The 144,179-nt window shown below is 35.0% G+C and overlaps 1 pseudogene; it reads right to left on the bottom strand.

Moving 5' to 3' along the window:
* Positions 1–14,942: 14,942 nt before the first annotated feature.
* Positions 14,943–18,985, bottom strand: LOC122890217 (annotated as a pseudogene).
* Positions 18,986–144,179: the final 125,194 nt, after the last annotated feature.

The following is a 144,179-nucleotide window of genomic DNA, read 5'->3' as shown; positions in this document are numbered from 1 at the left end:
TCAGCAGTTTCATCAACAAGCTAAATTTAAATACTAAACTTAAACATTTATCATTACGTTAACACTTTTCGAACCGCTGTGGGACTAAATGGTTGATGTTGACGTCTGGAACTTGCTAATGGTCCCGACTCCTTTTGCTCAGACCACATTTAGTATAAAGGCATTTATTATTGTTAGTGTAGTGGCTTTGGCTGAGAACCCAGAATTAAATAAGTTAAAGAAAAATTAAAATAGAAAGTTTACTGAAATTATGCTTCCTTGATTTCTACACCTGGTTAAAAGTGGTGGTGGAAAATTTTGAGGTTTCCCAATAGCCACTGTTACATGATGTGTTCTGCACCAGCTCACATGAGTTAGAGTTCACGTGTGATGGTTTACTTCTGAGGTGCCGTGGTTGCGGAGGTTTATTGTTGTTGGCATTCTTTCACTTGTTCTACTGGAGGAGGAGGCATGATATGTTTTCCCCTCTGAATTTTCAGTGGCCTAAGTCCTTTCTGTTTCAAAGTGTTCAACTCTGGGGGGGTTGGGGACCTACTTATCAGCAATTTCAGGTGAGCCTGAAGAACTATAGACATTTTACCAGTTTCAGTAACATTATGTGGCTATTACATGGCAAGTGTTCTAATGTGGATTATATCTTTTATGTTTCAAAATAAAACCTGATAAAACATAGCAAGATGAAGTGATGTTTTAAATTCTGTGTTCCAGTGATTACATGGCATGTAAGCGTCAGGGGCCTTCCTCCTCATATTGGGCACTTTTTCTCGTTTCATCTTCTGAACATGAAATAGTCTTGGCTCTAGAGTCCACACATCTGAATATCTGAGAAAGGAGAACTTTTTAATAGAGGAGACGGGATTTTGCTATTAACTTTTTGTTGTATCTTTTGCCTTGCAAGTATATTTCAGGAATGCTATGCCTTAGATATTTTGTTTTAAAAAGAAAAAAAAATTCGAACTAAATACTAATATACCAGCCCTTTTGAAATGTCATTTCTGGAAGTCACTCTCTGCCTAATGCTACACGTTGGGAGATGACATTTTTAACAGTACAATGGCAACAACGAGAAAACACTAAAAACCAATTAAAAAAAAAAAAAACTTACTTGGCGGGAGTATAGTGGAAAGTCTGAGGAGGAGATTTCCAGAGATCCCTTAATAATTTTAATACACAAGTAAGACACCAGCTACCAATGTCTTTTGCTAGGGGTTTTGCAATTTTAATTAACTTTAGATATGACTGCCTACCTTTACATTTTTATTATGATGAAAACAACATAAAGCAGTTATATATACTTGCCCAGGATATGCTATACAATAAATTACCATAAGTGTCTCTATAAATATAGACATTGTATTTAGGACGTTGAATTAATCCAAAATTTTAATCCAAGAGAACTAGCACTTTGATAACCCTGCCCCTCAAATCTAGCACTCAAATGAGGAAGATGCATTCCTCATTTGCCAGGTAAATTGCTCTATATGGGTATTTTAAACTGTTTTCCTCCAAGGTAAAAGGAGTGCAAGACACTTTAAGTATTTGCAGTTTTGACTAACACATATGTGGATGCTAATAGTCTCTACAGCAATTTTTTTACCCCAATATTACTTCTCTAAAAATCTTCAAAAATATGCTCAAAGAGGTGGCATTTATTTTATTGTTAAAATCACAGGCTAAAACTATAAAGCTATGCAGCAATTTGATGTGCATCTAATTACTGGTAGAGTTCTTTAACTGTGAAGATATCACTGAAAAAGCTAAAGGGATTTTGGGTTTTGTCCTTACTTAGTATTTAGCATTTGAGGGACACTCAGATTTCAAGTAAGCATTTGCCATGTTGAAAATATATTAATATAAGAGTGAATAGTAGGGCACCTGTCTGGCTCAGTCTATAGAAGATGCAACTCTGAATCTCAGGGTGGGAAGTTTGAGCCCCATGTTGGGTATGGAGATTACTTAAATAAATGAAGAAGAATGAATGAATAGTATCATAATTATTATTATTATCATTTTTTTAATCCTATGCTGGTGGTTCAGGGAATAGAAATCAACAATAGAGATTTTTTTTTCGTGCATTACTTAAAGTAAGATTTTTTCCCAAATTTTCATTTTCTCTTCCAGAATATTTAAGAGTCTACAGACTTTAAGCTTTTTTTTTTTTCCTTTTCAATAATTGTAGGCTTTAGCGGGGAGGTGTACGTTGCATATATTTTAATTATAGCAATAGAAAAAGTCACAAATTTTACATCACTTCACTGTTTATTAAGCTGATCAGATAGCACAGCTATATCCTCACTCTAATCCCATTACTGAATAACAAACAAAACAAAACAAACAAACAGAAAACAGAGGAAAAAAGCTGTAGACAGGGATAAATGTTTCACCCGATTGGATTTATTCAAAGCATTAGCTAAATACCAAAGCCTCTTTATCCTGAGCCCTGTTTGTTAGTCCGAAATACAAAACACAAAACTTTTTCTGCATGGCATTTTCTTATGTGAGAAAGTAATCTGAGTACATGTGATTTTCACTATCTTTAGAGGAAGGAAGATTGCCTAGACAAATGGTTCTACTTTTTTGCTTATTCTCAAACCTTTACTTTAGGAATATAATCATTAAGTATCGTGGTGATTTTTATACCACGTAATCTCTTCTTTGGGTCACTTCAATTCTACAGAATATTTCTGGAGAACTTAACTATCTTCAAAGGATTCTAAATAATCCATAGACATTGGAATTGTGACATATGCCAACATTTGGATCTCAAATCACTATCTCGGCAAATAACATAATAGTAAAAATTTCCCATGAAAACTCTTAAATTGCCCATAACATATAGGTACTATCTGCTGTTCCGAAAAGTCATGTTTAAAACTTCGGATCCAATGAACTAGGTAGGAATCAGCAAACTACAGCCCATGAACTAAATCTTGTCTGTCTTCTGCTTGTTTTTATAAATGAAGTTTTATTGGAATAGACCCATTTCATCTATGAGTTGAGTCATTACAACAAAGAACACCTAGACTGCAAAGCATGAAATACTTTTGATTTAGCCTTTTATAGAAAGTTTGTCAATCTCTGAATTTTATTTTAAGAAAGACCAAAAGGAAATGAGAAGGTGAGTGGTGGAGAAACAACGGGAAGGGGCAGAGGGAGAAGGAGAATCTTAAGCAGGCTCCATGCCCAGCATGAAGTACGACAGGAGGCTCCATCTCACAATGAGATCATGGCCTAACCGAAATCAAGAGTCAGATGCTTAACCAACTGCACTGCCCAGATGCCCCTTTTCAGAGCATTCTGGTTTTAAATTCCTAGTGATGAATGCAAATTGCCAAAGAATTCCAAAATATGCTAGCTTGCCTAAAAGGTTTATTTCATTTGGTTTTAATGTTAAGTCTCTATAAACTTAGTAAGTATATTTCTCTCTTTCTCTCTTTTAACCCTATAGTGTAATTCCTGAATAAAACATAGCAAGAGAAAGGTGTTTACTGTGAAATTAATGAAATATCAGTTTCAGGGCTCTCACTTAAATGAACCCTTTCCAATACTTTCAAAAGAACCCTAGCAATGAGTTAGTTCTATTTATTTACAATCTTTTTAAAATATAGTACTTTCACTGAAGTTAGTTAAGAATATGGTCTTCTTCTACTCCAAGTTGCTTAATTGTCTAGGTGTCAGATTGGCCTTGGGACTTTTTTCCTTGATTCAAGTAAAGAGATATTGAACTGGAGATACATTTAATTTAAATTTAATGGGGTATATTTATGTGGTCCATGTATGAATAGTCAGTTAGCCATTCCAGGATAGGTATGGCTCTTAAGAATACTTATACCTTGATCTGTCCAACTTACCCTATATTAGATTCAAATCTCATTGCTTGAAGTATAATTGTGGTGGCAGCCAAATTTCATGGCGGTGGAGGAGACACAAGGTCAGAAATATCCAGAGGCAGAAGCCCCAGAAAATTATTCTAATCATCAATATGTGAAATAACAAATGAAAAATTCATTTCCAATATGTGTCCATTAGGTATTGAAGTTGTTTCACAACCCTGAGATCAAGACCTGAGCTGAGATCAAGAGTTAGTTGCTTAACTGCCTGAGCCACACAGATGCCCCACTACAGAAGTTCTCTTTTTAATAGAGGTTTTCCCAATTTGATAACATTGTTTAAAGTGTACATCTCATCAAGAGTAGAATTACAAAGCCAGTAGGAACTTAATCACTTTTTGTTATCATAAACAAAATCAAATTTTGATCAACCCTAAAAAGAAAAATCTACATGATCTTTGTATTTTAAATATGAAAAACAAAATAGTATCATAAAACTATTTGAAGAAGTGACCAATCAGTGTGCAGCCAAAGAGATAGGAAAAGAGATGTGGCACCTAGAAAATGATGTTATTTTTCTACATTCCTTCATTTCCATGGTGTTTGCTATTTTAAAACTGTCTTTTCAGTTTTCTCGAAGGCTAAAATATCTTACCTTCCTGGATTCCCTCTCCAGTGCCAATGGTGTTTTATTGAAGATCGAGACTGGTAACCACAATTGAAGAATGGGTCTTTCAAAAGATTGTAAGACCCGAGTCTCTGTCTTTGATTTGAATTTGGTTATAATGGTCAAAGTCTGTATGCATGCAGTACAACTGAAATTAAAATCAAATAACTAAAAAAATAAAATAAATAAAAAATAAATAAAATAACTATATTCATTCTCCAGAATTCACCTTAGTGCATTCTATTTCTAACCAATACTTAAGTTCAGTAGGAAGTTACTCTCTCTAGAAACACTGATTGTGAATGTTTTAGAACTATTCATGTTCAAAACCTCAATGTCCCATAAACCAATTAGAACAGGCACATGCCTGTGCTGTAAGGTTATATAATCACTGGCTGGCAAATTCCATGGTCTGAAGACCCATGCTTTGGTTTTTTTCTCTTTCTTCTCATTTAAATGTTGACCTAAAAAGGAATGGATCATTCTTAAATGTGATTTCAGCTCAGCTACTGGCATAAACTTGGGACTTGGAACATTATTATTGTTAGTTCTAATAATAAAATATTCAAGAATGCTGACAGACTGCTAGGTGCAAATCCGTATTAAATCTGTCTTTACTGAGTTTGTTTTAAGAAGATGCAGTACTGCATATGAAATGTAGGATTGTGGAATCCAAATAATCCAACTTATGTCAAAACTAAACAAATCATCTACCATGGCTTCGAGAAAATAATAATAATAATAGTCTGTCTAGAGAACATTATCTATAGCAACATGTGAACAAAATTCTTCTATGAATACATTAGCATGCAAGTATAAATCTTGCAAGGTATGGATTCTGCTTACTCTCAGTCCCCAGGTTTTTAAAACTTCTTTGATAACCTAATATAGCAACTTGAGATATGCATTTACTGACTAAGGAATTTCAAGCTTCAGAAATGCTGGGCTGCCAACTTCCCAATCCTTCTTACTCCTGCATTAATTAATATAAACTCATGCTTCGCAGAGTTTGCATGAAGTACAGTATGCTTGCTATCTATTCTATAATGGAAAAGCTGAATATAGGATCTCAGAAAGTGGAATGTTATAAATATCTCCTTCACCATCCCTTGCAAACAGATTAAAGTTCTAGTGACAGAAAGGAGAGTAAACCTCGGTCAGAGAAATCATCTTCCTATTAAAAAGAAATGTGATGTCCACTTTTGGACTCATCTCAGAATTATCCTAAGAAACCTGGACAGGACCCAGAACAGAATAACGAGAATTATTATGGGAAAATCTGACATTCCTCTGCTGTAGTAGACTTGTACATAATTATGTCCAACACCCGTATCAACTGACAGTTGCATTTTACTTCAGCTGAAAGGATAGAAATTGAAGTAGGAACTTCAGTGAATACAACCTCCAGATGTTTTTGCTTGATAAGGAAAAAAAGCTAATTTAACTATATGCAAAACATGTGACATTCATGATACTTGGTAATTGTTTTTAGGGTTGCATCCTCATATAGAGGATGAGGGGATTCACTGGAAACACAATAGATTTGGAGAATATATTACAAAGTATTTAAGTCCCTTTATATTTTCTGATAGTGTTCATTTTACCCTGTAATTTCTGGGTTCTATATGACAAAATCAGATATTATAAGATTTTTTTGTTTGTTTGTTTTTGTTTTTGTTTTTGGGTTGGGTTTTTTTGTTTGTTTGTTTGTTTTTGTTTTTGTTTTTTTTTAGATTTTTTCTTTTATGTATTTATTTGACAGAGAGAAATCACAAGTAGATGGAGAGGCAGGCAGAGAGAGAGAGGGAAGCAGGCTCCCCGCTGAGCAGAGAGCCTGATGTGGGACTCGATTCCAGGACTCCGAGATCATGACCCAAGTGGAAGGCAGCAGCTTAACCCACTGAGCCACCCAGGCGCCCCTGTTTGTTTGTTTTTGATGCCTCTGGTCATCTTGATGTGTCAGTGTAATGGCTCATTGTGTCTGAAAATTCTATAGCTTGATACCTTTTTTTTTTTTCCCATTTCCCTGACACCTTTGAATCAGGAACGTCAAACTTCTAGCCATCATTGGAGACAGAACCTTCCTCCCCACATCACAGCATCAGCATGGCCCTGGTCTTACAGAGAAATCCTAGAGAACAAGTCCCTGGGTACTCTTTTATGTGGAATGAGTATGTGATTGACAATTCTGAATTGGTGGTATATTTTTCCAGGAGACCTTTTATTTCATCCAAGTCTAGTCACACCAATTCTTTGAAAGACATTGGGTTAAAAGAATAAAACACAACTCTGCCTTCAAACAGTTCATACTCTATTACAAAAAAACAAAACAAAACAAAACAAAAAAAAAACACACACACACACAAATAAACCAAATCTGGTAATACAGCAGAACTTATGGGGTGCTTGGGTGGCTCAGTCATTAAGCGTTTGCCTTCCGCTCAGGTCATGATCTCAGGGTCCTGGGATCGAGCCCCATATAGGGTTCCCTTCTCCTCTGGAAGCCTGTTTCTACCTCTCCCACTCCCCCTGCCTGTGTTCCCTCTCTCGCTATGTCTGTCTTCATCAAATAAATAATAAAGTCTTTTAAAAATACAACAGAATTTATGCTATAATGCATTATATATGAAATGTATAATGAAATTTGCACCAGGTGTTCAGAGAACAACCAATTATAGGACATTTCACTCAGCCTGGATGAATCAAAGTAAACTTCCTTGAGTGGATGATACATGGTTTTAGTCTTGAAAAATGAGTAGGGAATACAAGATAGAAAAGAAATCCAGACGGAGGGAACAAATACAAATGTCAGCCAGCTTGAGGAATCATGATTTTTTTCGGGAAGAAACTGCAAATAGTTTAATTTGGCACATGCAGATGGCAAATAGAGAACATTTCATAAAGAGACACAGCATTGATTTGGAGATTGAACTTTATCCTGAAAAAATGAGGAATCATGGATGGACTTTAGGGGATTAAAAAAAGAAAGGACAAGATAAGATTTATATTTTAAATGTATTGCTTTGTATATTTAATATAAAAAATGGATAAAGGGAATTGCTAGTTGAAGGAGACAAATGAGTTAAGTGACAGCACTCTTAATGTAGGTACTGAAATATAGATTATGTCAAAGAATTGTTAAAAGGGTTAGTTGATGACAGGACTAGGATGGGAATTCTGGTTTGCCACTCACTAAGTATGTAATTTAGATAAAACATTTAACATTTTTAGGTTATTGCTTCTGTTTTAATAAAACTTTTGAGGAATTAAACATAGCAGTATATGCAAAGTTCTTACTATAATCGCTAAACATATTATCTAATAAAAATGTAAGGAATGCACTTAAATAATGATTTCCAATGATGGGCACAATAATAACAACAAAAAAAAGAAATACTCATGAGTAATTCATCAAATATTGTGGTAAAATGTAAACGAAATTCGTGAGTAAGTTCTTGTAAAGAGAATGACACAAAGATGCTCCCTTAGATTAAAAACACAAGCAAAATAAAATTATAAGAATCCCCTCCATGCAACAATAATCACAACAGCAACAACCAAAAACTTTAATGAATTTGATTCTTTCTTTGTGATGACATAGTATTTACTGAGCAACTACTATCCAGCAGGCATTTGGCTGAACTGCTTATATACATAATCATTACAGCTAGCCAATATTCTTACATCATTTTATCTTGTAAATTTGGGGGAAAATACAGATTCAAAAGTAGGAGGGAAAAAAATGATGCTTCACTTATTAAGAGGAGAGAGAGGGAAGAGAAGGTGAGGACAGGGAAGGAGAAAACAAATAGATGCATAGAAGAAAGGATCAACATGTGTTAAACATTTCCCAAGCGTGAGGCACTATTTTGGGCATAATGAATCTGGGTAGCAACACTGTAAAATATAAGGGATTGTTGCTATTTTGTGATTTAGGAAACAGAAACTCCAGAAGGTTAATGGATGAAGTCCATACAAATGTGAGGACATTGTGATCAAAAATAAAGAAAACAACGAAACAAACCAAACACTGGCTCCAGAGATGATCTTCTCAAGGCAGAGTTTGATGAAGTCTTGGAGGTTGTCCTGGGAGGTTTGATTTAACCAGTCTTGCAGGCAAATTAGCAGTGTAGTGGCCAATAATGCTTTTTGGTAAGCTTGCTCTGCTATGATGCTTAGTAAAATAGCCCCTAACCTGAAATAGTTAAAAGTCAATCAAAAATAATTTAAGGAATGAGAGACATTTGACCAACTGTTGCTGTTGACGGGACCTGGGTATGCCATGATACTGTTTTATTTCAATGATGGATCAGGTAGTTTAGGTCAGGGAGAAAGGACAGTTGATTTCCATGGTGTAAAATATTTCTCAATGAAAAACCCCTTCAGTTAAGAATCACTAAAGACTATGAAGACTGGATATTAAAAAAAAAAAAAAGAAAGAAAGAAAAAAAAATCTGTACATTAAGACAAAAAAATATTGCCAGAGGCAGTTTGCAAAGAAATTACATCTGGGTGCAGTGAAAAGAATCCTAAGAGGAAAAGGTTCATTCACTGAGTGAGCTCTTTAGGGGAGCTATTATTTGATTAAGCAAGCTATTTATTTAAATAGAACGCGTTATAGGACTAGTTTAATCCGGCCCTGAAGGCTATTTTAATGGGTCTGAGTATTGCTTCTGCAAAATAGATCTGATATTTTGATCACTGCCAATTTAATCACAGGATAAACCCCTTTACTGCAAGTCATGCTAAGCTTCTGGTCAAATTGAGAGGACATTTAAGAGGGGTTAGGACTATAAAGTCTAGCCTGGTCCTAGGTGGCCTTTCTTTTATTCTTTTTTCCAGAAGATTTTAGGAGAACCTAATTTATTGATGAACTGAAACATCTTAGAAGCAATGGGAAAATAATATTGGAATTAAATGACACCTGCTGAGAAAGTCCTATCAATAGAGAAAGAAAAAAAAAAAAAAAAGGCTCTCCCTGTTGTGATGGTACCTGTGACGAAAAGTTGATTAGCTGAGCCAAAGATGGCACCACAATGCTAATGTATAAATTAGTCAATCCAGTTCTGGCAATCATAAAGGTTTTAGGAATTGTGTTTTATTAAAATAATAATAATAATAAAAGATGTATTTATTTGAGAGAGAGCAAGGGACTGAGAGGGAGCCCAGCATGGGGCTCAGTCCAGGATCAGGACCTGAATGGAAATAGAGAGTTGGTTGTTCAACCAACTAAGCTACTCAGGTGCCCTGGTAATTATGTTAATCAAAAGAGGTTAGAGGGAATTTTTAAGGCTAACATAATAATGGAAGAATACACAATACACAAAGAAGATTTGATATTCGAAGTATTTGAAAATGTTCAAAATGATAACAAATGGGATGTATATTCAGCTGATATGCCCTATTATATGTGTCTGAGTTGTTTACGATTTGTCCTTTTTAATGGGTGTTCATACTATACTATATTACATTGTTAACAATTCTGAATGTCATCCTGGCAATGAGAGATAGCATTTATTTTCACAACTGACAGCTTGAATGTTTATCTAACACAAAACAAAAAACAAAAAAGACCAGAAAGATAAACATGTATTTTAAGAGTTGTTAACATTTCAGGAGGGATACTGGATTGTGAGAAAGAACAAAATGGGAAAAATCAGGCTGGTTATATATACTTCTCTATTGTTTTGACTATTTGAAACAAGAATGTAAATTTACTGATGACCTAAAAAAAAAAAAAGTATGTTTATATATTGTTAATAATAAAATAAAATATATTTTATATAATTAAATTGGGAACAATAAGTAATAAGCAACTTTATAAACTATAAATAATTAATTATAGAAATAAAATATCTTGTGATTTGTTTTCCATAGGGAGCTGATGGACAAAATTGCCAACATTTGGTATATGTACCCATTTACTTATATTTTTTGTTTCTTTTGTTAGTGTTTTATAGTTTTTAGCATACAAATCTTGAACATATTTTGTTGGATTTCCACTTAAGTGTTTCATTTTGTGCAACAATTCTATATGATATTGATTTTAATTGTAATGTCTAGGTGCTTATTGCTACTAGGTTGAAATACAATTGACTTTTGTACATTGATCTTGTGTCAAACTTCCAGAACTCACTTATTAGTTCTACAGGTTTCCTATAGATTCTTAGGGTAAGCCTACCTAGACAATTATGCCATCTGGAAATGATGGTTTTATTTCTTCTTTAATGAACTGTATGTCTTTCATTTTCTTTCCTTGCCTTATTAAACTGGACAGAATATTTTTCACTGTGTAAAATAGTAGTGATGAGGCAGACATCTTTCCCTTATTCCTGATCACAGGAAAAAGGCATTCACCATTGCAGATAATGTCAGCTGTGGAATTTTTGTACATAATCTTTATCAGTTTGAGAAATTTGCCCTTTATCTCAATTTTTCTGAAAATTCTAATTATCAGTACACACTAAATATAGCAAATGCTTTTTCTGCATTGATTGATAGGATCATGCAATTTTTCCTTTTTGCCTGTTAATTTGATTACTCACATTTATTGATTTTCAAATATTGAACAAGTCTTAACCTCCTCTAACATACTAGATATAAACCCTACTTTATCATTATGTATATTATGTATCATTTTATATATATATACACATATATGTGTATATATATGTGTATATACATATATATGTGTATATATATATATAAAATTCTTTTTTGTATGTTGGTGAATTTTACTTGCTCAGATTTTTAAAAACTGTGTCTATAGTCATGAAGGATATGAACTTATAGTTTTCTTCTTTTTTCTTTTTTGAGTATTTTTATCTTTATCTGATTTCAGTATCAGGGTAATTGTAGCCTCATAAAATTAATTAAAGGTTCTATCCATTTTAGTTTTCTGGAATAGGTTAGGAAAGATTGTGTAGGACTATATAGAAATCTCTAGAGAAACCAGCTATGCCTGGAGGGGTTTTTTTGTTTGTTTTTTTGGAAAGGGGTATTCAAATTATAAACTTATTTCCCTAAACAATATAAGAGCTTCTCAAATTATTTGTTTAATATACATGAGAATGTAGTTTAGTAACTTTCTGGATTAGTTTTCTGTTTTCAATTTTAATAATTTATACTCTTTATAGTTTTCTTTATTCTGTTTGGTTTAAGTTTATTTATTTTTTTCTTATTTTAGTTCCTGAGGTAATAGTTTAGACTATTGACCTGAGATTTTGCCTCTTTTTAATGAATGCCTTAATGCTATAAATTTCTCTTGGCACTAATTTAATTGTATTATGATATGATGTATGTTGATTTTTTTATGAACATATAATGTATTATTTGCCCCAGTATGTTGATTTTCTTTAGTAATTGTGTATATTTTTTTAATTTCCCTTTGAGACTTCCTCTTTACTACATGGATTATGTAGTAGTGTGTGGTTTTATTTCCACGTGTTTGGATATTCTCCTTTCTTTTCCCATTATTGCTTTATAGCTTGATATTGTTGTAGTTGTAGAACACGCTATCTGATAAAAATCCTTTAATTTTTTTTCATGTTTGTTTTATGGAACAATACAAGGTTTATTTTGCTACATTTCCTAGGGGCAATTGAAGATAATGTGTGTTCTGCTGTTGTTGAGTGGGATGTTCTTGATTATATCATAGCAGTTGGTAGTGCTCTTATGTTCCTCTAAATCCTGGCTGATTTTGGCCTGTTACTCTATCAATTATTGATACAGAGATGTTAACTTTTGTAAATTTAAGTGTGAATTTTTCTGGGTCTCCCTTCAATTCCATCGGTTTTGGCTTTCCATCTTCTGCAGTTTTACTATGTCTCATTGATCGGATTATCCTGTTATATTTTAAAATCCTCCTGTTGGGGCTCCTGGGTGGCTCAGTGTTAAAGTCTCTGCCTTTGGCTCAGGTCATGATCCCAGGGTCCTGGGATTGAGTTCTGGGATCCAGTCTTGAGTCTTGAGATCCGGTCTCTGTTCCCCAGGGAGCCTTCTTCTGCCTCTCTCTGCCTGCCTCTCATCCTTCTTGTGATCTCTGTCTGTCAAATAAATAAATAAAATCTTTAAAAAATAAAAAATAAGTAAAATTCTCCTGTGTCTGGTAATTGTCTTTAATCTGAAATCTTTCTACTTGTTATAAACCATTACTGTTTCCTTTAATGTTTGTATAATATATATTTTCTCAACTTCCATTTTCAAACTGCTTATTTTGTTACACTTGAAATGAGTCTTTTGCAGAGATCATTTAGATAGACCATGCTTGCTTTTAAAAAATTTTTTAAATTAAAGATTATTTTTGAGAGAGTGAGAGAGAAAGGACACTAGAAAGCACAAATAAGGGCAGGGCAGAGGGAGAAGCAGACTCCTAATTGAGCAGGGAGCCAGATGCAGGTTCCATCCTAGGATGCCAGGATCAGGACCAGAGCAGAAGGCAGATGCTTAACTGATTGACCCACCCAGGGGATCCATTTATTTTTGTGGTTTTTTGGTTTTTTGATTTTTTTTTTAATTGACTCTTTCATGCTCTATTAACTGAAATATTTTGAACTTTTATATTAACGTGATTATTGATATGTTAAGGTTTATGGTAGAAAAAAAAGATAATGCCTATCCAAAGATATCCACATCAGAATGACTTGGACCCATGAATAAACTACTTTAAGTTACAAAGGGAATTTTGCAGTGTGATTAAATTAAGGATATTGAGGTGACAAATTTACCCTGTATTATTCTAGTGGGCCTAGTATAGTCAAAAGGATCTTTTGATCCTTGGAGGCATCTTTTGACTTATGGAGGCAGGATGGTTAGAATAAGAAGGAGAGGCAGTAATGGGAGCAAAGGGTGGAATGATGCCATGGCAAGGATGGAACCACAAGCCAAGAAATGCAGGGAGCCTTTAGAAACAAGAAAGGCCAAGAAATAGTTTTCTCTTGGAGCTTCTGGAAGGAACCAGACAAGCTTGGAACCAGACACCTTGACCTTAACCTAGTGAGAATGACTTTGGATCCCTGACCAGCAGAATTATAAGATTAAACATTTGTATTGTTTTAAGCCACTATTCTTGTAGTCATTTAGTACAGTAACAATAGAAAAATAATACAGAGCTAATGTCTGGAATTTTATTTTATTTTTTTCCTGTTTGTTCCCTGTTATTTGTTTCCTTCTCTGTTATATTCGCATTCTTGTGTGTTATTTGACAATTTGTTTTTAGAATTCTACTCTGATTTATCTGTGGATATTTTAAAAAAGGTTAATTGATGCCCAGTTTTATTGGTTTTGAAAAACAGGGGAGCGCTTATCTGAAAATATAGCTAAGTACATTCTTATTTATGATTACTTATATTCATGCACTGAAAATATTTATTATTTGGACCAATCCTGTGATATGCCATTTGTTATAAAATGAAGTTCTTACAATGAGTGTGGGCAATTTATCCTTTTCAGATAATGGAAGAATGTATCAAATCTTCATTTATTTTCCAAACATTAAAAAAAAAATAAACAAAAATTAAAAAAAAAATTCAAATCTGGTAAGCCATGAAGACCCAACACCCATAGCTCTCCTCCTCAGACATTCACTTCTGCAAGGACACAATATGTTTGCTAACTTTAAAATGCTTATTCTTTAAAAACAGATAGTTTTTACACAGCTGTACAAAATTCTTAATGTTTCTTTGGCAATGGAATATAATGGAATTTTACAACTATATAAAAATTGTCTTTGCTCAAAGAACAGTACTTTACTGTGTGTACATAGTTGACCGACAAAATTCTCTACCACACAGGATTCTAATTAATTGATGAAATAAGCTACCTCTACAGGGATATTATAGGATTTCCAAGAAGAAAGAAAGGAAGGAAGGGAGGAAGGGAGGGAGAGAAAGAGAGAGGGAAAGAAAGAAAGAAAGAAAAGAGGAGAGGAAGGGAGGGAGTGAGGGAGGGAGAGAAGGAAAGAGGAAGGAAGGAAGGAAGGAAAGAAGGAAGGAAGGAGGAAAGATGGAAGGAAGAAAGGGAGGGAGGAAGGAAGGGACACACACATGCACACGCAAACTTCTATAGCTCAAAACACAGTATCATCGCCTATCTGCAGGCAACTTAAAATAATTGGCAAATACAATTTAGTGATAAGAAAATCCTTTCAGTGATGAAAAAATACTTCTAAGTCCCACTGAAGTACTGCTGTAGCTTAACTATACATAAGAAATTACTAAACTCTCGCTATTCCAAATATATTTAATGCTCATTTTTCGAGATAAGCCTAACCAACCCCCTGAAAAGTAACTGCATTGTATCTTTGAAGTTAAGCGGAAAAACAAATACACACATGGTACTGGTGACAAATATACAGCAGAGTTTCTTCATTCTTCTCAAAGACTGAAACCAATTCTCAGGACCAGGAAGACTAGAAATTCACCTATTTTCAAAGATTTGTTTGTAGACTACACAGCAACTTTGTTGTCTTTTCTGTATCAAAATCTGAAAACTCCTTGCCCCACCCAGGACTTCCTCTGAACACACCATGAAATCCCCAGAGGTGGTGATGCTCCCACCTCTGCCACTACCATGCTCTTGGCCACCAAGGAAACCAAGACCTTCTCTGCCTCTGTAGTCCCTATAGTTATGGTTTGGAAAAAGTGTAATTCCAAAGATTTTGGCATTTAATCTTCTTTCTTCAGCTCCAGTTGGTCTGTTCCCTATTATCATCACAAGAAATATTATCAAAGAAGGATTTGTTTTTCTCATAATAGTAATTAGGTACAAGTACATCTCCTCCATCTGCATTTCCTTCACTGTTTTTGGTGAGTATCAACTTCTGAGTCTTTTCTCTTCACCATTTATAGGGTTCTCCTACTCCTCAAGTTTATCTACTTTGAACTCAAGTTTATAAGGAAACTATCAATTTCCTCCTTGTTAAAATGTGCATTCACACTTTCAAGATAAAAATGCTTCTCAAATTTCATTAGACTGTCTTGAACACCACACTGGCCCTGCCACCTTGACAACCCAACACTCTCTCTTTGGAACCAAAAGAGCACCTGGAACTATTTGTTTGTTACTGTCATTTTGGGGTTGTTCATTTTTTGGTCTTGAAGTTTTGTGTGTTTCAGTGCACCTGTGCTCTTGATTTTCTGTTGCTTTTTGGCTGATAGATAGTAAAGGCCTGATTGATATGGGGTCCTTCTCCCAACAGGTGCTGGAGCAGGTAAGTGAGCAGAGGTGGTCTCTATTGCTTGTTTCATGGTTGGGCTTTTTCTCAAAGGTTCTAACTGAGGACTTGAACAACCTTGATACAGGTGTGTTTTTAGACACTGTGCATCGTGTATAAAGGCAGAATCAACTGCTACATTGGGATACACTACCACTATTTGATGTTTCTTGTCCAAAGAATGTCAAAGAGCTTCCAGCAACATCGATAGCACTGAACTGCTGCCCAACTAATGAACTTCAAATGAATTGACTGTGCTTTGACATCTTGCAGAGAAGTCCATAGGGACCCAATGCCTAGAATGAAGAAATAGATGAGCTTAGTGGAAACAATGATAGCTAAGTCTGGCTCAACGAACATTGTGGGTTTAGTGACTCATAAACAGTGATGTCTTTAATATCACTCCCATGGAATAAGATGTATTCAAAGACTTCATCTGGAGATGGGATTGGACGAATTGTTGGTCTGTCTTTCTGACCAAAGACATAAATTTGGTGAGGGCAACACTGGATTTCTTGACATCAATGATGCAGAGGATGCCCTTGCAGCAGATCTCCACCTTCAAGATAAGGCTCATCTTACTGCCTATATAAGGAACATCCCTACTTGTGGTGCCATTGTCACTGTTAGCTGCTCACAGAGAGGCAGATCTCACACTGCTGTTGAAGCTCTTCAAGCCTGCTAGCTCTGTCAGCACTGGCCCCAGGCTCCTCTATATGTAGACTTCTTTTTCTTTCTTTCTATTTTTTTTTTTAAAGATTTCTCTATTTATTTCAGAGAGGGACCTTGTGAGTGGTGGGAGGAAGGGCAGAGGGAGAGAAAGAACCCTTGAGCAGACTGCCCTCTGATTATGGAGCCTGATGTGAGGCTCCATCCCAGGATCCAGAGATCATGACCTGAGCAAAATTTAAGATCTGTGGCTTAAGTGACTGAGCACTCAAGCTCCCTTATCTGTGGATTTTTAATGTGTTTCTTTGTATAGCTTTTTTAGTGTTTTTTGTAGGTATTATACACATATTATATACATGTATTTATACATATAATATGAAATACCTAATATGTGTAATGAATAAATTATCAAAGTGCACTAATACTCTAATTTTGCCAGCTGGAATGAATATATAAATTACCTTCCTTTACTTAAATTTATCTTCCTCTGTTTATAATATAGTTGTGTTAAGTATTTCCTCTACATGCACTTAGAAACACATCAGTGTCATAATTTTTGCTTCAATGTTAAATGTAATTTATAGAACTTGAGAAAAAGAAAATCTGTTGTATGTATCCCTAATTTTGCCTATCATGTTTTTTTTTCTGCCTCACTGATATTTCTGATATTTCAAGACCTCTCTCTCTTTCTTCCTTTCTCTCTTTCCTTCTTTTCTTTTCCAGTTAGAGAATTTTCTGTAGCTATTCTTTTAGAGGACTTCTGTTTGTAATACATTCATTTAGTTTGTCCTAATGTGTTAATTTCTCGATTTCTTCTTCATTCTTGAAAGATATTTCTGCTTGGTATAGGATTCTGGGTTGGCAATCTTTTCTTAGTTCCTCTTTTTTTTCCCCCAGCTCTGGAAAAATTATATGTCACTTCATTTTTGTTCTCCAAAAAATTATGTTCTCTATAGTTTCTGACGTCACTTAATATTTATTTATTTATATACCAGCAGATAAGGATTTGCTTCTCTTACTACTTTCAAGGTGGTTTGTGTGTTTTAGTCTTGATTTTCAGAAGTTTTACTACTGTATCTTCTTTGAGTTTGTCTTTTTCAAATTTGCTTTTGTTGAATCTGTAAGTTTATATATTCTATCAAACTTGGGAAGTTTTTGCCATTACTTCTCTGAGTATTTCTTAGAGGCACCTTTTCTTCCTTCTCCTTCCAGGATTCTGATGATGCAAATGTTTCCACTTTCATGATAGCCCCAAAGATCCCTGAGACTCTGTTCATTCTGCTGTTGAACTTATTTATTTATTCATTTTCATTTCTATTCTTTTATTTTCCTGTTCTAAAATTTCTATTTAATTCTTATATATAATTTCTATGTCTTTTTTTACTTTGTTTTTGTTTTCATTTGTTTCAGGTACTGGCCCATTGAAGCATTTTAATGATGACTGCTTTAAAAGCTCTGTCAGATAATTCTAGTATCTCTGTCATTTCTGTGTTGACATCTACTGATTCATTCAATTTGAGTTTTACCTGGTTCTTGATATGATGAGTGAGTTTCATTGAAACCTGGTTACTTTCAGTTTTATGTTAACAGAATATGGGTCCTATTTAAATCATCTGTATTAGATAGTATACACTGACACTGAGTTGGAAGAAGAAGAGGAGGTTCCACAGTATTATTTTCAGGAGGAGATAGCAATTCATTTTTTCTACTTTCCTTCATTCACACCTAGTGAAGCGGTGACCTTGCTGTTGCTGAGTCAATGTGGAGATTCTTACTCCCCAGTAGAGCTCTACTGTTATCTCCCTAGAGAGGTACGAATACATCTCTACTATTCTCCCTGACATTGCCTCATCACTATTGGAGCTTGTGAGAGTCTTCATTCTCCTCTGAGAACTATAGTGGCTAAGGTAGAAGGTACCTCGTTACCTCCAGTTAAAGACTGAAATCTAGGTTTGCCTACATGAACTTCACTAACACTGAGGTAGAAGTAGGGAGGAGGGTTCATTATAGCTTGAAGAGTATGAAAGTCTAAGCTGACCCTTCAGCCTTTGCTACCTGACTTATATGGGGCCACAGTTTCTTTTCTGTGATGTCTGACTTCAGTAGAGCAGTTTCCACCTTAAAGTTTTCAGTCTTACTTGGTTGCGTATTTCCTGGTCCGTTGTCTAGAGAGGGAAGACTCTTGTGGGGCTTTAATGTCCATGTCTATTGATAGTTCTGGGTAGCAAGTTTTTTCAGCTCCGTGTTGGGAATTATATGAGGCAAAAAACAAACTCAGGGAATTCACAATTAAATTATTCCTTGGGTCTCAAAACCTTTAGCTATCTGTCTTTTCTCCCTCCTTCAGAGTCTTCTTATGTTTGCTTTAATATGGAATTGTTTGGATTATACATTTTGTTATATTTATTATATGGCAATATGTACCTCTGGACACAGACATCACTTGTGTCCCATTACTCGTGTAATCTCAGCTCACATTTTACATCATCTCTTGCTTCAGCAAGCAGCTTCCTACAGTTGTAACTTACAGTGCTTTGACTCACTACTCCATGCAACTTTCTCTTCATTCCCTGGACTTCTGTCATAACCTGTCCAGCATTCAGTCATGTTTGTCTTGGAAGTGTGAGACATTTTTTAAAAGATTTTATTTATTTATTTGATAGACAGAGATCACAAGCAGGCAGACAGGCAGGCAGAGAGAGGGAGAGGAGGAAGCAGGCTCCCTGCAGAGCAGAGAGCCCGATGCGGGACTCGATCCCAGGACCCTGAGATCATGACCTGAGCCGAAGGCAGCGGCTTAACCCACTGAGCCATGTAACAATCCTTAAACATGGATGATAGAGATCAAAGGATAAATTCTCTCCTCTCCCAGGCCTCTGTGGATCATTCTTTTTTTTTTTTTTTAATATTTTATTTATTTATTTGACAGACAGAGATCACAAGTAGGCAGAGAGGCAAGCAGAGATAGGAGGAAGCAGGCTCCCGCTGAGCAGAGAGCTCTCTGTGGGGCTTGATCCCAGGACCCTGGGATCATGACCTGAGCCGAAGGCAGAGGCTTTAACCCACTGAGGCACCCAGGTGCCCCTCTGTGGATCATTCTGTGGCACATCTAGACAAATCCTCAAAAGATCCAGCAAGATGGAATCTCAGAGGCCTCCTGTTTAACCAACTGAAGAATACACCTCAGTATTGGCCTTTCCTAATTCCTGTTTTACAGTTCCTCATCTCTAAATTCTGTCTCTGGAACACCTACCAAATAAACCCTTGGCTCAGATTCTGATTACCAGCAGCAACCTAGGGTAAGACATATGTTCTACAGAAAAATAAATAATAGAGCAGTATCATGTTTGACCTATGGAAAGCTGTTGAGAGCATAAATCACTTCTGCTAACTTGTAACTCAATGGTTATTTAAAATCCTACCTGATATCAGAATGAAAATATTAATCCAGAACATAAAATAATAGTAAAGCATTTTATAGAAATAGGGCAATAAGTTTTTTAGGTGGAAAAGTAGGAATTAAATTGGGAAGCATAGTGAATATATAGAATAATAATGTCAAGTGTTCTAAGTTCAGATTCAGAACAATAAGGAAGAAGACACAATTGAATTGAAAAATCCTTCAATAAATTTGGGAAAGCTGCAGAGATGGGGGAATCACATAAACTGTTTATATTAAAAAACATATCAGATATGAGTGTCTGCGTGGCTCTGTTGGTTAAGCAACTGCCTTCAGCTCAGGTCATGATCCTGAAGTCCCGGGATCCAGTCCCAGTTTGGATTACCTGCTCAGCAGGGAGCCTACTTCTCCCTCTGACCTTTCCCCTCTCATGCTCTTTCTCTCCCATTCTTGCTCTCTCTCTCAAATAAATAAAAAAAAATCTTAAAAAAAAAAAAAGATATCAGATAATGACAAGTCATATTATATGTTACTATGGTACTAAAACAAATAGATACAATATGGATTTCAATATGTAGCCTTTTAAATGGAATTCCCAGGACACAGTGAAAACCTTACATACTCTACACTGACAAACTGAGAAACTCCTTATTGATGAGAATACTGAGGGATTTAAACAATAAATGCTTAACACATTTCATGTATTTTTTTTATCCCAAACATTGTTGAGGCAAAATTTTGTACTTTTTATAAAAAAAACACAATTATTGTTAAATCAAATAATTGTTATAGTAATTGCAATTTGAGAACCTGTCAAAGCTCTACATTGTTCTATTAGAGTCAAAAATTTTAATTTGTAAAATCCTTTGCTTAAGGCACAATGTTACTTTTTAAAGAGATAATTGTAGAAAGGCAAATAGCATTTCTAAGATGCTTCCCCCCATTGTCCCTTCAGTAAGGTTCATTACAAATGAAAATACTAAGAAAATGGGCTGTCAAAGCTTCACTGAAACAATACCCAATTTTGAAGTATTGTCTCTGTATGTGTACTTATATTGTTAAGTCTCCAAAGTACAAAACTATTTTCTAATCTACTATATATGGCAGAAATATAAGTGCTTTTCCTTTTTTATCATTTAAAATAAGTTTAAAAATAAAATTCCCTAGGACATTAGAAATAATTGTATGGGTATGGATTTTTTTTTCACTAAGTTATTATAAAAGAGTATATTGGATAAGATAACTGATTTTTATGTGAATAGAAATGGTAAGAAGTAACAATTTTAGAAACTATGTTTAAAAGGATAAAAAAGCAAAAGCAAAAGGTGATACCAGGTATTTCTCTATTTTAGTTATCTACTTCTTCCATAATTTCTTTCTTTTTATACTGTAAATCAAAAGAGTTTATGTAAGAGACATAATACCCACAGCTGGGTTCTCAACTTGTTTTGAACTTTTGGTACCTCACAAATTCCACATAGTGTCAGCTCTCACCTGTGTGGTGAGAATGGGTGTTGTACCAGCCGATTATGCATTTCTGTTCTCTCTGATTATATCGATTTTACATTTGTGTTTACTTTGAGAAAATATAACTTTCCAATCTAAATTCATTGGTTGTAAAATAATCTCTTTGAGGAAAAAACAGTTACATAACAAAGATTTGTGAATACCTGGTACTCAAATCAGCATACCTGGACACTCTATCTTTCTTATTGGAGGTTGGCAATCACTGTTCTACTGAATCATCTTGAGGAACATCTTCCTGAAAATGTATACTTTAATTGGAGGTCTTCATTCCTCATGTTATAGTGTCTGTTAGCTTTAGATATAAGGCATCATAAGACACACATTTTGGTTGAGTTTTGTGAATGTGGAGAATCTTCTAGACAAGTATGTGGGAACCCATACAGGAAAGGGGAACACTAGGGATTGGATATCTTGGATGTGTCAGACTCCTGGTAAACTTGAGCCTGTGGGGATGGTAATCTGACCAGGTACAGTACTCAGAGGACTCAGCAGCTTGTCAGTAATTGACTGAGTTACCTGAATTTTTGTTTCTTGTCTCTTCTATTTCCTTACCTTTTAGCAAGGTATGGATCAGTTTATTGTTTGCCTGTTTAACATTTAAAAGCCATTGTTAATTTTGTTCCATTAAATATATAGGCTCTAAAATAATTGTGATTTTTTAAAAACTCAAATTCAAAGAATTTGTTTGCAGCATTTATTATTTATTATTTATTTTTAACTTCAGCACCATAGCTGTCCAAAGTAGTACACAGGAGATCAACACTTGTAAGATGTGAGAAACTTTGCACCCTAAGACATATCTTATAATTACCCTATGTTAGAGGATTCAGGTTGCTGCATTCAATTTTCATAACATATATGGATTAATGTAATTTTTCTTATTTTGTTATTGGTCAACTTCAAAGATTTATTCACAAACATGTATACCATAATATGAAGCCCAAGAACCCACTCATTCACCTTGAAGGGAAAACAGGTACCTCTTTTATATTTTCAGTCATTTTTTGTTTTATTTATCACCTAATTACAACTACACAAATAGTACTATATTTTCAGAAGATGCTTGGGCATGAACATTTTTTTTTTTTAAAGATTTTATTTATTCATTTGACAGAGACAGATCAAAAGTAGGCAGAGAGGCAGGCAGAGAGAGAGAGGAGGAAGCAGACTCCCTGCCGAGCAGAGAGCCCGATGCGGGACTCGATCCCAGGACCCTGAGATCATGACCTGAGCCGAAGGCAGCGGCTTAACCCACTGAGCCACCCAGGCGCCCGGTCATGAACATTTTTAATACTTAAATGTATACCACATATGGAAGTTTTGTTATGTATGTGGGAAACAAAAGATTTTTGTTAAAGCTATACTACATAGAAATTAATCATAGTAAAAATTAGAAATTTTGTTAGAAACTTTATTTTTAGATTTAATACCATGAATTAATTTCATGATATATAAATATTATCAAGACACCTTTTAGGTTTCAGATATGGAAGTCACCTTTGAGTATTTACTAAATGGTTAATAACCATTTTTTAAATAAACCATTAATTACAAATAATAACATAAAAAACTATACATGTACCCACTATCAAACTTACCAAATAAAACACTATTGATAATTAAAAATCACTAAGAAAGGGTGCCTGAATGGTTCAGTTGATAAGAGCACGTGATTCTTAATTTGGGGGTTGTGAGTTAAAGCCCCTTATTGGGTATAGAGATTATTTTTTTAAATCTTCAAAAAAACCCTATGTATATTTTTCTCATCACATTTCTCTTTGTACCTCATAGGTGTTACCATAGCCTTTAATTCTGTGTTTAGCATTCCTTTGATTAAAATAATATATATATTTTACTATCATATATCTAGCCCTTAAAATTCTACTATTCAGTTTTGCATGGTTTTTATATTTATGTAAAAGATATCATGCTAAGGTAGTCTTCTGTGACTTCCTTTTTCCCCATTCAAACTTACTATTATGAGTTCATCTACTTGATTCATATTGTTAAATTCAATTCAGTTTAATTGCTAAATATGCATTAAATGTATCCATTATCTGGCTGATTATATTTAAGCCATTTAAATATTTTTCTCATTAACAAGAGTTCACTATAAATAATTCTTTTTTTTTTTTTTTTTTTTTTAAAGATTTTATTTATTTATTTGACAGACAGAGATCACAAGTAGGCAGAGAGGCAGGCAGAGAGAGAGAGAGAGGAGGAAGCAGGCTCCCCGCCGAGCAGGGAGCCCGATGCGGGACTCGATCCCAGGACCCTGAGATCATGACCTGAGCTGAAGGCAGCGGCTTAACCCACTGAGCCACCCAGGCGCCCCTAAATAATTCTTATATGCACTTTTCAATGCACATACAATGATTTTCCTGAATTTGTTAAATTCATATAAATTGAATCTGAATTGCTTCTTTGAAATGAAAAACAAGGCAAGATGGCTACTTCACTACTTCCTATTACAATTTCACTGGGGACTCTAAATGTGGCAATAAGGCAAGAAAAAAAAAATCATAAAAACCAGAAAGGAGGAAACAAAACTCTCTATATGCAGATGTGTGTACATAGGAAATTCCAAAGACTTTACAAAGCAGATACTGGAACTCAGTATTGAATTTAGCAAGACCAGAATATATAAAGCTAATATAAAATCATCAATTACATTTTAATATACCCACATACAATAATTGGAAATGATATTTTTAAAAATCTTACTTTTGGTAATATCAGAAATGTAAAATACCTAGAAAAAAATTCTATAAAAACAAATCCAAGATCATTTTTCTGAATATTACAAACATTTCTAAAAGAAAAAGAATAGATAAATGACAATGTATATTAAGTTCACTGGGCAAAAGACTTACTGTTATTATGATAACAATTCTTCCAAACTGGTTGGTTATAAAGTCAACTCATACCAACCAAAATTACATCAGGATACTTTTTAAAGGAAATTGGTAAGATGATTCTAAAATTTAGAAAGCACTTAGAGTGAGGAAGGGAAGCAGGCTCCTGGCTGAGCAGAGAGCCTGATGCAGGGCTTGATCCCAGGACTCTGGGATCATGACCTGAGCTGAAGGCAGAGGCTTTAACCCACTGAGCTACCCAGACACCCCAATACCAAGGTAAATTTAAAAAGAATCACGTTGTTGGACTTACAGTACTTGATTTCATGATTTACTATAAAGCTACTCCAATTAAAACAGTTAGGTATTGGCAAAAACATAGCAATAAGGTAGCTCATTGTACAGAACAGAGACTTTGGACAATGATTCAAAGACAATGAAGAGAAGGAAAAGAAAATCTATTTTACTACTATAACTAGATCAAATTAGCATATATACCAAAAAAATAACACCAGAAAACACAAACATTAGTTTGCCATGCAAACTAATACTATGCCATGCAAAACAATTAAACTCAAAATGTATCATAGTCCTAAATATAAAACCTAATACCTAAGGCATTAAATTCTAAAACAAAGCACTGGAAAAAATCTTTGCAACCTCAAGAGAAGATCAGGTGTGCTCAGGGTGGTATGGCCAGAGAAACTTAGCAACTTTAAGATAGGCAAATATTTCTTAGAATAAAAAAAAAACAACAAAATTATACAAGAAAAAAAATAACGAACTGGATATCACCAAAATTAAAATCTTTTGCTCTTCAAAACACATCATTAAGAAAACAAAGGTGATAAGACAGAGTGAGGGAGAAAAGATTCATAGCACATATAAGACAAAGAACTTATGTACAAAATATATAAATAGTTTCCAAATTCAATAAGAAGACATACAATGTAATAAAAATAAGTAAAATATTTTATTAGAATCTTCACAAAAGAGGAATAGAAATAGCCAGTGAGAACATGAAAAGATGATTGAAAGCATTGGTCATCAAAGAAATTAAAAAACCACAGTGAGACACTACTACACATCTATTAAAATGGCTCAAAGTTAAAAATCCAGAACATAACAAGTGTTGACAAGGTTGGGGGAAAATGACCCCTCTCATACACTGCTAAAGGGAAGATGAAAGTATACAACCATATTGGAAAATCCTTGATGGTTTCTCACAACTTGAACACATCCTACCATATGATTAGACAACTGACTCATAGATATTTAGCCAAGAGAAACAAAAGCATATATCTAAACACAGAGTATACAAAAAAGTTTATAACAACTTCATTTTTAATAGCTCAAAACTATAAGTAATCCAATTGTCCACAAATTATAATATATTTTTACAATGGGATACTTTTTGGCAATTATAAAAATAACTATTAATACACAGCAACACAGATGAGTCTTAAAATTATTTTGCTGAGGAAAAGAAACAAGCAAAAAGAATATATACTATATAAACAATTTATATACATTTAGAGAAAAGGCAGACTCATTTAGAATGACCAAAAGCAATTTAGTTATTATGTGCAGACACAGATAAAGGAAGGGAAGGGATTAGAAAAGAGTGTTAAGGGGTCGCCTGGGTGGCTCAGTGGGTGCTCAGTGGGTTAAGCCTCTGCCTTCCGCTCAGTTCATGATCTCAAGGTCCTGGGAAGGAACCCAGCATCTGGCTCTCTGCGCAGCAGGGGGCTTGCTTTCCCTTTGCTGTCTGCCTGTCTCTCTGTCTATTTGTGTTTTCTCTCTTCCTGTCAAAATAAATAAATAAAATCTTAAAAAAAAAAAAAAGGAAAAGAGCATTAAGAACTTTCTTGGGTATGTTTTTGTCTACATAGTCAAAAAAATTAAGAGCTCTTATGCAATTATCTAGATAATTACCATTAAATCATTTTGTAATGAGGAAGTGATTAAAAATGTTATCAAATAGAAGTAAAGAGTTTGCTTCAAAAAAAAAAAAAAACTGTCTTGGGGTAATAGAAATATTTGCTTTCCTGATTGTTGTGATGGCTTCACAAGGATATACATCTTCTAAAACTAACCAATTATTATAATTATCTGTTGTATTTCAAGTACCTTTAGGAAAGTCATTAAAATAAAGAAGTCTGATACCCATGAAGATGACATGGTAGTCATGAATCTTCTTTTTTTTTTTTTTTTAAAGATTTTATTTATTTATTTGACAGAGAGAGATCACAAGCAGGCAGAGAGGCAGGCAGAGAGAGAGGAGGAAGCAGGCTCCCTGCTGAGCAGAGAGCTTGATGTGGGGCTCGATCCCAGGACTCTGAGATCATGACCTGAGCCGAAGGCAACGGCTTAACCCACTGAGCCACCCAGGAGCCCCATGAATCTTCTTAAATTATGAAATCTTTATGAAGATTTCATGAAGTCTTCATTCCTTTTATTGTACCAGATTCATATTTTTAATCCACAACTAAAATATATCATACATATAACACCGGATTATATTTATGAGTTTTCCTATATTTTCCTCATGTTTTCCTTGTACACCTAGTTGATAGTGGATAATTGACTTAATAATATATTACTTACCTACTCACTGATGACTTATAAGGCACCTACTTTATACCAGTGTTCTGTACATGGAGGCACAGAAGAAAATAATGTTCCATTCTAATAAAAAGAGATACAAAATCAATCAATCAGGATATTCCAAAGTGAATTATGTAAAACAGAATAAAGTAATGTAAAATATGTAAACTTGTTGAAAGAATGAGTGAATGAGTAAATATAAACCTGTTTTGAAAGTCCAAACTGTATGTTTTTGTTTTTGTTTTTGTTTTTGTTTTTAAGATTTTATTTATTTATTTGACAGAGAGAGATCACAAGTAGACAGAGAGGCAGGCAGAGAGAGAGAGGGAAGCAGGCTCCCTGCTGAGCAGAGAGCCCGATGCGGGACTCGATCCCAGGACCCTGAGATCATGACCTGAGCCGAAGGCAGCGGCTTAACCCACTGAGCCACCCAGGCGCCCCCAAACTGTATGTTTATCTATTGCTTTCAACTTAAAGTAATAGAAAACCTAACTAATAGTAAAGAAAGAGTGTTTACTTTTGTCATAATATGTGAAAACTGGAGTGAAGCACTTACTGTCCTTGTTTCAGTGACTCAATGTTTTATCTGTCATCCAGGCTCCTTCTGTCTTTCACCTTTACTGGCCTTATTGCATTTGATTTGTTCCCATTCTTGTTGCCTCATTGTTGTGACACAGCTGCTGTAGTATCCAGCTTTTTAGAGTTGGGCTTAAAATGATCAATATGTAATTCTTCTGTCTCTCGCTCAACTCTGAAACAGTGGATAGATAGCTGCAGAAATCAGGCCAAGTTTAAAATTTCATATTTGTTTCTGAAAATTTTCATTTAGGGACACCTCTTAGCACTGGGACTAAACAGATTCTCTAAAAAGCACTTGTTCAATTAGATACACAAACATGTGCTGGGACCAGCACAGCTAGACTTTCTGAGGCCTCTCTTTCAAGGATAGATGGTACTGTGGGATATTTACCATCCGAATGAGCAAAGAAAACCTTTACTCTGAAGACAAATGCTCCCTGGGTTAGGCTAGGAATGTTTCTTTTCTCAGTCTCTCTTTCCTTCTTGGAAAGGTGCACAAAAAGCAGACAGAGAAACTGTCTCCACACTAAGAACCAGGAGAATTATCTATAGAGTATTGGAAACAAAGGGAGAGTAGATATCCACCTTTATTTGGGGGTGGATTTCTTAAGTCTTTTTATCTGCTTTGTATGAAGACTAGAAATATAATGTGGTGATGTCTCAAAAGTCTGTAATCAAAATAACAATAAATCTGAACCAAAACAAAAAGGCTTTGACACTTTGGGCATATTGCAAGCCTCTCTGTAGTGTTCTGTGAATTGCGGGTATTTTCAAACGAGATACTATGTATTTATGCATTATCTCTCTATGTATCTATCTACCTACCTAGCTAGTTAATCTATCATTTATCTATCATTAAATAGATCCCTAAAATATATATTATACACTCTGAATTGTGATACAAAAGAATGTGCTGATGACAAAATTACCCTAACTCTAACCAATTTGGGGCTCAAAATTCTGTGAACAAGTAGTGTTGGTATTCTGTGACAAAAGGCTAACCCTCACCACCAAACCAACTGCCTTGAAAATTCTGAATCTGAGTCAAAGTGATAACAAAATGGAAAGATCTATATCATCTCCGGCACTAGACAAATAAAGGAAATATTAAAGGCAGGTAGATGACACTTAAAACCAAATAGAGTTCTCTAGGTATTTTTCAAAATAAATCATTTTACATCCATTTTTATCTATCATTTAAAAGAAGAAAATTGTTTGCCTTAGAGAAAGCTACACTACTAAGCAAAGTTTTAAAATAAAATTACCTTATTAAAATTGCAATCATCTGCCAATGATATAGCCTAAAATAGTTAGGCTTTGTTCATCTTCTATATCCATTGTGCCCTCTTCTCTCCATAGTACTAAACTTTAGTTTAGAAAGTGCCATTTGGTTTTTATTATTGTATATCTAAAACACAAAAACACATCCAAAGAATTAAAGCTGATAAACTCATATGTAATAATGAGTAAAAAGTTTTCCTTAAAATTATATGTGATGGTTAAGGATATGCTTGAACATATGCATTGATTAGTCTGTGTACTCCAAGAAGCCCATTCCAAGATGAGGTTAGATACACAAGAGATTTATTTATTTATTTTTAAGATTTTATTTATTTATTTGAAAGAGAGAGATCACAAGTAGGCAGAGAGGCAGGCAGAGAGAAAGGAAGGGAAGCAAGCTCCTTGCTGAGCAGAGAGCCCGATGCGGGACTTGATCCCAGGACCCTGACATCATGACCTGAGCCAAAGGCAGCGGCTTAACCCACTGAGCCACCCAGGCGCCCCTACACAAGAGATGTATTAAGAGAACAGCCTGTGAAGGCAAATGAGGAGAGATTCTGAGGAGGATGGAAGAAACTTCAGACCATGATCCAGTTTTTTTCACTTAAGAAAGTGAGGGAATGGTCGAAACTCGACCATTCTCTTACACCGTACACAAAGATAAACTCAAAATGGATAAAAGACCTCAACGTGAGACAGGAATCCATCAGAATCCTAGAGGAGAACATAGGCAGTAATCTCTTCAATATCAGCCACAGCAATTTCTTTCAAGATACGTCTCCAAAGGCAAAGGAAACAAAAGCGAAAATAAACTTTTTGGGACTTCATCAAAATCAAAAGCTTCTGCACAGCAAAAGAAACAGTCAAAAAAACAAAGAGGCAACCCACGGAATGGGAGAAGATATTTGCAAATGACAGTACAGACAAAAGGTCGATATCCAGGATCTATAATGAACTCCTCAAACTCAACACACACGAAACAGGCAAACACATCAAAAAATGGGCAGAAGATATGAACAGACACTTCTCCAATCAAGACATACAAATGGCTATCAGACACATGAAAAAATGTTCATCATCATTAGCCCTCAGGGAGATTCAAATTAAAACCATATTGAGATATCACCTTACACCAGTTAGAATGGCCAAAATTAACAAAACAGGAAACAACATGTGTTGGAGAGGATGTGGAGAAAGGGGAACCCTCTTCCACTGTTGGTGGGAATGCAAGTTGGTGCAGCCTCTTTGGAGAACAGTGTGGAGATTCCTCAAGAAATTAAAAATAGAGCTTCCCTATGACCCTGCCATTGCACTCCTGGGTATTTACCCCAAAGACACAGATGTCGTGAAAAGAAGGGCCATCTGTACCCCAATGTTTATAGCAGCAATGGCCACGGTCGCCAAACTACGGAAAGAACCAAGATGCCCTTCAACGGATGAATGGATAAGGAAGATGTGGTCCATATACACTATGGAGTATTATGCCTCCATCAGAAAGGATGAATACCCAACTTTTGTAGCAACATGGATGGGACTGGAAGAGATTATGCTGAGTGAAATAAGTCAAGCAGAGAGAGTCAATTATCATATGGTTTCACTTATTTGTGGAGCATAACAAATAGCATGGAGGACAAGGGGCATTAGAGAGGAGAAGGGAATTTGGGTAAATTGGAAGGGGAGGTGAACCATGAGAGACTATGGACTCTGAAAAACAATCTGAGGGGTTTGAAGTGGCGGGGGGGGTGGGAGGTTGGGGTACCAGGTGGTGGGTATTATAGAGGGCACGGCTTGCATGGAGTACTGGGTGTGGTGAAAAAATAATGAATAATGTTTTTCTGAAAATAAATAAATTGAAAAAAAAAAAAAAAAAAGAAAGTGAGGGAAAAGGAAGACAAGATGATCTTTGAAAGACATGCAGTTCTGAAAATGTTTTGGCAAGGCTGACAGCGTCCTTGAGCTAAATTTGCCATGTCGCTCAGTACGTGGACTCAAAGAGTCTGATTTGACTGGAAGTAGAACGTGATTTCTTTAGAACTGGTGAAGGCCAACAGGTGCCATGCTTGCTTGTCAGTTCTGGGACATGCATTATGTCTTATACTTTGGAGAGAATATACTATGATTATGGAGAGAATAAATATAATTTGTTTTATACTTTGGAGAGAATATCACCGAACACACCATCCCCAGAAATGTCTTTGGTGCCAGAACAGTCAGGTTCCTGAATATTTGTAATTACAATGTCCCACCCTCAGAAACACATGTGTCTTATCAAGACCTCTGGTACACTAGCTGCCTCTTTCTTGTTCTGCCCAATACAAATAAACTCATTGCCATGCTTGGTCAATGTAATTGTCTCTGGTGTATCCAGTACATCCAGATCTCTTCAGACTAAATGATAAAAGTGGGCAGGAGAGCTGATAGTCCTGAGATAAACAATGTCTGTCACACAGGAATGCAACCTGTTTGGTGACTGAAGCTGAAAACATAGTTAACAAATCAGCAGCCACCTACCATGTTTCTGGGAACTTATTAATCTACTCTAGCACTGACACTGGATTAACCACAACAGCTATGACTGAGACCACTACTTGGTTCAGCCTGAAGTCCTCTACCGTCAGTCTCTCAGACCCAGCCTCAGACCGAGAAAGATGACATCTCCTCAACCCCCTATAGGTCAAGACCCTTTAACTGCCCCTCTTGCTCGTTAATTGTGGCCTCCTGGCTTCTGGATATGATGTAGTAACCAGACTTCTATTACTTCAAGGTTCTGTCCTTTCACTGGACATTAAGAATCCCAGTGCTGTGCCCACGGGTCCTGCACCTGTGGCCATGGGGTCATGTATGATTGGCAAAGTCTTTAGCTAATACTAGATAGAAAACCTGCATAAGAGATACGCTATAATTATAGATATCCTAAAACTGGCTGTGTCATTAACTCATGACAGTATTGGGCGTATATATTTTAGAAATGCTTTCTTTAAAAAAAAAAAAAAAAAAAAAACTTTAGCTGTAAAAATCACAACTATTTAAATTTTCCTTTGATTTTAGTGAAAATATTAATTATATAGGAGAAATCTCTTATAAAATTCAAAGTTCTCAGAAAAGTGACCTAGTAACATATCATATAGAACAAATGTGGCTAACATGAAACTATTGAAAGTTCTAGACAGATGGATATTTTGTATTATAATAATTTTATATTTATCTTAATGTAAATTAGAAAAATATAATTATCACTACAAACCTATGATTGCATGGATATTAAATATACATTTTTAAGTAAAAATGCTTAAATATTTTAAAAAACACACTATTGACCATTATACAACTACACATTTGGTAAAACTTAATTCTTAAATCTTAATTTTAATTAATTAATTAATTAATTAACATAACTTAAATAAAAATCTAAGGTAGGTAACAATACAAGTACAAAATTGCTAAAGTTGAACAAATGATTAACCTATTATTCAGTAATCCTGTTTCCAGTTATATATGTCCCTTCTATTAAAAAATTCCTTCTTATTTTGCTAAAATGTACTAAAAAATATTACTAGCAACCTCGTGATAATGAAAATCTGAAAACAGCTCAGATGGTATATGCACACAATGGGATATAACACCGCAGTGAATAAGAACAAAGTATTGTCACTCATGGATGATTTTCACAGACATATTGTTGAACAGAAGAAGACAGACACACAAAAAAGGACATACTGACTGATTCCATTTACATAAAGTTCAAAAGCAGGTAAAACTAAGCTATGGTGTCAGAAGTTAGAGAGGGGTAAGGAATATGGACTCAGTGGGGAAACCAGGCAACCCTCTGGGACTGGAAATCTAAACTTTGATCTGAGTGGTAGTTACAAGGGTCCATGCATATTAAAAATTCATTGAGCTGTACACTGAAGATTTGGAAACTTTTACTGTATAAAGTTATATTTCAATAAAGCAAATTAAACAGAAATCTATGGTGGTGGTTATAATTCTAATACTAGTAATAATGAATTAGTTGTCAATCAAGGGGGGAGGAACAAGTCAATCTAAGTTCTCATTTTATGAATAATAAAACTGAGGCTCACGTAAGTTTAGGTGACTTGCCTAAATGCATGTCACAAGTTAGGGAAAAAATTCAAATTAAAGTTCCTGTCTTTTTACTCCCCCCATCCCCCAATGTTATTTCATGATAGAAATTTTCCTTCAGTCATGTTGTACCACATATTTAGATCCCCCAAAAAACAACAGAATAGGGAGTCACAGACAAACCTGGTTTTTGGTATTTGTTTTAAAGAGAAAGATGGCAAATGTCAAATTTTGTGTCTTACATCACTGAACAAGAACAACAAAGCTCAATAAGTCTTGCATTTAAACTGCTGAGGTTGTCTGTTTGAAAGGGTACTGGCCAGTGATGAATTGCACACATGTTAAAGGAAAGAAGTATTTAAGGGAGGCCAAAAATATGGAAGCCCTGAAATATGCTCCCTGGAAAATATGGAAGAATTCATTCCTTTTCTGTTACAGTGTTATACTTGGCTGAACTGGCTTCAAATTTAACCTCACTCTCCTTGGATTTGCATAAGTACTGTTTCAACTGTTTTATTCTAAAAATCCAGATTTGCTATTTTATAAGAGCAAGTTCCTATTTAAACATAATTAGAGAGTGTGGTGGAAACAGCCTCAAGCTGTAGAAGTCCAGCATGTCGTGAATGTCCGGCATCAAAGAAATTCTATAAGGCAGTTACTCTGATGTGCTATCTAATAGGAATGAAATTGGCAAACAGAAAAAAAAAAAAAAAAATTGGTGACCTCCAAGGACAAAGGAAGAATGAAGAAAAAATATTGAGCATATTGGATTCATTTTCTTTTCACATGTAACAGAAGGACTCTGAACATTTAGAAGCACTAAGATTACTTCATAGTTAATTTAACACCTTGATAATACACTTCTACTTTCAAATCATACTTTGTCACTCTTGTACAACCTGCTTCCCTAAGATAATCAATTAGGTTGGCAAAGGCAACAGATGTTAAGCTTGGAGTCTCTTTCATACTGACTTCTTCCTAAAGTGTCAGAAATCTTAATTTTTCTTTCAATATAAAATCTAACAAAAAGACACAGGTAATGGGTTAATAACAACATAATTCATTGAAGGAAACTACTTTTTCATTATGGAAATTTGAGTCTTTCATTATTTGATTTTGAAAGCAATGACAACACAGACTTTAAGGGTCGGAAAAAGTCCAAGTATACCAAAAAAGTTCTTCTGAGTACAGGGCAAAAACACCACCAAGCTTCAAGTGTGATGATTTTTTCCAAGTCTTAATACCCTATCAGAAATATTATTCCTCAGTGTACTGATCTTTTCCTTTGGATTTTCAACTCTGTAGTAATGCACTTATTCCTGTGGAATCACCATGTATAAGACAAAGAAACCCAGAATTCTGAATTACGTAGGGAACAATTTTGTGATATATCTCCCATATGGTATCTACTATAGGGATTTTTTAACATATTAACCTTCATTATGATATCAAGAGAGCTATCTTGTCAAATTTTTCATCTATATTCTATATCTATATTCATTAAAACTTTGATTAAAAGGAACTTGAAATCCAAAAGCCTCAATTAACTGATTTTTTTCTGTGTTCTACTTTTAGGAGAAAAATTAATTCATTAAAGGGAAAAAAAGATAATTTTGGGAATTTATTATAAAACCTTACCTTTCATCTTTTTCAAAACTCTGAGTCTATTTACCTGACTTTCCATATATCAAGCAGTGTTGAAGATAAAGGGAATTTGAAAATCACTGCCTTATAGCAGGAACAGGTATGTACAAGTTAGGGTAAGAAAGATTGATCCATTCTACCTGAAAAAGAGAAAGAAAAATGTTATGAAAGCCTCAAGAACTGAACTAGTTTTTCTAATATGTCCTATTTCTTCTGTGATTATATTACTTTAGAGTGATCCTGAAAATCTCCAAGATCATAAATTACCAATGATTAAATAAGGTTAACTTTGTACAAAGGAAGAAAAATGTATTCAAAAATAGTTATATACCATTAATAAATAACAAGGATAAATAAAGCAGTACTTAACTAAGAAGGAAATTGATCAACTAAAAACTTTAACTTCATATACCTGCAAAATGTTTTGTCTCATATGGTCAATAGAATATCCCTTATTTATGCCAGGCTCTGATTGAACAAGCCCAGCTCATGGGAAATAATCATAAATTGGAATTTTTTCACTAACCCTTAAATGCACTCTCTGGGGCAGTGTTTTCCCATGTTACTGAATGAAATTAAAGGTTAGTCTTGGTTTATTTATTTATTTATTTATTTTCTAATATCAAGTAATCAAAAGCTCCCTGGGTAGTAACCACTGCTTAGTCCATTATATACTGATAATAAAATAAATTCCTGAAGTGTATTGCAAGCTACTCAATTTGTCCTGAGAAGGCTCTACTTTTATAGGGAGAAAGGGTGGGGGAGGTTATTTCTCTCCACTTTTCTTTCTTTCTCTTTTATGTTTTGTTACCAGCTTCTTCTAACTCCAACAGTGTAGGATTTGGGCTTGAGGATGAGGAAGATAGAAAAGGAAAAGCGTTTAGGGAGTAGAAAAAAATGGTTACACTGGCACTGACCTAAATATTTACTTTGGTAAGAAAATCTGTTAAGGCTAACACTTTCAATGGTGTTGTATTGAATTCCTTGGAAATTCATTCACATTCCCAACTGCAGGGCATTTTGCTTGTCCATTCTCTTAGAGGGATTGAGGAACTCTTTTTCCTGGATGATCCTTTACATATTGATGGACCCTAATTACCTAGAAATTCCTCTAATTTATGCTATGTTATTGAAGAGACCAATAACCAACTGCCTAAGAGGCATGCTCCCTTTAATAGTGTAGTAAGCGTTGTTCCTTTAAAGCAACACTTTAGCCAGAGGCTTCCTATGGGGGCATCCCTCTTGCAACTATGTGGGGCCATGGGATCTGAAAAGATTCAGCATATATTACTTCCAGATCAAAGTGGGTAAGAAGAGATGCCTTTCCCAGCAGCCAGCTGAATGGGGAGAAATCTAGACGCCTAGAGTAGCCATGCAATAATAGAAGGACCTTGGATCCCTGAATGACTTGCAAAGAAGAAAACTAGCCCCCTTCCTACCTATTTGGAATTTTTATGAGCAGATATAAAATCCTTTTTTGTTAAGTCTCTGCAAGTGTAGGGTTTGGGTCTTTACAACAACAACCCAGAATAGCTTTAACTGAAACATTCCTCCATAAAGTTCTCGGATAAAAAGTTCGAGTTTCATTATGCCTTCTGTTTATTGATCCTGGTCTAAATCTGATCAAAGGTAAGTTTGGGCATATAATTGCCCAAATCAGCCACTTCTTTGCTCTGCTGTCAATGCAGCTACAGGCTGTGTTTTATTCTTCCAGTTTTCCAGGTTGGAGGAACACATAATGTCACTGTGATCCTAGATCCTAAGCGTGTAAGAAATCAGCTTTCCAAGTCGTCTCCTAAAAGTTCTTTTTTCTTAACCATCTGCCAGAGGTTTTGAGAGTCATGAAACCTCCCCTCTCTCTTCTTTCTCACGTCCTTGTTATCTTATAACTTATTTCAAAATGTGGTATCTAATTTCTGTGGGCTTAAACCACACATATTTCAGCTTCCTTTAATATTCACTTAGCTCTTTGAAATAGTCAAAACATTACATTTACTTTGTTACTAGATTTTATAACAATATCTGCAAAATAACTTAGACTCACCACAAAGAAGCAACTACCGAAAATATGTTGGGGAAACTATTTGCCCCCAAGATTCCTCAAATCTTCCGATGATACTTTCTCAGAATCATTCTAAAATGACTGCCATGAGTTTACATTATTTAAGGAGAAAGAAGAGGCCCAAAGTTTTGGCAACAATGACAGTGACATTTTTCTCTCCATTAAGCAAATAGTGAATGTGTTAGAATCGTTGTGAGGAATGAAAGTGGTAAGGGTGGTCATGAGGGAACAGAAGCCTGGCTGAGGACAAAGCAAAAGGCTGACACTTTGCAACCTCCGCCCCCACCCCCACTCCTGGGTGGGACATATTGTGACATTCTTTAGGAATCTCCCAACTGTCTTAATAGCTTGCTAAAAAGGGCAAAGTGACCTTGGCAATGGCAAGGCCTCTCCTATCTGGTATCTTGTAGGTCCTCCTTAGCATATGAAAGTTCTACTGAAACCTCCCTGTTCCTAACATCCCCCACCCCCATGGTACATAACCTGCCACCCCTCACAACCCCGGGGCAGTAGCTCTTTCTGCCCACAGGTTCTGTCCTCACAAGCCACCATCTTGCACCAAAGATGTCTCAAGAATTCTTTCTTGGTCATCAGCTCCGGAACTCACCCCACAGACCCTCACCTATATTCTATAACTACATCAGTGGGTCTGGGTGATGAGAAGTGAGAGAAAATAGTCCAATACCACATAACACATGATATTTTAAAAAAGTATTTATTAAATTTCATGGGACACAATCCACCATATTTCATTTTTAATGAATCTCGTATACAGTTTCATTTCATTCGTTGTTAGAAGGTGAAAGAAATTCTCAATAATTTGCATCCTGTAATTGATTTCTACGTAGTGTGGGGTGAAGAGAGATCAACAATAAAACAGAGAGAAAAAAAAAATGCAGACACTGAATGTGGGGAATCCTACCAGGAGAAGATATAGGTCTTCTTAATTATATAGAAATTTAATCCTGGAGGCATCATCAACTAACCTGGCAAATCAAAACCCCCATCATTAAGTTCAAGGACAAACAGCAATGAATTGCAGAATACCAGGCTCCTGGTAATCCAGGCAATGGTCTCTCCTTAACCCCTCTGCATCCTCTCATTTACTTTGGTTGCTAAATGAGGACACAAACACCTGTTCCAGCAGCAGGTGGCATTTGTTTATTATAGCTTTACCTGCTGGGTTTTAATCAGTCTGCAGCTGCAGGAACCCGCTTAAGTAACAGTTTATAGGACTGGATTTTTACGGAGTGGTATTTTCCATGAAGAGGCAAAGTTTCATTCAACACTTCCATCATACACAAAACACCATATAAATGGCTTTTATTCCTCCATCTCTCTTCCCCTAACATTTAGGACTACTAATTAGTGAATCATTTCACATGCAGAGTTGGAAATCTAAGCTTTTATTCTTCTGCCTTCAGGGATGCTCTGTGTTATGTGCTCTCATTATAAAATCCCTGTTTCTTGGGAAGAGAACATCTAAACTCTCTCTGCTTGTGCTACTTTTCTTTTGTAAGCCTCAGAAGGATTGTTAAGGCAACTTCCATCTTAGAAGGGAAGAAAAAAAAAAAGAATCAATAAGAAAAAAAAAAAACACTGCATCTAGATGAGAATGAATCTCTGTACTTAAACTACATAACAACTCTTTAAAAAAAACACACAATAAGAATTTGAAAATTACTTCAATACCACAAGGTGTAAAAGACATTATAAGAAGTAAACTTCCTTCCTGATGATACTGAGATTTTCTATCAATGTAGATATTCCCCTATTTTTTTTTTTTTTTTAAGAAAGCACACATGTTTTTTTCCTACCTCTTTTGGAAGATGGTTATCATTCAATTAATATTGGCAAACATTTATTCAATTGGTGACTGAAACAATAAAAATATATTAATGATTGTCAGTAATCATTAGGTCAGTAAATCTTTTACTCACAGTTTTATCTTCAGGGCTTAACAGAGATGTTAAAAAAGTAGAACTCTTTAAGAACTTTGAGAAGTGAGGGAATGAGTGAGCAATGCTGCTCTCAAATGATCCACAAGAGAAATCCCAGACATTATGTTTCTCCTGGAAAGCAAACCAACAAACCAAAAAGTAACAACAGCTTCTAGTCTTGCCAAATTAACTGAGCATTGAAAAGAGCTGGACAAAACTCTGATCTCCTCCTTCTGTCAATTAAATAATAATAATAATAATAATAAGTCATCATTAACCCACTTGCTCACATAGCATTTGAAAGAATCCTCCAGCATTTCCTCTTTCCCTTATCCCCTTCATCTTGCATCTGATACATCACCCAACTCCTTACACTGATAGATCCTCTGGCTATATACAGCCTGTTACAGACTAGGTTTTGAAGGGGGAAAAAATTTTAAAAGAGTATGACTCTATGATGAATGAATAAAAATAAATTGGTTATAGAGCATAAGTAATAATTTTCTTCCAAAAACAATACACATTTCTAGATTGGCATTGTAGTTTATAGTTAAAAGCCTAGGCATCTATGTCTTACCTCTTACAAGTTCTTTGATCAAGCTCTTTGTGTAGTTCTCTACCTCATCTGCCAAATGCATATAATGATGATACTGAACTCATAGGTAGTTTCTGTTATCAAGGAGATAACAGAATAGGTTGACTGGTAGGCATTAGTGACAAACTAGAAAATCACTTTGGAAGAGGTGTGGCCATGGAAAATCCATTATCCATTATCCATCCATTAAGAGCATGAGAGGCAGGAGGAGAAAATAAAGTAGAGGTGGATCTGTGTGCATACCTTTCTTCCAAATTATAACAATAAAATTTTAAACTTGATGGGGTTATATAGTTGACTAATTTTTCTTCAGATAAGGCTTCTTTAAGCTGAGATTGAGAGGATAAGGAGAGATTTTTTTTTAATTTTTATTTTTTTTTTTTAAAGATTTTATTCATTTATTTGACAGACAGAAATCACAAGCAGGCAGAGAGGCAGGCAGAGAGAGAGAGAGAGGAGGAAGCAGGCTCCCTGCTGAGCAGAGAGCCCGATGCGGGGCTTGATCCCAGAACCCTGGGATCATGACCTGAGCCGAAGGCAGAGGCTTTAACCCACTGAGCCACCCAGGCGCCCCAGGAGAGATTATTTTTTTAAAAGGCAAAATGAAATTTAGTATGTGAATACCAATGTTGGGATTAGAACAGAGGTAGGTCAGATTGGAGAAAGAGGGTGGTGTCTTGAAGGGATCACTGGAGCAAGCCCAGACACTAGGATCTCCTCTTAGCTCAATGCTGATCAACTTAGTGGGCAAATACTCATCATCTGTGTGAACCTCAGTTGCTTCCTTCTAACGTAAATGTTTAGAACTAAATAATGGTTAATTAAGGTTCTTTCACCAGTAGAAATAGCACTTTTCCATCAGACATCAGTTGTAGTTTTGAAACAGTAGTTACGAGAAAGATGATTATAATTAAAAGTTATGGGGGATAAATGTTGAGAGAGTATAAAAATGGTTAGCCTTAGCCAAGATGCTTTTTCAATTTATTGAGATAAAAAGTGCACGTATGATTTGCATTTTTTAGAAGTCCTGCAAAGTGAATTAAAACATATATATTCCATTTCCATCTTTATTATTGACTGGGAAAAATCTTCAAAGATGGATGTATTAAATAAGTATTAGTCTCAGAGCAAGCTGAATATACTAGTGCTAGAAATATACACGTTGCTGGGTTGTCTTTCTCTTTACTTTTTTCCTTTTCTTTTCTTCTTTTTTTTTTTAACCCTGGAAACTCACTTGAGTTTTTCTAATCTGTCTTTTCTCTTTCTCAAGCCAGAAGTCCACATACTTATTTTCTGTAAAGGGCCACATAGCAAAGATCCTGAGCTTATGGGTCATACATCTCCGTTGCAACAGCACAACACTACCACTGAAGCATGAAAACAGCAGCAGAAAATACATATGTGAATGGCATGTTTGCGTTCCAGTCAAACTTAACATGTATGAAGAAGCATGAACCAGATATGGCCTATAGGCTGGAGTTGGCCAATCTCAAGTCTATCCTGCTGGATATTAAGACTTCAAATCACCCTATTGAAGAAATTTTTTAAAATAATTTTTATCTGAGGAAATTGCAATGCAGTGAGGTTAAATACTTTAAGTGAGGCCACATAGGCAAGTATCAGAGTCAGGATTTGAAAACAAAATATTTAATTTTTCCATTAGGCCATCCTTCCTACCATGGATAAATCCCTCTGGTACTTCTCTTCCAGAATATTCAGAAGAAATTAGTTTGACATTGGGTGGTACATAATTTTCAGACATTCAGTTCTCTAATCAAGATTTTCCTGAAGTATACCACAGTGATATCCGTGCTGAGTCTTTGAAAGAGGAAACTCTTTCATCTTCCAGTCAGGAAGAGGATTATGGTTAATAGGATGATACCGATCGGTCCAGAACCTCACTCCCTATTTATTATTGAACAAAGGAACTCAAACTCTGGAGCAAGAATGAAGTTTTAGTCAATCTTCAGTTGCTGTTGATGGATGAACTTCGAACCCCACAAACAGTTCTGTGTTAGACTTGAGCAATCCGTTGGTTCAGGCTGTTTCTGCTTTCTCTCTTTATTTTTGCCATTATTCATTTCCCAGAGACAGAGTAAAACAAGTTTCTTTGTTCTTCCCTCATTATGTAACAGAAAGAAAAAAAAAAGAAAGAAATCATACTATTTTGGACTTTTGTCTTTGGGTTTTATATGTGACAAAGGTATAAAAGGAAAGATTCTTATTGTTCTTTTATTACTTAACAAAACGAAGCATTATAACCCATGTTGTCAAAGATGTGGCCATTTTTAGGCATCTTTCTCTCCTCACTGTTGTGCTTTCTCCTGGGAGAACAAAGTCGTCACACAGTTCACTGCATACTTTTCTTTGTCAAAGCAAAGGAAGATTATTAAGGTCTCATCTTACCAGGGACCCTCTCATTTAGGCCATCTATCTCTTTGTGCTTTCTTGAGGGAATATAAAAAAAAAGGACTTTTTTTCCCTTTTTACCCTCATTTAGTGTTTTATGAGATTGTGTGTTAAGCCGTATTTTAAGAATTTGAACAAGCAGAGACCCTGTCACTGTGAACATTTTTTTTTTCTTTTCCTTTGTGCTTGCCATTTCAGTTGGAGAAATCACACATATTTTTTTTTCCCCTCTAATAATATTAAGGGGAAGGCTATCTTAAGATTGCTGCTCTCAAGGCCAATTTTGTTCTCCCATTATTGTTCTTACTTTAAGGATGTGATCTCAGGATTGATGTGCACCAAAGCCTAACCTGCAAGATGGACATTCATGGAAAATTAAATGACATTCACCTACTCCTCAAATGGCCAATTGCACATGGGAAAAGTGAAATATTTTGCCTTTTTGATAATAAATGAAAAACAAGGAGACAGTAGGATTTGGAAAGAGGGTACCTTACCAATAAAATTAAAAAATGTTAGCATTTCCCTGCATCTAAGATTGTTCAAAGTTACCTCTTCTGAATATAGCTAAGAGAAGTAAAAGGACAAACATTTGGGGTTATTATTTTAATAAGAAGCAAAAATAGACTAATGGTCTAAATATTTTTGCAGGATGTCCTTCAATATTTATTTTACGTAATGAAATGATACTTAATGATTCCTAGTCTGTGTGAAGTTATCGCTGATAGAAGAGAAACAGGTGTCAGTGATAAAGTTAATTCCACTGCTGCCTTCTCAATTTGAAAACTACACATCGCTGGGCTGTTGCTTCACAGCACAGTTACCATGCTGTTCATTACAATACACCAAGCATCTAAATCATTTTTAGAGCTGCTTACACTAAGAATAGTTTTATGGTTATTAATCTCATATTGGTATTCATGATAATCGTTTCACTTACATATTCAGTAAAAAATATTATCCATCTAACTATGTGCCAGGAACTACTGTAGAACCTGAGAAAGTAGAGATGTAAAGACAAAGAGGTCTCTTCAATCATGGAGTTTTTACTTTACATGACAGCGCACCACTTTCTAATATCACAGGATTATTCTCGTTGGTGCTTAATTAACTAGTTATCAAGGTATGTGCTGAACGCCATCTTATTTGGATGCAAGGCACTTTTTAAGGGAACATAACTTATAGAAAAGTATAAAAAATAAAAATAAATGGACATTTGGAATTTAAAACTGCTGTTAACTTTGATAATTTAATATATAATTATTGAGTAATAATATGTGCTAGTACTCTATTAGATTTTTGGAATATGGTATAAAAGAAGACAGAGACGATTTCTATTCAGGGGAGATAGATTATAGCACACAATGAGTGTAAGAACAGGTTATGACTGGAACTCAAAGGAGTATTCTTTAGGAGTCAATGAAGTCTTCTTGTGAGAAATGATTTTATAGCTAAGAGCTAAAAATAAGAGAAATCTGTCAAGCAAAAAAGAAAAATTGAAAATATTTAGCATGTGCAAGATGATAACTTAGCACAGGCAAAAGCCTGTAGTAAAGAAGGAGTAGCTACCTTCACGAAACCTGCTGAGAATCATTTCTCATAACTGGGTTAGATTTCAATATGAAGTATGGAGTGGTACAATATGACTACAAGAATAAGCCAAGGTCTTCCAACTTTGGAGAATTGTTTTTCGGCCATATAAAACTACTTGAACTTTACACCAAGGGCACTAGAAATATGAAGAGAACTAATGAGACCATGGTATAGAATAGTGGTATATCTTTGGGTGACTACCAACTCATACCAGGATTTTTCCTTGAGAATTACCAGGTATATTGAGCGGGGCCTTCACCAGCCACTTCTAGGTTCCATTATCATGCCCTTGGGCCCGAGCTGATGTATGCAAATGTAGACACCTGATTCCAACTAAGCCTTTTGAATCTAGCAATGAAATCTCACAAAAAACTAGTGTGTCATCAGAGTCAAGTAATGTGACCAGTATAATAAGAGATGTAAGTCCTATAAATTTCTGCTTGTGAGATCTGCTGAGGTAATTCTGATTATTTTCCTTCCCCAAATTTCAGTTTATCTCTTTGTTTAATGCTATGAGTTACCTTAATGTTTGTGCATTCTGACAGTGAATAAATTTGGTAGCAGCAGTTTCTATAGTTAAAAATAATCCTAACTGCTAGGCATGATGAAATATTCCCTTTTTCAAGAATTCTTCCCTGAATTCCTAAGTTTGACTTAAATTATCTTTCTTTGTGATCACCTGGAACTCTTGTTTGTCTTACTATAACATTCCTCAGTCTTGTAATTATTTTTTTAAGATTTATTTGTTTATTTGAGAGAGAGAGAGCAAGTGCAGGAGAAGGAGCATGGGGAGGGGCAGAGGGAGGAGGAGAGAGCAAATCTCAAGCAGACTCCCTGCTAAGTATGGAGCCCCAACATGGGGCTCAATCCCATGACCCTGAAATCATGACCTAAGCACTATCAAGAGTTGGATGCTTAGGGTGCCTGGGTGGCTCAGTGGGTTAAGCCGCTGCCTTCGGCTCGGGTCATGATCTCAGGGTCCTGGGATCAAGTCCCGCATCAGGCTCTCTGCTTGGCAGGGAGCCTGCTTCCTCCTCTCTCTCTCTCTGCCTGCCTCTCTGCCTACTTGTAATCTTTCTCTGTCAAATAAATAAATAAAATCTTTAAAAAAAAAAAAAGAGTTGGATGCTTAATCAGCTGAGCCACCCAGGTGCCCCTGTTTTGTAATTAATTTTAATTCAACTTTCTTATGACTAACCCATGCTCTGTCAAAGCCGTGATACTAACATCCTGGTGTCTAGGTACTGTTTCTTATGTACCTCTGTATCTGTAGAACTTAATAAAAAATCTGGCACATAATAGGACCTCATTAAATGTTTGGCAAAAGATTGGATGAATAAAAATGATTATTTGAAAAGGAAGACTCAGTCAACAAACAATGTAGCTCCTTCCTATAACAATTTATAAATCCTTATTCTGAGGATCATATTCTTAGGGCAGGAAAGAAACTGAAAACTTTGTTGTGACATATAAGCCCTTGATTTTGTAACAGGATATGAAGAAATGAAGTAATTAAAATTCATTTAAGGTGTACAGTGACTGACAAGTAAGAGAGAGCTTCCTGTCTGCCCATGGCAGTTCAGATCATGCACTTAGCAAATTCCGTGTTATGATCAGGCTTGTCAGGTACTTCTACTAACTGGGAAGCAATTCAAGTTGCATTATTTCAGATTTTTTAACAGTTTATGTATTTTATTCTCAATTAATCAAATGGGAACCTGAATTTGTATCTCTCTGATTAACTCGGTTAGTATAAATTTGTCTTTAGGACATCGTTCATTGTGTGCTATTAGATACAGAAAGGAAAAACAAAATGAGATTTAAGAATTGAAAATCATATCTTAGAGAGCACATAAGTCACTATGGTTTTCCCACCCCCTGAAGCCCCAGAAGAGGTCTTGTCATACTGTTCCTACTTATAACCTTTTCACATTGTTGTATGGAATATATTTCTTCAGAATGAATCATACTTGAAACACTAAGGGTGCATGATATGAAATCCAAGGTAGAAGTGTTAATGGAGGACACAATGGAGGAATTTGCCTTTGGAGTCCACTGTGCGAATTAGCAAAGTTCATTCTAAATCAGATAACCAATGAGTGGGACCTGAAGGATCCCGGACCAATCATTCTGAAAGACTTCATTGTTCTGTTATTGTTTGTGGTGACATTTTGCCTTCAGTGTCCAGTGGAAACTTAAGGAAGAAGCTGTTTTCACTACTTTTTTTTTTTTAATTACCAAGAGGGTAGAAGATTTTCATCCAATTACCACTTCCCAAAGCCAGCCAGCAGTTAGCGTAGGAAAGTGATAATGGAAAGATGTCTAACAAGGCCATACTATCCTTCAAATAGAACAAGACATAATATACAATGCATGCCTTCTCTGATCTTGACTTTCATTTCCCTGTTCTATTTGGCTGAGAATTTAGCAGATATTGAGAGCAGCCACAGCAAAAGAGAAAGTAGTGACAAATAGACTGGTAACACTGAAAAAGACCCTATGTTGGACTGCAAATTTTTGTTCTAATACTCAGCTAGTTACTCTCTCGCTGAGTGATCAGAAGCAATGACCACCTCATTTTGACAGTCCAATGCATTTCACTGTATTTGATACTTGATATGACTTAAAGAAAAGGTGTGATTTGAAATTATTTTGGAAGCAAAAATAGGAGACTTCAATTTACTGTTAGAATTCTAGGCAACAATGGAAATCAATATAAAGAAAGCAGGTCATTCCTCTAGCCGCTGTGCTAGGTTAAATGCTAAATGTACCTCATAGCATAGAATCCTCATGAAAGTTCTACAAACTGGATGTCATTAGTTCCATTAGGCAGATGTAAAAATGGAGGTCTAGGAAGATTAATTTACTTGCCTAAGATAACCTACCTACTGGGTAAAGGAGTCAGGGTTTAAAGGTAGATATGGATGTCCATGCCTTATATCACAATCCCAAAGTCAGCTCCTGAAAATACAATAAAGAAAGACTGAGGATCAAAAGTTAATTTTTAAAACATCTCATGTACAAAAAGACTCTACAAGGGTGATTACTTATGCTAAGGGTTCTCGTTAGTTATTAGGCAGTGAAAGCTTTCTTTAACCAAGTAAGTTTAGGAAGTTCTGAGTTAAAGAAAGAAATCACATTACTTGCTATAAGACTTCCTGTAGCCTTTCATAGGAAATACACATTTGTGAGACTGTATGGGGGATGCAATATTTTTCAACATATATGCCTAAAAAACTTTTTTTTTCTTTTTTTTTTGAGAAGAATCTCATGAGATTAGTTCTCTGTGAAATATACATTGTAAGATACAGGGAGGGGGGAATATATCAAAGATTCTTTGGTATTTTTACTGAATGAAGGCAAGCCACATTCATTCCAGAAATCAAGAAGAAATATAATGCTAGGGATTGGTTCTGAGGGCAATTAGAAGTTAGAATAAATATTGAATAATCAACGATGCTCACAACCCTGTGAATAGCAGCATAAGAAAAGAAAAAGGTCTATTAATAATAGACCTCTTCTAATTTACTGCTTTTTCTAAATGCTGAAATAGAAAGAGGCATGAGTAAGATCTTGTCTTTAGGGGTGTCATAATCAAACTTAATTGTTTGCAATCAAGAGAGTCATGGTGTTACGGAGGCACCCAAGAAGTTCTTCCAAGTTCTACATTCTGTGATGTGCGAAGTTCCAATTTTTTTATGTACATGAACTCATTTCATTCTATGATAACTTCAGGAGGTAAGTACTCACATTGTCTCTTTTTCACAGATAAGGAGACTGAGTAGAAATGAGATTAATTTGTCCAATATTCCACAACTCTAATGTTTTTACTCCAGAATTCAAACTCAGATCTATAACCTTGGATAGGCCAGAAGAATGCAAACTCTTATTGACATGGGAATTTCTGGTAGTAGGAGAAACATGAAGATAATTGGTTGCAATTAAAATATTCTGACTCAGCATCAATATATATGGAGATATTGAGGAGAGGATATTTTTACAAATCACCCATGTCGATTTTTTAAAATTTTATTCTTTTACCAGAGAGAGAGAGAGAAAATGAGTGCAAGCAGGGAGAGTGGCAGGCAGAGGGTGAAGCAGGCTCCCTGCTGAGCCAAGAGTGCAATGTGGAACTTGATCCTAGGACCCTGTGATCATGACCTGAGCTAAAGGCAGATGTTTAACTGACTGAGTCACTGGGTGTCTCCACACAAAATTTTAATACTGATGATTTATAGACAGCAGGTTGAGAAATAGCATACTTGTCTATACTGTAACCCATAAGTAAAAATCATATTTTAATTCTCTATCCGATACTTAAACTTCTATAACTTTTTATAGGTAGCTACTTGAACTTTACTGTGAGAAATACATAGGTAGTCCTCTATTTCAAATATGACATCACTTATACTTTCTGGTTTGCTAGTGAATGTTAACCCATTCCCTGGACATAGGTTGTCTTGCTAAGCTCTGTTCTTGTTATTGAAAATAATAGACTAAAATATAGAACATGAATTGAAGGACAAAAATCTACCATCTCAAATGAAAGTTCTCAAAACTAGTTCTACTAGTTGTTCAGTAGAGGCAATTGAAATAAATATAATTGATTTTGTATTCTTAGCGAAGGCAAAGATGAGAAAATATATTCAAGAAATCCTCCAGCAATCCTAATGTTATTATTAAAATAAGGATCTGTTCAAAGTCCTTTAATGTAGTGATTATCAGTAAAAGCCCTGAAATGTGACTTATATAATTAAAAAACCACTAACAAGCAGCATGACCTCGAGCAAGTCACCTACCCTGTGGGGTTTCCTTTTCTAAAATTATAAAATGATCTCCCACAAAGCATTCACTATGGACACAGTTCTGTTTTAAGTACTTTATTTATATACAATCTAATGTTTATTCTTCATTACAAAATCAAGTGATGCAGTTAGTTTCTTCATTTTATAGTAGATATAACACTGGCATAGAAGGATAAATGGCTTGGTGAGGTCACTTGGACAATAAATGGCTAACCTGGGTTTTAAACTCTGGTATTTCAGCTTCAAAACCTGTTTTCTGGAAACTGTATTGCAGGCTTTCCTTATAGAGACTAATGTTCTTTGAACTGTATAATCCTTTGATTTTAAAGGTGCTAAAATAAAATAGTACCTTAATGCTGCAGAAGAGTTCATATAACTAACTTCTGATCATTGACTCACATATTTGTAGGACATTTTAGATTTGAGAAAATCTGGCTCTGTATTCCATAGAAAACCAGGAAGAAGTCTTGCTTTGTATTTCATACATTTTGACAATTATAATTTATAGCAATAATAATGGGAATAATGGTGCTCTTCAGCTTGATTTGTTAACTACCTATTTCCTGCCTGTAACCTCACCAAAGAGAAATATAGAAAGTCCTCAAGAAGGGCTTTGTAGTTATAATATTAGACTTTTAAATTTCTCTTTGACCTCTTTGAATCAGGTTTCTTCTCTGGGAATCTGACCAAAACTGTTCATATCAGTAGTTTTGATTTGCTCTAAGTGTAGGAAAAGAGCCAAATTTTCAAGTTCATTATTTTAGCTCTTTTAAGTTGTATCTGATATCAAGGCAGAGTGGATTATATTCCCAGAAGGTAGAACACTGTCTGTAACATGCTTGTGCAAATTCTCAGAGACGTTCAGTGTCCTGAGACCTCTATTTTCATTCTGAGCTTATCATTGAACTATTGAGCTTACGGGACTTTAGAACTTAGAGAGTCCAATATTCTTATTTTATAAATAGCAGCATAAGAAAAGAAAAAGGGAATTTTGGAGGGAAAGACAGAAAAAGGAAAAAAGGAAGGGAAGAAAGATGGTACAAAATAATAAAACAATAAGATTGACATCATTATTTGCCAAATTCTATATTAGATTTGTCATATATGCTATCACAGTTAATTAGTTCATGTTTAATGCCTAATGATTCATAGATTGAAAAGATTTCATATACAATAAAAAGCTTGTCATAGGTGTGCTTTATGGGACAGTGTTAGTTTGAAGTCTAAAAGGGTTTTTTTCATGCTGCACTTGATGATGTTCAACAATGTTAGTCTTCTTCGAGGTCAAAAATTAGTGAAAGATCAAAATTGTAAATTAGTTTTTTTTTTCCTGTTTTCTTCCCTTAGGTGCTTCCTATTTTGCCTTAACATCTCTTTCCTATGACATGTATGCCTATGACACACCGCGTAGCACAGAGATGGGCGTGACGTCAAGGTCTTTAGAGTATATGTTGATCAAGGCAAGAACACTATGGGAAGGGAGTAGTTTATTTGAAGCCAAATCCATTCCAAATTTAAGGAAAGATAAATGGAGATATGAGAAGTTGTCAGCTTGATAGACCCCACTAGATCAAATAATGTGACTATTGATGTGAAAATGGTTATATTCAGGTGTATGTTGGGTTAAAAAGTGATTCAATTTATTTTACTTCAGAGAATTTATACTAAGAACTTTCACTCATGTGATGCTTTAAAGTTAACTTCTTTACAAACAGCAACGATGCTCACAACCCTGTGAATCAGATTATCAGAATCCTCAGGGAAAAAGGAATACAAAGCACTGAGAATTAGAAAGACTTCTTGGAAGACTTAATAAATGGCATACTTGGGCTTGAAGCCAAACACCCTCAATCTAGTATATTCACTATACATAGCAAACCTGAACTAATTGACATTTGTGCAAACTTCCGTCCACGAGGAGAAAATTCATTTCAGGTGCACTTGAGTCCTTTATCAAAATATGAGGAGTCCTTCATCAAATTTGATTTCAGAAAATTGAAGCTTTACCTTAAAATCTCATTAGCTTCTTATTTCTATTAACATTTAATTACTAATAATTATCTCTATGTAAATAAAAACTATTTATGTTTTGGTATGGGTGCTTCCTCACACATTCGTCATTTTTACTTTTAGCATTAACTATACCACATCAGTATATTCAGACATCAATGCCTTTGAAATTCAGTGCTGGCAGGTGATGATACTGAAAACATAGCATCCAACAGTGTGCCTATATAATGCTCTATAAGCAAGTGTGTTATTAAAAGTTGTGGTTTCATTAAAAAAGCAGTAAGTGAGTAATTACAAAAATAGATTCAAGTCTCGGAAATAGTAATTTTCTAGACTTCAGATACCCCTAGTTTTGTTTTTTGCTTTTTGCTTTTTTTTTTTTTTTCCTCCAATAGAATCAATTTGTTTGCAGTACAGCTAAGATTAAGGATTGTATCATAAGGTCATGGTATACAAGGTAATTCAATACATTTGATGCAAATTGCATGCATTTAATGTACTAGAAATGAACGATTTAGCAATATTTTCTATGAGTAAGAGTGCTATTTGTGCAAAATTTAAGTAGAAGTTTGAATTGCAGGTTATTGAAGTGACATAGCCACTAACTAACTGGGTGAACTCTGGTAATCTGTTTAACCTCCCTGAGCTTAAATTTCGTCATCTCTGAATAGAATTGGTAACTTCTAACTAATTCCATGGGTTAAATGCAATATAAGGTTTTTAAGTTCTCAGCTTTGTGATGTTACATAGAAAGTGGTCAAAAGTACCAGAAAAAAAAAAAAATGAAACAAGTAGATTTACCAACCTCTGGGAGTCTATCCTTTAATTCAATTTTCAAGAAAATATTTATCAAACAGCCACTACACGACAAGTGTGATTAAAAAAAAAAAAAAATAGGGGCGCCTGGGTGGCTCAGTGGGTTAGGCCACTGCCTTCGGCTCAGGTCATGATCTCAGGGTCCTGGGATTGAGTCCCGAATCGGGCTCTCTGCTCAGCAGGGAGCCTGCTTCCCTCTCTCTCTCTCTCTCTGCCTGCCTCTCCATCTACTTGTGATTTCTCTCTGTCAAATAAATAAATAAAATCTTAAAAAAATAGATGTAGATCTAATTTAAAAAAAAAAAAAAAGTAAATATAAAGATTTAAAATATATGAGGAAAATCCACAACCTCCAGAAACCAACATTTTGGTGGATGATAGAACACTTATTAGAAATTGTAACATCCCACTTTCTTCCCTAATCCCATAGTTGGCTTCTTTTGTTGGTCTGTAGCTGTTTATTCAGTGTAGGTGTCAATATTGAGTATGTGCTAATGCACAGAGTACACTTTAACTGCAGGCACAGGCAGCCATAGACAAGACCATCATGCACACTTTGTTTGCTTACTATGTTTCTGTCCCATAATGCATGTCCTCTTTCTTTTGGTACCCTCCAAAGGTGGGAGAACCAGAGGCCTAATTGACTTACATAGCCTGTTATAATTCGCTTTTAAGTAAAAATGCTGACATACAGCCATATGGAAAACCTCCCTATCACCTACTCCTCAGCCTGGTGAAATACTGTCATCTTTCAAATTAGAGTCTTTCCAGAACCCCATTCCCAAAGGATTTGCTAGTCTTTCCTTAGTACTCCCAATGCATGTAATATATAATTTGATTACAGCATTTACCGCATTTACTTTATTTACCTATGTATAGTGAAAACAGATTGTCTTTGGCTGAGTTTTCCAGCAGCAGACGATAAAATTAGAATTCATATTAATTTGAAATGTTTACTAAGAAATGTTACCCTGAGAAACAGTGAAGGGATAAGGAAAACAAGAACAGGAGGAAGGTAAACTAAGATGTAAAGTCAGGTAAAGTTCAAAGGATTATAGCTTTAAGTATTTGTTCGGTAGGAAAGAACAATCCAGTGAAGCAGGTGGGGCTTCATGCTTGCTCACAGGATCCAAAGATTATCTTCTCCATTCCTGTGTTCCTGCTCTGACTTCATCCCCTTTTGTAAGCTTCTAATCCAGACCCACGGAAGAGAGATTGTTGTGAGTGCTAACCTCTTGTTTCTGAGTCCTGCAGTTTATTCCAAACAGATACACTGCATCCATGCTTTAAAAATTCACAACAATTTTAATTGATTTTTAAAATATGGTTGTAAGATGGCCATCTCTTTCTCCCATAAAACAAACTACCAAATGCAAATCCTATAAATAAAAAATGTTAACATCAGAGAAGAAGATTACACTGATGGGCTCTACATTAGCCCAGCCACAAGTGAATAAAGGATCAGTAAATAGAAGGTAATTCAATACAAATCATCCAAACTGCTACCTAAAGAAGGGAAACAAGTGAAACAAATAAAAAGCAAACAAACAAAAAGAATCTGAGAGTTTGGGGCAACATTAAAGAATTTAACGTATGTGTAATTCAAGTCTCTGAAGGACAAGAGAGAACAAGACAAAAGACGGAGTTCATGAGACGGTGGACAAAAATTTTTCCAAAAATTAATGAAGTACTACCAACCACATATCCCAAACTCAAAGTATCCTGAACAAGTTAAATAACAAATGAAAACAAATAAATAAAATATCTAGACACATCACAGTTCAACTGCTGAGAACTAAAAAATCACAAGCTAAAAAAGAGTGACATTTTCAAATACTGAAAAGAAATAACATTCCAACCCAGAAATCTATATACAGTGAAACTACTTTTCAAAAATAAAAGCAAAGTAATTACTTTTTTGAAAAAAACTAAAGCTGAACTAGTTTATTGAAAGCATACTAGCCAAAACAAACAAAAACAAAACACAAACTGAAGAAAAGCTCTTATGTCTACCAGACTTAAATTTAGATTAACAAAACAAACAAAAAAAATAAATAAAGAATAGCAAAAACCGTAAAATCAGGGTAAATATGAAATATTTTTCTATTTTATAGCTTATTATTATTATTTTTCATTTTCCCTTTTCAATAAATTAATTTTCAAATTTAGTATAGATATTCAAGTTAAAAGTCATTTCTTCAGAAGTTTGGCAGTTTTTATCCACATCTAGATGAAACAAGATTAAGTGAGGAAACAGAAAATTTACCTGTTATATACTTAAGAAAACCTCACGTAGTAGAGCAAAACAAAGCTATGATCTAAGAAGGAAGGAAATACTGCGCTTCAAGAAAGAGTAGAACTAGTGCAAGAACAGAAGAAAATAAATCCTATACTTGCTTCAGTGAATGAAATCAGTATATACTAGTTTATTTAATAAAGAATAGAATTAGATACCCAGGCATTGGAAAAACAAAAAAGAATGATGTGCAAGGAAGATATTAACTATATCCAAAGCAAACTAAAATGGAATATAATCTAATACTTCATAGTTAAAAAGTGGTTGTACATACTATCAGTTATGACAATGTAACAGAAACAAGAATGATGACAGAAAATACAAGGAGTGAGCAATATGAAAAGGTGGAAAAAAGTGAAAGAACACTTTTTTTTCCTTTATATCATTTGGCGTTAGTATGTACTGCTTAAAGTTGAAGCATCAAAAACTAAAATTTAGTTAAAAGTGACACAATAACAAATAACAGATATAAAAATAGAAGGTAGGTTAAAATTTTGATAAATATGAAACATGAGGTTGAAAGAGAGAAATATAGAGTAAAAGATACTTAATAAACTTACCTAATTCTAGTATATAGATTTCAAAAGAATTCTTATTTAAATATCTACACTGTTAAAAACATGATAATCTGTAAAATAAGTTAACTCATGTTCTATCTAATGATATTAATGGATTGCAATTTTTAAAATTTTGATGATGTGATCACACCCAAAACAAAAGAATGCTTATCTTTTACATTTATAAACTAAAATATTTAGAGACAAAATAATATATCTGTGCTTCACTCCAAAATAATCAGAGGTGGGTAAGAATTGGTGGAGGGTATAAATGAAACACAATCGGATATGGACTGGTAATTGTTGAATCTAAAATAGAGAGGTATGACACTGTTCTTTAAAATCTTTTGTATATTTGTGATTTTTTATAGTAAAGAACAAAGACTTTGGAAAACAGATGAAAAACTAAAGTGAAATAAATGATTTTTTTTTAAAGATTTTATTTATGTATTTGAGAGAGAGACAGAGTGAGAGAGCATGAGAGCAGAGATCAGAGGGAGAAGCAGACTCCCCATGGAGCTGGGAGCCTCATGCAGGACTCAATCCCAAGACTCCAGGATCATGACCTGCAAATGCTTCATTTTTCACAGTAGACACTGAATAAAGTCCTTAAATCAAGATCTATCTATCTATCTATATATGTGTATATACATATATATATATATATAGAGAGAGAGAGAGAACTGTGTATTATATTATACATTTCTCTGTTTTGCTTGGATTCCCCTCCATTTGCATATATTACAATTTAACTTTAAAAATAGTTGAATACCTTTCTAAGACAAAACAAGCATTAAACTTGTAAATAAGCTCCATTTTGAAAATGTAACAACATAATGCCCCCCTTCCTATTTATATTTTGAGATAAGTATCCAATGTAAAAATGAAACACTGACAATTTTAAAGATGCTCTGAATCTCCACATCTCCCAACACTTTGAGATTCTGTTAACCCTTCTCCTGGGAGGAGCATGCCTCTACAACATCCACTTGAAAATCATGAAAGCAAACCATAATGTAGTTCCATGATGCTATTTTCTTTCTTTCTTTTTATTATGTTATGTTAGTCACCATATAGTACATCATTAGTTTTTGATGTAGTGTTCAATGATTCATTATTTGCATATAACATGTGCACTCCTAAATACCCCATGCCCCCACACCCTTTCCCTCTGAAACCCTCTGATTATTTCCAGGAGTACATAGTCTCTCATGGCTCATCTTCTCTGATTCTCCTCCTTCAGTTTTCGGTTCCTTCCTCTAATGTCCTCCATGCTATATCCCTTATGTTCCACATATGAGTGAAGCCATTTGGTAATTGTCTTTCTCTGCTTCATTTGTTTCACTTAGCATAATCCCCTCCAGTTCCATCCATGTTGATGCAAATGGTGGGTGTTCATCCCTTCTGATGGCTGAGTAATATTCCATTGTATATATGAGCCACATCTTCTTTATCCACTCATCTGTTGAAGGGCATCTCAGCTCCTTCCACAGTTGAGCCATTGTGGACATTGCTGTTATGAACTCTGCCCAAGCATGATGCTATTTTCAAAATGAGACCATAGCCTCTAAAAACTTCAGAAGAATATGAAGGGGTAAGGACTTTGGAGAGGAAAACTGGTAAGAAACTACTAAGTTAAAAATAGGTTGTATATGCACATGTAAAAAAAGAAATCTATGGACTAAAAAAGTCTTCACCACATTTGGTCATGAAAACTTTGAAATATTGTGTCTTCAGTTTTAAATTACCATCACATATAATCACTGATTAAAAACAAACAAACAAACAAACAAACAACAACAAAAAAACCCCACAAGGCATTTGAAGTATCTACTCTTTATCTCATTGGGAATGTTTTTTTTTTTTGTAATATAAAATCATTCTTATCTGATTTATATTATCAGTATTATACTCCAAGTGGCCATGGCATATAAACCACATAATTGATTTAAACTTGTTCCCTTATTACTCTGAGTAGAATTATTTATGGAAAAAAAATACAATAAAAAAAGCCCTTTTCAACTAAAATTCAACCAAATATAATGTGTAGAAGGATGGAGCAAACTGGGAAGGACCACCCAGAGTTGGCAGAGGTTCTATTTTTTGAGTGGATAATTACATCATATCAACACACAGGAATTTTGTTTGTAATGTAAAATTTATTCATTGCTGTCCTGAGTAAATCTCTCCTAGTCAAGCAGAATCTACTAAGAGGTTAGCTAAACTCTGCTTTGGTTAGTAGTAACAATGTCCTCCATAAAGCAAATCTACTAGCTGATTCTACTAAATGATATAAATTCATTTTATATCCAACAGAATTGATTACTCTTTCTGCAAACACATTGTCTACCTTATCATAGAACACTCCTCTAAAGTTTATCTATAACATTCCTCTGGAGTTTCTCATCTCTTACTAGCTAACCCTTTATACAATCCACTACTGAGGTGAAATTTTTAGTGGACATTTAAATCATGATGTTATCCTTAAGAAAGCTCACCAGAGGTGCCTGGGTGGTTCAGTAGGTTAAGCGTCTGACTCTTGATTTCAGCTCAAGTCATGATTTCAGGGTTGCGAAGTGGGGCTCTGCCCTGGGAAATAGAGCCTAATTAAGTCTCTCTCTCTGTGCCCCCATCCAAACCCACCCCCATCACCCCTGCTCTCATGGCCTCACACAATCTCTCTTTCAAAAACAAAACCAAAACAAGAAACACCTCACGGATTTCCATGACTTTAACACCTACCTCCCAACAACTCCAAAATACACATTTTTAACTTAGAAATCTCATTTGAGTGCCAGACATATATTTTAAAAAGCTTGCTTGGCAAATCTACTTTTGAATATTTTGTAAGTATCTCAAACTTTACATATTCAAAATAGAAGTCATGATTTTCCCCTAAATATAGTTCTTGCTCAGGATTTTCATCTTAGGAGATGGCATTACCATTCAACAAATTACTGAAAACAAAACCTCTCCATCTTCATTATTATCATCCCAATAAAAAAAACCATTTTCCATGAATTAATTGATTTCCCATTTCCCTCTTGTCCAGAATAAGTCCATTTTTTTTTTTCACATAGCAGCCTATATCCCATTTTTAAAGTGCAAGTCAGAGCATGTAACTCCCTTGCTTGGTTTTTCAGTTGTTTTCTGCAGTATGAGGAATAAAATCCAAAATCCGTGTTGTAGTGTAAGAAGTCTTGTTGATCTATCTTCAGCCTGTCTTCTAATCTTATGGAACTCCACATTTTTCTCAGTAAATTGCAATCAGTACTTTTTACCAGTTATAACTGAAGGGTAGGACAGGGGGCAGGGTACTCATTTTTCTATTCTCAGGGCCTTGATTTTTCTATTTCTCTGGCATGAATGACTCCATATTGGCTCATGATGAAAACATGCACCATTATGAAGACTTTTCCTGATCATTCTATCTAAAGTAGACTTACCTATTATATTCTTTCATGTCAACATTTATTATTTCATTGATAATACAAAGCAAAATCTGTCATTATTTCACATGCTTGATGTTCATTTTGGATATTTCATATTTGCCCTGTCTCGAAAGTAAACTCTCTGAACCCACTGACTTTGTTTTCTATTTTATTCAGAATATCCGCTATGCTGCTTGGTACATAATACAGAGTAGGCACTCTAGGGAATATTTGTGGAATAAATAAATGAGTGAACATCCAAGTGACTCCTTGTGGGGAAGGCTGTGTTTCTTCCAGAAGGAGAGCAAAAGAGCAGGCACAAATAACTTCATTCAGGCCATTCATGAACTTCATAGAAGAGCATGATATAACTTGTATAAAAAAAATGAAAAAATGTTTTGTTGATATCAGTTAATGGGAAAAATGACAAATAACTTGTTTCCACTGGCTTCTTTATAATGGAAATTCCACACATGGGTGGTTTTTCCTAAAAGAAAAAGAAAAAGAAAGAGAGAAACAAAAGAAAATAGTAGAGATCTGAAGTATTAAGAAATTATTGCTGTGCTTATGTATGTTGTTGAATTAATCTATTCAGTTACATATTCATTTTCTAATTAACTGATATGAACAGTTCAAGTACTGCCTAGTAGTTTATTGCTGCAGGTCAAAATGTCTCAGTGGATATGCAATTCTAAAAATGGCTCTGCAATTATAGTAGTTTTATTTATCCACAGGCACTTAAAAGCATCAAGAAGCTTCTAATTGCTAACAGGGAAAGACCTCGCCTTTCCCAGCCTGTCCTCCTCCCTGACCTATATACAGAACAGATACTGTCATTTCTGACAAGAAGAATGAGGCCGACCACAAATAATATGTGACAGAAGTAATTAATTTGTACATGTGAGAACCTATCAGTCTACTATAGCAGAGTTCTCTGAGGAAGATTTTTCACACAATTGCACATCTTCCAGTCAGGTCTCTTGATAATTGGTAAATGTGAAATGCAGTGCCCGTACTTTATAGAATGTGGTTCCCTATCACGTATGGTCTGTGATGCCCTAAAATTAGAATAACTGGTACAGGCAACAGTGACCCGACAGACAGCAAATCTCACTTCCAGACAATTACTGTTAAAGACATAACCTATTTAAACAAAGGAACAGGGGATTGCATATCACATAAGGAAATAAGGGCATAGATTAGGGTAGCATTTTAAAATTCTATTGCAAATAGGTAATTAGCATGTAAAAATAGAAAATAAGCTTGTTCTGTCTCCAATTAAGAGGGAAGGTTATTATTGGAATCCAGATGGATCCAATATTTGACTATGTAAAGCCAGGTAAGTAAAGCAGAGGCTGTGGAATTCAGGTGAAAAGATCAGGAAGAAAGAATTTGCTCATTTGTTTCCTTGAATGCTATATAAAATTCCATTTATACCAAGTTTATTATATATCCCATTTTTGTATAGCAAAGTCATTTCATGTTTTAATGGATGGCTTATAGTAATTAGACTGTGAAATCTGATAAAAACACATTCCCTTATTAGAAATACTTTGTCAAAAATATTTATTTTCCTGCATGCTCCTTGCTGTGATAGTACCTGAGATGTGATGATAAAGATAAAAAAGAAACGTACCTTACATTCATTAGTGTAAAGTGTCTTTGTTTTGCTATTAGCATCATTTTTTCATTAACACCTTTCATTTTCTTTCTTTAAGAATCTTGAGGGGCTCCTGGGTGGCTCAGTGGGTTAAGCCGCTGCCTTCAGCTCAGGTCATGATCTCAGGTCCTGGGACCGAGTCCCGCATCGGGCTCTCTGCTCAGCAGGGAGCCTGCTTCCCTCTCTCTCTCTGCCTGCTTCTCCATCTACTTGTGATTTCTTTCTGTCAAATAAATAAATAAAATCTTTAAAAAAAAAAAAAGAATCTTGATATGAGGGGTGCCTGGGTTACTCAGTTGTTAGGTGGTTGCCTTCATCTCGGGTCATGATCTCAGAGTCTTGGGAGGGAGTCTAGCATCAGGCTCCTGTTATGTCCGAGTTTTCACATCTGAGAGACCACCAAGGAGCCAGACACCGATACAATCACATGAGGGTTTATGACAAGCTTAAGCTGGGGCCCAAGTATACCCAATGTAACGGAGGAGGGACTTGGACCCTGAGCCAGATTACAGAGGTTTTTTTTTTTTTTTTAAGATTTTATTTATTTATTTATTTATCAGAGACAGAGGGAGAGAAAGCGAGCGAGCACAGGCAGACAAAGAGGCAGGCAGAGGCAGAGGGAGAAGCAGGCTCCCTGCCGAGCAAGGAGCCCGATGTGGGCCTCGATCCCAGGACCCTGAGATCATGACCCAAGCCGAAGGCAGCTGCTTAACCAACTGAGCCACCCAGGCGTCCCAAGATTACAGAGTTTTTAAAGGCAGAGTAGGGGTGGACTCAGCGGTGGGTGAGGACAAAGGGGGTTATGGATAATGTAAGTCTCTAAGGAATTTTGGAAGCGAGGTCTCCAGGACCTTGAGGGCTAGCTGTTGTCTGGGGAAAAGGTTATTCATTACCGATAACAAAAATCTTCTTGTGAGACCCTTTAGATGTATATCAGTGGGTCACATGCTTGGGAATGATCGCTGACACTATCTTGGAGGTTTAGAGATAAAGTTTCACATTTCTCCTATCAAGTGCCCTTGTTAGTGAGATTTAGGTTAGGAGAAATTTAACTTTATTTAGGGCTTGAGGAACTGAGTTATTTGCCTCTGGAGATTGTGCTATTGTTAAGATAGCTTCTTTGTTGTGAATCTCTAGGACATTGGTAAACCAAGGGAGGCTCCTGTCTTGCAGAATTGTGTTCTCTGCAAGTTAACTATTTGCTTTTCCCCCAGGACAGCCAGGGGTGGCTGAGGAATGTCACACATACTACCGAGGGGAGGGGAGTGGGTAGAGAGGGGGTGCAAGGTGCCAGCCTCCTCTTTGCCAAGATGGCTGTACTTACGTCAGGGCTAGACTCAAGGTAGGTACAGCTTTTTTTTTTTTCCTGGCCTCCACACTCCCTGCTCAGCAGAATGCCTGCTTCTCCCTCTCCCACTCCCCCTGTTTCTGTTGCCTCTCTCACTCCCCCTGTTTCTGTTGCCTCTCTCACTCTGTCTCTCTCTCTCAAATAAATAAATAAAATCTTAAAATAAAAAAAGGAATCTTGATATGAAACACTCCACCAAAACTATAACTCTATTTATACAACTTCAGAAACAAAACACTCATATGTAACATAACTTCTCTGTTAGCATTTAAAAAAAAAAAAATTTTTTTTTTAACTTGTTTGCTTATTTTTAAGAACTCTGTTAAGGAGGTTGCCTGGGTGGCTCAGTTGATTAAACACCTGCCATTGTCTTGGGTCATAATCCCAGGATCCTGTGATTGAGCCCTGCATTGGGCTTCCTGCTCAGTGGGTAGTTTCCTTCTCCCTCTCCCTCTGTCAATCCCCCTGCTTGTGCTCTCTGGCTCTCTTTATCTCTCTTGTCAAATGAATAAATAAAATACTTTTTAAAAAAGAGCTCTGGGGCACCTGGGTGGCTCAGTGGGTTAAGCCTCTGCCTTCGGCTCCGGTCATGATCCTGGGGTCCTGGGATCGAGTCCCCATGTCAGACTCTCTGCTCAGCAGGGAGCCTGTTTCCTCCTCTCTCTCTCTGCCTGCCTCTCTGCCTACTTGTGATCTCTGTCAAATAAATAAAATAAATCTTTAGAAAAAAAAAAGAGCTCTGTTATGACTTCCTCTATTTTTATAGGAACATAAATATGTTCATAGATTACTTGTAATCTTTTATTAAATATCAGATATATACAAATAATATTTCCATCATATGTGTTCAACTTAAAGTCTAAAATCAGTAACTTTATTCTGCCTCAGAATATTATAATGACCTAAAGAACAGTTTATGTCATTCCATTCCTCCTTCTTTTTTTCAATACTTGTTTAGATTTCAGTAATTTACTTTAACCATTTGTGTGGGTTGACCATGTCATCCAAAAGCAGCTGCTCAAAATTTTTTTTTTTTTATGTTCAATTAGCCAGCATATAGTACACCATTGGTTTCTGATGTGGTGCTCAGCAATTCATTAGTTGCATATAACACCCCATGCCCATCACCACACATGCCCTCCTTAATTCTCATCACCCAGTTACCCCATTCCCCCACCTTTCCCTTCTGTAACCCTTGATTTGGTTTCTGGAGTCGAGTGTCTCATGGTTTGTCTCCCTCTCTGATTTCTTCCCATTCAGTTTTTCCTCTCTGCGCTGTTCAAATTCTAATCCTCACTTCCTGGAAGTGTGCCCTTATTTAGAAATTGGGTCTTTGCTTATGTATTTAAGTTACAGTGAGACCACACTGGAGTAGGAGTGGGAACTACATCCAAAATGAGAGCTGTCTTTGTAAGAAGAGATGCACAGACTCACAGTGAAAATGCCAGCCAAACATTAAGCAGAGATTAGAGGATGTGTCTACCAGCCAAGGAATGCCAAGGATTGCCAGCAGCTTATAACAAACTGAGAGAAAGGCATGGAGCAGATATCCCTCAGAGCCTTCAGAAAAAACACGCCCCTGCAGACAACTTGATATAAAACTGACAACCCCTAGAAGTCTGAAAGAATACACTCCTGTTGTGTAAAGCCACCCAGTTTGTGGTACTTTGTTACATAAGCCCAAGGAAACTAATAGACTCCTCAAATGTGAAAACCTTGTTCCCTTATTTAGGAAGTATTTATGTATCTCATGTAGTTACCAGTATCCTGGATCATGATCTCTTCTTTCAAGCCAAACAATTCATAATTTTCTATCAGGGATTCTTATTCTCTATCTATAGCATAGTCCAGAAAATATTTTTAATGAGGGTTTTGGGGAAAAACAAAACAAAACAAAAACTAAAACTATAAAACAACAAAACATTTAGTTTATAGCCATCCAAGTGTGTCTTTATTTTGCCTTCACTCATGAAAGATGGCCACTGGGTGCCTACTGTTAGGCTCACCATTATGTTCTCTCAACACAGGAAATGATGTTTCCTCTGACTCTCATTTTAGCTTCAGGGAAGTCAGTTCCTAGTCTTGTCATAGTTCCCTTGTAGGCAATTTGTCTATCTCACTGGATAATTTTAAGATATTCTCTTGGCAGTTTGTTTTGTGCAGATTCACTAGGACATGTCTAAGTTCAGATTTTTCTCATACCGTTAAGAATTGATTAGATTTCCAGAATCTGAGGATTATTCTAAGTTTGGAACCTGCTTAGCCATTATCTTTGAAGACTGTCAATCCTCTCGTATGATTTTTTTGGAAACCAACCTAGATATATACTGTATCCTCTCTATCATTTGCATTGCTTTGCTTGTCCTCTCTTTAATATATCAAACCTTTTCTTTCTGTGATTTTTTTTTTTTGTAAAATGTGTTCATCTATATAATCCACATAAATTTCTTTTTTTAAAAAAAGATTTTATTTATTTGACAGAGAGAGATCACAAGTAGGCAGAGAGGCAGGCAGAGAGAGAGAGGAAGGGAAGCAGGCTCCCTGCTGAGCAGAGAGCCCGATGTGGGGCTCAATCCCAGGACCCTGAGATCCTGACCTGAGCTGAAAGCAGAGGCTTAACCCACTGAGCCACCCAGGCGCTCCAATCCACTTAAATTTCACTTGATCTTTTTTCATATATTATTAGATATTTGCATCAACTCTTGGTAAATATGTTAATTATTTTAATTATGTAAGACAACATATACTTAAATTTTTACTTTGTCCTATAACTCCAATATTTGTACATCTTGGGAATCAAACATTTCTGTCTCTTGATTTTGTAAACTCTGCTCTTGATGATTCTTTTATTGTTGTTCGTGTGTTTTTTTTTTTTTATTTATCTGTGATTTTATTTCTCCTGAAAAATTATCTATGGGACTTTTGTAAGGTCTGGCAGAAAGAAGCATTCCCCTAGAGAGTACTTGCATTTGCTTCTGCCTGGTGCCTGAAGGTACTTACATGGGATCACTTAAAGATAAATTTTCAACTTGAAAGCTTTAGCTCACTAGCTGCAAATCCAGATGAGGGCCAGTTTGTGAGTATGAATCCTCAAGAGAGATTTCTTTTTCTTTCCATCCACTGTCAAGATCCCAACAGACATGTTTCTTCATTTTTTCCCCCCTATAGTGAATTTATTTCTCTTTTAGTTTGTACCACTAGTGTAAGTGCACCTGAGCATAACAGGCTTTGGAAACTTTTATTATTAGTACTAGATTTGAATATACTTATACCCTTTGGTCTAGCAATTTCTCTTCTCTGTATATATTTGATGGAAATGTGTGCACAGGTACAACAACAACAAAACAAACAAACAAATATGATGGATGCATTAGCTTTACGGCAAAACCCAAATGCAACTTAAATGCACATCAATAATAGAATAAATGAATAAATTGAGGTATAATCAGAATATAGACTATTATACAGAAAATGAATGGAATAAACACTGCTGCTACAGGCAGAAACATAACATAGAACAAAATAAGCCAGACACAAGAATATTTCCTATGTGATTCTATTCAGATAAAGTTTTACAGGGGCAAAACTCTTCGAAAGTATTGAATCTCAAGAGAGTGTGAGCCACTCTAGAAAAAGACAGGAAGTGTATATGAGGGTGGTCTTTGGCAATAGATGCAGGCTACAAAGTGTGTTCATTTGGTCATTATTCTTTGAATACTACTCCTAGTTTGCAGATATCAGATCTTGGAACTTCTCAGCCTCCATAATCATGTGAGCCAATGGCCTATATCTCTGTCTATCATCACTCTTTATCTGTCTATCGTCATTCTCCTCTATCTCTCTATCTATCTATATATCTGTTCATCTACTAGTTTTCCTTCTCTGGAGAATCCTCACAGATACAAAATACACCTTCACATTTCTGTACTTTCTACCTGTAAAATGCTTAACTAAAACAATAAAAAGAAGAAGAAGAAGAAGAAGAAGAAGAATGCATTGAATCATACCATCAATTCTCTTAAACCTCCTCATTGACTGATTGTGCATTTAGGACATAATGTACAATCCTTGTCACAGTGTATTTGACCACACAAAGTCTGTTTCCCACATTCCTCTCCAGTCTAATGTAGAATCATTATCTCTCACTTCAAATCAACTACACTGATATTTTGACTTCTCCAAACACAAGAGGATTTTTCAGCTTATGGCATTTGCATGTGCTACTCCTTCTTTCTGGCATACTTATATTTGCTTTTTACTCAACCTTTAACTCTTTGAAAAATGTCAACTCTAGTTGTTTTCAAGGCTCCTAAGGACAAGGCTCAGAACCACACAGCATTCACCGAATTCCATTGTGGGATTAAAAAAAAAAAAAAAAGTCACAAGTCTTGCAAAGATTTAAAATGTAGAAAAATAAATTTCACATGTTGAAGGAAGAAGCTACAGAATCATGTGGTATGGGTATAAGAAACCATTAATTAGGGCTGTCACTATAACCAATCTGCCACATATTTTATCAATCAACTGACAAGTATTTACTATATATATATATATATATATATATATATATATATATATATATATAAAATAAGCTTTGTGTACTGTTGAAGAAAAATGCTCCTCTGCTCTTCATTTCTAACAGCTGATCTCAGAGTTAAATTGACATGAGACAAGTTAATAGGAAAAAAATACTATGTTTAATTATGGGCACATGGGAGTTCAATAATTAAATTCAGGCCCAAAGAAATGAATAAGGCAGGTGTTTTTTATACTTTTTAGACCTTTTAGAAAGAATAAATCTATGAGAAGTTGACAGGACAAAGAAAACTTATATTTTGGACTTTTAATTAATAAGGAATTCTACACAGACTTTGGGCTGGGGTAGTAAATTAATAAAAAGTGACAAGGTTTGCTTAGGTAGCCTTCCCAACTCTAACTTCCTTCTCTCTGGTGATAAGAATGTTTCTTTACCTCCTGGTACAGGAATGGTACTTCTCACATGGGAGTTTTATTTCCTACTTTCTGGAGAGAAAAGTGTTGTCAGTGTTCTTACACTGGCTGTTACTTAAGTAACCTTTATTTCAAAGTAATCAGTATGCCAAAGACACATTTAGGGCAAAGGCACATTGTGGGCAGCCTCCACTTTGCCGCCACTATAAAAGATACATAAGTATGAAAGATCGCTTCCTATATATTATCTCTATTTAACCAATTTAGTCAATAATGATATACTCTAATGACTGTTAATCTCTTTTTGCCCAATCCAATTTGAGCAGGAATATGATACCATTTCATTAGTTTAAAAAAAAAATGGTATAATTTTCTAGATATTCTCCATGACAGATAAGAGATATTAAAGTAAGGGCATGTCTTACTAAATAATACAGACATTTCATGTAATATAGTCTGTTACATTATCATATACATTACTTTGCAATGTATATTTAATATCATATGCAGTGTACATATCATAGGTTATGCAGACACTTAAAAATAGATCTGTAAATGTATATTTAACATTACTTACCAGCCCCATATTAACTCTCAAATTGGTGTGATTAAGGTAATAGTGACTTACATTTAAGAAAATATTAAAGTTCTTCTAACTTCATATTTTTCACTGAAATTTTTAAAAAGCTTATTTTCACACTGACAGCGAGATGATATATAGCATGAGAAATTGTTTTACAAATTCACTAGGGTAAATAATAGAAAAGCTTAAGACTGAATGATTTGCAAACTCCACCATAATTCTTATTACTCTAGGTACATTTTATAGCAACATAGATCTAACTCTCCAAATGTGAAATACACTGAATAGCAAAATGCTTCCTTCTTAAATTTAGATTAGCAATATTGACACTGTTAAAGTTGTAGACTATCTGGATTACATCACCAACCTCTCTTGGGGATGTCAGGACAATAAATAAATATATTTGAAAAGCACTTGTTTGTAAGTGCATGCTATGCTTTTGCTGGGTATAATATAATATTTAAGACTGCTGGAAAACATTTACCTATTTGCCAGTTTTACCTTATGTGCAAAACTCTTTTCCCTTTGGGGAAATAATATATAATTTCACATGTAAGCAAAATCCATTTTTTGTAGTAATATATGAGCCACAGTGGAGGTGATACTAAAAGTAAAAGTTGAAATATGTCTTGTAGTGCAATGTGAATGGATACACACATTATTTGAGCTAATTGTCACAACTGGGATTTAAGTTGAAACGGAGATTATTTAGTCAATGAGAGGAAGCTAAAGTGTTCCTGCACAATTTGCTAACTTAGGACAATCATACAGCATCTTTGAGTGTTAAACATTTTAATTGACATTTTATTTTTCCAAACTGCGCTTTATCTCCACTGGCGATTTTCTATGTATCAAGAAAGGTATCAAATGGCAGATACACACAAACACACACACACACACACACATGCACAAAAGGAAAAAATTTTAAAAAATGTGAAAATAAGAAGAAAGCTTGTTAATCAGGAATAAATACAGATAGATTAGATAGAGAGAGAGAGATAGATGTAGATAAATAGAGAAAACTGCATGGTGTCAGGAAAAAAGGGCTACTGGTCTGGGGATCAAGAAGTCTGATTATGACAGAACTTCTGCTACTAAATTTGTGACCTTTGCCAACATGGTTAGAACTTGTGTAAAAGCATAAGTTTAACACATCAAATCATTAATAATAATAATAACAATAATAATGATAATATCAATAAACACCACTGCAACAATAATAAATATCCCTGCTCAAAAGAATTTGTAAATACTGTAAATGATTAGAGGAAGAACAAATAATAAAAAATTAAAACTGAACTTAATTTCCAAAAATCAAGTAACTAAACAAGTGATTATCAAATAATTAATATGTTATTTGAAAAATACAAGAAAAGAGATATTAAAATAACAGGGTTTGGACTGTTGGAAGGGTTGAACTATTAAATAAGGTGGTCAAAATATTTCCATGAATAATAACTCAGTCTCCCATGGTAATCTTGAGAATAACAATAATATTTAGATCTTAAATTTTGATGAGCTTTATTAGAAAGAAAAAAAAATCCAAAAAAAGATCACTATCTTAAGCAATAGCAAATAAATCTAATTCCTCTGTGAAATGTCAATGCATCCAAAAAATTAAACACAGCTATAATAACTCTCCAGCCATCTCTCCTCTGTTCTAAGCAGCTTGCAATTTGAAAGACTGTACTTTCAGTGCTCAAAAGTGCTTTACATGTATAAGAGAATAATTAGAGATGCTCCATTGATTTAGGTGTTAAGTATTATTATTCCTATTTTATGGAAATGGGATTAGCGTTGACAAGGCTCAGGAGGTCAGTCCAGCTGGGAAAATAAAAATTATTAATTTAAATCAATAGCATAATGCTGGCTGGCCTAGTGCCCTTGAATAAGTCATTTAGCTTCTATCTCCTTGTCTGAAGACAATGATGGAAGGAGGGGGAAAAATTATCAAAGAGTTCAAGTTAAATAGAGAGTGGATATGAGCTTTTATGATAATATAATATTCAGACCCAGTGTCATATGGCAAAGGAGTTAGCACTGATTGAGAAATGGGACACTGGGTATTTAAATGACTTTATTTACAGCACAAGGCAAGCAAGTGATAGAGCTTTACAAAGCACCTTAAACTCTGACTTTGAGTCAGGTATTTTAACCCAAACCTCCAAAGGAGTATTCACATACGTATCCTTAAAATTTATTTCTGAATTAAATTCACAGGTCCCTTTAGAATTTTTTTCTTTTACATAACAAAAATGTATTTATTTGACTTAGTGTCAGGAAACTTAGATATATTTATATAGGCATTTATTGCATTTTAAGTGTCCAAGGTATAGTTTTCCTGAGTATGGAATTTCAGATTTGAAATATGAGAATTTCAGAGTTATAATCTGCTTATGCTCACCCTGTTCCTTTTTGTTTTTAAACTAAGATTTGCATATCCAACAAAATATACTGTCATCTGAAAACATCTCATTAAGATCTCATTCTAAAATGTGAATAAAGGACAATCGGATCATTTTATCTTCTTCATTTTTGTAGTATTTTTAAGCCTCCTTCATTTTTCTTTCAAACCAGTGTGCCAAATTTCCAGTGCTGTTAAAAAAAAAAAAAAAGAAAAAAGAAAGAAAGAGAAAAAAACAAAAGAAGAACAAGAGGAAAAAACAGCAGCAGAAGTACATAGTACCTATACATATAGGTCTATCTATTCTAATGATAATCAAAATTTTTAAATTTTGTTGTTTTCAAAATGGGAGATGAGGCATCTTAATAGAAATAAATTCAGCTCTTCATCTTTCAATGTTTGATTTATTTCCAGAAATACCTTACTACAGTCACCAATAAATCTTATTTTAAATAAAATGGCTATTATCACATAAAGTTGTTTTTTTCCAGGAATTCACTGAATCTGATCAATTGTGTGAAATTTTGCCTGTACTTTGTTACTTAGAAATCTTGACATTTACTAAATACCTTGTCATGCATTTGCCATTTAAAGTAAAACCATTTTCTTACAAAAGTATATTTTAGACTTCCATAAAAGAAGGTAGTTCTGTATTACTGATTTATCCTCGTAGTTTCACACACAGGCTTGGGTTGTAATCCTCTTTTCTCTCTCACCATCGTGTTTGTACCTAGGGAAGTTGTGTTCATTTGACAACCACTTGCTTTTTTGTAAGTAAAAATATCCTTTTTCTGAGACTATAGACCATGGATGTTGTGATAGTTCGCTAGGATAACTATAAAACAGTACTATAGACTGCCTACATTAAATTGTTTTCACAATCGGGAGGATAGAAGTCCAAGATAAGGTATGGAGAGAGTTGATTTCTTCTGAAGCCTCTCTTGGTTTCTGGATGGCTGTCTCCTCCCTTTGTCTTCATGTGGTCTTCCCTCTAGAAATCTGTCCTAAGCTCTTCTTACAGGGATATGAGTGATACTAAACTAAGGCTCACCCTAATGGCCACATTTTAACTTAATTATCTTTAAAAGACCTACCAGCCACTATATGGTATTCCAAAGTTCTACATGTTAAGAAATCAATATATGAATTTTGGGGGACACAATTCAGCCCTTAACAGTTGTATTCTATCGTCTTTAAGTTAAGTAGCTTTCTCATATTTGTTTTACTTTATACATAGTTATGCCACTATATTTGCAATTCCTGCTTGTTGACTTTTTAAAACATATATATATATATATATATATATATATATATATATATATGTGGTAATTTCTTTCTATAGTACTTGACTGCCTAAAGATCAAGATACGCTTTTTCTGTTGTTGAAGCATGCACTGTTGACTTTTTACTCATAAATCATTAACAGTAAACTGAAAAGTTTGAAAAACAGATTTTTCTTTCATAGGTAATTCATCACACACCAATATCCTGATTTTCATGAAGATCTGTTTGTCCATGCTACATTTCCTTCAAATTCAATATTCTGCCTTTCTCTCTAAGTGAGGCAGATTTTTTTTTCCACTTCTCTACACCTAGTGGTATTTATTTTTCCAGCTTTTTCTAAACAATATTAAAGTATAGTAATTATTTTTAAAAGTTTGGAATCTAACCTATTTTATGGAGAAAATGCAATTCTTGCACTTTTATTCTGTTCTTTGGGGCACTACTTCCAGATGCATTTATTCTACTCCTTTTATATTGACTCGTGGTAACTTTGTATTTGGAATTCCTGAATCTCATTTCAGATTGATCATTCCATGTAGGTTTAGTAAGATGGCTACTTTATCCCCTTGTATGACTGTATATTGAATGAGCAGTGGAATATACTATTTTTATGTAATTTTAGAAGAGTATTTTCTTAGATAAGTATAATCAATTCTAATGCAACTGCAGAGGCTGACAATATGTAGATTCTTGATACATGTGTATTGATTGAAAAATAATTTCTCCTTTTCAGTAACTGTTGAGAAAATTAGATTTGATAACCTTCGTGTTTATTTTCTCCGTTACTATAAGAAATAGACATTTGTTAAACATCATGTATAAAATGCAACTCTTTCTGTCTTGAGATGCACTAATTATCTTTGAAACCATCCTTTACATTTTGCTATTTGAAGTGTTTTTCCTGACTTTTCATCCTTTTCCTCTGGTCATAATGCATATATGTAGTTTTCTTAGCAGATATTGTCGTTTGATGCAGTATCCACTACAGTCTGATTAATGAGTTTGGCTCTACTCCACAGGATAACGTCTTACATCTCTTGGCTCAATGTTTTCACCACAAAAACCATTAAAATAAATTTAAACTCAATCTTTCTGTCCTATATGAAAGAGCTAATTGGAATCTATAATTTATCCAGTAGGTTAAACTAAATTTACCTTCACAAATAGTTATATTTTTAAACCTTTGATGTATACATACTATTGGAAGAGGTTGCTGAGAGGCTATGACCATTGGTAGACCCTTAAGCTAGATGGGAACAACCTGAGGCTCCTCACCCCTGTCCTTGAAATGTATGTGCCATTTTCAAGGGCACAGCCTGGAGAAAGCAATGTATTATGGAGACCATCTGGATGATATACATGACACAACCCAGGTAAGGCCTCTAAATAAACTTAAGTTTCTGGAAGGCAAATTTAGGCAAATTTATTTGCCTATACCTGCCCAGGATAAGCCTCATATAGGGATGCCCAGATGACTCAGTCAGTTAAGTGTGCTATTGGCTCAGGACATAATCCTAAGGTCCTGGGTTCAAGCCTCACATCAGGCTCTCTGCTCAGTGGAAAGTCTGCTTCTCCCTCTACCCCCTGCTCATGCTCTCTCTCTCTCTTTCTCTCAAATAAATAAAAGCTTTTTTTTTTTTTTTTTTTTTTTTTAAAGATAAGTCTCAGTTTTAAGTTCCTTCTGTGTACAGGGTCAGTTTGTGAACCAACAATTGGCAAGCAATACAGGATATCAGAGATGGGTCTTGGGAAAGAGGCATCCAGGGGGTAAATCACAAGTAGGTCATTGACCTCTGTAGGGAAGGGTGGTTTATATATCAGGTGTTTATGGACCAAGCATGAGTACAGACTTTCCCCCTAAATGCAGCTGGTTCCACTTACTTGTTGAGGAATTGTGCAGAGTGTTCTTCTGTGGAGTGGGCTGGCTTCCACTATGGGCAACCCTGAGGAGCACCAATGCCAAGCTAGAGGCTAAAGTGTGAGCTAGAAAGTTGGAAGAAATGTCCACAATAGCCAAACTGTGGAAGGACCTGAGATGCCCTTCAACAGATGAATGGACAAAGATGTGGTTCACATATACAATGGAATATTACTCAGCTATCAGAAAGGATGAACACCTACCATTTGTATCGACATGGATGGAACCAGAGGGGATTATGCTAAGTAAAATAAGTCAGACAGAGAAAGACAATTATCATATGGTTTCACTCATATGTGGAACATAAGGAATAGCATGGATACACACAGGGAAAGGGAGGGAAAACTAAATGGGAAGAAATTAAAAAGGAAGATGAACCATGCATGAGATACTCTGGACTCTGGGAAACAAACTGAGAGTTTCAAAGGGGAGTGGGGGAGGGGGTAGCCAGGTGATAGATATTTAGGAAGACACCTGTTGTGATGAGCACTGGGTGTTACACACAACTAATGAAGCATTGAAGACTGCATAAAAACCCTACGATATACTGTATGTTGGCTAACTGAACATAATAAAAGGAAAGAAAAGGAAAGGAAAGGAAAGGAAAGGAAAGGAAAGGGAAAGAGAAAGTTGGAAGAAGAACTGAGTTCAGAGAAGGATATGCATTTGTCCACTAACCTGCTGGCTTCACAGCTGGGAAACAAGGTTTGATAATCAGTTGGAATCTTAGCATGAGGTTGTATAAAGCTAGGGGGGTACAAGCTGCCAAGGATTAAGTTTTGAGAAGTTGTGACAACTTGATTGAAACACTAAGAGGCAGAGTCCCTAGATTGGGACTATGAGGAGAGGGAAATGAGGAGAGCAAAGGGAAGGATGTTGTGTTGAGCGACAGGGAAATGGACAAAGAACCTCCCAGTGTAAAGGAAAATTTTACATACTAATCACCTGAAAAACTCCTTGGAGAAAACTTGCATTGTTCCTTGAAAGTAAAAGTCTTATCATGTTTTTGAAATGTAATCGCTCCTGGAGATAACCAAAACCTTGCGCACATTTGCCTGAGACTGAAGGAAAATACAAGAACAACAGGGGAAAGAGGCTTTTTATTTTATTTATTTATTTATTTATTTGAGAGAGAGAGTGCACACATGTGCTTGAGGATGAGTACAAGTGGAGGGTGGGATGAGCAAAGGGAGAAGCAGGTCCCTGCTCAGCCTGGAGAGCTCCACGTGGTGCTTGATCCCAGGACTCTGGGATCATAACCTGGGCTGAAGGCAGATGCTTAAAGGACTGAGTCACCCAGGACTCGCCCACCTCCTCCTGCCCCCCACTCCAGGAAAGAGGTTTCTTAAAAACAGACTCCTATAGTGGCTCTCTTGCTCAAAATCTAGTTCACAACATCCATAAGATTATTCACCAAGGGCAAATACAAATCTTTAAAGTCTACTTCCAAAGTTGGGAGGGCTACAGGCTGAGCTTCATGATTAGGTATGCTGATGATTGTGCTACACTGTAGGTGAGATAACTAGCTGGACTCTTTGGTTAATAGGGGCCTCTGGCGTTATCCTGCGCGTGGGCTCAGTGCTTAGGTAGGGTCACTGTCACTTATCAGGGGGACTCCCTTATCAGGTGGGGCTGTGGGCTATACTCTCTGACTGGATTGCATCACTGGCCTGGCCTCCCTGCCTAAGCGAGTCTGCAAGCAAGCTGTGTTGGCAATCCGACAAAGCCAGGCAGAGGCTTTGGTCGTATTGGGAGCTGGGTGGAAGGGCTGTCTAGGGTCTCTTTTTATTATGTGGGGCCCCCAGGTTATATTCATCGTTGGGCAAAATTGCTGGCTTCGTTTCCTCTTCTTTCAGGATGGGCTCCACAATGACAGAAGATTCTGATTACTCTTCCGGGTTGGGTGGGGTTAGAGGCTGTGCTCTGCACACGTGGTAGGACTTGAGATTTACCCATCTCTTGTCATAGTACTGGCCTGCAGGGCTCACTGGCTGGTGACCCGAACCTTCCGCCTCACCCACAGGTTCTGGGGTTTTCACAAGAGTCTCTTGTTTATGGATAGTTAATAGCTGGTCTTCTTGTGAGGGAGACTGAAGCTGGGGACATCCTGTATCACTATCTTAATGATATCACTCCTGCATTTTTAATTCTTTTTCTTTTGTTTTTATTTTCCACACAGCATTCTCATCCTCTATAGGTAGAAATGATTTTAACTCTTCCATATGCATTTCATTTGCCCTTGTATCCAGTCTTCTCTCTCTAGTCTACTCACATCACACTTCTTCCCATTCCATGTATCCCAGGAATGTATCTGTTTTTGTGCGGCGTTATATTCTCAGTGCTAAATACAGCAGATAGCACAGATCAGATTTCAATAAATATTGTTGAATTAATGCTTTCAAAGATTAAAAGTGAAGCGTTCTGTAAAGATAGCCTTATTAAACTCTTCAAGAAATAAAATCTAATGCTTTACAATACACTAACGTAAACCATAATAAGCAGTAATTTAGCAAATAGACTTTTCATTTCAATGAAATACAACTAGTATTTAAAACTGATAACTGGATCTGAGAATATGGGATCAGCAAACTTACAGCAGAAGCAAAGTTACCTCTGAAATATCTTATAGCCAAAAAAAAACCTAGATAGGTAGAGAGACAGAAAGATAGCGAGATAGATGATCATTACAAATAATATTTTCATTTATTATGTTTTGAAATTCCTTTTGAACAGATATTGCTATAAGGGAAATATACATCCAAGTATTTTTTTTTTTTTTCTTCGCACATTAGCAGCCTTCTATTAAGGATTTATTCTGTAGAGACACAGCCCTAGTACTTAATTCAGGTGATAACAATGCTTTGGAAAGAAAAAAAGAGAACGAGAAAAAAAGGAAGGAAGGAAGGATGGAAGGAAGGAAGGAGGGAAGGGAAGGAGGAAAGGAAGGAAGGGAGGAAGAAATTAACAAAAGAGTAAGGAAATAAGGAAGGAAAAAAATGAAAGAGAAAGAGCAGAACCTCATGTATTATATGCTATTTACTTTTTTTCAGAAGTTTATCTTTTTTTTTCTTTTTTTTTAAGTGATCTCTACACCCAACACGGGGCTTGAGTTTACAACTCTGAGATCAAGAGTTGCATGCTCTACTGACTGAGCCAGCCAGGTGCCCCTCAAAAGTTGATCTTAATAACATTTTAAGTCATTTTCTTTAGAGACTTGAAATATTCTTTTTATGACTATCTTTCCAGAGAACAGATGCCAACAGCGTAAAATGAACAATAACCAATGTGTTAAATTACTTTAAAAAATATGTTGAGTCTTCAATACTAAATGCTGTCATATTTTTGTACAACCTTTTGATGTCATTATGAATCTATTAATTGATAAGGGACATTTAATTCTTAAATTCAAGAAAAATGATTTAAATTTCTACCAGACATAATAGACTGCACTAAGATGGAAGAGCACGGAACAAATGCTACTAACAATAGACAAAGTTTATGTGACACAAGGATGGCAAACTGATTAATGCATAAATGTCTAGGCAGATTCTCAAATGCTCTTTTTCAAGACATTTTCACATACAACTACAAAATCAATACTCAAATCATTTTCCCAAGGAAAGTGAAATATAAGACCTGTATTTTTCACTTACGGTTCTTAAAACTTTATATATTTCAAATCTGATCTTTAATGTAATAGGTGAAAATAGCCAAAAGTATTATCTGTATTGGAGCCAAAAAATTATTGGGCTCATTTATTTTATAATCCTACTTAATGACTAAATTTTAAAATGTCATCCCTTCAAATTTCCTAATAAATGAGTGTATATAAAATTTGTATAATAAAAGGATAGAAAAAAATCCTGTATTTGTAGTAATAATGTTCAAGTCCAGTTTATAATAACCATGATCTCTATGAACTAAATCAGAAGTTTTAAGAGTACCCAAATATAGTCATAAGATTTATAATATATTAATCAAGATCACTTTAATCATTGTCTGCTTCTTGAATGAACAAAAGACTGGATCATTTTATCTGTTTACTTTTTATGAAGTTTCAAGAAGTAGAACTTCAAGCGTCTAATGATAGAAATAAAAGTATGTGACACGCTCAAGCAAAAAAATTGAATGAAGATCTCTAGGAGTGGAGATTTTTTCTTATCTCTGTGCAGCAGTAGGATGTTTATATTTTAGTTTCCTTTTAAGCCAATATAACCTACATATCATCCATTTTGGAGAAAATGATCAATCTTTCTAGAACAAAAATAGGTTGCACCCCTAAGATCTATGATTTTTTTTTTTTTTTTTTGCTGCCTTGGTAGCCTCTGAAGATGTCCTCCACTTCTACAACCTAAAAGATTATTGCTTTTTCCATGACAAAATCAACCATATCATAAGAAACAGTAGGAAAAAATACTTAATCAGTTACCAGTTCAATGATGATAAAATTCACATTATTCATTTTTGGTCAATGTTTATTCTCTTCCAAATGTTCTACTGTGATTTTTACGAACATTTGTATAATTTTCTACAAATAAGGAATAGGATTAATTTGAGATATACCTAAACCTTAATATCATGGGCATCATCTTTTTACTTTTTTCAAAAACTTATTTCTCAGTATCTTGAGCAAATACAATCTGTTTGTTAATACATAACATAAAGACACTACAACTTCAAGTAGTAGTCTGAGTGGCATTTCTCTTTCATAGGACCTACATGCTTTGTTGACAGTTGAATACTTAGGCTGTTAGTTAATTCTGCTTGATCCGTAAATTGACAAATATTCCATTTCTGTGCCTCATCAGATGTCACAGGTTGTATTTTTTAAAGTTGATTCATTAGTTTTTATGAAGAATTTTATTTTATGACACACTGTCATGTTAACAGATGGCAAATGCAGTTGGCAAGTAAGTCTTCTTGATTCCACTTCCCTCTTCCTCTTCTGAGTACCTCTTTGCTATATCTTGTACCATTAGTGATTAAATCTGGTATTCCCTCTTTGCCAAGTACTCATTCAAGTTCATATATTCCCTGTTCTAGTACCATTGCTTCATTGCCCCGGCCTTCTGTTTCAGAATCTTCTTCCACCTGCTTTATTGTGAAAGCTCTGCTAAACACATTTTTTCTGTGAGTGAACAACTTTTTCTTTATTCCTTCTCCCTCCTCCTTTTTCAAATATAAAATTTTCCTAACCCAAAGGTCTGATAGTCATATAATTCCCATTAGCTTTGTTCCTAGGCTACTTATATGTCTGTATCTTAATACCCAAGTAAGATTATTTAATATATATCCCTGCCAACTTTAAATGACATTTTACCTTTTTCTGTAGTGTCTTTTTCCTCTTTCTTATTTTGTTATATACTGCTCTCTCAACAGTTTATTTGTTTGTATCTCAGATTGCCATTTTTTAACCCAACTGGTTAAAATGCCTATTTCTTTCCACTAAGATCTTTCTTCTATCTCACTTTCCCTCATGATGAGTCACCTTGGGGTGGCCATGAGCATTTTTAAAGTCTGCTAAGGAGATTCTGCTCAGAAGGGATTCATTATATTCAGGTTTAGACCAATATATCCCATAGGGTTGCAATCATTTCCAGGACTAGTATTTCTAACTATACCCATGTAAAAAGTTTTCAAGAGTTTTTAATATGGATTTGCAAAATTAGAAATCACATGAAAATGTTCTACAAAACTATGTAAGTAGTGGAATGGGGGAAAAAGTTAAAATTATTTGGAAAGGAGCTAGCCTGTGGGAAATTCATATAATTATCAGATGTATAAATGTTAAGAGCAGGATGTGTTTGTCTTCAAGTCAAAACACAGTTTTCTTCTGTCAGCAATATATATGATAATTCAACTTTTTTCCTAAGGAGACAACTTGAAGATTTTATCAGACTCGGCCTTACAACAGTTGAGTTCAGTCCTTACTACACATATATTTTTTTTAATAAATGAATTTCCCATATTTAAAAATACGACATGTTTTTATATACATAGCGTATTTGAACCATTTTTAAGTAGATAGTCTAGTGGCATTAAATATTTGTAAAACTGGAAAACTGAAACTTTATACCCATTGAATAACTCCGCTTTCTCCTCTTCCTCCAGCCCCTATTAAACACAATTCTATTTACCATTTCAAAGAATGTGACTGCTTTAGGTACCTCGTGCAGTTGAAATCATTCAATATTATCCTTTTGTGACTGGCTTATTTCACTTAGCATAATGTCATCCAGATTCATTTATGTTGGAGCATGTGTCAGAACTTCCTTTTTAAGAGTGAATGGTAGTCCATTGTATGTACATACCATATCTGGTTTATCCATTCATCTGTCAATGGACACTTGAATTTCTCCCACCTTTTTGGCTACTGTGAACACTGCTGCTATGAACACTGATATATAACTCTGAGTCCCTGTTCTCAATTTTTTGAGTATATACCCAGAACTAGAATTGCTGGATTAGTAGTAATTTTGTTTTTTATTGCTTGAGAAATTGCCATACAAAGGTAATTTTTATAAAAGAAAATTTTATACTTCGGGGGGAAAAAATCCAAAATTTAGGAGGGTTGAGTTCTCTTTCTGGCATGTCAGGGATTCTTCTGAGTCAAGAAGATGATCTATTATGAGAAGTATGACTCTTTCAGTTAGCCACATGACCCTTTCCTATAGCACTATTACTTACTTGCCTCTTTGAGGTACATATTTCTGGGATTCCAGCCTAGAGCTTAGGAGGATCTATATAAAAAGAATGATGAGAGAGAGTAGGAAGGAGGAAAACAGCAAATACAAATGTGTTAAAGATGTATGAGACCCTGCCTCAGTCCTTAGGTCAATATCAAAAAGGGGAGGAAGCAAAAAAAACAAGTAAAAAATTAGAATAAATTATATATAAGGAAGAAAAAAGAATGCCCATAAAAATTGGAGTTGACTATTCAAGAAGCATTTGTGGATAAGTATGAATTTGACTTGCCATGCTTTAGTTAAGCAAAAACTTCAGTTTAAAGTTCAGTCACCATATTAACTCTAAACAAATGGCATGAAGTACCAACTTTACTTCTGGGTCTTGAGTTTACAAACTGCTACATAATTAGCAGATACACAGCAAGATCAGTGACCAGTTATGTTCTTTCTTTCAAACTCTGTCAGTAATTGGTCATTGCACATTTATTAGGTCATGCACAGACAAGGAAGGACGTTGTTGTGTGGCCTTGCCAGTAGTAAGCCCATATGGTATTTTGAAAAACTGGGTAACTGAAAGGGGGGATTGGTCAACAAAATTAAGAATGCAACAGGTAGGGCGCCTGGGTGGCTCAGTGGGTTAAGCCACTGCCTTCGGCTCAGGTCATGATCTCAGGGTCCTGGGATCAAGTCCCGCATCGGGCTCTCTGCTCAGCAGGGAGCCTGCTTCCTCCTCTCTCTCTCTGCCTGCCTCTCTGCCTACTTGTGATCTGTCTCTGTCAAATAAATAAATAAAATCTTAAAAAAAAAAATGCAACAGGTAAATAAAAATGATGATACCAGATATAAAATCTGAATTAAATGTAAATGAAGTTAAGAAAGGAATGACTGCTTGTAAGAGTGTTGACAGTACTACCATTCTAGAGAATCTAGAGGAGAAACTTAATGTAGACACCCTTTATTTATTTAAGTGAGGAAATTTATTGTGAAGAATCTAAATTTCTCAGAGAAGTAATGCTAGCAAAAAAAATAAAACAAACACACTTCACATTTAAGAAATTCTTGGAAAAATTTTTATGATATTCAACAGATAACAGATAACATGTTGGAAACTTGTCCATGCCAATTTGCCAAGATTAGAAAAAATGTTCATTTCATATAAGTTGTGAGGAAGTTATTTCAAATAAGTTATATGAAAATGAAGGCAAGCAAGCAGTATTTGAACTACACTTGTTGATTATTTACAAAGAAAGAAAACACTAATTCTCAATGTTTCTGATGTTTAAATTGTGTACTAAATAACTATTAGCTTTTCTTATTTAATTTTACTATCCATTTATAACCATCAGTATGAAAGCTTTTAATATTTGAGAAAAATTTTTATAGCTCATAATCACAATTTTCTTATTGATTATTAAGGTAGCTTTGAATGATTTCAGTCTTCATGGTTGTTTATATGTCTTTGCTTATCCTTGTTTTTGAGGTGAATAAGCAAAATCCAAGGCAAAATAACTAGCAAAATGTAGACAAACTTTATAATGATTTGGTCTGAGTTGTAAACATCAACACTGGCACATTTTACCAAAGCATTTTGGGGCAAGAGACTTAGTCCTTGTAAAGCTAATTATCTTCCCCATTGAAGTGCAAAGTGCACGCTATTTGTTAGGGAGATTACTGTACAGTGACTAAAATGAGGTTTAATCTAGTGGGTGTTCAATTAACAAGTATTAGAGTTGGTCACTTGGGCTTTTTAGGCAGTTTGGAGAAGATAACAAAAGTTTAAGTGAGAGGCCAAAAGGTTTGGACTTTGTGCTGTGGTAAAAAGGAAGGCACTGGGGGCTATGCACAGAGGGACTTGATTAATTAGTGTCTTATGAAGATTACCCAGGAAACACTGGGCAGAATAGATTAGAGAATGGAAGGTCTAGTGACAAAGTGGTAAATTTGGAGTGCAGCACAGTTGAACAGGTGTATGAGGATAAGACTTAAATTAATAAGACCTTGATAAACATTGTTCAATGGATAAAATCTAAAGAAAAATTACTTTTAATGTATACTTTTAATGCAGTTAATCATGATTTAAACCATCAGTCCAAGTATGCTTGGAGAAAATCTTGAAAGGCCTTTTATGCTCTGATAAGTATGTAATTACTTTACCGGTGTATTTTTACTTTTAGACTTTTAGACAGGGCTTTTTTTTTTTTTTTTGGTGGCATTTTATGAGTTTCTTTGCAATGGCACATATACTAGGCAAGGAAGATTAATTATTATGGCAAATTACATGAATTACTGTGACATAATAATATAAGCTCATTTCTCAGATCAGAGAGAGTCTGCAAGGCAGGGCCAACAAGTATTGAATTATATCCTTTAGCTTCCTTCTATGTTCCCAGAATGCTGTCCTTGCATCTCTGATTCCACCTGGGGGAGGTAGAAAAAAGAGGATCTCCTGGGAGATGTCAGAGGGTAGACTTGCAAGTGACATATATTCCAACAGCCAGTCATTGTTCCACTTAATCATAATATGAGCAGATGCAATGATCTCTACCAAAGAAAATACATTGGGGTGACTTAGAGTATGTGTGTTGAGATTTTTCCCAAAATTTGACTTCCTAAAAGAAATTTCCAGATGGAATTGAGAAAATGTGACATCTTAATAAGCCGCTTAGGGATAATATGCAGGCAAACAACTATTCTTTTACATCAGAGTCCTAATATCTGCAATGATTTTTTGAAATCAGAAAGATGTGAGGGGAAAAAAAAAAAAAGAATGACTAACACTGTGCATTGAGTCTAAAGAAACCATAGAGATGGGAGAACAGCAGTCATTAAGAGGTCAAGGATAACAAAAATGCAATCCCAGAACTTTGAAGTAAAAAGAGAAAACAACTAAATTCCCCAGATGACATTAGTGAGCTAAAAAATAGATTACCTACAAGTAAGTTAATGTTAATATACCAGTTACAGCTAAATAAGTATCAAATCATGCTCGAGTTTGGGTAATAAAATTTATGATTATCCTGCTCAGAAAAATGTATCTATAAGAATTTAATCAAGTAAACATGAAGTAATATTTAAGAGTATCCCCTGGTTAATATAACTTTGAAACCAAAATTGCTTAATAAGATTAACCTATTAATTGAATAGGACACTGTTCTCAGAAAAACTTTTGGCTAAAGAGGAAGAATTATCATACTATCTTAGAAATAAGGGTTCCATACAGCAAGGCTATGTCAGTGTACCTACTATATCGAGGGGAAATAATTCATAATAAATGGAAACAGTAATGCAGTCTATTGAGTAAAACTATTCCTACAGAAAAGAGAAACACAAATGATTTGATGACACTGGTCATTAATATTTTCAAGGGTTTCTCCTTGCTATGACTGTGTGCTTAACATACAATGCACTGATTAGAGTTTTCTTTCCAACAGAGCTTTTTCATTGGAAGAACTTGCACTGATCTCCAACATACACATTTTGTTAAGTTTGCCAGTTGCATTATTTTAATGGTAAAATAAATGGAAATTCTGGATTTTATGTCAGACATTTATTTCTGTTTGGTTGATGTGAGTTAGATTCCTTTAAAAATAATCGCGTCTATAAATACCAGAAAGTCTTTTCGGTGCCTAGAAAGTTGAGACCAAAATTCTACTCCAATTCCACCCAAGAAATTGTTCTCTTAATGTTCTTATTAAAGAGCCAGTTGGTCTCTTTGGATGAAAAATATATTTAATTTTTCCTTTAGTTCCATTTGGTCAATGGTAATACTCAAAGGAATAAAAGGAAACTATGAAGCTTATTTATTAAAAATTATTCTTATGAAACATTGGTGGATTTAAGGATTTTCTGGTCAGCTCTAGGGTCACATATCTAAATCTAAGTGGAAATAGCAAGATGATTGAACGTACCCAAAATAAGGTTCGATCTGACCTATAGTCTAATCATAGGGAAAGCTCGCATCCTAGTCAGAAATTGGAAAGTTCCTGAGAACTCTGCAGTGGGGGTTTTCAGTGGAATGGCAATGGCTTTACTGTAATGACAGAGTGAGATTTCAAAAGCCATAGTTAGTTTGAAGGCGAAACATTAGTGCTTATATGACAAAGCTGATAAAGTCATCACAGCACTGTAATGTTAGAGAAAATTTAATGATTCCCAATCATTTCCTTCTGATTGGATTACTCTGTAGACTTCAAAGCATATTCAAAAGCAGCTTTCTTCCTGATGAAGACTTTATGTGCTCTAAGGCAAGACAACAGATATTTCAGTGACAAAGGACACAGCAACCAGAGGTGGCAATGCCCAGCCAAGCAGACACAAAACACAAACGTGTCCAGTTTTCCTAACAAATGTGTTTCTTTCCTGGCATCCCCAAAACTGGAAATATGACAAGAACTGACACAAACAAGGCTAGTGAGTCAGAATTGAAGTTTGTCAAATAAGAACAGAAAAGAGACACACTCGATAGGCTTTTGGCATTTGCACTTAGAATTTGATGAGGAAGCATCATGCTGAGAGGTGGAGTAAAAAGAATGAATATATTGAGTGAGAAAGAAAGTGAATATGAATAGTTGTGCCATATGTGCAGTAATGTAATTGCTAGTTTGGAAATAAATAACTTCTCTGTATATATTAGGGATGATTTGATTGATACTGATAACGTAAAAGAAGGCATTAAAATAGAACCCATATACAGGTCATTTCACTTCCCATCTCTCTCTCTCTCTCTCTCTGTCGCACACCCCCCCAAAAAACACATACTCATATGCACGTGCAAAAATATGCATATGAAAACATATGCATAAAACCATACTTAAATGAAGACCAAAATACTCTGTTATATTTGCATTTATGTATCATTTATACTATATCAATTGTGGATAGTACTATTTGAAAGGATCACACATACTTCATATTAGCAAGAGATAATTTTTTATTATCCGAGCTTGAAGCTCAATGTGAGCCATTTTAAAAAGTGCTGGCAGGATTGGTGAAATATTGTATGGGATAAATGAGATATTAACGCAGTATCATTAGTTTTGTTTTCAAATATTAACCTTGAAATCAAGAAAGTAAAGAATGCTTTTCTAAATCCAATTGGTGCTGTTGGCCTAACACTTTACTATGTAAATGAACTTTGCCTGGAGCAAATTAAAATATAATATTAACATTAAGGTATTACAGTAGCCCCCCCTTATCCACAGTTTCACTTTCCATGATTTGTTATCCAACATCTTCCTTCTAACAAATTGTCAAAAGGTCAATAGTAGCCTAAGGCTTCAGCATCATGCCTACATCACTGACCTCATTTCATCTCATCACAAAGGCATTTTGTCATCTCACATCATCACAAGAAAGGTGAGCATAGTACAGTAAGATATTTTGAGAGGGAGAGGCCACATTCACATAACTATTACAATATATTGTTATAATTGCTCTATTTTATTATTAGCTATTGTTGTTAATCTATTACTGTGCTTAATTTATAAATTAAACTTTTCTATAGGTTTATATATAAAGGATAAACATATAAAGGTTTTGTTACTATTTGAGGTGACAGGCATCCATATCCCTGTTTTGGAACATATTCCCTATGGATAACAAGGAACTAGTGTATTTCATAGTTCTATGTCATATACAGATTACTTTTACATTTTTGATATATTTGAGAAAGAGTTAATTCAAGGAAGTAACAGAATGCATGGTCTGAGTTTTTTTTAAGAAGTGTGACTATAAACAAAAAGATCAATTGATATTTCAGAAGAATAAAAGCCTACTGAAAAGTATATTAAATTAGTACTAAATACGTTAAATATTTAACATCATTTTAAATAAACAAACAAGCAAGAGCCTACTCTGGTTGAATAGGGACTATATTCAAACTAGATGTTTATTTTCAATTTTATAATTGAGATTGCTTTTGGACCATTGAAGTTCAGAAAACTGCTACAGTTTTATTCATTGTTTGGCATTGTATCATAATATAGATTTAGTATTAGCTTAGATGAAATTTGAGATAATTAGCACAAGTTAATGTATAAGTTGTCTGGCACCATAACTCACCAATATTTTTTTCTTTTATAATACCTGCTTATATTATCCCAAAGACTTTGTGATCTTAATTAACCCAGAGGTCTCCCCTCAAAATGACAACCTTTATGATTGAAGGTCATATGTCAGGCATTTTTCGGATTCCGTGGATTAAAACAATTATATATATCCTGATATCGGAAAATTTCCAGGCTAAAAGAACACTGACTAGCCACTACAAGTACAGTTGACCCTTGAACAACATGGGTTGAAACTGCATGGATCCACTTCTATGCACTTTTTTTCAATAAATATATGTATGGTGTTGTTTGGGGGGAGTCAAAAGTTACAAATGAATTTTCAGCTCTGCTGGGCATTTTTCACTCAACCCCCATGTTGTCCAAGTCAACTGTGATTTTGAAATAAGTTCTCTTCTTGTATCCCTTAAAACCTATGACAATTCTATAAAAATATTTCTTAAAATTTCATTGGGTCTATCCCATCCACATTCTTTGTTTCTTCAAAACAAAGTAAATGATAAAAGGCTTGGAACTTCAGGAAAAAAATCAGAATGGTAAAAACAGGAATAATATAATAGATTACATTTTTTGGTGGGTTTTTAAAACCATTTTTGATGGTTGAAACACAAATTATAATACTAAGTGATGTATTCAATGCATGTAGTAGCAACATTAAAGAGAATCATATTTTAAAATTGAGATTGCATTGGAAGTACATTTTCTGTACTTTCTTTGAAATAGTAAGTTGTCAATGCTACTAGACTGTGCTAAGTTATGTACGAATATTGTAATAACCAGAATAAACACAAATTTTTTTATAATAAACACCACACTCAAACACATTTTAAAGAAATAAAGGTAGAATCCTAAAAAAAAATAAAGTTGAAAAAAATGGTAAGAAGGTAAATAATGATAAAGATTCTATATCTATAAAGATATAGAATCAGAGGAAGCAAAAACAAAAACAAAAAAAATCACACTTTTTATAAAACTATTTATACCCCTTAAGTATCACACTTAAGTGCTAAAGATAGTTATCTGAAATGTTTATCAATAATTATCTAACATAACACTAATGATCTAAAATATAAATGGTCTAAATACACCAACTAAAAGACAATTAGTTACTCAGGAGGAAAGGCCCAACAACATGCTCTGAAACTCACTTAAAATGCAATGAGATAGGGCGCCTGGGTGGCTCAGTGGGTTAAGCCGCTGCCTTCGGCTCAGGTCATGATCTCGGAGTCCTCAGATCGAGTCCCGCATCGGGCTCTCTGCTCAGCAGGGAGCCTGCTTCCTCCTCTCTCTGCCTTCCTCTCTGCCTACTTGTGATCTCTCTCTCTCTCTCTCTCTGTCAAATAAACATTGTTTAAAAAAAAAAAATGCAATGAGATAGGTAGTTTGAAAGTTAAAAAAAAATAAAAAAGAATAAAAAAAATGTCATGTAAACATTACTTTTAAAAAAGCAAGACTGATTATCATTACATAAAATTGGCTTCAGAGTAAAGAAATTACTACAGATAAAGACACTAGTAATATGGGAATTGGTCTACCAAGGAAACAATATTTTTAAATGTTCACACATCAAACAACAGAACCACCAGTATGAAGCAAATTATGATAGAGATGGAAATGGACAAATCCCACAATTATAGTCTGGTATTTCAAGCCACTTTCAGTAATTTATAGAACTAATAGATGGAAAATTAGCAAGAATACAGAACTGAGTTACCTACCCACCCCAAAGGATGTGACTGACATATACAGCACTCTCCATTCCACAACAGTAGAATGCATATTTCCTAGGACAGCTCATATCCTGGACATAAAACAAAACTTAAGTTTAAAAGAATTGAAATCATATGCATTATATTCATGATCGTAAAATAAATATAAATCTATAATATAAATACAACAGATAATTGTATAAACATTGGAATTTAAACAACACAGTTCTACTTAATAGATCAAAAAGGGAGTCTCAAAGGAAATAAAAAATACAGAGAACTGAATAAAAATAAAAATAAATTAACTTATGTAGGATGAAGTTAAAGTAGTATTGAGAGGGGCATTTATTTGAAGCACTAAATTCTCACCTTATAAAAGAGAAAGATTTTAATATAAGTTTCTATTCCAAGAAACTAGGGGAAAAAAGACCAAAATAAATACAAAGTAAATAGGGGAAAGAAAATAAGAAAGATAATAGAAATCAGTAAAATTGAAATACAAAACAAGAGAGAATATCAATGAAACTAAAAGCTGGTGCTTTGAGGAAATCAGTTAAAAAACAGAGTTAGAAGCATGATTGACAATGATAAAAAGAGAATAAAAGGAGAGAAGACATAAGTCACCAACATGGAGAATAAACAGGATTATCATTACAGATCTAACATACATGAAAAGAATAGCAAGAGAGTACTACAAATAATTTTACAATCATAATTGATAAATTACACAAACAGACCAATTTTTATGATCTGAGAGTTCTATCCCATAGTGCCTCACATTAAATTGAGTTTAGCATTCAGTATACATCAACCTTGATTTATTTTCTCAGAGATAATAGTTCTATCTTTTAAGAATGTTGTGATCATAACGTAAAAATACACATGTAGAACACGGGACCAGAGCATGAGATGGCAAAGTCTCAGTAATGGTTAACTTTTGTTATTAATACCTATTCCACAAATGTTTTTTGAGTGCTTACTCTCTGGCACCGGTTGAGGTCCTGGGAAAACTCAAGTATATTGATCAGTCAGAATGCAAACAGGAGTTAGAAATCACACATTTTTTGGAGCAGAAATAATTTAATATAAAGAACCATTACCTTGGGGTGTCTGGGTGGTTCAATTGGTTAAACATTTGCCATCAGCTCAGGTCATGATCTTGATGGTCGTGGAATTGAGCCTGTGTCTGGCTCCCGTTCAGTGGAAGCCCTTCTCCCTCTCCCTCTGCAGCTCCCCCTGCTTGTGTGCTGCCCTTTCTTTCTTTCCCAAATAAATAAATAAAATCTTAAAAAAAAAAAAATCATTACCTAGTAGAAGGTTATTAGCAGAAAAGACAAGAAAAGAACATGAAAAGATCTTGGAGGTAACAATCACGGGAAGGAGCTGAGAAATAATAATGCTGAGAACTAAGGATGGAGATTGAAATTATAAGAACTCAGAAGCTTTAGACCCCTGCAGGGCTGAAACTCCAATAACTAAGGAGGAAGTTGTTAGCAGATTTTACACAATAAGGCTAGTTCTATAAGTATTGGAAAAATGGTAAACCAGATTCAGCTACAGAGTGATACAAATTCAGGAATCCTACAAGAAGAAATAATTCCCTTCTTCCTCTACTCTTGCAGTCACTCTGTAACATCTATTGAAAGAGCTAAACAAAGAATCTGCTTTTGGCAAAGCAGAAATGTGGTTTGCAAGGTTCCTATACCTAGTGTTAAAATTTAGATTATGGTTTGGAGTTAGGAGAAAGATTATAATAATGAGCACAGTCCCTGTTGTATGGTTCATACACATCCTCTTCACATGGTTGCATCCCATAGCCATAGTCATAACCACAACATCATAACCCAATCACAACCCAATAAAACCCAATAAAAACTGTTCTATATTTTTAGGGGAGAAAAAAGCTACTAGGATTTGAAATCATAGCCCATTCTCAAAGCATTCACTTTTCCTCTGTATTTTTATAATACCTTGCATATATCCATTCCATAAAACATTTTATGTCATTTAAAACTTAATAGTTTATTATCTATCACTTTGAGCAGATGGAAAGCTGTTTCATAATGGACGGAACAATCATTGTGTTTCTCCAGAAGCAGGAATGCTGACTCACAGAAAGGACACAGTAAATGTTTGTGGTTAGAGTATATAAATCTCACAGCCAGAGTTTGGCATCATTATGACAACTGAAATTCACTCAGTGTTTACTCATTTTCAGATAAACTTCAAAGAGCTGTATGTGTCTTGATTCATTTAATTGTGACCATAACTTTTTTTTTTGAAAAGATTTTATTTATTTATTTGACAGGCAGGCGGAGAGAGAGAAGGGGAAACAGGCTCCCCGCTGAGCAGAGATTCTGATGCGGGGCTCAATCCCAGGACCCTAGGATGATGACCTGAGCTGAAGGCAAAGGCTTTAACCCATTGAGCCACCCAGACACCCCAATAACTCTTAAAGGTCTTAGGCACAGAGAGTTGGGTCGTACCAAGGTTGGAAGGTGGTATCAAACCTCAACCATAAAGCAAACCTTGGCAAGCCAAGGCAGGAAGGCAGGTGACACAGTATTTTTACAGTAGGAAGGAGAGGAAGAAGAAACTAATACAGGGAGACATCATAGGCAGGGATATGGGTAATCAAATCAATATAAATACCTAAAATATGATTTTATAACTATTTTTCCCCTCAGCTGGAAAATGAACAGGTGGGGACACACTGTTTCTCATCCATTTTATCTCTGATATTTTGTGAATATGGAATTTATGGACAAGAATTCCCACTGCTGAAAATCATTTTTTAATTAGGTATTGCATAATATTTTTAGGCCTACTTCATTTCATTTTATAAAGACTGAAAAGTGAGTGGTTATGTTGTATGCAGAGGGCATGAGTTTGTGTTTGTGTATGCATTTATTTATTCAGTTTTCTCTTAGCTTCTCTCAGTAGGTGACCTAACCTCTTCATGTGGAACTGAGGCTCTTAGAACCTAGGTAGAAGGAAAATAGTTGAGTCTTTGGAAAATTAACTTGGAAATTTCACAAAACAACACAGTTTCAGAGTACAGAGTGTAGCCCCCAATTCTGACAGCTGATACCTAGAAAAAGGAAAAAAGAATTTTTCAATCTGGAGTTTATATATGAAACACTGAACAACTCTTAAAGAGTATGAGATAGAACACATTAAAAGGCAGTTCCATAAAGATGCCATGGCAATTGTTTGGCTTCATTTTCCACAGTCTAAACAGTAATTTTGTTCTTGGAGATGGAGAAAGAGTATCTGTGAGAAAATCAGATGTGGATATGAGCCACGATGTGAGGTTGTGTTTTGGGCTCTCAACTTTCAGAAAGAGACACACTATTTTCATTAATTCTTCCTTCAATATTTATTGGTTACTGTTAGATTGTATCTTTTAAACACTAAAGAGGCACCAGCTATTATTCAGACTGCCTGAGGTATTGGGAGTACACAGTGAGGAGACACAGAGAAGGAAACAACCCTATTATCCTGTTTATCACTCTGGATAAAACATAATTGCTTCCCTTCATTGCTATTGTGCTTTGCAGTTACTGGGATTCTGTAATATATTTTTTCTGTTTTGTCTGTGCATGACTTCGCTGCTGCTAATTCCTTTTTTTATTTTTATTAATTTTTTTTTTCTTGTTCATAGTTTCTACAATCCTATTGCTAGAAAAGACTCAGGTGCATTTTGTGACGTGTTTTCATTGTCTGCTTTTGTTTATGTAGGACCTTTGACTCAGGACCTATTACAAGTACTAATGATCATTTTGTTTTAGCAGTTTTCTGTGTTACAGTCCATCCATGAATCCTGTCAAGAATCTTGAATGTCATTCTACAGTCATTGACACATTGGGTAACTTGAAAATTGAACCTGAGACAAAAAGATCAAAGGAGACCAAATTGTGTCCGATTACACATTATATTTGCTGGTCACCTTCCTGAACAATGTTGGCAATGATAAGGATCTAGATATCATAAATTAATGCCCAGCAACCTAACTTCATCAACCCTAACACACCCACACACATACACACACACAAGACCCTAACAATTGTCTCTTCTGGCATTAAAATCTAAGCCATTCTTTTCTCTTATTAAGCATAAATAATTTCACTACCTATCTCAGAAGGGGTCACTCTTTGACACTGTGATGAGATGAGATGAAAGAAAAGACCATTTCGTACTCGTGTTTGATATAGACAACACCAGGAACTCACTATGAACCACAAATATAACCAAGCATCCTCTTTCTTTTTTTTTTTTTTAAAGATTTTATTTATTTATTTGACAGAGAGAGATCACAAGTAGGCAGAGAGGCAGGCAGAGAGAGGAGGAAGCAGGCTCCCTGCTGAGCAGAGAGCCCGATTCGGGACTCGATCCCAGGACCCTGAGATCATGACCTGAGCCGAAGGCAGCGGCTTAATCCACTGAGCCTCCCAGGCGCCCAAGCATCCTCTTTCTAAACTCACATGAATGCTTGGTTATTCTTTACCAACACAGCTTTAACTTTCACATTTCTTCTGCCAACTGGATATAAATGACTAAGACAATGAATGATAATATTGTCCCATGTTTATCAGTACTCCGTCCAGAACAAAGCCACACATCTTTGAATCTTCCCTTCCAATAACCACTTAAACAGATGCCAGGTACTCCTGCCACAGTGTTTGATCTCTCTTGCTAAAAGTGTCAATCCACTCAACTTTGTTTGACTAAAGTACTCTAATGGGAAATTCTGTCAGTCATTTTAAACAATGGAGAGAGGGATCTGATATGATTTAAGTTTCAAAAAGCTTCTTTTGCCTGCTAGGTGAAGAAAGAACCACAGAGTAAAAGAATGGAAGCCTGAGACAGGTTTGAAGACGTGAAGGGGGCTTGGAATATGGTCATACCTATAATGGATACCAGTGAGTGAATTTAGAGTGTATTTTGGAACAGCCAAATATTTTGGATAGAGTAGATATTTTTCTTCTTTTGTTGGATCTCAAGTTTGGAGTGTCGAATTAATCATATGTGTTCAGTGCATGAAATAGTATCTTTTATTCCCTCAAGGTTTGTTTCTGGTTTTCTTAATCCTTATCCCCCACCCTCCCCAAGCCACCCTCCACTGCCACATGTTCTAATGTGCTTAATGCATTTATTTGTTAGTTGGTGTTCTTGAAAAAGTACATTACTCTTTTCTTTGTATGTACTTCTTCATTGTGGTACTTACATACTTACTTAGCTTTTTTCCTTAGCAGTATGTGTTTACTTTTTTCATAGGTTGTTTGGTTTGGTTAATTGCTTAACTGTTGTAAAGACCTTCATAGTTGATATTCACCATAATTTGCCTACCCACTACCTCAAAGATTGAGAAGCAAATGGCTTCCATTGACCTACTATCATAAATAACGTTGGACTTAGTAACCTTTATGTGATTCTTCATATTAACTTACTTTTCCTTTCATTCACACTGGAATTACTAAAATGTACTTAAGCATATTTAATTTTACTATTAAACATATAATTTGATGGAATACTATAAAAATGGAAAAAGGGAAAAAAAACTATTGCTATGTTCAAAAGCATAAATGGATCTCATGAAAATAATCTGAGCAAAAGAAGCTAGGCACTAAAAAAATGCTTATTGTGTGAATCCATTTATATGAAGCATACCAACAGGTGATACTAATTAACAAAGCTATAAATCAAGATGAATCAAGGCAGCTGTGAGTAAGAGAGAATATAATTCTTATGCCCATCAGGAACAAGTACATACAAATGAAACAGCAAGAGAATATCAGCAGACAATTGCCAAGCAGACAGAAAATAGATGGAGAGCTGGGGGTGGGGAATAAGGATGGAACTTGGGAGCACAAGCCAGCCACAAACCAACCCAGAGCAGTGAGGTCAAGTTCCATTGTGATCAGGAAGTTTCTAACATGAATGCCACCAGGGCAAAAAGCAATTTTGTTGTGTTGTTGTTGTGTTACAGAGATCATAGGTAAGGAAGAGACCCTGAGTACACCTGGCAAGAAGTATAAATGTCTAGAGTTGATAAGAAGAGATTATATAGGGGCACCTGGGTGGCTCAGTTGGTTAAGCAACTGCCTTCAGCTCAGGTCATGATCCTGGAGTCCCAGGAGTCCAGGATCAAGTCCCACATCAGGCCCTCTGCTCATCAGCGAGCCGGCTTCTCCCTCTGCCCCTTGCCCCTTTCATGCTCGCTCTCTCCCTCTCTCTCAAATAAATAAAATCCTTTAAAAAAAAGAAGAGATTATATATGTGTGCATCTATATATATATTTCTACTTATAAGGAAAAACCAGTGTCATTCATCATGTAGTGAAGATAAATAAGTTAGTTTTAAAGAACTTCCTAAAGTTTACTTATAGTTTCCATTGAGTTTTTGTGACTTGAAAATCTGTTCAAATAGATCTAGTAAATTCTACTAATATACACTTATTAATACAAAATAATATTACTATCCTACTTAAAATGGAAAAAAAAAAGTCTCCAAGATTTTTTTTTTTTTTTTACTATCATGTTATCTGCTAGCAGGAGCAATACAGTATCAAATGAAAATGACCAATCAGAAGACAACTTCCATAAATTACATAAATCAAAGAGAAAAATGGAATTAAAGAAATTTCTAATTATTAAAATAGTTTTCATATTTAGAAGAAAACTAACAAATATTTATATGCATATTATATATAATTTTGAAAACTCATCCTGTGATCTTAATCTCTTTTAAAAGCAACAATTATTTTTATTTAGACTTAAGTGTAGTTTCATTTGATTTGGCTTTGTGTTTATTCATAGGAGTTGCACAGATTTGCTATTTTTATGGGCAAACCCCTTGACTTTAATTAGTAATTTATTTTGCATTGGATAGATTCCCTTTTTCCCTGAATGAAGGGAAATAAGAACATCAGGACAATGAGGGTAGATGGCAGGGGCAAGACAAAATGCACCTATGTCTTTATTTGTTAAACTGGTCTTTTAGCAACTGTTCCATATTGACCTTCCTCTAAATGCTACCACTTGTATTTCTCCAAATAGAACATGCATCATACCTACACTCTGCTCACTTCCCCCAGCCCCTCACCTCACTTACTTTCAAGCCTTAGGTTATGAATCACTTTTATGTAAAGCCTTCCTCATAATTATAGTTTTATAATTCCATTTGACCACAACCCCAACCAAGCAGGATTAGCTGTTTCCTCTGCCTCCAAACATTTGCTAGGTCACTTTACACTGAATCGGACATCTCTGTCATCCTTACTAGCTAAGGGCTTTTTTTTTTTTTTTTTAATTGAACTATGGTTGACACACAATGTTATATTAGTTTTAAGTTTACTGAATATTGACTCAATAATAGACTAGAAGCTTTTCCAGGGTCAAGTGTTTGGAATCCATGGTGCTTAGTTTACTAGTGGGCATAAAAGAACTTCATGTATATTCATAAACCATGTGCAACTGACTAGCCCTGGGCTATGTGTATATACAATTTTTCATTGAATGATTTGACTAATGGATGTACGGAGTTAGTCAACTCATCATGAATGAGATATACCAGTCATGAAGATAATCAAAATACATTTCTCAGTACATTACAGCCTAAAGATAAAACCAAGAAATTGTAAATGGTGGATGAGATTGCATTATTAGTAAGACTAGTTCCTATAGTTCACCTTATTAATTTTTTATAGCACACTTTAATTTGGCAGAGGACTATCTGGAGTATATTCAAACTAAAGAAAATTGTAAATGTTGGTGTATTATAATGCTACTTCTTACTCTTTCCCAAACAGTATGAAAGTATTATTGTGATTTCCCAGATAACTACTTAAGAATTTGGGTTATTAAAATTTACATTAAATGTTCAAACAAATGTATATAAAATGTTTATTTGTAAGGTCATGATTCCCAAGTAGTGACTTTTAACATAAAAATTCCATAGTAGGTATTTGAGAAAAAAAATTTTCAGAATATATTGTTTAATTATTTGTTGGTATACAGTGGTAGCGTATGCTACATCCATTTAATCACATATTTTTTCAACATTTAGGATATTTATATAAAACATTTGTGCTTAGACATGTAAAATATTGTTTACTACCTACCTGTTACGTGGATTCATATTTAAATGTAAATATCTTTGCAGAGTGCAATGTGTTGAAATTACTAATTTTCATACTAGACATTTCAAAATTTGCATGTATAATTGCACATTCCTTCATGCAAATAAAAACTTAGATTTTGCCCTCCTGGAAAAGGTATTTATGTATTTATCTATGCACACTTAATGTGTATGCAAACATTTGGATTTACATATATACATATTTATTGTGTTTATGCACATACTGGTTTTGTAGAGTGCACTCTACACATTTTACATTTATTATGATAAATATTGTTATGCTTGATCCTTATCAAGTCTAAAGAAAGTATGTTTGTCATTTGTTCATAGTATCTGAATTTTTGAATATTCTGTCTCTTGAGAATATAGTTAGTGTTACTTAAGTGGATTCTAAAATATCTGATATGTAAATGTTCAAAAGCTTTTGGGAATGGCACTCAGATATCAAATATGTGTTTAATACCTTTTATAATTAAGAACCTATTTGGGGTGGAATGGATTAGAGAATTCTTAGGCCTGGACACTGTTCATTGTCAGCTCTGCGAACAATAAGAAGAAATAATACCAAAAACACAACACAACAAAACAAAACCCTGTATATATTATGTATGACTATGCATCCACACAGAACTTCCCACACACATATGCTGCCTGGGACATGGAATATGTCACAGCCATTTTGTACTCGATTCTTCTAACTATAAAGGTTTGGTGTTGTCCTAGTACATATTTAGCTTCTGAGATTGATGGATTGTTTCAGTGAACAAGATTATATGGCATTTTTTTTCTTATCTGAGTCAATGTTTTCCTCAATACCATGAAGTAAATTAAAATAAAGTGTTTAAATCTACTGCTTATGATAAAGAAGACCAAATCTCATTCTAATAAATGTGAAATACAGCTTGTCATGTTCCTTTCACTCTGTAGAAATGCTACCACAAGGCTTTGCCAGTTAAGTCTAATATGTTGACATTTATTTTTGCTGCAATAAATGTTAGGATTATATTTTTGCATTAAATTCTGGCATTTTTAAAGATCACGATGACAAGTAATTTATTCTTCAAATCACTCTGGTTTGTTTTTACTTTTTGAATATGGATTTGGCCATGTGTCTCCAAGGCACAGTACAAAGCATATTTCATATGTTTTGCAACCTATTAGTTTGATTTAAATCCACTTTTTCCATCTGGATTTACGCAAGCCTTCCTTGATGTTATTTGCTCTGAATTATTGCCCAGAAATAATCACACTGAATCCAATTTTACACTGGCTGTGTGGCCTACCAAGTCTGTCACTGTAAAGCTTTAAGGCTTTTATAGTTTGTTTCAGTGAAGGCAATTCCTCAAATTTTCTATACATGAATATATAATGTGCTGTTTTGACATACATTTAAAATTTTTTCTCTATCCTTTCTTAAATATGGAATGAATATGATGACGTCTATGAAACTACAGTTGTTACAGAGACAGCGGAACAAAGCAACTTGTGAAACAATGTTTTTTGCATATTCAGTATAAAACCCACATACAGTAGATTGGGTCAATCTCTATATCATTTGAATCGAAACCTTGAAGATAATAATTTAGTGCTGAAAGCATTGATGCAGTTCTTTTGCACTTTGAAGATTTATTTCTCTTAGTAATACAATAGCTAAAGGAGAATGTAAATTTGAAATTCATCTTTTTTTAAACCATTTTTTAAATGACTCTCTTTCTCTAAACTGAGTGAAGACTAAAATGGAACATTTTTCAAAGTAGGCAATAAATCCAGATAATCCAGACGTAAAACCTTGTCCTTTGTTTTTTCTGTTTCCGTGGTAGATAGTTTTGGTCTATATCTTTCAGAATAAAAGAAAGAAATATCAATTGTTTCTACCCATATTTAGTCATTAGCTTTCAATGACCTTATGAGAAAACCTGAAATTTTGAGTAAGTACCAAATTATAGTAGAAAATTCTGTTCTTTTCAGCCTTATACATACTGAATCTGAAAATAACGTCAAGAATTCTTACTGGTTAGTTTATAGAAATGCGTAGGTTATGCTCACACTTACACATCTGTATTTGCAATCTGACCACTTTTAAGAAAGTTCAGACTAATGTTTGTGAACTAGAACTAGACAGTTGATCATCTTTCCTCTTTTGAATATAGGTATGTGGGTTCTTTCTCCTTTATTTACGATAAGCTTAATTTCAGACTCTTTTCCTGAATGAATAGGATCCAAATATATATTGAAGAATTTTTTGAAGATTAACTCAAGTATTTTTTTTAATATCCATCAAGGAAGAGAAATGTGAGATTTAAAATGTTCTAAGTTACAAATCTAAATTCTTTATTTATATGTATAAAATGGCTTGATAAGGTAAAATGTATAGCAATCATCTGGATGCTTCTGATAGGGATAAAATATCATGCTATTGAGGTCAAATATACACAGGCAAAGTGAAAGAGAAATGAGGTAATCATTCATGTGATTTTAGACTAAAAAATAAAGCTTTCACCCAAACTATCTAGAAAATTTAGAAAAATTTCCCTTTACCTTAAACAATTACCTTAATCCTCTACATCTTTTTACTATACATAACAGTGCCTTTTTTCTTTTACAATAATTATAGTTATATTGTTAGAAAACACCAGACAAATAGCTATTCTATTTAATTATCACATATCATCTAGAGATTTTTATTTAAATTACCTTGCCTCAAAATACCCTCCTGCAAGATGGAGAAAAATTGCTATATTCTTCACTGAACTTTTAAAGAAGTAACAAGGTAATTGTAAATGAACCAGACATCATGGGAAACACTATATGAGCTATAAATAATGTGTTATACTTTACTTGGAAATACAGAGTTTTGTACAAATCCAAATTGTTATAATCATATAAAAATTGTTACACAAAACAAATTTAAGTATACCATTTAGTGGCAAGGACTTGAAGTCATTTTCAAACTAAATATTTAAAACCTTGGGCAAGTTTTATTTGACATGTATAAGACATATATATTAAAATAGATTTCCAGTTTTTATCTGTGTTGTAGTATGCATTAGTACTTTATTGCTTTTTATTTGTGAATTATATGCCATATCATAATATACCATGTTTTATTTATGTAATTTATCTATTCATCGGCAAATGAATATTTGAGTTGTTTTCAATTTTGGCTATTATGAATAATGCTACTATGAACATTAATGTACAAGTTTTGAGTGGACTGATTTCATTTATCTTGGATATGTATGAGAGAATGAAATTGCTGTTATATAACAACTCTGTGTTTAGCACTTGTAGGAACTGTCAAAATGTTTTCCAATATAGCCTCACTATTTAAAATTCTCACCAGCAATACATAAGGATTCTAATTTCTCTATATCTTTCAATCCACTTATTATTTGGTCTTTTTAATTATATATCTTCTAGTGTGTGTAAAATGGTATTTATTGTAGTTTATATTTTATAATCCTAATATGTGAAACTGCTAAACTCCATTTTCACATGCTTATTGGCCATTTGTATACCTTCTAAGGAGAAATTCATAAACAGCTCCTTTATCTATTTTTAAGATTCTTTATCTTTGTGGAACACCTGGGTGGCTCAGTTGGTTGGGCATCAGGTCATGATCCCAGGGTCCTTGGATTGAGACCCACATCAGGTTCTCTGCTCAGCTGGGAGTCTATTTCTCCCTCTGTCTATCATTCCTCCTGCTTGTGCTTTCTCTCTCTCTGACAGATAAAAAAAATGAAATCTTAAAAAAAGTATATTATTTATGTTTTTTTATTTTTGAGTAGTAAGAGTTCTTTATGTATTTTGAATCTAATCTTTCATCAGATACATGACTTAAAGTATGTCTCTCATTGGGGTGTGTGTGTGTGTGTGTGTGTGTGTGTAATGGTATTGTTTGTAGTACAGAGGATTTTTGTTTTTGTTTTAATGGAATTCGATTTCTCTCTTTTTTTTTTGTCTTGTGCTTTTGGTGTCATATCTAAGTAGGTTCTGGCTAACCATATGAAAACATAGCTTATGTTTTCATCTAAGAGGTCTATAGTTTTTATTTTTAAATTTATTTCTATGGTCCATCTGGAGTTATTATTATTATTATTTTTTTATTTTACATATAAAGGAGGCATACAACTTTACTCTTTTGCATATGGATAGCCAACACCATTATTTCCTCCACTGTTTTGGCATCCTATCTTTGTTGAAATCAGTTGATCATAAATGTAAGGGTTTATTTCTGGATTCTCAAATCTGTCTGTTTATCCATGAGCATCTTTCTGCCAGTACCACACTTTCTTGATTACTGTAACATTTTAGTAAGTTTTGAAACCAAGAAATATTAGTAATGAAACTTACTTCTTCTTTTTCAATATTTCTTTGACTATTCTTGGTTCTTTACATTTATATTTCTATATGAATTTTAACATAACTTGCTAATTTCTGAAAAATCAAAACAAAACAAAACAAAACAAAAAAATACCTCTGGTTGGGATTTTGATAGGCACTGAGCTGAAGGTGAGAATTAATTTGGAGAGATTTGTCGTTTTTGCCAATATTAGGATAATCAGAACGGGGAAAAGGAGATGATTAATAATGGCAGACTGCCCTACACAGGGACACTCTGAAATCTGTAAAGACAGAGAACCCTAATTTGTTGGCTGAAGTGTCCCAGAGTACAGTTTCCTGTCTTTGACCTGAGGGAATAGGAGGGAGTCAAATGCCATAGATGGATATGGTCAAATATGGTCAAATGGACATATGGTCAAATGCCATAGATGGAGCACTGGCTGCAGTGCCTAAACAATGAATTATGGATCACAGACTAAAAAATTGAAAGAAAGAAAGGAAGAAAGAAAGAAAGAAAGAAAGAAAGAAACCAAAGTTCAGTTTCTACAGCTGTACCTGGTTAGATTGTTCATATTGAGAATAGTAAATGAAAAGAATTCAAATGATCTTCAAAGATCTGGTATCATCCAATAATTCTTTTTTTTTTTAATATTTTATTTATTTATTTAACAGAGAGAGAGATCACAAGTAGGCAGAGCAGGCAGAGAGAGAGAGAAGGGGAAGCAGGCTCCCTACCGAGCAGAGAGCCTGATGAAGGCCTCAGTCTGAGGACACTGAGATCACGACCTGAGCAGAAGGCAGAGGCTTAACCCACAGAGCCACCCGGGACCCCCTCATCCAATAATTTTAAACAAACACTAGATAATTCATACATTTACTTTGTCATTATAATTTGGCATAAAACATAAACTTACTTTGTAATCTAAATGTTTTAACCTGAATAACATAAGGAGTATGACCACTAAATAAATGGCTTAAATGTTAATCTTTCAGATAAAATAAAATGTTATTATAAGAGAAAAAAATGCCATAGACATTTGTTCCTGAAATTAAGTCGGTTTTCTTGAATAATTGTTTCTCCATTTGCTGTATGATCTTAGGAAATTTATAAATATGTTAGATAGTTGGTTTTGTTTGTTCTATTTTGAAATTTTTTTTGTTTGTGTCTATTATAGTTTTCATCAGTTATGGTTTTTTGGCTGGGAAGATGGTCTGCAATGGCTTTAAGTCACCATTCCAAAGCAAAATAACCATTTTAGTTGAGTAAGCATCAGAGTTTAAGCCAGTGGTTTAAAGAGTAAATGAAAATTAAAGAAGTAGAGATAGCTAATAGAGATAGTTACAGCAATCATATTATGAAAGGAAGGAGAACAAGGAAGTACCAGTTTTAGGAGCATGAGAAATTCAGTATGGTTTCTGTTTAGTTTTTTGTTTGTTTGTTTGTTTGTTTTTAATATGGTAGTAAGATGAGTATATTTCAATGATAAGAAAGATCTAGATACAAAAGAAGCTTAAATAAATTCTTTATTTTGGTGCAGTGGCCAAAGATTCAGGAAGTGGTAAGATGATGACCGGTTTTCTATATGAACTGAGAGATGGTGGTAAAAGAAAAGTCCAGATCTGCAGGTAGAATATGAAGGAGGTCTGATTGTCAACATGAAAGTGAGTCAGAACCTATCAGGAAAATGCAGTCAACCTGGTATGTATCTTTGAATGCACAGCTGAGGCTGATAAACATGGATCTGGAGTAACTTGGATGTAAATATTTTATCTGCAAGCCCCCAACTCACTTGTTCTGTACTTCTTGGAAATTGGATCTTTCCTCGGTTTTGTAAGATGAAAGGATTTACTTTTTCTCTAATATTAAAAAAGTAACAAGTCTGCATCAGAATTTATTTCCCCTAGATGCACAATTATATTAGATTATTTCCATGTAAGTTTCCACATTGATGTATAAAATGCAGATTTAGTGTGAGTGATCATAAATAGGTAACACTTAGACAACTTCTCTATAGTGGCAAGCTTTCATTTTTACACTTCTAGTAACACTCTTTAAGGTCATAATCAAAATCTTTGTCAACACTGACCCAGATATGAATTTTCGATGTTGTATGTACATGTGAGTGAATTCATGGTAATTGTTCCTGATATCTGTAAGATTATAACAGCCACTAGAGAAAATATTTTTACTTATTGCCTCTATTCTATTGCATTAAAGAATCAAATTAGTAACTACAGCTACCCTTGTTGCAATGACTGACAAGTAAAGGATTCAGTCTGGCAGTTGACAATTAACAAATTGCATTTCTTCTTCTTCCTGAAGTCTTTAGGGACATGATATTTTCCTACTTTTCCACTAATTAGGAATAGGTAAATCTTTTAAGGCCCTGTGATTGGATTCAGTTTGGATAACATTTCTTTGACTGTCAAATTGATACATGGTATGACATGAATCAGAGCTGTCTAAATCTTTACACCTAACTGAATTAGTGCTTCTCTTGCATCTAATGATCCCAGCCTGCTTTCTTCATTCTGTCACAGATTGAGTCATTATAACCCACTTTGGATTGTTGTACTCTAATCTCTGACCTTCTTTCTTTCAAATCTCACTTTAAGCCTAGATATTATTTTATTATTTTACAGGAAAAATGATGTGCAAGTTGGAATAGCATAAATCAAGAATAACTTGAGGCTCAAGAACTTGAAAATGAGATCATCCTAAGAAAGGTAATAACACCTTAATAATATAGAAGAAGAGTGACGTGGAAATTCTTCCTGATGTGACACAATAGCTGCTGGAAGGAGTAAGTGTTTGACATATTATAACATCTAAATAAAAGTGCCATAATTCAAAAAGAAATTTGATGGAGAGGAAGGGGATTAGGTAAATGACTTGGCCAACTGTAGAAGTATAAGCCATTGAAATTGGAGGATATATGCTAGAAGTTCTGCTAATATCAATAATGTCTACTAATATTTAGGTATTATTTACTTTGTTCCAGATCCCACTGGAAAAGCTTTAAAAGAATGACTTTGTATGATACTCACAACCCCTAGGTAAATGAGTTTTCTTTTTAAATATACTTGGCAGGCAAGAAAACACCAACTTGGGGATTTTAAACAAGGGCCCAGTACTCCAGAATGAGCAGATGGTGGGAGGTTGGATGAGACTGAATTCTAGAACCTATCCCTAATCATACCTTGTACTTGTTAAGGTGAATGATAGGTAGTAGAGAAGAGATTCTGTCTTACCATTCTTATCTGTGAAAATAGAATGGAGATATTTGTTTTTCCCAGCTGTCTTGGATCAAATGAGAAATAGCACAAGGAAACACTTTACTCAAAAATTTGGTGGCTTTAAATTTCTGTGGAGCCTTTGGAATTATAAACTAGGCATGTGTTACTTTTTAATATAGTAGAAATGGCACTGGTAGGTCAATGCTCTGATGACAACAGTGCAATATTAGATAGTTATAATATGATTTGAAGACATATGTCAGAGAGGTGGTCAGCCCAACAAACAGTATTAAGAGTGTTAAAAATGTGATTATGGTAATTGAGTATGCTATGTGAAAGGCAGTGGCCAAATATCCCAAGCCCAGAAGTATGTTCATAAACCCTGATGATAATGAAGTCTGCAACTACCATTATTATTGCTATCTACAGTTTCTTCCGAGGACACATCTCTTTCAATTCTGGGTATGCTTAATTTATGTGATGCAACTATCAGATGAGCATACTGGTACTTCCCTCTAAGGCTGTCAAATACCCACACAATTAGCTAATTATTTATGTTTCTAGTCAATGTTCTTTGCATGCATGAGAATTAAGTTCAGTGCATTTTCTGCTATAATTCTTCAGCTTTTATGTGTTAAGCTTCATACAGGTTTAATTAATATTTTATTTCATTCCATCAAATTATTTGAGGGTACTAGGAGTTGTTTGTCAAATTATTTGAAGATATTAGGCATTGAGTTGTCAAATTATTGCCAAATTATTTGAGGGTGATAGGAATTGAGATTGTGGGCTGGTATAAATCCAAAGAAAATACCTACACGGATGCTTTTGAATTTCTTTTTACTCCTGACACACATGACAGATCTTTACATGGTACCTGGAAGAAGCTATTCAAAGCTTCATAACCATTGGGACTAATGGATATAAAGCTGGGTAGACTACTATATTTTGGCTCAGTGTATTGCCAAGCAAGCCCTTGAACAGTGGCAGTATTTATTAAAAAGAATATTTAGAGAGTTAGAATGAACCAGAAATATACAGACCCCTCAGAATGAAAGGGTCAAATGTGTTTTCGTTTCTATAAAACTGAATGTTACTTTGCACTGAGTATCTCTTTCTACTGATGAAAAAAAAATCTTTTTGTTTTTTCAAATTAAATCATTTACTTCTGACTTAAAAAATAATTTATTTTGATTGATTTCAGTATGCCTAAGGAATTAGCTTTTGTCTTAGCTTTGGTGAAAAGTCTACTCAGGGAGAAAAAAAAAAAAGGCAATTCTTATGTACCAAGGAAGTTGGCTTAATTATGATATTAAAACTAAACAAAGATACTATAAAAGAAAATTTGTATGCCAACCAGTTTCTTATAGATAGAAACAAAACCTAAATACATTGTGATTTACAGAGTGAGTGAGATCTATCTTTTGAGGATTTGGGTAAGTTCATAAAGGAGTTAAACTAGCTGTAGGCAATAATTAGCACTTGGCCATTTTTTTTCCATTAAAATAAAATCTCTTTTGTGGCGGTTGGACCCCCAGTTCTTACTCTGACACCATGAGACAGCAGAAGAGTCACATAAAAGAAAGAGATACTTATTTCTTCACTTCTTCAATAAATATTTTTAGTACTCCTATTGGGTACAAGGGTTTGTTATTAAGTACTATATTATTCCAGGTTTTGAGAACATTCCTTATCTATATGGAATTACATTATACTGATCAAAAATAAAGAGGAAAATTAGAAATGAGAAATTATTAATTAGTATTTTAGAGAGTGATGAGGACTAAGTAGAACATACAGAATAATCATGAAAAAAGTAAAGTTTATTAGGGGGAAGGGGAGTGGATTTTAGATGAGGTTGCCATAAACGTCTAACTCACAAGTCATTTTGAAAGCAGACCTGAGGGGCACCTGGGTGTCTCAGTCAGTTAAACGCCCAACTCTTGGTTTCAGCTCAGGTCATGATCTCATGGATCATGGTATTGAGGCTGATGTCCAGCTCTGAGCTTAGTGGGGAGTCTGCCTGAAGATTCTCTCCCTCTTCCCCTTCCCCTTCTTGCTCTCTAGGTCTCTCCTCAAATAAATAAATAAATAAGTCTTAAAAAAAAAGAAGAAGAAGAAGAAGAAGAAGAAGAAGAAGAAGAAGAAGGAAGGAATGAAGAAAAAGACAGAACTGAAACCATGTGAGAGGAAGCTATGATGCTATTCCAGGCAAGATCCTTTCATGAATAGGAAAGAGCAAAGACAAAGGACCTGTGACAAGAGAGGGCTGGGCATGTTTCAGGAGCCTTAAGGAGGCCTGTGTAGCTGGACAGAGGAAAATTGGGAGGAGAATGAAGGAATTAAAGTGAGAATTCTAGAATCCAGACTTTGTTGGCCTTGTAGGTTATATAGTAAGATATTTGATATGGTCTAATGTTTGTATCCTCCTGAATTCATATGTTGAAATCCTAATCCCCACTGTGATTGTACTTTGAAGAGGGGCCTTTGGGAGGTGATTAGGTCATGAGGGTGGAACCCTCATAGATAGGATTAGTGCTCTTATTAGAGTCCCCAGAGAGATTCTTACCCCTTCCACAGTGTGAGAACACAGCAGAAAGATGACTATGAGAAAGTAGCTTTCACCAGGCTCCAAACTGGCAAGTGCCTTGATCTTGAGCTTCCAAGCCTCCAGAATGTGTCAAGTTTGACCCCAAGTTTCTGACTTGGCACGGTCAAAAAGGTGGAACTGCAGTTACTTGAGATAAAAGGGTATTCATATCAAGAAACAATTATAGAAATGAGAAGTTTGAGATACCCATTACATACCCAAGTATTAATGTCAAGTTAGCATTTGTGTATGTGTTTTCTCTGAAGTTCTAGATGAAGATCTGCCATAGACAATGTATTTGAGAGTCAGCCATGTATAGATGGTAATTAATGCCATGAATCTGGATAAGATGACCAAAAGAATAGATATGGATAGAATTTTTTTTTAAGATTTTTATTTATTTATTTGACAGAGATCTCAAGTAGGCAGAGAGGCAGACAGAGAGAGAGAGGAGGAAGCAGGCTCCCTTCTTGAGCAGAGAGCCTGATGTGGGGCTCGATCCCAGGACTCTGAGATTATTACCTGAGCTGAAGGGAGATTTTAACCCACTGAGCCACCAAGGCACCCCTAGATATGGATAGAATTCTTAAAAAAAAAAAAAAAATCCAAAGACTGAGACCTGGGATATTTGGTTATTTAGACCTCAAAGAGATGAAGAGACCACAAAACCAAGAAAGAAGAATTAGTAATCTGAAAGGAAAACCAGGTAACATAGTGCAGTGGAAGCTAAGCTGGAAAGAGTGTTCAGGTCTGTCATTTATTTTCTAAAGTAAGATGATACTTGAGAAATGGTCACAAGTTTTAGCAACGTGCAGTCCATTGCTGGCCTTTTGATGAGAGTAATTGCAGAGGAGTCAAGGAGTGAAAACATGATGGAGTGAATTAAGGAGAGTGTGAAGAAATAAATTGTAAAGAGCAAATATAGAAAACAGTTGTAACTAGAGAACAAGACATCTGACTCTGGAGTCCCGGATAGATTAGGTTTGGTCACTAGCTGCTGACAATAGTCAAAGGCAAAAAGGTAAGTGGTGGGGAAACAGTAAGAATTTATTTTCATGAGGCCAAAACCTTAAGACAGAGGACTAGTGTCCCAAAGACAGTTTCCAAAGTGATGAAAGTACTTCTAAGGTTTATATAGGGAAAATATGGAACAAAGGTCAGTGGGTATGTGCAACTGGGCAGTAAAGATCATGTTGATCATTGTCTTGGGGCCAATCATGTGGGATCTTGCTGGCATCAGAGCCACTGTTACAGCTTGGAAGGGACAGTTTCAGTTCCCACCATGAGACCCCACTGGGTCTTTTGCTGGAGTTAGAAGATGAACTGGAAAGAAGAACTTAAACAGTTATAAAGTACAAACTGAGTTTAAAACGAAGTAGTCAAGGCAACAACTGTGTCTTCTTTCACTGTTACAAAGTGTTGTTCAACAAAAGGAAGGAGAGAAATGGTACAGTAGCTGGACTGGAATTTGTGATCAAGGGAGAATATTTTGTTTACGAGATAAACATATGTTACATTAGAATATTGATAGCATTGAACCAGGGGAGAACAGGGAGAAATAAATTTCTGTAGATTTTTTTTCAAATTTTAATGCATGTATGAATCATACTAGGATCTTGTTAAAATGTTTATTCTGATAAAGTAGATCTAGGGATGTACTTGAGAACTTCCCCCCCCCCCCCATTGTTGCTATTCAGGTTTTTTTGTTTTTTAGTTTCTTTTTTTAACCACTTGACCCCTTTTACCTCTCCACACCCACCACGTCTGACAACCACAAATCTGTTTTTTGTATCTCTAAGCCTGTTTGTTTTCTTTTCTTTTTTCTTTTTTTTTAAGATTCCAAAGATAAGAGAGCTCATACAACATTTGTCCTTTTTTGTCTGACTTATTTCACTTAGCATAATGCCATCAACTTCCATCTATGTTGTTGCAAATGGTAAGGTTTCATTCATTTTCATGGCTGAATAATATTCCAGGGAGTGTGTGTGTATGTGTGTATATTTAACAATTTATTTTTTCACCCATCCATCAATATACACCTAGATTGCTTCCATACATTGCTTATTTAAATAATGCCATGATAAACACTGGGATGCACATGTGTTTTCAAGTTAGTATTTCTGTTTTCTTTGGATAAATACCAAGAGTGGAATTGCTGGATCTATAGTGGTTCTATTTTTAATTTTTTAGGAAATTCCATACTGTTCTCCATAATGACTACATCGATTTACTTTCCCACCAATGTTGTACAAGAGTTGCTATTTTACTACCTCTTAGCCAATGCTTGTTATTTCTTGTCTTTTTAAATTAACCATCCTAACAGATGCAGTGTGATATCTCACTGTGAATTTGATTTTAATTTCCCTGATGATTAATAATATTGAGCATCATTTCCTGTATCTGTTGGCCATCTGCTCATTTTCTACTCAGATATACTACCTATTTTCTATTCAAATTGGGGTTTTTTTGTTATTGAGTTGTCTGAGATTTTTATGTATTTTGAATATTAGCTCTCTGATTTGCAAATATTTTCTCCTCAGTGTACGTTCTTGACACCTTTGTCATAAATTAATTAACCGTATAAGCAGGGGTTTATTTCTAGACACTCTATTCTATTCCATCGATCATGTATCTGTTTTTATGCCAGTATAATACTGTTTTGATTACTATAGCTTTGTAATATAGCTCAAAATCTCTAGCTTTGTTGTTCTTTCTCAAGATTATTTTGGTTATTTGGATCCTGGTTGGCTCTCTGGTTCCATACAAATTTTTGGATTATTTATTTTATTTCTGTGGGAAATTCCATTGGAATTTTTATAGGAAATGCACTGAATCTGTAGATTGCTTTGGATAGCATGGCCATTATAACAATTTTAATCTTTCTAATCCATGAGAATGGAATACCTTTCCATTTATTTGTATCTTCAATTTCTTTAATTAATGTTTTGTAGGTTTTTTTTTATCTTTATATTTTTTTTCCAATTTATTTATTTTCAGAAAAACAGTATTCATTATTTTTTCACCACACCCAGTGCTCCATGCAAGCTGTACCCTCTATGATACCCACCACCTGGTACCCCAATCTCCCACCCCCCCGCCACTTCAAACCCCTCAGATTGTTTTTCAGAGTCCATAGTCTCTCATGGTTCATCTCCCCTTCCAATTTACCCAAAAGCACATACCCTCCCCAATGTCCATAACCCTACCCCCCCTTCTCCCAACCCCCCTCCCCCCAGCAACCCACAGTTTGTTTCGTGAGATTAAGAGTCACTTATGGTTTGTCTCCCTCCCTATCTCATCTTGTTTCATGGATTCTTCTCCTACCCACTGAGCCCCCATGTTGCATCACCACTCCCTCATATCAGGGAGATCATATGATAGTTGTCTTTCTCCGCTTGACTTATTTCGCTAAGCATGATACGCTCTAGTTTCATCCATGTTGTCGCAAATGGCAAGATTTCATTTCTTTTGATGGCTGCATAGTATTCCATTGTGTATATATACCACATCTTCTTTATCCATTCATCTGTTGATGGACATCTAGGTTCTTTCCATAGTTTGGCTATTGTGGACATTGCTGCTATAAACATTCGGGTGCACGTGCCCCTTTGGATCACTACGTTTGTATCTTTTTGTAGTTTTCAATACAAAAATCTTTTACTTCCTTGGTCAAATTTATTCTAGATATTTTATTCTTTTTGATGCAATTATAAATGGACTTATTTAATTAATTTCTCTTTCTAGTACATCACTATTAGCTATAAAAACTCAACAGATTTTTGCATGTTGATTTTATATTCTGTCATTTTACTTTATTTATTTATTAATTCTCTTTTTTTGATGGAGTCCTTACGGTTTCCTATACATAGTACTATATCATCTGCAAATAATTAGAGTTTTGATTCTTCATTTTAATTTAGATGCAATCTATCTATCTATCTATTTAATTGATGTGGTTAGGACTTCCAATACTACTTATATAAAAGTGGCAAGAGTGGGCATCCTTGTCCTGCTTCTGATCATGTCTTATACTCTGATATCCAAACCAAGCAAGGATACCACAAGAAAAGGAAATTATAGGCCAATATTCCTGATGAATGTAGATGCAAAAATTTTCAACAAAATATTTTCAAACCAAATTCAATAGTACATTAAAAGGATCATACACTATGATCAAATGGACCCTTTTTTTCTTTTCCCCTCACTTCATTTTCAAATGGAACTTATTCCAGAGATGCAAGAATGGTTTAACATCCACAAGTCAGTTACTGTAATACACCACAATTACAAAATAAAAGACAAAAATCATTATCATTTCAGTAGATGCAGAGAAAATATTTGACAAACTTCAACAACCATTTATGATAAAATCTTTCAACAAAACGGGTATAGGAGAATGGACCTTAACATAATAAAGGCCATAAATGAGAAGTCTACAGTTTATATCATACTCCATGATGCAAAACTGTAGCAAACTGCTTGATTGGCAGAGAAGAGTTAGGTTCTAACAAGCAAGTTTCAGGATTAACCTTAGCTAGGACCATTTACTGTTCAAAAGAACAGAATATATGAGAGTGCACATGGGAACAGATACCAAGTAGGGTAAGGAGATAGGAACTTGTAGCAAGTTTTGTTTGTTTTAACTTTTATAAACATATAGGAAGCAAGGTTTAAGTTTAGAAAGAGAATGAGGATGAAAGATTGTGGAAGTTTGAGGACAAAAGAGAATATACAGAATTATAATCTGAATAGGAAAAAGGAAAAGACAGAGTGAAATTAGATATAGCATAACTGCCAGGCAGCATAAAAGACCTTCAGAGACCTAATCAGAGATTAGTGATTATGAATTTATAGTGATATCAATTAGCATGTTAGTTTTTCTTTGAAAAAATTCTCACTTTTACTGTTTGAAGGATAAAATATAAAGAGTTGGATTTAGGTTTCATGAGATAGGATTGCTAGTAGACCAGCCTCTAATTAGTCTACCTCTTGACTTTTCCTTTTTTTTTTTCCCCCCAGATAATAATCAACTCTTAATTTGCTTAAGCTACTGTTTTCTTCACCTCTCTTCTGGTAATGTTTAAATACATTCCTAACTTCCCCAGACATGAGATATAGTCAGTTAAAATGAGGCCAGATACAAAACCATAGTGTGAATATTGGAAAGTGAAATTTAAAACTGTTATTTATAAACAGGACTACTAACCTAGCAAATTCTCAAAGAATCAGCTATAAGCTACTAGAATAAATGTAATCTAATTAGGTGAACTAAAAAAAAAAAAACACTCAAGTATACAGAAATCAAAATTCTAAAAATAATTAATAATAATAGTAAGTAAGAATAATAATAAATAAGAATAATAAAAGATTCTAAAAAGATAAGAAAAAAGGACTATTTAAATGAGAAAGAAATACAATATTTTTGTTGCAGTGATACTGATTAGCACCCAGACAAACAGCCAATATTAATTAGTGCCAATTTATATTTAAATTCAATACATTAGGCATACGAAGACTTTTTTAAAAAAGGTTTTATTTATACATTTGTTAGAGAGAGAGCAAGCAAGAGGAGGGGCAGGCAGAGGGAGAAGTGGACTCGCTGCTGAGCAAGGAGATAATGCAAGATCCTGGGATCATGACCTGAACCGAAGATAGATACTTAAAAAGACTGAGCCACATGGGTGTTCCAGCATAGGAAACTTTTTGATGGGTAATTGTCACATATTCAAATGAATCAATTTATTATATTTTCTCTCTTGTAAGAGTAAACATTTTAAGTTAATTTCTGCTGCATGAGCTTAGGCATCTGGTTTCTTTTTTGTTTGTTTTGAAAAGAACTTTTTTCTTGATATTTTTCTATAATGCAACATTTTACATCTTATATACAATGCTTGGTGTATTACCAGATTTCATTTGATCCTTAGAATATTACAGTGAATCCTTATTTTAAAGAAGAGAAATTAGTAGCAAATATAAACTCATTTTATTAATGTAAGTTAGCATGCAGTGATAATGGAATTGAAAGGCACGACTGCTAATTCTACATTTTATTCTCTGATGGACAAATAATTAGTTCTGCTCACTAGTATCTGGCTCTCTTCATCTTCTGAGTAGATGAAAGCCGAGACTTTTTAGCTCATTGTGGCTGAATGGGACTGTTTGACTAGTTCTGGCCAGGGATAGTGATATATGCCATGTCTGTTTAATAATTGGTGTAGGCATTCTTCTTTCTGTCTGGTGCTGTGCTTGGCAACTTTAAAATAGTACATGTCGCGTCAGTAACTATTGCAGACGTTAGCTGCTTTGAACAACAATCAAGTCAACCCATGAAAAACACACAGCATTTAGAAGAGATGAAAGTCTGGTATTCAAGCGACTAAGATTCTGGATTGGTTTATGTCTTTAGCATAATACAGACATGTATCTTAACAACTCTCTCTTATGTTTTCTAGAATTCAAACTTATAGTTTCTCTCTATTTTTTTAAAGACATTGAAATTCTTTAACTCCCATTTAAACTATGGCTATATATTTAAAAAGCTGATGGCCACAAATAGAGTTTTACTCAGAAAAATGTAAAATTATTTTTTATGTCTTAAAAATATAATGAGCTTTTTTATTAGGTATATATTTGATAATCATAATCACAAAATCTGATGGTATGTGAGCTATCTTAGGGATTTTAAAGTGGAAAATATTCTTAAAATGCTGTTTGGGAAGATATTTATTTTAAATGTGTATATCCACATGAAATATGTATACATCTATATAGAGAGAGTATGCACATAGTGTATGTATAAAAGAGATTTAAAAAAATATCTTATAATATGAGTGATTTGTACTGTTCATGGTATCTTGGAGGCCAACGTTAAAGGTGTACCACCCAGCCACCAGGAGGACTATGGAACTGACGAAAAGTCAATTGTGTTATGAAACACACTTGGGATTCTCAAGGAGACAAAAAAAAAAAAATAAGGAACTTTATTATCAGCCATAACTGTGATAGTGCTTATACATTTTTTTTTTTTTCAGTTTTGAAGTACTAGAGATGTCTGAAGTTTAACTACTATCCCTCCTCCAGTGGAGAAGTAGCTGAGATTGTGCTAGTCAGTTTCTTAGAAAAGGATATGTCGTGAAGAGCCAGCAAAAGATCTATGCAGTATAAACAGAGGTTTGCAGCAAAGATTAAACTGAGAAAATTCTGAGTTCTGAACAATGTATGGAAATACTCATTGAACTGAAAAACTTCATTTTAGCCATATGACATCTTTGAAACAAAAAATCCAAAATTGCATTCCAGGTGTTCCAGTGGCAAATGGAGCAGTCAGGAAGGCTCACCCTGGCCTCTGACCAAATAACAAAATACCAAACTCATTTTACAGATGTTGAAATTATGAAGAAGTAAAGAAATTCTATTTTATTCTATTCACTAAAAATTGTGACAAGAAGTCAGGTTGAAAAGATATCCTATATTTCCCCTTTATTTCTTAATGTGTTATATGTTCAGTGGACTTATCACGCACTAGAACTAAAGGGAAATAAAACAAATTCACGGAGTTTATATCACTCCTAAACAAGGATATACTTCGAATTTTCAGAAAAAAAAAAAATCAGTGTGACAGATTTTTTACAATATTTGCTAAACCTGGTAACCATAATTTCTACTTCATCTAAGAAAGAGCTATTGGTACACCTTCTTGGTGTAAGACATAAAATTAATATCTATAGGAACATCATCTAATTTTAATAATCAAATATTGTGGTGCTTACAGAATGATTTCTCATCTTCCCAGTCTTATAGAGGGAAGTTCACTTCTTTATAATTTCCTTCAATTCAATCAATTCTAATAATATAATATAATATAATATATTTAGTATCTGTCCTTGGTAACACCCCATTCTAGATGGTTTCTGTATTGAATAGTTTCCGTTTAGTTGTGTTGAATCAAAACTAACTCTGATGGCCACAGAACAATCAATAGCAGCAGTAGAAATAAGACAATAACAGATAATGTAGTATTAGGAGGACACCATGGTACCTCTGGGAAATTGAGGACAGAAATCCTTGTCAGGGAGTGCCTTGGTATCTCAGTTGGTTAAGCACCTGCCTTTGGCTCAGGTCATGATCCCAGAGTGCTAAGATCGAGTCCTGCATCAGGCTCCCTGCTCAGTGGGAAATTCTGCCTCTCTCTCTCCATCCGCCTCTTTCTCTATTTTTTTTTTCTCTCTCTCTCTCAAATAAATAAAATCTTTTTAAAAAAATAATTGTCAATACTAGAAATTGACTAGTCAATACTAGGAATTGACTCTAAAGAAAAGCTGGAGAGTTACTAGAAACCCAGGATCAGATATTGTGGGCTTCAACATTTTCTAATTTCCTCTTACCTCTTATATCAACTGTTTTGTTTTGTTTTTTCCTTACTTGGCACTAAACAAGGTCATCATCTGCAATCATTTCCATGTTCAGCTAAAGGGACCAAGAGGAAAACTAACAACTGTTCCTCGATAACATTTCTGAACTTTTAGGGAAGATCATTAACTTGCTCACCTTGGAGCAGATTGTCCCATAATGGCCACATAGTCCTAACTTAGTGGTCTTTATGACAACTATGTAAGGAAAAACAGTTGAAATATCTAGAATACCAATGGTTTTTGGAAATATGATCATGTACATCTAGGAAAAAAACTGGAATGCATTTAGAATTCAATGCATCTGCAACAACTAAGAATTTTTTTGAGTCCTTTGCCCTGTAAAAAGAACTTCCTTATCCATTATGTTTTCTGTCCAGAGAAATATGATAGAATGTGCTCTTGTTAAGAGCTTAGCAGATTTCTGAGCTTCCCCCTACCTACGAAATGTTGGAATACAAAGAGTGTTAAGAGTTGAATTATGTGTCCCCCAAAATTCATGTGTTGAAGTTCTAAAGCCCAGTACCTCAGAATGTAACTTGATTTGGAAATCCACTGTTGAGGATGTAATTAAATGAGTCAAGGTTGTGATAATCAGTTCTATGTGTCAACTCACCTGGATTATGAGATCCCCAGATAGCTGGTTAAATGTTATTTATGGCTGTGTCTATGAGGGTGTTTCTAGAAGAGAGTAACATTTGAATCAGTACACTAAATAAAGGACATTGCTGTTTGCCATGTGGCTGGATATCACCTCATCCACTGAGGGCCGAAATAGGACAAAAGGTGAAGGAGGGGAGGATTTGAGTGCACCTGATTCTCAGGCCTTCAGATTTGGACCAGGATTTACATTATTGGTTCTTTGGCTTTCACACCTTTAACTGTATCTTTCATCTATACCTTCATCATCTTTCCTGTGTCTACAACCTTCAGAAAACAGAAAATTATAGTCTCCATAATTGAATGAGGTAATACCTTAAATAAATCTCTGTCTCTCTCACACACATATATATTTATGGATATATGTGTCTCCTATTAGTTCTTTTCCTTTGGAAGAATCCTTACTAATCCACAGGGTATACTTGAATAGAGTCAACCCTTAATCCAATATGAGTGGTGTTGCTATAAAAGAGGAAATCTGGAGACAGAGAAGATGATGGAAGAAACAGAGAGAAGACATCCATCTAAAAGTCAAGGAGATGGGCCTGGAGTAGATCTTTCCTTCACAAACCTCGGAAGGAATCAATATTTTCAATATCTTGGTCTTGGACTTCTAGCCTCCAGAACTGTGAGACAGTATATTTCTGTGGTCCAAGAACCTACTTAGTTATACTTTGTTACAGCAGTCCTATGAAACTAAAACAAATTTCACATCATTGCCATGTCTTTTGGTTGGTTATAGTCTTACAAAAATATACTTGGCTTACTACCAATTTCCTTCTAATCAACTTCATGAACTAATGATGACACACACTCAGTTCTTTCTTTTCAATTTTCTTTTATCCATGTCACTTTCTCTTAAATTAATTATAAGGCGCTGTGAGTCTATCAGTCTTACATAAAAAAGTCATATATTCTCTGTTTTCCTCTGAGCCATTTTCCACTTGAAAGTATTTACTATGCATCATCTGAATCCATTTATTGCCAGGAGGTTTAATTTTAATCAATCCTTGTGACTTAAAGTATTTCTCAAGTTTTTCTTTTATAACTTAAAGTAGGAAAAACGTGACTTCTTCTTATTCAATAAGAATTAAGTTTCCAGACTCCTTTTTTTTCTCCTTTAAGTATATTTGTAAATATGGCTTTTTAATTTTTTTTTCCTTGAGAGCATCTCTTTCTTGGATTACCTTTCAAAAAGCAAATAATAGTAAACAACAGATGCTATTAATATTTTATTTCTCAAGCCAATACTACATGTTTTAGGTAGAGTATTACTTTAATATCCCATTTCAAGTACTAATTTGTATACGAGGATAAGCTAGGTTATGTTGCAAAACTTGAGAAGTAAATGAATTATAATAAGAAAAGTTTTTTGTTTCTGTGGTTTTGTTATTGTTGTTGTTGTTGTTGTTTTTAATTTTCTTATTGTTCAACTTGGAAAGTGAGGGAGCTGGGGTATTCATACTAGCTGTCCTTCCACTGAGACTCAGAATAATGGGACAGGAACATATGGAATGATTCCATCATAGCTTACGGAGGAGAAAGAAAACACTGGCTGGTCTCATAATAATTACATGCTTGGCTTGAAAGTGAGACACCACTTGTGTTCAAAATTCTTTGACTAGAAGAGGTCACAAGGCCTCATCACCTAGAAGAGTCTCAATACATGTACTCCTACTATGAGTGTTAATGGAAGGATGAACTGGAATATTTGACAAACAGAATAGTATGGGGAATGATGATATTAGTCCCACTTCTTTTTTTTTTTTTAAGATTTTATTTATTTTTTGACAGAGAGAAATCACAAGCAGACAGAGAGGCAGACACAGAGAGAGAGAGAGAGGGGGAAGCAGGCTCCCTGCTGAGCAGAGAGCCCGACGCAGGACTCGATTCCAGGACCCTGAGATCATGACCTGAGCCGAAGGCAGCGGCTTTACCCACTGAGCCACCCAGGCGCCCCATTAGTCCCACTTCTTAAAGTAACTGAAGCTTAGTGGATCAAGAAACTTCATAAATAAATAGAATTGCCTTTTGAATCATTGTCTTCTATTTCCATATTCTTTGTTTTTTATTCTCATTACTTTCATTTTTTTTTTAATCTTAGATTATATTATCCTGAGATATTCTTGGAGATGAAACAAAGAAATAGGGACCAACAGATAACACAAGGGAGCATAATGAACTCTGACAACATGGTATTTTTTTTTTTTAATTAAAAAAAAATATTTGCCACAGAGAACACAAGCAGGGGGAGCAGCAGAGGGAGAGGGAGGAGCAGATCCCCTTGAGCAGGGAGCCTAAGGCAGGGCTCCATCCTAGGATTCTGGGATCATGACCTGAGCCAAAGGCAGATGCTTAACCAACTGAGCCACCCAGATGCCCTGAGAGTATAGTATCTTTATCAGGATAGTAGATAAAGATGTGGATCCCAAAAAAGGATTGATTGAATTCCTGCGTTATGCCTGATACTTCACTAATCACTTTAATTTCAATAATAGTTAATCCTTATAAAGTAACAAAGAGAAATACCTGTGTATAAGCAGCTATGCAATTTAACTTCTTCGAAATAAATTATCTTTTCCAGATACAATGATGATTGAAGAGAGAGAGTCAAATGTAATTCATTTATATAGATGGATGAACTAATAGCACAGAACATGCAGGTCTCTGGCTCACAAGGCACATAGGCTTGAGGCAAATATAAGGATGCCATTTCCTCCCACATCTCCTAGCTTGTAAGGTGACCCTGGCTCCTTCTATGAGAAGTGTCTCAGCAGAAAGTTCTTGGCCTAAGGCTCCTAACCATGATAAATGCATTCTCTCCAGATACAGATTCCTTCTCCTTCTTTGGCTTGCCTAGTGAGCTGAAGCTGTCCTTGATGGGGGTGTTAATAGGCCTCTCTAGCCTGCAGGCAATTTTGCCTTTTCATAGTCAATAGACTCTAAAAATTTTGAAAAGACAACATAGCCTGAAACTCATTTTAAAAGTGTACTGACTTCTCTGTCTGTGAGCAGCCTTTGTCTTGAGAATAAATTCTTTTTTTCATTATATATTTCCACACCACTCTCTTCTGCTGGTAACTTAATTGTTTTTTGTTTGTTTGTTTGTTTTCTCTCTCTCTCTCTCTCTCTTTTTGTTGTTGTTGTTTTTTCTTATTGGCAGTTTTCCTTCTACTTTTATACCTTTCCTTTCTTAAAATAACCTCTCACCTTCTTAGATCTTATCTACCTTCCGGTAATGCTTTCCTCTTTCTTCTTTGACTGCTGACCTCCTTGAACATAGGGTTCGCATTGACTGTCTTAATTCCCTAAATACTTACTACATTACCTATCTTTTAACTCTTAAAATTCTGTCTTTTGACCTTGCAAAAGTCCTAAAAATATTATTAGTAATCTCATTTATTCTTTCATTAAATACTTATTGAACACCTTAATGTTCCTTCTCTGTTACCATTAAGGGCTTTATAGTCGTGAATCAGACCATTACAGCACTGGCCCTTATAGTTGGTTACATAAATGTTTCAAATGAAATTGCAGTTAGTTGAACTGGTTTTACTCACAGCCTTATCAGACCCCAAATGAGAAAGTTTTTTTCCTCCTCACACCAAATATTTGGACTTCTTTGTAATATCACTTCTCTAATTTTCTGACACCAACTAGATATCTAATAATTCGGTTCATTTCTGACTTTTACTTGGAGTCAGCATCAGGTCCTGCACATTGAAAGGTTCAATCCAATAAGACTGTCCCCACTTTATATTTATTTATTTATTTATTTTTTATTTTTAAAGATTTTATTCATTCATTTGACAGACAGAAATCACAAGTAGGCAGAAAGGCAGGCAGAGAGAAGGGGAAGAAGCAGTCTCCTCGCTGAGCAGAAAGCCTGATGCAGGGCTCTATCCCAGGACCCTGGGATCATGACCTGAGCCAAAGGCAGAGGCTTTAACCCACTGAGCCACCCAGGTGCCCCGACTATCCCCACTTTAGATGCCAACTCAAGTCCCAGGTCATCTCTGCTTCTGACCAGATTGGCCATAAATCAGTGATTCCTATAAGTCCTTCCTCAGTTTTGATAATTTATTAGAACAACTCACAGAACTAAGGAAAATATTTTATTTTTGCTCACTGTTTTATTATGAAGCATAGAAATTAGAAGTAGCCAGATAGAAAATTTACACAGGGCAAGGTATAGGGGGTGTGGTATATGTGTGAGCATGCAGAGCTTCCATGCTCTCTCTGGACATCCTAATCTCCCAGCACCTCTATGTGCTCACCAACTCACAAGCTCTCTGAATTCTGTTGTTCAACGATTTTCATCAAGCTCAGTCTCTAGCCCTTCCTCTGTCTAGAGGTCAGAGGTAGGGATAAAAGTTCAAATTCTTTAATTATTCAGCCTTTCTGGCGACCGACCTAATCTTGGGGTTATGTAAAGACTTACAAAAAGTTAGCTACCTGGAACAAAATATGCTCTATCACCCCATCACTCGGGAAATTGCAAGAGATTTAGGAGGACTATATCAGGATCAAGGGACAAAGACCTGATGTCTTTCTATGACACAGTACCATAAGCCAGGTGTTAACTCCAGCCTTCTGACCAAATCTAGATTACTTTTGGAAATAAAGTTTTATTTTATTGGTTCTCAACTATGGGTAATTTTGCCTCTCCAGGGACCTTTGGCAGTGTATTTTTTATTATCACAACTTGAGGATATTGCTGGTGTCTAGTGAGCATAATAGGAAATACACAGGACAATACAATACACAGGACAGTCCCTACAACAAAGAACTGTTCAGACTAAAATGCCATAATTTGAGAGATTGACTAAGTCTAGTATACACAGTGATGTCCATCCATTTGCCTATTCTTTTGGCTGAGTTTGTCCTACGTTGGCAGAGCTGAGTAGCTGTGACAAACGCCTTATAGCTTGTAAAGCCCAAAATATCTATCCCCCAGCCCTTTACAGGAAATTGTATCAGCCCCCGATATAAATTAAATTGAAGGGGACCATAAGATGTAATAAAAAGTCAGGACTAAGTTGAGTGTGATATTTGAAGAATAAATTAAAACTGGGGAAATAATTACACATTGATTAGAGGAAGAAAGGAATGAAGACTATTCCAGCACTAGGAACGCTGTATGAAAGACTTGAGGCAGAAGAAAGTACAACCTATTCCATAAGCTGAATATGGCTGCAGGGTGAGAGAGAGGCATATAGGTGAGAAGAAACTAGAAAAGCAAGTAGGAAGCAGTCACAGAAATCGTGGTGAGGCATTTGTAATTTTTAACTGTAATGAGAATCCACTGGGTTTTAAGTAGGACAGAGATATGATGGATTTGTACTTTAAAAAGCTCAGACTGGTAGCTGTGTAAATGGCATCACTTAGCAAAGAAAGATTAATACAATTATACATTTGGGGTAGGAAAATATTCATCTGCAAATATCAAGGGATGTTGGAATAACAAAGGGTTGCCAAGAAAGGTTCAGTGAAGGAAGGCTCTGGTAGAACTATGAGCATCTTTAATTCTCGATTAAGGGGTTGAGGTTTTATGTTATCATCACTAAGCAGCCATCTTTGAAGGGAGGTGGTGTCTGGACTGTGAGAATGGTGAGGATGCCTAGAGGTAGTGCTGGCAACCAGAAAAGACTGGAGAGACTGCAGTAGTTAACATTTTTAAAAAAAAAGTCAATCTCAGGATTCTGATCATCTCAGCAGGCATGAAGAAGAAAGAGAAATTTTGACAGATATGAAAGTAAAACTAGAGAGTAAGCAATTGATTGGATTCATTTGTGACTGAGGATGAAAGCACAAAGAACAGGGACAAGACTGGGAGGTAAGTGACCCAGGCTTAGATGTTAATTCTGTTCCAGAAAATCCTGACACTTCCTAATAATCACCTAAAAGCAATCTTTCGCATTCTCCCATCTCTGTATTCCCTTGATATTTGCAATGCCTCTTCTTGATGGTAATACTTGGGTATCTCTCTATTTGAAAGTCAAAGAAGAGAAAACATTACATTTTAAAAAGAAAAGAAATAAGAGCATTGAATGTCATAAAGATAAATTGCATGCATCAGTTTTTAGGTAAGAGTCTTAAAATCTTCCAGGGACTCCTAAGAAAAAATCTGCCTGCAAACCTCAAAATAACCCTTAGGTATGCAATTTGTAAATGAAGCTTCCAGAATTGGAAGTTTACAAGCAATCTATTTGCCATTACTGACTAGTTCTTACTCTCCTCTAAAGATAAATGTGCTGGTTGCAGTGTGAGGGAAACTCTAACTTCTTGGCTTAATAAATACTTTGGTTGTCAGAAAATCTCTGGACTCATTAGCAGAATGAAATTTCCCCATGCCGCAGATTCCGCAAGTCATATGGCCTGAGTAGAACACTCTATTTTAATTTTTTTTCTTCAATTTTACAAGTTTTCTATGACTGTCCAAAGGTTTCCAAACTTTGAAGCTTCTTCTGATGCCCCAGAATTGGTTGTAAAAGTTCTCCTAGAAATAACCAAGACAAAAGTGATAGCAAGTCAAAGTCTGTGAGGCTATGAGACAAAAGTGGGGTGTTCTGGAAAAAAAGCCTCTGTTGATTCCCTTGCTCTGTGTAGGCTGCTTGAAAGTCTAGAAGCCCCTTAAGCATGCGTTAAAATTACTTTGAATTAGATTTACCTTACCAGAGACTTTTCATAGGATAGAAAATGCAGATTTCTGTCTTTTTTTTCTGTTTCTTTTTCCCTCCTTCAATGTCTTTCTCTTACACACACACACACACACACACACACACAATTTGATCTTTTATGCATTTTTTTCTCTTCAGAACTTGATTTTGCTTCTTCCTTGTAAGCTTATTATAAATGCTTGTTTTTCTTTTCTTGTTACAAAATTAATTCCTGATCATTTTAGAGTTCTCTAAGAAATAAAAGTAAGGCTTAAAGTAACTAAAAAATTATTTATAATCTTATCCATTCAGGCAATACTCTCCTAAATATGTCAATACTGCTAAATTTTGTCTCTGTCTGTCAAATTAAGTTTGTTCATTTTTTAAAATTTTACTGTTAACACACGTGGCATCATACCATAGAGATTAATTTGTAACTATGGTTTTAAAAACTTGTGATTATGTTGAAATGTTCTTTTGGAGGTATCATATAACATTATCTATGTCTGCATAATAAATTATTTCTTGAGATATAGTTCACGTGAAGTTCACAATTTTAAAGTCTACAATTCAATGTTTTTTTTATTATGTTGGCTATTTTGTGCAACTAATACTGTTAATTGCACATTACTTCCATCACCCCCCAAAAGAGACCCCATACCTCTAAGCAGTTAGTCCCAATTCACATCTCCATCTCCTGACCACTTACTGCTCATTCTGTCTCTAATGAGTAAATGATGCAAATAATTGTATAAACAAACAGAAGTAATTTCAAATAGCAGAGATATCTGGCAAGACCCTTGGAAAATACAAAGTTGAATTGCAATAAACAACAAATAGTAACAGAACTGACAAACAGAATCATTCCTACATTATTAGAGATTATAAACACTATGGTTATCTGAAAAAACATTGCATGTTAGAGATTATAAACACTATGGTTATCTGGAAAAAGGATTCATCACTGTTCTGGAGCAGCTGAGGTGGGTTTTTAAAAAATAGATGGATGGGACTTTAGCAGGGCCTGGAAAGATTCAGTGGGTTTGAACTAAAGAAATTCTCTAAGAGGGTAGTCTATATCAGAAAGTGCAGAGTGTCTTGTACTAGGGAGCTCCAGACTGGCTGCATTCAAATCTTTATTCTACTTCCTACAGGGGCAAGTTTCAGTTCCCTAGTTTGGACCTACTTCATACAGTGGTTGTCTAAAGTAAATAAAATGAACTTTGGAGGAATTCTGACCTTTAAGAAGTATTAAATAAACTACTATGAGATATATAGTTAATCAAAAATGGTGGAAAAGAACGGGCCTGTTGGTTATAATTAAGAGGCTCCAGGATAACATGGAGAAGGCTGTGTGCAGAGCTGTCCAGAAAGGAATCACTGTCTCAGTGACCAATGACTTATTGATATCCTGATGTCATTTTGAGGACTTGCCCTTGATCTCCCTTAACTTGAACACAGACATAAAATACAGAATTCTGGGTTTTAGGTGTGGAATGTAATTACGCTGTCTTGGTGATTGGGTCCTTATTCTATCAAGAACACTCAGTGAACTAAGGGTTTTGACTTACTTAATAGCCATATGATCAGTTTACCTCATCTCTAAGTACATTGAGTTTCCATATTAGTATCATCGCTACTGATATATAGTTATTAAACATCTGTGACGTGTAGATACTCCATAAGCCCTTTACATGGATCATCACATTCCCTTTAAAATGGAAATTATTCTTGGGGCGTCTGGGTGGCTCAGTGGGTTAAAGCCTCTGCTTTCAGCTCAGGTCATGATCCCAGGGTCCTGGGATCATGCCCCACATGGGGCTCTCTGCTCAGCGGGGAGCCTGCTTCCTCCTCCTCTCTCTCCCTGCCTCTCTGCCTACTTGTGATCTCTGTCTGTCAAATAAATAAATAAAATATTTTAAAAAAAATAAAAAATAAAATGGAAATTATTCTTAATCTCCACAGTATAGATACAGATGAGAATTGTGAGGACCAAAAAGGTTAACACATTTGTCCTAAGATAAAGAGTTTGTAGACAGATAAAATGGGCGTTTGCCAACAATCTTGTGAAGGTATCATGAATAGAACCTGAGCCCTTAACCCCACAATTTCGTAAGAGTTTTTATCATCAATCATTTATTGGTATTAAGAATATGTTTAGGGTGTGCTCTCAAAGGAGGGGGGAGATTTATTCTAGTGTGCTAGAGAACCTATTTTTTAATAACAAATGTGAAGATTACCCTAAGTGTTTTCGTGTGTGAACAAGTATACTGTGTATAGGATATGTGGATTAAGGACAAGAGAATGAACGGGTTATCTTTCTACATAACATTTTTTTCACAAATATAAATATGATGGAGTTGTGTTTTTTTAAACAAGGGGGAACTAGTCAATTGCACATCAACCTCACTTATTCTCCCACCCTTCCTTCCCACCCTCGTCCTTGATCACAGTAATTCCCCCTCCTGGCAATAACACATTCATTGATCCACATTACTCATTTGACCGTAACTTGTTTTCTGCCTACTCTACTGGTATAATTTTTTTAAAACTTTAACATTTTAAATATCAGGAATTTGTGTTATAACTAAGTGTGTCTCTCCCTTAAGATCTAATGCACAGGGACTCACAAATCTAAATACCTAAATTAGAGAGATGGGCCTCAGATGCAGGAGACCTAGATGAATGGATTCCCATTCAGCCATGCATGCACTTGTAACATGGGGATTTGGGTTTCAGTGTCTAGAAAATGGAGCAAATGACATTATTGATGTTAATGTGATTAATATTATAATCTGAAAAAAGGTATGCAGAAGCACATTGCAAGTAATTATTGTAAAAATGCTGAAATCTGTTGTGAATGAATGTTTACTAAATATCTTCAGGATTGAATAAATGACTTTATCAAGTAGGAAAAAAGAAGGAGGAGGAAGAAGAGGAGGAGGAGGAGGAAGAAGAGGAGGAGGAAAACCTCTAAGAATCAGGAGTAAACCAGTTTCCTGAAAGAATATTGACTGCCACTAGTTGATATGTCATAGTGGGGTGGTGAATCTACCCATTTTGTTTACTACCATATCCATAAAGCCAGACACAGAAACTACTCACTAATTTTTTGTTAAAGTAACATACATACAGTTTGTGGGATTATTAGAGAACATGCTAGTGAAGACAAAATAGTCTAGTGTTTGAAGGATGAGTATAATATGGAAAAGAGAATATTTAGAAGAAGATAACAATAATGTTACCGAAGTAAAAACACACCTCTTTTTTGTACTAACCAGACCATAAGATTTGTGTGAAGCAAGAAGGGAGGAAGATACGGCTCCAAACAGTAAAAAAGACGGATTCCAAAGGTCCTTGCATGGGAGCTTAATGCTTAGGAACTTCATGCAGAAACTAAAGACTGCTAGTATAAACACTATGTGCAAGACAATATTCTAAGTACTACATCTGCACAAACCTCATTTAACGGATTGAACGCTGACAATCACTCTGAAATAAAGCCATTATTATGAACCCCGTGTTTTAAATGGAAAAACATTAGGCACATGGAAGCTAAGTAGCTTGGGGAGCTTCATCCAGCGAGTCAGTGATGGAACTGGTAATTGAATCCTGGAATCTGGATCCACCCTTTACAACTGCATTTATTGCCCTGTGGGAGAGACAGGTATTAACTCAGTTCTTCAGAGAGTCCTGTTTCATTACGTTCTGCTGTACAACAAGCCATCTCAAAGCTGAGTGGTTTAAAACAAAAACACTTATTTCTCACAACTAAGTTATTGAGTAATCAGTTCATTCTATTTCAGGTTATGTTGGCTATGGCACTGGAATTAATGGAAGGTCCAAAATGGCCTCAGTGAAAGTCAGAGCTGGCTGTTGTCTGGGAGCTCTCCTAGAACTATTCTCTTGGGTCCCAGTATTTTTTTGTGTATGCCTGTCCATGTGGCTGTTTGGGCTTCCTCACAGCCTGGCATGTGCATTCCAAGAAGGAAAAAAAAAGAAGGAAGAGGATGGTTCCAGTTCTCTTATGGACTGTGTTCAGAAGTTCCAGAACAGCACTTTTGTTGCCTTTTGTTGGTCATAATAGTCATGAGAAAAGAACAGACTCAAGAGGAGGAGAAATAAACTTCATCCATGTTGGGACAATAATATGCACTTGCAGAGAGGGAAAAAAGAAGCTGTGGTACAACTAGACAATGGAATAATACTCAATGCTAAAAAGAAATGATGCGTTAGAGCTGTGAAAAGCATGGAAGAATCTTAAATGCATATTGCTAAGTGAAAGAAGCGAATCTGAAAAGGCTATAGACTGCGTGATTCCAACTGTATGATATTCTGAAAAAGATAAACTATGGAGACAATAAAAATATTAGTGGTTGGTGGGAGTGGGTGGTGAACAGGTAAAGGAAAGATTTCTTAAGACAGTGAAAATATTCTGCATGAAGCCTTAATGATGGCTACATGTCAGTATACATTTGAATAAAGTCACAGAATGCACAACACCAAGAATGAATCCTAGTGAAACTAGGGACTCTGAGTGACTATGATGTGTCCCTGTAGGTTCATCAATGTTAACAAATGTACCACTCCAGTAAGAGATGTTGATAATGGGGGAGGCTGTGCGTGTGTGGGGACAGGACTGTAGGTGGGAAACATCTGTACCTTCCTCTCAATTTTGCTGAACCTACAAGGGTTCTAAAGAAAATTCTCTTTAAAAGAAAAATCAATGGTGGCTCTCTTTGGAGGTCATCTACATATCTCAAGTTATAGAAAGAACATAGCTATCTGCAGAACCCTAAATCATTTGAACAGCTGATCATCATCTACTGAGGAGGAATTTCCTTGTGAAGACTAAGCATCTTGGTCTAGCCTTTCTTTTGTGAGAGGCTGCAACTAGCATTGTGTATGATAGCAAAAGCTATTATTTGAGCAACTGGCTTTGATTTCACATAAAATAGAATGTACATATGATGGCTCAATAATAATGACATGATTATGATAGTCGCTCAGAAAAAAATTCCTAAATGCTTACTATTCCTTGCCAGTTTGTCTTTGCCATTGAAATGCAGTTGTTTAATACATTTGACAGTGGATTATAGTAGAATTAAATTCTGGTGCAAAACAAAGTTCTGTTAATGGCTCTGAGTAATCTAAATGTAGAAATTATTCTAATTCAATGGAGGGTAAAATTATAGGATGTTGAATTCTTTCCAACAAGATGAATTGGGAAGATCAGATAGGGAGATTAAATGCAGACTTCTCCATAGATTAGTACTGTAACACCAAGGAGAAAATTATGCAGGGAGGGTGTGAAAGAAAGACAGAATTCTAGAACACAGAAAAGCAGATTCCAGTTCATTAACTACAGGGCTGTTATGGAGCCCACAGATTTTGTGACAGTACAGTAAAGATAAATAGTTATAAAGACTCCACCTGTTCAGTGATAAAATTCCTGACTATTGAAAATATTTTTGTATTTGTGGATGAATGGTCCTTGCCAGATAAAGCAGAAATGATGGCATGTCAGCTCATTTCATCTGCTGTAAAGGTTTTCAAAGGAGAGATGTTGACTTATTCTTTGTTTTCTTAAAAGCAAGATAGGCGATTTAAAAATCATACAATGTTCTCTGTAGTAAATAGTCATGTCTACTAAAGCATATATTCCAGCATTGCTTAATAGTAAGAATCAGTAGTTAACCTCAAAATCCATTATTTACTGATCATTTACATGTTCAATAAGGTTTTATTGAATAGTTACTCAATACTCCACACCATGCTAGACAGTGTAGTTATATAAAGGTGAATTAAGTAAATAAGCTTTGTCCTCAAAAAGCTATACTTAATCTAGTTAAGGATCTGAATTTTCCAAACATAGTACAGTACAACCCCTTTAATAAAGTGTTTGGAGCATAAGCAATTTTGAGACCACAGGATTAGTGACGGTCTGGATGACATGCTTTCAGGAAAACTTCACAGAGAAAAAATACTGTGGAATATGGATATTATAAGGATGTGTTAAAACACGGATAAGACATGGAAATGTAAGAAAACATTATAGATTTGAGACGTTACTGAGAAAGGAAGGATATGGGGAAAGAATGCTAAACACGAAATTGGCAATATTGGCAGTAATCTTACATAAAGGGTCTGGCATGTCAAACTATAATATGTATTAATGATCTTATAAATGAAGGTACTGTAGCAGATGAGGTAAGTTAGTTAATGTAGTCACAGAAAATGACACCCTATTTTCCATGCCTGTGATCACAAACGGCATTTTTTCCTTCACAATTCACATCTAATTCAGACTACTTACCACACTGGTACATATTTCTTCCCTCTAGACCCCAGGTTTATAAAACAATATATATCTGTATCAGAGCTAGTCATCACGGTGGCACTATTTCTTAATACTTTTACCAGAATTACATGTCCTTTCTGTTTATAATTAATTGGTTAAAGTAAGTCATGAGGCCATTAATAATATCCCAAAGAAAGGGGAACCATGACAAAGAAAATGAAAATATTTGGTGAATAATAACAAAATCTACCACAGACATGAGAATTCTTTATACTTTAAGCAGGAAAGTAGATTTAATAAATTACATATGTGCTATCTCAAAATCATCATGGAGTCCAGAAAGCAGGGATCAGAGATTAAGATTTTGTTGCTATATCCATGGTAAGAGAATCTGACCATGTTATTGCAGTGGAGAACAGAGAAAGAAACAGCGATCTTACCTGAAGTGTGAACTCCTTAAAACTTAACAAAAACTGAAAACAAAGAGACAAAGTTAAATCTAGAATTCCTCTAATGGATCTGGTGTGGGTACCAGGGTTGATGGAGAAACCATTGTTTGTATGAGAGAATTAAAGAAAAAGAGTAGCTTGATTGCTGAATAAGGTAATATATCAAGTGATAGAAGACATTCACTAGAAGACTAATAATTTGTCCAGTGTGCAGAGTTTAGCCTTTGACAATGAAGTTATATGTTTAATGTCTTTGTATGCCAATTATTACTTGAAAAGGTGTTGGAGTCAGGCACATAAGGTTCAAGTTCTGGCCTCATGCTTTGAGGGAGGTAGTATTGGGCTAGGGACTTACCTCTCCAAAGTAGATTTGCTCATACATGGAAGGAGGATTTAAAAAGATGCTTACTTTATAGGTTTGTTGAAAGTTATAAAATGATGTATGTAGAATTTAAAGTGAAATGGCATCAATTTATATTTCTCCATTTCAAAATATTCCAAAGCAGAAGGAGGGGACACAGACTCGAGCTTAGCAGGGTTGCCCCCATAGTGGGTTAACCTATGGGACTTGGAGCCTGAGGCTCTGCTGAATGGGCCCTAACCTGTCAACACCTGTGAATGGCCAATCAAGCTCGAGCAAGGGTCAAAGCTTGATGTCCATACCACATAGGCACTAGATTCCAGATTTGGTGGGGGTGGGGGGTGCACCCAGGGTAAAAGAATGACCTTTCCAGAAAATAAATCAAATTTGTGAAAAGCTTTCCATTGGCTAAATTTTTCTGCAAAAACACGGGAGCGACTCCCACTGCAAGACAGCAACAGAAGGGGTAGACCAGAGCTCAGTCTCTGGGAGTGTGTTCTGGAAACCACTGTCACGTGCTCTGTGAGGACTCTTGCAGGAGGTGGATGTCCCAGGCCGTCACTGCTAATGCCCAAGCCCAGGAGAGAACAGCTCCAGACCCCAGCAGAGGAAAACAAGATTGTGTTTTGAGCAATACGTTCTTAGACTTTGTTTTGTCTCCCCCTCCAAAAAAAAATTTTTTTCCCAAATTTCTGACAGATAGTAATTTGGGGGACTCAAGAATAATAAACTGGGATTCCTGTGAATTCTCAGGAATCCTAAATCATTGGTTTTCTGGGCTTTCCTTAACATTATTTACAAGTTTTAAATAATAATGAGTGACCATAATAACAAACAGTAAAGTCAGGCTACAACAGAAGGTGTTAGAGTTATATTAAAATATGAAGAGTCACATCTATATATATGTAAATCTTATATACACATATATATATATGCATGTATATATATATATGTGCTATATACATATATGTGTATATATATGTATAAAAGATATATATGTATATATATGTAGAAAGGAGCTTCAAAAAGCTATATACAATGGAAAACTTCTACAGGCAGAAGGGATCAGGATCAAGGAAGTTACACTAGGCAAAAAGGTGGTTTTGTTATCCTCTGGTTACTTTCCCTTAGGGGATGGCAGGTTTCTGTCAGGCAGGTTACTTGGCTAGTGATGATCAGGTAACACTTGATTGACTGGCTTACGATTCCATTTCTGGAAACTAATTAAGTATGGGTTTTGTGACATGGAGCTTAACATAAGTGACTCCATTTGGGGCCTGTTGTCTTATATGTATACATGTGTATTTAAAAATATATATATATATATATATTCATAGCTTATTAGTATGATTATGGACTGCATTTTGGGATGAGTGTGTATTTCAATAACATAAAAATTATCTGTATATGCTGTAGATATTTGGTAGTAGAAACTATAGAAGGGAATATTGATGGCATACAAATGGCAAAGTTTTTTTAAATGTCAAAAATCTTTTAAAAACCAAAAGATAAGACCGCAATATTGAATACTGGAAAAGTTCATTATTTATTATTTGAATAATATCTTAAACATGCAAAGTATTAATTGTTCTGCCTAATAGTTTTCATCTTTGTTTTATGAGAAATATTTCAGAAGTACGATTTTTAAAAATTTTCCGTTGACATTGGTAGAATTATTCTGTGTATGTACCAAAGCATCTTGGTGTTCATCATTAGCAGAAATTTTGCTTCATCTGAGCTAATTTCCACTTTTATGATAAAAATAATTTTCTGCTTACACTAATTTTGGTTCTGCCTTTGAAATTGGTTCTGCTTTTGCTCTTCAGAACTTCCAGCATTGCTGATTTTATCTATGAGAGAGTATTCCACAAAAACGTTCACACTTTCACTTTGCATTTCTTCTATTAAAAACCTGTACAGAGGATTGCGCCTAGAGCAAAGTTTTAAACACTGAAGAATTCCAGTGAATGTAATTGGATAGTATTCAAATTACACATTGATTGTACTAGTGAGGTTAACAGCACTACACGGAGTTAGGTGTCAAAATTGGCATTTAAGTACTTGTTTTGCTTTGAAGACTTATTATTTCTTGGGACACTACTCACAGAATTTGTATAAAGTACATTATGTGATCAAACTTACTTCCTTTGCAATAATGACTCACCATTAGCAGTAGGAGTGTTCATGAACACACATTTGGATCATGGTAACAGCTTCACCCAAGAACCTAATTGTTTTTCCCTGTGTACCTCTGTATAGTTTCAACCTTAACTTTGAATATTATTTTCTGTTCTTGTTTCAGACATGATATCTATATATTTTATGAAATAGAAATATGTCTTTGTTGTTAAACTTTAATTCCTGTGAGAGAATTAAATTATTAAGTCATATCATGTATTATTAAGTATTATGTTTCTCCAATTATGTATCTTATTTTTATCAGGAATCAGGATTTAAAAAATTGTAACTATCCCAAGAATTTCCAGGAAAAAATTTCCAAGTGGAAACCAGCTAACACATATTACGTACCCAAGAATGTTCTGCTTTTTCTTCTTCCACTTTAATTCCTCTTTTGTTTTCTTCCTTATCATCATCATTATTTTCATCATATTTACTATGTACCAAATAATGATAGAAAGCATCATAGGAATCAGATAGGCCTGGTTTCCTAAAATTGTTCTACTACTAAATAAACAGTACAAGTAATACTAACACTGAAATGCTGTGAGCATTAAGTGAAATTATAATTGTGACTGATCTATCTGCTCAATAAGTTCAATCACGGCCATCAGTAAGCATGTCTGTGCGTTGTAAGTGTATTAGACAAACAGATACAAGTGTTAGTAAATTAAGGAGAACATGTGGGTATAAAGCATTTCTCCTTTTTAAGATGTGCTGGGAGTAAGGAATGAGCATAGAGATTATGACAGAGGCATAATTCCACAGTAGAGAACAAGAGTTCCACAGTAGAGACTCCCATGATTCAAGTAGTTACACTGGCTTTCAGCTATTTCTTTTGATAATATGAGCAAAATTTAAGAAACAAGCTCATATTAATTATAAGGGGGGAAAAGCCCTCCAAATATATATTATATCCTGTATTCAAAGTAAATACATCCCCATTTTGTATGATTTCTAGGGTTTCACTGTTCTAAGTGATAAGTGATGTTCAAAAAACATGCAAAAAACTCCAAAAACCTTAAGAGGCATAACTGAGATCCCAAAACATTTAGAAAAAGAATCAGTCTTTCTAATTAGAATCTTCTTAGGTAGAAAGCTGGAATTGTACTTCATTTTCAAGTATTCAAGATTCAATACACAAAATAAGGGTTGTTTTCCCTCATTTATCACAATAATGCAATGAACTAACACTCTGCCTTTCCCTGTGTCTTCATCTTTCTAGGTAATAGAAGCTGCATGGATTCCCATTGTTTTGTATAGAAACAGAGGCATCATTAGCCTCAAAACATTTAATGAGAGCCTTTCTGAGCAAGCTACTATGCTTACTCCTTACCCCATGTCCCTCCCCTTCAAGAAAGAAAGAAAGAAGGAAAGAAAGAAAGAAAGAAAGCCAGCCAAGAGCTTATTTGGCAAAAGTAGAATGATTGTTCAAACAAGTTTTTTAAACAAGAAAAAATAAAGAAAGAAAGAAATCTATGTTGAGTCATCTGTTTCCATCTCCATTATTTCTTTTTCCTGTGGCATAGCTATTCTTTGTTTCTGCCCTATTCCAGAGGAATAAGCTGATCCAGACATATTTAATGAGGCAAAATGTATTCTGCAGGCCTCCCAAATTTGCAGCCGATTAGCTTACTCTGCTGCAGAGACAAGATCTGTCACCTCGCAGGCCCTGGAATGTACAGAAGGCCACAGATAATTCCTATAGGATTGACTCCTCAGGGATTGAATAGATAGGTTTCTATTTTAGCTGGTCTGAAATGAAAATAAAATGGAGTGTTCTCAGCTTTTTTGCTACTTTTTTTTTTTTATAACCCAATTCATATATTGAGTTATGGATATTTGTCTGTAATAAACAGTTGTTAGACATTTCAGCAATATCTTATAGAATTAGGGGGATACTAGGAACTCAGTTGAAACTTATTTCACTGCATTCTTCTAAGAAAGTGGAATTATTCCATAGCAGTTCAATCCTGTTCTCCTGGGCTTAGGTTAAAGATGTGGCTTATGATACAATTTTTTTTTTTTAAACACAATGAGGATAATTTTAGATGTTGAAAATGAGATAACAATGTACTTCAGATACAAATTTGATTTGGGGTTTATTTATTTTTCAATGGCTTTATAATATGTCTGAATTTGCTTTAGTTTGAATCTTCTCTTATAGACTTTAATAAAAAAAATAAGAAACTAATAAAACTCTAGTGTTTTCACATTTCAGTAAAATTAGTATTTGGTTGAGTGTAGAATTTCAGTTCTTAGTTCATTTCTTTCTTCAATCCAAGACTCTATTTATTCATCCAACAAACGCTTTGAATGCAGTTTGTCCACATAGACTTTTCTTTAAGGAATGTTTTCTCTTTATAATGCATCTTCCTGTTCTGGAGCGGGGGGTGGGGAAAATATAGATAGATAGATAGATAGATAGATAAACAAAACAAAGACAAAACCAAAATTAAAAATCTCAAAAGTATCCATACTTGCCCAAATCAGTCATTCTCTCTAGCACTCTCTCCAAGGAGCCAGGTTTTCTCCTCCTATGCATATGAATATGCAGCCTTTCATTGCTGTAGAAATCATGAGTTCCTAAAATATTTCCACCTAAAGATTTAGGGCAAATTTTCTCTTAAGATTTCTGGAAGTATGTAAGAATCTCAAAGAAGATCTGGTACCATTTAAGATTAGATCAACTTTTAATGACACCCTTTTGACTTAATTAAGGTTCTCATATTGTATAACAGAAAAGTCAACCACCTTTTCCTGGTATTACCAATTTTTGAAGACTGTATTGAAAGATAAGGTAATTATGTGTATTGAAGATTTAACCAATTTAGTGGAACAGATTTTGTGATACATCAAACTAAGCCATCGCTTTCACTTCATTTTGTAGCTTGTATTCACGGACCTCTCTATTCCTACAAGCTTTTTCTTCCCATTTGCTTACAGTGTTTACACTATGACTATAAAAACATCACTAAAGAAGCTCAATGTTTCAAGGTGCAAGCATTATATCCACAAAAACTGGCAAACAAAGAACAAACAAAAACCCATGAGTTGTGTTTAAGTCGGTATGATACTCTTTCTACAAACATTGGAGTTGGCAGTTTATAGATTTACAAGTCACAAGTGTTTTTTCTAAATTAATAATGAAGTCCCAACTAAGAATAAGTAGGGATAGGAGGATAGTGGTCACAGGAAAATTTAAAAAAAAAAAAAGACAAAAACATGTAGACCAGCCTGGCCCTTTTTCTACCTGTACCCTGAGTGAAGTGTTGAGTGTAACCACTGTGCTTCTAGGAAAATTCACAGCTCTCAAGGTGATTGTTCCCTGAATTTGTCCCTAGTAATTCTATTTTACCAAAGATAATCTATTTCTATTGGCCTTGAGCCAGAGCCTTGGATTTAATTCTTACTTCCATTTCATTACTAACTGTGGGCCTAATCAACTTTATTAATCAATCTATTCCTATTTGCTCATCTCTGAGGATAATTTTTTTTTTCCATCAGTAGTGTTATTATGGAAATCAAATAGAGACTATGTAGAAAGATAGTAATTGAGACAAAGAGCATGAATGATGTTGCAAAGTGAAGGGCAAAGAAAATATTGACAAAACCAACTGAGATATTTACTTGCTCTGTAATACCTTTTTTGACAGAAGGGACTGGGTCTAGCTTTTTTTTTCTGCATAAACAATGACTTATAGATGATAAGTATTCAATACATTTATGTTGGTTGAATATTGCTGACCTCTTCTTTGAACTCACCCTCAATCATAATTTCTTCCTTTCTGACTGCAATCACTATACTAGCTTTTCTGCTGTTGTTCAGATATACCCAAACTATCCCCATCTTAAGATCATTATCTATCTATCTATGTATCTCTCTATATATCTATATATTTATTTTTTGGTATTCTGTGAGCTGAAATTATTCTTTCCCCATATATCCAAAAGAATTGTCCTTCTCGTCATTCAATTCTTTTCTCAAATATCATGCCTCAGGAGGACCTTACCTGAAATCCAATATCTAAAACAATGCACTGACTTAACACTCTTTACCTTCGGCACAATGTTTATAGCCAAGTAGTATTTTAATAATTTTATTTTTTTCTGTATGTCCCATGAAAAGATAAACTCCATGAGCATAAGGACCTAGTCTATATTGCTGTCTTATATCTCCAACTATATTTGCTGATTAATATTATGACCAATAAACATATCGAAAGTTATTTAATATTATTAATGATCTGGGAAATAAAAACCAAGATCATAATGCAATACCATATTATATACAATAAATTGGAAAAAAATAAAAATTATGGTAATATCAAATACAGATACTAACCACATGATCTTTATGGTTTCCATGTGACTAGAAATGTTTGCATTTTGAAAAACAGTTTGACATCATCCTATAACAGTAGACATCACATAAAATGTGACATAAACATCATATTCAATTATACACATTAAAAAGGAGATATAGACAAGAATGTTCTTGGAAAAAGCACCAAAACATCAAAAAATCCATCAGTGCAAGATAGGATTAGCAATGACTTACACAAAAATATGACACAGAGTTCTAACTAAATGAATGGTAAATAGTTCAGTTTCATCAATATGCTTAAGCTGTGTGTTTTTTTCACTCCTATGCTACTTTTGTGTTCCTGCATTCAATAAATAATCAAGATCTGTCCATTGAGCCTTTTCCACATGTCACGAATCCCTTCAGAGTTCTTCAATTTGAATGTTGTTAGTGTAATTCACCCCATCATAATCTTGTTCATGAATTAGTGGCAAAATAATCCTCTTAGATTTCCTCCTAAATCACACTTCATTTTCTTTGCCGTGAAGCTCAAATTTGATAGTTCATATTTTGTGTTCTGTTTAACTGTCTAGTTATTTGCCCCTTCTCAATTTGTAATCCTGATTTACTGAAAAATTCAATTATAGAGGTTTGCCATTCCAGAATATTTTTTAAGTTCTGGCCATTAGAATTTTTTTTTTTTTTTCTACTTCAAATACACCAACAAGGAATCATCATCTCTGGCAAGTCTGGTTCCCATAAATTTTAGATCTCAACCTAGCATCTTAATCTAGATATCACTGTAGCTCTGAATTCTTTTCTATTCCTCTAAAGAACAGATTCTTGTCTTTCTTATATGTATCAAACTGTCCTTCCAACATGAGACTAATTGTACATACTACATTGTTGTTTGTCTATAGTCTTCACTAATCCAAAATCTTAATAAATGAAGCTTAATGTATTAGATTAATCACAGGAAAGGTCTCCTGTTTGTGATCATATTCCCAATTTTTTGCATGGTGACTGGTATGTAATTACTCTTCTGTATATTTATATAATCAGTAAACAAAGAAAAAGAGAAGTTTGAATGACAATGTAAAAACTAGTGACTTTGCCTGTGGGTGAAGACAAAGATGTTTCCAATAACCCGAGGTCCCTAAACAGCTTTTTTTTTTTTTTAAGATTTTATTTATTTATTTATTTGACAGACCAAGATCACAAGTAGACAGAGAGGCAGGCAGAGAGAGAGAGAGAGAGAGAGAGAAGGGAGGAAGCAGGCTCCCTGCTGAGCAGAGAGCCTGGGGCTCAGTCCCAGGACCCTCGGATCATGCCCTGAGCTGAAGGCAGAGGCTTTAACCCACTGAGCCACCCAGGTGCCCCATCATCTTTAATAATCCTGTTAAACCCTACCTGTTTGAAATGCTCATACTACTTCCATTTCTAGTTGATGCACATTACATAGTGTTTCTATATTTAAATATCTTGATGTAATTTGGGCTGATTTATAAATTTTCAGGGATCACTGAAAATTGGGGAAGTAGAAAAGCCTCTTGACAGTGTTCCATAATACTAACTAAATGTGGTACTAAATGTGTACGATAGCTTACTTCTCATCTTTGTAAAACTTATCTAATTGTGGACACAAGCATTGTAACCACAGAGCAAATGTGTAATATAGAGGAAATGCTTGCTAGAAAAATATTTAAGTGGGGGAAAGTCCAGGGTCGACTACAGAATAAAGGCTTTAAGAAGAATTGATTTTTGTTAGCTTTAAACTATAACCTGAACAAGGTGTGGTTTGGATACACAGAAATAGAAATGGTTAATTGCAATTCAAGTGGCAGGGGAATATTTCATTAAGGAAATGTAAAAAAAAGGACTTAGAATATCCTAGGTCACAATTATGCTGTTGAGTATCTCAGGGAAATGGCTGATAAAAATGCTATCAGTCTCCCTGTGGGCTGAGTATCAGATAAAAAGCAACATGGAGAGCATTTGTAAAGTACACAGTTAGTTGTGGTTCTCTGTATATCCAGGATCACAGATAGCTGCTGCTTTAGGGCAAGACTTGATCAGTATTTTCTAGGGGTCTGATTCAATAAATCATAGTTAATATTTGTCACAGTGCATTTGGATTATGTATTTTATACCGAATTTGAAGATATTAAGTAATGTCTCTTAAAACGTAAAGATGGACACATGAATTACTTTCTCACAACAGCAGAAAGGCTATCATGGTCTGTAAGAATAAGGAGGAGTTTCTGTCTTGCTTCCCTGATGAATCACTTGTGTTGACATGTAGTGAGTGATCAATCAGTTTTTGTTAATAAATGAATGAATGTAATAATATATTTAATTAACAATTGTATTCACTATTGTGAGTTAGTGGGGAAATATATACCTGGGCCTCAGTAAAAAAGAATTTTATATAGGAACCCTTTCCCGTAACTTGAATACCATTTAATCTTGTGTGCTAAGACTTCAGTGATATGATGGAGAAAACGGGAAGAATTCAGAAATACCTGGGGATGAGGAGGGGAGGGTGGGGGGCAAAGTAAGCAACCCACTGGAGCTATTTCTTAAGAGATATCTGACTGTCTTGAAAATAACCCAATGTCACAGAAAACATAGAATTGTGTGAAACAATAGGCTAAAGAAACTCATTTTCGATTGCATACACAGTGACTAAGGCATACATGGAAGGAAATGCAGCATTAAGTGAGAAAGACAGAGCCATTGTAAGATGTATTTAAAGCACTATCCTAACCATGATTGTTAGATGCCCCCCAAAGTCCATACCTCAGGATGGTGAGGAAAGAAACACGACTGATGTTTAAGTTGTGAGGAACAGACCTAGCAATTAACTAGAGACTTAAATAGTAAAACAGAGGTGGGCTAGGCTGTTAGGATGATGTACGCTGGAAATACTGGCTATCAGATCAGGATTAATAAAGCTAAATTAAGTGAGTAGATCTTAGCTGGGAGATCTATTTCACATGGACTCATTAAGAGTAATTCAGATTCTGCATTGGGTTATAGATGCACTTGAAATTTGTGACACTTTATTTTTCTCAGTTAAATTAAAAATAAACTCGGGACGCCTGGGTGGCTCAGTTGGTTGGACGACTGCCTTCGGCTCAGGGCGTGATCCTGGAGTCCCGGGATCGAGTCCCACATCAGGCTCCCAGCTCCATGGGGAGTCTGCTTCGCTCTCTGACCTTCTCCTCGCTCATGCTCTCTCTCACTGTCTCTCTCAAATAAATAAATAAAATCTTTAAAAAAAAAAAATTAAAAATAAACTTATCTCTAGCAGAATGATGCCCCTGCTAAGTTGTAATATCACTGTTATCTACACTGGATATAATATAGAAAGTTTTATGCCTGTAGATGAAGTGTTATGTAGTAACTTTTCCAACTTTGGAAATACCTATATTAATTAATTAATTTGTTTTCATTCATTCATTCCAAAATTTTATATGGGCAATTATTATATATCTAAATTGAAATTTTATAGATATGTGCCTATTTCTATTTAAAAAAAAAGATGATTATGTCTTTTTCATTGAGTAGTTGGTCCAAGATACTTGTCTATATTATGGAAGTAAGTTAGAAAAAGTGTTAGCAATGAACTTTAGTTACTGAAAGAAAACAGTAGGGGAAATAGTCTCAGAGAAGCTATCCAGAAAGTAAGACCAAGCTGTGTGATTTGAATAAAGGTATCAGAGAAGGATACACATGTCATTTCAAGATGAGAAGCCTGGGTAGGAAAAAGGTCAGAGTGAACAAACAAGAAAAGAGGCAGATTTAAATATTTTAAATATATTGTATAGGAAATATTTGGCACAATCAAGAAATTCATAAAGCAATGTTATAAGTATGACTAACTGCAGGTTTAGGAAAATAAAACAAAAAAACAAAACAAAATGAGAGCTTCAGTTGACTTTTGTATGCATGCATGCATGTGTGTGTGTGTGTGTGTGTGTGTGTTGTGGTATATCTTTATTACAAATGTATTAGAAGCAATTGACAAAAAAAAATAATAGTATGGGTGTAGGAAAGGGAAAACTTTAACAATTAGACCAAAGTTAGAATTAGTAAAGGAAAATACTGGCAGAGTTGACAAGAGTCCTTTTTCTGTAAATTCTCCTAAAATAGAGCATTACAGATATATGGGAGCAATAGAAGTAAAATGAAAGCAAAGATAGAAGGATAGGTGGAGATTCATTGCGGATGTGTAATGTAAACTAGAACCTAGGATCTCAGAAGTATGACCAGAATTGAGTCTCTGATCTCAGACAAAGTGCGCTAGCCAAGTAGGTGGATGGAAATTGGTCCCATAACAGATCAAAAAGAACAGTTGTATAGCACAGCACAAACAGAAAGAGTATAAGTATCCAGTGAGATGTCCATCCTAAGCACCAGAGAGCAGACACTTTTGATACTGAAATATAATGTTGAAGAATAACACTGCTGGGCAAATATAAACCAATTATAGCTGATGTCTGTCAGTTGACCTCAGCATGGAGGTATTTGGTAGCCACTGTCCTGCCCTTATCATCATCCTATATGTGGAAAAAACAAAAGCAGTAGGGTTATAGTCTCCATTGCCAAAAATTATACACAGGTGCTAACACCAGTGAACGCAGCATAAACAGATGAGCAAGTCTTCCAGAAAATTATGACATTACTAAGGAAAGATAATCCCTCAGATGGGATGCTTCCCTGGCTTTGTCCAGGGTTTTAGGGCTATATTTCCACATTATATTAGCTCTGAAAACTTGCTAAGTGCTTTGTGATTGGATCTGGGCATGCTGTGAAAGGTAGTGTTAGTGATTGTGAGCAACTCAGAAATGTCTGAGAAACTCTCAGTCCCTAAAGGTAAGAAAGTTTCTTGTTTTTTCTTTAATAGAGTTCACAAGTCTCCTCACAGCTTCATGTGCATCATCAGTCTCTAAGAGGAAAATATCCACATAGTGCACACTAAACTTAATTGACCATAAAATGTTTTTTTCATAGACCATCTTGCAGTACTGTCATTTTGTGGAGCACATTTTGGAAAATGCTGGGTTAGGAAATTAACTAAATTCTTCATAGTTTGTTAAAGTGTGACCTGAAGAAAGATAAATGTCAAAACATGTGCATACAGAAATATAGAAATAAGCAAAAGTCTTAGCAAAGAAGTTTGCTTCGGTCAGTCAATTTACATCAAGTTGGTTGTTTATTAAGTTCATTATTCTGAGTACAGTTCTGTGCTAAGCATTGTAATGACAGGAAGAGTCAGATATTACGTATCTTTTCAAAACTTTTAATTAATAGTGAAATTAAGAATAGATATTTTGTTATTCTTTCGTTAGGGAGATTTACTTTTTACAATAATTCCACAAGATAAAAACTATTATTCTTATTTTACATTCAAGCAACCTCTCATTAAATGACATATATGAGGTTATATATCTACTACATGATATTGAAATAATAGTTAGTAAGATAAGATAAGATAAGATAAGATAGGTCTAAGTGCCAAGCTATATGTTTAAAGAAAGAACAATGGAACAGGTCAGTAATGAGAAGAGGGTAAAATATCACTCCTTAAGTTGTTTATGTGATCCAACCATTTTAGACACACAGTAACTCATTTAAACTTAAAATTTTCAAAGACAGTCTAAGTGGACACAATCACTCCTGTTTAGTTCTAAAAAACTAAAGCTGGAAATCATTCGATGATGGTTATAAAACACATAGTTGTAGAGCTGTGTTCATACCCAGATCCACTGATCCACTCCAGTCTAACTTTCTAGTACTTTCCATTGCACCATTGCTTCATGACTATGGCAAAAGTAGAAAGGGCAGCATGAGTTTGAGCAGAAAGAACGGAGAGAAAAGAACTGCAATCTTTGTTTAAAAGCAGGAAGTAAAATTGGCCTGAGATACAGGAATCAAAAGTTAGTAACAATGTCTGTTTCTAAATGGGTTCATTAGTCTTGATTGGTACAGGAAAGGGCTTAGTGTCATCAAGTCATCTTCTCCTCCTCCTCCCCCTCCCCCTTCCCCTCCCCCTCCTCCTCCTTCCCCTCCCCCTCCTCCTCCTTCTCCTCCTTCTTCTTTTTAAGACTTTACTTATTTATTTGACAGAGAGAGATCAAGCAGGGGCAGAGGCAGACAGAGAGAGAAGCAGACTCCCCGTTGAGTAAGGAGCCCAATGCAGGACTCTATCCCAAGACTACAAGATCATGACCTAAGCCGAAGACAGATGCTTAACCGACTGAGCCACCCAGGTGTCTCCTACGCCTTCTCTTCTGTTGCCAAACTTTCAATTCTATGTCAAGACTTTATTAACAAATCATTGCACATTTACCCATTTAAATTTGCACACATAAGGGCATATGCAATGTATAGTAATGTTAATGATTATGCATCATATATTCTATTCCAGCACTGACTTCAGATTCATATGAAATAATTGTATTAATCAAGATAAGCTAGCTTTTATAATAAGAATGATAAAATGATTGGACTAAAATAATAAAGGTTTAAAATTACTCATGAAGAATATAATACAGAGAATCATGGTTGAGTGGCTGTTCTTCAGCACAGTGACTCAAGGATTCAAGCTTTTTCTACCCATTGGCTGTACCATTCCCTCTGGAATATTCTAGTCCTCCAAAGAATCGTTTACATTTGGCCAGTACATGACATTGGCCAGAAAGCAGTCATATGGCTGGACTAATTGCAAAGAAGGCTGGAAAATGTAGTAGATTAGCTCTGTACCTAAAGGGAAAAGGAAATTGATTTACTGAGCAATTAGGCAGAGTCTGCCAAATTCTACCTTTGCTGACAGAAAATATCTGTTTCTCACTGCTCACACACATGTGATAGACAACACCCTACCCAAGGGATGTACATCACCCAAGGATGATCAGGAAATGTAAACTTCTCCAGACTTTATAAAAAGAAAGTTTTTAATACAGGGAGAAATACGCTTTTTTTTTGTTTCTTTCTTTTTTTTTTTTAAGCACTGGGAGAGCGAATGTCAAAAAGAATTTCTGCTCACTTTGGCAAAATCAGAACATGTCTGAGTTTAAAGGAGTTTCTTTCATTATTATAGTTGACCGTGAACCAGTAATTTGTAAGTGCTAACTCAAAGCTGCTCAAAATTCATGTCTGCTCTTTCTCCAAGCATCTCCCTTTCTCGTGAAAGTGTCTATCATTAGTGGTGAAATCTAACCCAGATTTCACTAGCAAGAAGGCTGAAAAGTATAATTTCCCAGTGTTTTCCCTGTATCATACAGGAACAAGGGAAGAAGGCTGTAGAAGTTTGCAAGCTATCAAAAGACAATAGTTGACGCAGGGAGGAAAAAAACAAAAAAATCCCATTGCGTCTTTGCAACCGTTTCAAAGTCTAAGGACTTATGGGGATCAGCCACATATTGATCTTTGTGGTTTGACATTTCATAGACTAAAAAGACATATTGTGTTTTATTCTTTTCCTCACTTCCCAACCATGCCCATATAGAATAACTTCAAATCCGAATTTGAAAAGAGGAAGAATGGAGAACACACCATGTATACTGATCCATAATAATTCTGGAACCCTATTGGGCATGGAAAGGGAAAGTTTTCTAATCTTGATGAAAAACTTCTGCTACACTCTGCTAGGCACTATGTCTATAACCTCTGGACTTCTGGCTCTACCTTTTTTTACTATTCTGTCTAGTTCCTTCACAAGCAAACTTGTGAGGTAAACTTTACAAAGGTACTCCATTGCATTGACAGAGAACTTCCTGCTAGAGCAAATTCATGGCCCCTATGATTGCTTTTCAGGTAAATGAATGCTTTTTTAGGCATGACTTTGTGTTTCTTTAGACAATACAATTGATCTGAAACTTATATGTGTTGGAATTAATTATTTCTAATCAGTTCAATTTGCTAGTCGTCAGACATGAGATTTTTTAATATTTTTTCTTCCCCCAGACTTAATTTTCAAGATCGATTTATTGGTTTTCTTATTGGTACCCATCTCACCAATCTTTTGTAACATCACAAGGTATCTTGAAGTTATCTAATCTATCTGGAGGCTATTTGGTGGTTATGTGAGGATAAATATGAGTGGGAAGGCAGAATTACAGATTACTTCTTAATCTGTTATTTGATCTGAGGCTGAATCCTAACACGTCCTTGTCACTCAAAACCATTTTCAGTCCTATTTCTTACTGCTTCCAGTCTATAAGCAATCAGATTTTCCAATCCTTCAAGTCTCTGTATTTCTCTTATTCTCTTTTCTGTGTTTTCCAATTGGCGAATTCCTGTTTGAACTCATTTGTAATTATACTGTACTATACATACTTAGTATCAATTTACACACATTCTAAGCCTCTGATTTCTATCCTTTGCCTCTAGAGTTTTGCTGAATACATGGTCTCTCTGCCACGTCTTGCACATAATTTTTACAAAATGGTTTAGTCTATAGGTCACATTAGTAGCCTGCTTCTATATTAATCAAAATGTGTTGAATAATACAACAATCTTATACTGTCAGTGGCTTAACTGACCCTCTCTCATACTTCTAGCCCAATAAGTATGGACAGTCCTATTAGAATCTCTTACAGTCAATGATTCAGAGACTTAAGAGATTGGATATGAAGGAACAACCTTTTTGGGCATAAAGTCCTCCTCTGGGTCTTTTGCAGGGTAGAGGATATATAAGAACACAGCACTGTGCCAGATATCTGTACTCATCACACGTGGCAGAATGTAGTTAGTTGACCTCCCCTATTAAGCTAGGATATGCAGTTTACCCACATATATAGAAGAAAAAAAAATTTCTATAAAAATAGGCTCATTTCTGTAACAAATTGTGTCCAAATGCTCAGAATGAAATAAAGTTGAATATACATGAAGAATAGTTATAAATGATGAAGTCACATTTTAAAAAGGAACATATAAGTGGATGTTATTCATAAAAAATTACCACCATAAGAAGATACACATTAATTTTAATATTACTGAAATTATACAAGCAAATTTGAGATTTTAATTTTTAACTTTTGGAGAGCGAGCAAAGGCACACAAAAATAATTTTTTTACTTTATGACAGTAATTCAAAACTGTCAAACTTTTCTTTTACTGTAGTTTACATAGACAAGTTTTATATAAACAGATTTTACCAATGGATCAAACATTATCGAAATGAAAAACTATGAGCTTCAAGAGAAGTTACCATTAATAATTCTACATGTGTTTTATTTTTTAAAATTTGAATTCTATTACCCAATAGGTAGTACATCATTAGTTTCATATATAGCATTCAATAATTCATCAGTCGCATATAATACCCAGTGCTCATCACATCATCTGCCCTCCTTAATTCCATCACCCAGTTACCCCCTCCCCCCACCCACCTCTCTTTTAACAACCCTCAGTTTGTTTTCCAGTGCTAAGAGTCTCTCAAGGTTTGTGTTCTTCCTTGATTTCTTCCCATTCAGTTTTCCCTCCCTTCATGTGTTTTCTAGTGGCTTTATTTCCAGTAAAAGCCTTCATGAATTGAAAATAACTTTGTAAAAGAAATAAAGTTTGAACTAAACTTTATAAAAAGTTGTCTGAGCTTCTACCATTAGGTCAATCTCGTCTTTGAAGAAATGAAAGGGTTTTGAAATGACAAGTTCTTCTTCTATCATAGTAGGAGGACGGAATCAGACTAAATTAATTAAAAAAATATACACACATATATATATATATATATATGACAAGCCATAGTTACCAAAAGAAATTCAAATTTGCTAAGACTGACATTATGTATAAAATCTTAGCCCCAAATTAAAAAAAAAAGTTGATACCTAAACTTTTCTGTATTGTTAAAGTATATGAAAGTGAGTAATCTGCAATTCAAATAAAAATTCAAATATTAGATAACTTGACCTTGTTTTTAATCTAAGAATGAAATCAATTTAAAGGGCTACCATTTGTATGAATAATAACACAAAAACAAGAAGGGAAAATAACTAGTCCAAACATTTTCAGAAAAAAAGATAGTAATTATTAGCAGACTAAGAATATAAAAATTTAAATATAACTTCTACAACTTATTGTTTGAGCATATAAACACCATATAAGAATTCTGAACACTAGTTGAAATAATCTTAACAATGGGAATATCTCTTCCGCTAACCATATTGTTATGATTTTAGATCCAGAGATGTAACAAGGTCTTATTTTAAATCAAGGACTTTTTAAGATAAATGGCATTTAGAGATGAATAAATATTTTACTTCTAGGAGCTCATAGTCTTGTGTGAGGAATCAGAAGAAAGTCAGTAATTATGAATCATGGTGTGCTTTATTGAAGCCAGAGAGCAAGGTTCTTGTCTCATGGGGTGAAGAATGAAACTCTTGGACAGAGGAAGTGAGCAAAGTGATAGAAGTTTATCAAGCAAAGACACAGTAAAAGCTCTCAAGGGTGAGAGGGGTCCCAACAGCGTTGCAAATGAGGGCCTTTAGGGTTTGTCTTTTATAGAAACCTAATCAGGGAACTTAAATCCTTTTAACATCTCTATTGATATCACCAACTCGGATGATTATCATTAAAAAAGACAGCCTCCCCCCCCCCCACATGCCCAGGGCAGAATGGTCTGCTTCGTTCCCTTATCTCTAGTTTCCTCACACCTCCACATTCTTGGGATTTCTGTTAGCTTGGTCACAGAGCCCCTTCTCTATATATGCCCTACCTAGTGCAACCTGTCCTTTATTCATTATGATGGTATTTTTAGGAGGACAGAGAAGGAAAAACAGGAATAACCTATGTTATTTGGTGCAAATGAGCAAATGCTCCAAAAAAGGAATGTTGTTGGAGCAGCTTCTCAGTAAAAATGTAAGTGTTTTCAAAGAGGAGAAGAAAGAGAATATTCCAGGCAATTGAATAATGTGAACAAAGGCACAGAATCTGAAGGAGCTGTGTACCTTTAGAGAAATATACAGGGGTATGTGTCCTGATTCACTGACATTGGAGGGAATTCAGAAATTTGATTGCATATGGTCTTAATTATAAATTTGGGAAGTTTTTACTCTATTCTGAAATTG

This window comes from Neovison vison, chromosome 11 (assembly GCF_020171115.1).
Source record: "Neovison vison isolate M4711 chromosome 11, ASM_NN_V1, whole genome shotgun sequence".
Classification (NCBI taxonomy): Eukaryota; Metazoa; Chordata; class Mammalia; order Carnivora; family Mustelidae; genus Neogale; species Neogale vison.
This window is presented reverse-complemented; position numbering and strand designations above follow the sequence as displayed.